We start from the raw sequence: 124,873 nt of genomic DNA, 5'->3' as shown, positions 1-124,873 counted from the left end.
AGCTTGATTGGTAAATCATCTTGTGTAAAGTTAATTTTGACTATAGACATATTATATGCATTTATTCATAGGGATTGGTTGAAATCGTTTATACTTATTATCATGCATAAATAAAAAGTTTCATAGATTTATAAGTGTCTATGATCAATTCACAGATTTTACTAAGTATATTATAATTTTTACAGCGGACAAGATCCCTCTTCAGAAAAAATCATAATGTGATAATGAGTAGTAATTAATTTATGTTTAATGATACAATAATTATTATAATATATAAATTTATATAAAATATAACTATATAATAATATCCAGCGCCACGGTCGTGGCGCGAGCTAAGTAAAAAAAATAAAAGCGGCGGCACGACAGTGTATATTATCTCGAAGCAGGAGTTTCACATTAAAACCGTGTAAATTTCGGTGTTTTTTGTCAGATGAGATAATTAATTATCTACTGAATCATTTATACCTAGTAAATTGCAAAACATGAGGAAAATCATGCAGATGATCCTTTTGTAAAAATCATAAAAATCGTACTGTTAGAAATTAAGTTATCAAAGGAAACGTGAAACATTTTTAATGAAAAATTATATTGAAATCTGGAATCACGGCGGCCGCTTCTCGCGTTGTCGTGCCGACCGGGAAATAAACACTAATATATGATATGTTAAATAAACATTAATATAATTAATATTAATTAATATATTTATTATTATTTAGGTATAAATGATAAAAATTGGTGATATCAAAACAAAAACCCTCCGTCTAACTCCGTGTAAAAATTAGCTAAGTAAAAAAAAGAAGAAAAAAATCAAAAAAAAAAATCATTGTATAACCAAAACTTTTTTCGCTTCATATAGAATTTATAAAACCAGTAATTTCAAAGCACTATAAAGATGTGATATCATAAATAAATGCTAAGTAAACTGAATTTAAGTATATTTAGTCTGTTTCGATAATTTATTTACTTGGCGAGGAAATTTTTTACTTCATACGATACAATGATACAATATAAGAACCGTGGCGCTAAATGAATAATTAGACAATAAGACATTATAAATTAAAAATATTACAGTTAACATTTCTATACTAATCAAAATAATACTCTACAACCAATAATAACACTTTACACTGTATACTCTATATTAATACTAAAATTTCCTCGCCAAGTAAATAAATTATCGAAACAGACTAAATATACTTAAATTCAGTTTACTTAGCATTTATTTATGATATCACATCTTTATAGTGCTTTGAAATTACTGGTTTTATAAATTCTATATGAAGCGAAAAAAGTTTTGGTTATACAATGATTTTTTTTTTTGATTTTTTTCTTCTTTTTTTTACTTAGCTAATTTTTACACGGAGTTAGACGGAGGGTTTTTGTTTTGATAATATATTCTATTCCAAACACCAATTGCAACCGGGAAAACGGTGTTTCTTGCAATAACAATAGGCAACAATTTTGACTACAAGTAATTTTCGGCATCCCCTTTTTTTCGCCTTCGCCAAAACACGACTTATTTCTGAAAACGTTTTACTACTACGATATACGGGCATTGAGATTTTTTTTGAGGGCGAATTATTGAAGGTAATATTTACCCTCTTTCAAGACCACAGTTTGGGTACGTACATTTTTTTTTTTTTTTGAAATTGCACCTGATTGAATGGGTTCCGTGACGAGCACACGACATATATTATTTATTATCATGTCTATCACATATTTTTTTGCTAGGCTAGGTCTTTTTTGGACGACGTGTGCTGTCATATACGATCACGGACTTCGATCGGCCATCTTCGAGCAAATTTGTACACGTATATCGCGGACATTTTACAATAAAATACTATACGAGGACTTTTTCTAATTTTTTTTTGCGGAAAGGTAAGAATAAAAAAATCACTTTACTTGTTTTTATATAATATGCATCTATATGTATAATTTTTTAATTCATTAATTTGTTACAACGTGCATATAATTACTTTTTATTTAACTAAAATACGAAAATTGCACGATTAGTAAATGAAAACTCAATTTCGATAAGAAAAAAAAATGTCAATGCCTATTAATTATTGAACGACTGCGCCCTATAACAATAATATAAAAGTAAAAGACCTACTTAAAGAAAAAACCACGCTTTATTAGTCTAATTTTACCACCACCCGCCGGTGGTTAAGTGCTTGCGAATCATACCGCTGGTACCTATATAATGTACATACATGCGCACACACATAAGCGTAGTTTTTCATCGTATTAGGCCCATTGTGTGGCCGATGAATAGAGCTCAGATTGGAGGACGGAAAATATTATGATAATATTATAACGCGTGTGCGACTTGCGTGCACGACGAGCGACCGTACTCGGCGCGTCGGCCGCGTGCGCTCGAGGCGCGGCGGCCACGCGAGTTTAGCTCAGTCCATGGAGCACGGACAATGCTTCGCTAAAGAGACGCGGAGACGAGTGCCCTTTGCCAGCGAACCAAATATATAATATGTATATGGAGTATAAATGTATATATATATGATGTAAGTACGGCCACGACGATACGAATTCGCCACATCCGCAAGCACCCCCTACCGCTACCCATGTAGTAAATATCTAACGCCCTCGCGGGGGGGAATAGGGACCGCGTATTGTTTTTTCGGTCATCGGACACGATAATGATTCCTGTGTAAATGGGACGTTGAAAAGGGGTTAAACGTAGTGTACCTCCGTACGACGCGCAGTATATTATGTACGTAAATATATGTGTAATATATATATAATATACCGCCGTGTCAATTTTATGTATAACAATAATATATAATATAAGTATATGACCGAACAAACGTTTGAACCGCGTCGTTATTATGAAGGGCTTTTAACACGTATTTTATTGTTGTATTATTTATTTATATATATAGTATATAATATATATATTATATCTTCATAATACGTAAGTTATTTATACAAAAAATATTGAAAATAAATTTTCTCAATTTTTGTAATTGATACTTGAAGTTTTAATTTTGACGAAAATGAATATTTATTTTTTATGATTTCTGTTATAAGTTTGTAATTCGAAGGATATTAATTATCGTATGGTAAAAGGGACTTGTAGAAACTTGTAGATTATACCGTTAAACATATGTTAATAGAACTTACAAAATTTTAAAATAGAAACAAACACAGAATTTACTCGTAGGAAAGTATTACAACCGGATTTTCAATCAAACATAAATGTTATTTATTTCTCAAAGAATACTAAATTACACAACTTAATTTAAGTTAAATATTATATAGTCATTATATTATTATAGTGTACCTAACAGTGCATGCAAATTGTAAATACCATGAATTAGTTATAATCATGGTAAATACGATTTTAAACCAATGCCATAAATTAGTAATATTGTTATTTGGATCGTGATAAAAAAAATATAATTATAAAAAATACCATTCGAAATATTTGAAATAATTGACCTTGCGTTTTTTCGATTTTTTCTCTATGTTATCAATTATTGCTATATTATCATCGATATACTGTATAATGGTTTAATGAACGTCTATATGTCTAAATAATTAGCTATATATATATATAAATTATAAGACATTAAGGTTTTGTCCTGACTGATGAAGAATAAACATACTTATTTATAAACTAAAAAGATATAGACATTTTGACAGCATTTTCGTTTCATAGTCTTAAAAAAAAAGATTTGGGAAAATTTGCATTTCATAGAGCGGCTCCTAATTATTTTGTTTGTATAAGGTTTCCATTGACTACAATACTACATATAGTAAAATTGTTTTATAATCGGATAATTCTTAGACTTTTTTTTTTTATATTTGGTCAAAACTACTATTTAACATCACGCTTAATGTGTATTTGTACATCTATATTGTCGCTTTTTGTTTTATTTAATTATACTTTATAGATTTTTGAGATATTTTATGAACATCTTGCTATCGCCTTAACAGTTAACGGTCTTCATCTCAACAATAAGCTCGTGATCATGGACGGGCAAGTGTATTTCTTCTATCACTGTAGTCTACAAATTAATATTTTTGATTTATTACTAAAAATACAAGTTTTATTATTTGAAGATAAATTATAAGATTAGTTTATAAGGTGAAATATGTAGATATTTATTATCCTAAGATAGCTTGAGCTAGGAATGTCATATTATAAATTATAAATAAAAAAAAAATAATAAATTGTAGGCTCCAAACAAGGATCTTTGAGATAAAAATAGTTACAAATTAGTTTTTACTTTTCTTTAATAGCATTAAGTAAATTTTGAATAAGATCTTTAACGTTCTATTTATCACAAGGCCACAGATATGATACAATAATATAATATAAACTTGATGAACTTGTATTCAGATTTCGCACTAAATCCACAGAAAACAAACATTAATAAATTATGTCGATGAATAACGCTTTTTAAAATGAGTTTTCTTGAAAATGGCTTAGACCGATGGTACAGACCAATATTTTATGATCTTCAATAAAATATTATTTATATTATTATTATTATCATTATACTATGGTATTATTGTACAATATACTACATTATATTGTATATAATTAAATCACGCGGCTGCTGTTGCTGCTGCTGTGTCATAAAAAAACATACCTTCTGCGAGCACATTTTTGGTGTAATAATAATAATAATATATATAATATATCGTGGTAGTATATTATTATTATTATTATAACGAGGTGTTGAAACTGTTTTTCGTGATAAATGTCAGACGGCGGCAAAACGACGGACGATTATACGACGACCTGCCGGCTTAGACTCGTCTCGTCGGCAAATATCTCGCGGCTATCCCATCGTCCACCAACCACCCACCCCGAAAACTACAGCTATTTTATGTAATATATTAACGTACGACAGCAGCAGCTGTTGACTGTCACCGCATTATATATAAAACCCGTCATTATTAAGTGTTTTAAGGGACCCACGTTTAATTGTTTGCTGAAGGATCCGTACAATATTGTGTTGAGTTTGTGTATCTGTTTTCATTGACAGTTATTATCCATATTAGACCTAGTAATATATACAAAGTCAAAAATAATAATACTGAATTGGACTACATTTCGAGGGTAGCCGCTTTTTACTTATGTAATGTAATAGTAACTTATTTGATAGTCTTATCTATGTAATATTAAATAACATTGTCGTGGTCGTACTTAAAAATTTATTTATATATTATAAAAGTAAGTGTACCTATTGCACAGTGATTCGACCTACATATTTGTTTTCAAGTAGATTTTTGTGATTTTGGAAAAGAAACATTTTTTTACATTACTTAACTAGATTTTTATGTACAGATATTTATAATATTTTTATAATTTTTAAAACATTGTGTTTTTTTTTTTTATTGTAATGAACAGTATTTTGAATTTTATAATCGGCAGTAATAGTTATAGATAAAATTATTTAAAAATTTATAAAATCTTAAAACACGCAAAATAACTTTATGTAATAATAAATTTAAGCTGTATACCTACTAATACTTCTATTTTTCTTTAAACTGCAATAAATATACTCGGAAAATTTGTGTAACTGTGTAGCCAGTAGATATATTTTACATTACGCTTGTGCCTTGTATACACAATTATTATTATATTTTAAACAGTAGTACTAGATTTTTAAAATATTATGTGTATAATAATAAGAAGAAGAAACGTTCCAATGCGTATAAGTATGGCATAAGATAAATTACTATTTTTTAAATTTTTATCGCAATTGTTAGAATAATGATATTGTGAAACGAAATGTATATAACAAATAGTGTGATGTATTGTGTACAGGGGCGAATCTAGAATTCTTTTATGGGGGATGCAAGTGTGCTATAATTACTATTAGAATTTAGGTATCGTGACGTCATTCACCAAACAGGTTAAAATGGATTATTTCTACTTTATTTGTCAATTGCCATGGTAACAAAATTTGATATTTAATATTTAAAAACATAAATATAAAACCTATAGTAATAAAATTACGGGTAATTGAGTTAGGAAAATTAAGTCAAAAGAAATATCGTTTATAAATAATAATATATAAAATTGATAGCAGATAACACATAAGAAATCTAGTAGTTATTGAATTGAAATCGATCAACATCTATAAAGAGAAATTTTAAGAAATTTAGTCCAAACAGATACATCTATAAATGCGTTGAAATACCAAAGGCATAAAAAGATGCAAGTATAATTGAAAGGTTAGTACACAATCAGAAACAAATAACGAGATACCGATCGGAGATCAAATGAAATTACTCGCTATGAATTCATTAAAAGCATGTGTAATAATTAAATTTGTAAATTTATAATAAATTTGATTTTTATAAATATTGTGGACTAAATTTTAAATTTGTTAAATTTGGCACTTTTGTGAAAAAAAAATTTCGGAAAACAAAGAGCCTCCTTGTGGTGTTTTTGCATAACGCTAAATTATGTTCAAATATTATCATCATTACCAATTTAATTTTAAATTGATCTTAACTACTCTAGGCGAAATGGGAATCATATAAAAACAAAAACTGGGCGAAACGGGTATCCGGGGGAAATAGTGAAAGTCATTTTTGGGCGAAACGGTTCCCACCCTGATTCCCAAGTACTCAAATATATACGTACCTAGAAATGAGCTAACTGTAACATTGTGCTCAGGGAAAATAAATTAATTAAGCACGAAAAATATAAAAACACAATTATAGTTGGTACCTATAATTAATACTAAAAATTAATTTAATTATTGATAAATAATTAAGTATGCATGTATTTTTTTTTAATGCAACTATCAATTAACGAAAATTGACAATACCATTAGTTTATGTTTGTTTGTAAATAGTGATTTCATCCTGTACTCTAGTTGTAGTAGGTACGTACAAAATGTATTAATAATATTAATTATTTTATCTTATAAAGTATTTTCATTTTTCATTCTTTATTTTATGACTTATAAAATGTTAGAAACAGCTATAAATAAACATAAAATTCATTCTTCAACAATAGAAACTAACTATTGAAATATTAAATATTATTAATAATTAAAATAATATGGATGCGAAATCATCATGTGCTACACTCTACAATGAATTTTTGAAAGACTGCAGTGCAGTGACAAACACATAGATAGCGTTGTTTATTACACAAATTGCTAAGAAACCTAAAGTGCTCATTATTAAAAAGATAATCGTTTAGTATTAAGTAGCGTTCAATAATACAAATAAAAGTATAGAAAGTATTTTATTAATTTCTAGTACGAGTATAGTAATTGATATTGAATTTTATTTATAAAATGGAATTGTGAATGTACAAGTAATTGACGTGAAAATTTTGGTAAAATATCAAAATGAAAATGTTCAATAATTGTGTTAATAAAAACAAATGTAGGTGAAATGTTTTGTACTTCTTAAAAAATCTTATCAAAATTGAATTATTACAATTTTTTTCTAAATCGATTTAGTTAGTTGACACGAAGTGAAAATCGAAATATTTTAAATCTAAATTTATCTTATGTGGTATGTGTATATTTTATGGCATGCACCTACATGCTACAACAGGCTACAGAGATGATAAAATCGATACATATTTTAATGTCTATATAATATACATAATAAACAGCGTACAATGTAGGCACCTAAATAACTAAGTAGATAAACTGTGTGTCTATATAACTATATGGTAAATTAGTAATTACTGACTATCAATATTATAATAATGAGAATTAAAGTAATTGTAGGTCACATCACAGTTTCAAAATTATTTTTTATTGACAGACGAGTGAATGACTATCTGTGTATCCAATCAAAATAATTGATCAAAGCACATAGTTGAAGTCTGAAATAGCAACGTAGATATCATTGATACAAGACTATAATAGTGATGGTTGTAGCAATTGTAATGTGGTTGATACCAGGTTCGTAGTTGTAACAAAGTAAGTATTTTTTTTACCTGGTATATGTTTGTTACAATTGTAAGTGATTTATACCGGGCATACGATTGTAACAAAGTTAGTGATTTATGTCAGATACAGGGTTGTGACAAGGTAAGTGTTTTGACCCAAGTATGTGGTTAATACTAGGTTGGTGGTTGTAACATGGTAAGTGTTTTTACCAGGTGTATGGTTGTAACGAGGTAAGTGATATATATCAGGTATATAGTTGTAATCAGGGCGACCCTCAGGAGGCCACAAAGAGTCGCTGCCCTGAAGACGATCAAGGCCTATTGGACTGTTTCCGGCGAAACCACCTTCCTCCTAGCCAAAGTACCACCCTTCCCACTGTAACGGCCCCCACGAAGAACCTCCATCAAGAAGATCGTGAGAAAGGTCACCATCAGGGAGTGGAATAGCAAGTGGCTGCACTCCAGGAAAGCACGGTGGACCTACCGGCTCATCCCGGACCTCGCCAGGTGGATCCATCGAACGGTTCCCAAGGTGCCCTATACATATACCAGATAACACAGATTCTTTCCGGTCACGGTTTCTTCCAGCTTTAACTCCACCGCATGGGTAAGGCTGCAAGCCCAAGCTGTATGCACTGGCTTGCGGGTCAGATATTCGAACTAATATGTTATATGATTTAAGTACCGATGAAAAATAAAATAACAAGTAATAATACAATGTGACGTTTAGAGTATTTAGTCGCTCGTATGACCGTTTTAAGATTTATCTATAGCTATACGAGTCTACTAAGTCCCGTTTAATAATAGAAGAATTATCATTATTATTATTAGGTATTCATTAGTTATTTCTTATTATTTAATATTTATTAATATCTAATTTTTTAATTTGTATTTTGTACGATTGTCGATTATCATGAATTGAATTGCGACCATTTATATTTATATATAATATTTAATATTCATATTAACCCAGACTCCATCCAGAGAGTAATATAGTTATAAAATGATAAAGGCGATAAAACAGCACTCCTACAACACGTTTTAAATTATATACATAATTTATATTATGCATCAATTATCAAAAGTATAGGCTGTATTACTATATTCAAGTGATTTTTACTTATTTTATACCTTTTCAATATAATTTTTTTTAATTAACTTATTAATTGAAATTAAGTTTAAAAAATTTATTAAACTTAACTTTAAATTTAATTAAAAAAAAAATATTTAACTTAGTTAAAAACTGAGTTTAAAGAAAATCATCAACTTGTCCAGCCTTGCTTGTAACTAGGTAAGTGATTTATACCAGGTTTATGGTTGTAACAATATTTTTTATCTTCAAATAGTAGAATTGATCTAGATTAATCGGTAAAAGTCCAAAATAATTGGATACTTACTTATCGGTTAGGTTAGGTTAGGTATGATTTTGATTAGACCTGTAAATCGTGGGTTTTATTAGTATTCATATTTCATATCTTTACCGTGTCACATATATTACACAATATAATACATATTTTGTATATTATAATAAACTAATACGAACTGACTTAACAATAAAAAACTAGTAAGTATTAAATAAGATTTTTTTACTAAATTGTGCATGTACCTACATACTCTACGCAGTACAATATCTTATTACGAATGTATAATAATATACGCGTATACGTGTTTTGCGTACGTACGTAAAACGTATACCGTATACTAATTAAGTTATAATGATGATTATGTCGTTGTATGTGTAACGTAAGATTATGTACATAATATAGTATTATAATATATACATTGTATAGGTATGTATGAGAGTTGGTATTGGTAGACCATCGACAGACATTGGCACGGGTAGAGTGGTGAGATGTGTAGAGGAAAACCGGCGGTACGGAATATTATAATAATATCATATGTATACACTATACATGTATTCATATAAGTAACAGTTTAATGTAATAATATAAAAAGAGAATAATATTACTTATTACCAGAGAGGCGAATAAAATAAATACCGACACCTCGGCGGTCGCGATGGTGGCGTAGACGCATATTAAAATGCTATACATAATAATATTATTATTATTGCAGCCGGAGGCCGGTGCATAATTTGAATCGGACTCGCGGCGGCAAACAACAAGATAGGTAATATTATTATAATATCGAAACCGAGACCGACGAGAACGAGTAAAACATAATGTAATACGCGTATCAGAGCGGACGCAAAACACGAAATCGTGTAAACGGGTGCTCGCGCACAAACGGGCTCCTCTTTGACGGGGACGCACGCAGCGCGAGCCCAGTTCCGCGGTACCGTTTATATTATGATTTCACCGTGCTGATCGTTTCCGTCCAAACGATATCTGTTCGCACGCTCATCGATCGCCACATCGTTGACGGCGGCACAACTTCTTTCCGCATTATTATACTATATAATATAGGTACATCGTATAAAAATTGTACAGGGTGTCTATAGCAGATTGTCCGCCTCTCGACGCATACGTCGCAGTATTTAAGACTCGGATGTTATTGTTATTTTTCAATATCGATCAAAAATAAACTACTATATGCGTATAATTTATTATGCTTGAACTAGTTTTTTTTTTTTATATACTTTCACACTTAATTATGTAATTTGGTTTTTATAGAATTTGTTTTGGAGTATTCTTCGAGCTTCTCTATTTGTACTTGCAATAGTCTATCGATATAGAACGTGTTCTATGGTAAGTGTTATATAGGTAAATCTTTTTTTTTGCTAATAGAAAACCATCATGTATTATTTTGGTGCGTTCGAGTGTCATATTATTTTTAATATTATACTACAGTTTTTAAATACTTGACGGAAGATTGCGATATTTATTTTCTAAACAAATACTCAAACCCACTATCTTAGGGGATGAACTAGCCTGAGTGTATATTACATTAAACTGTAGCATATACCGGGCGGTTAATATTGTACTGACCCCATAGGGACCACTGAACGTCATTTGAAAATATTTCTTTATTATTAGTTAGTACTTTATTTTTGTATAATACTAGCTGTTATACAAGTGTCCCGGTCCATCTCTGCCTTTCTTTTTAAATTTTCTGAGACAAGCGAAAACAAAATAGGTAGTATTTTCGTATCTTAAGTTTGGATCAAAGTGATTATTTATAAATAATGACCTCCGAAGCAGTATTATTTTATATTTAGAAAGAAAGTGGTCCAAACTCCAAAGAAACAAACACGATGAGACACCCTGTAACTATACACGAGTACAGACATTGCGTGAGTTCCGTGTCTGCAATATTATTATCTATTCTATATAATATTATTAATTATTATACTATACAGACGAGAGGAGAGGTGTTCATATACCGAAATCAGACGTTTACAAATACGCGTGTGCATTATATATTTATATGTTAATGTACATAATATGCGTTATCATTGGGAACTATTACAGCAAAATTATAGGTGCTGGACTGTGAAAATGGAAGAAATTAAAAAGACAAACCGATATCGATATTAGAAAAATAGAAACGTTAAATAAGTAGTTGATTTGCGTGGTGATCCTAGAAATAGCACTATAGCCTATAGGTACATATTAATATTTGTGGATCAGTATAATAATAGTACGAATACAGTATTTCATATAACTATATACTTTTATGCGTATATATATAAATATATAATCTATTAATACAATATATTTAAGTATAGCTAATAATAATAATTACAACTTGTTCGAAATATAAAAAAAAAAAATGGTAATCGTATAGATCAGTTTTAAGCTCAGGCGTTCTACTTAAACTAAACGTTTTTATTATAGGTAGTTAATATATAATTATTTTTTTTTATTATTATTATTTCAGTAACAAATTATATATTTTGGTTAATTGGTTCAAATTATGTTGTAACGGCTAGCGCGTTCCAATAGTTGTATTTTAAAGTAATTATATCCGATGTACCTAATTGATCAAAAATAATTTATTAGTAATCGAGACGTTTATCCATTACGGCACTGCAGGACGTAGGTGGCCGAGAGAAGAAGCGGATTTTCAACTATAGTTAAATAAAAAAATTTTTTAATCACAATATTAATTAATAATTTATATTTTAGTTTATTTGAACCAAACCGCTGTGTTTGCGTGGTGGTAGCTGTATGAAGTCAATGCGTAACAACCGAGTTCATGAATTAGGTACGAACTAAATACCTTTATGAAGAATAAATAAATTAATATATAAATATCTAACAAAATACGGATTAAACATACCTCGTTGTGAGTATAAGATTTTTGTATACAACTAATTATTTTTTGAAATGTTCCTTTGTAACTAAGAAAAGTAGTTTTTTAAGAAAAAATTTCCGATATTAAAAAATAAGCATTTAATGAGTATATCTTCCATCAAGTCCATAACATACAGTGACCCACTTAACATCTAACATACAGCAGGATGGTACTTGCCTACCTAATACCTTATTAATATAGATATGTAATATATAATGTTTGTATAAATATATATATATATATGTATATTATATAATATACTATAAGGCTGATATTTTTTAATAGTATTAAACATTTTTTTTTCATAATTATTCTAAATATTTATAAATATATGTTAATTAATATCAATATTCTTAATAATTTTATAGGGTGATGTTAATCTAATATCTATTTTATAATTTATAATTTTTATAATTACAATACACGTGTGTAGTTGGATACATTCATATATTTACGTGAAGCGAAGTTTATAAACTACTACTTAATTGTATATGGGTGGCAACTGCCAACTAGTGTAAATATTCTTGGAAGGCCACTCATTTATGATAAATTGATCACTTTATTATTGTATTTCAAATAAAATAATGAAAAAAATGTCTATAAATACTTAAAATTTAAAATAAAAACGCCTTAGGCGAGATTTACGTATAATATATATTTTTGCCTTGGATTACGTATCTATAAAATATATCCGGGATATAAATTTTACATAAACAAACTTAAAATTGTATGATTTTTTGAGTAAATAAGTCATGATTTTATGAAGGTATTAAAAGGATTGAATCTAATTATTACAAATTAAGAAAATAAGGAAGCAATTAGCCTATACTGAATTTTTCTATTTTTATTTAAAAATGAACTACCAATCAGAATATACTAAGTCTTATTTCAACCCTGAAAAGTGATGAGTGAGTATAAATAACCTTCTTAATTAATAAAATTCTTTGGTTATGTAAAACACCTCTAATTGCTAAAACGGGTAAACACATTTTATTTTTTTTATTTTAATCGAAGAATGAAAACGTTTTGAACGATTCTAAAAACAGTAAAAACTCAAGAATTCTAAAGAGATACTTGATTGTTTTATTTACAATAAATATTTATTATTTTTTTTTTTTTAATAATCAAATAATAGTAGGATCAATAATCAGATAACATATTATAATATAATGATATAATCTAAAAACAAATATCGTCACAATACAAACCATTCATAAAACGTTTTATTCATTGTACGATATAATATGATATACTATATAGTATTATATTTACAACTGTAATCCATCTTAGTCACGAGATATTATGTACGGATTCGTTGATTGATGGCTTTATTTCCACCAGGAAAATTAGTCGTGGCCTTTCTAAGTAATTTAAAATCTTACGTCAAAAGTCTCTTGATGTTCTCGAAATCCGTTGTACGCAGCGTGAAATTCATCTACCTACTAATGTATACAATATGAAACGCTCTCGCCGGAACGTATAATGATTGCATTCGTTAATTTGATTACGGGACACCGACTCGGTGGTAACTGTCGTTTATTATCAGCTAATGAAACAATACGACTCTTTAAATTTAATGATGTTACCTTAAACACTCGTAATTGTAATTCGTATTAAATAATAATATAATGCAAGTAGGTACTATGCGTATGTAGGTACTACAGATTTCTGTACAAACATGTTGAAGTCGAACAGTAGTAGAGATAATTAACTGGATATGATATGGCGAAACTGATAATTAAGTTCTTAAAAATACGTATTATGATTAATACGATTTAAAGAAATTGCATTGTAATACAAAGAACTGTGATTATTGATGATACTCACTCACAGTGAAACAAAAACTAAAATTGTAAATTTTCTTAAAAAAAAATGTTTTTTATAAAGCGTCATAGGGAGATTGGATCAAATCAAATTTAAGTATACTGCTTGATCAAACGACCAATATAGCGAGAAACGTTGTACTTTTAATAGATAAAGTAGGTACATAATAAAATTGTTGTGTAATATTTTTACACAAATATTTCGTCCAAAATGTAAATAACTTTTTGGATGAAATAGAATTATACACATACGCTGTACAGAAGAATACTTCACAACGGACACCGACGTAGATCTGTAGATCTGGCGTGGCGTTTCCTTTACTATCTGATATACCGCGTTCACGGTAATTTCGGTTTAGCTATGATTGCGTTCATTCATTCAAGAGAAACGTATGGGAGGTGACGAAGACGAAACGATTAAAGCGTTTATTTTTTCCATTCTCATTAGTTTAAGAGTCTCGAACACCAACCACATTCATATTATGGTAACATAGATTCAATTTTTCGAATCGGTAATTCCAGTAAAATATTCATTCATTTTGACTTTTAAACTGCAAATTTTGCAAATAAAATATAATATATTATGACGTTAAAAAAATATATATATATATATATATTATTATACGATATTCAAACAACTAATCAAATATTTTATAAAACTAAACATTTATGTCCAAGTACCTACATAGGTATAATAAAAATATGTGACAACTTAATATGTCAAATATATTTAAGCAAAAACATATAATATGATTACAAAGTTGTTTCTCGTTATTGTTATTATAATGATATTAAATAAAAGCAATTAATCAAGATTATTGCGCAGAAATCTCTCCAAATTTGCATCGAATAAATTATTTGACCTCATACATATAATGTAACATAATTTGTCATAGAGACTATGACGTATAAACTTTCTGACTTTCATAATAAACACAACAATGAAGAATATATCGTATGGAAAAAATTTCACAAAACTCGAATAAAAACTAATATCGAGTCTTCCTGCAGTACCTAAGGGTTTTATTTCAAATACGGGTTCTTTATGTTTTAGTCCCTGCAGGTCAAACACCGAGTCGGCGCTAGAAAAAAAGTTATTACCTCTAACCACACGCCGGTACGCTGCTGCGATGCGTCTTGCATAATATTCGTATACATAATAATATTATATACAAAACGGTTTGTTTACGCGTCCAAATCGACACAAATACATATTGTATAAATTGAGTCCGTTTATCATTTTTATTATCTAACGAGAGTAGTATCTGTTCCCTTGTGTACATTATATGATTTACCAGCGCCTACGTGTGTATAATAATAATATGATCAAAGCCGGCATCGACATTACATATTGTATAAGTCGAGGCCGCGGGGGCACCTCCGAAGAAAAGACTGGAGGGAAAAAAATCGGGTTTTTATAGTGTTTTCGGCCGGAATAAGACCGCCTCGGTTAAATTAATTTAAAACTTTTTTTTCGCCGGTGTCTGGAAAGAGAAAAAAAATCGACCAAGACCACCCCGGCATTGTATACGTTATAATAATAATAAAAACTTAGTAAAAGGATCTGGTTTTTAGTGACATTATACAATACCCACCGGGCAATAAGCGCATCACTGACGGATTGTTTGTCGGACAAGCGGCCGTTTCCTGTCCTTGTGGCTATCATCAACCGCCGCGCCGAGCGCGCGCGCGCCCGTTGAAGAGTGCGGTGTACCCATTATACAAAGATATAATATACTTATATTATACATTCATTGTATACGTATAGAAATGGACATTTACGACTACTAAATCTACGTTAAACGCAATCGATCGCCGAGGGAGAAAAAAACAAAAACGGCTATCATATAATATAGTGGTAACGAAACGTGTGGCTGCGGGAATATGTACAGAATTTAATATTATTGTATGTGCATAATATTATGTATGTGTTTGTTCGTAATAGTCATATCATAAAATTCACGATTTATATTAAATTTAAGACACGTGCGTATAAATTATATATTATATTATATAGACCATAGAGTAATTCACCAAACATGCGTACCCCTTATTTTCACTTTAAGAAAGAAATTATTTGAGTTTTGAATTTTTTGTGCTATAGTTTTAAATATTTAAATTTTGAAAATGTTTAAGACTCTAAATCTAACTTTTAACCTTTAGTTTCTATAGTGTTTAAAAATATAGCATATATACCAGGGATGGTAAATCCATGGCATGCGAAAAGATTTTGAGGGCCCGCGATAATTTTTACTATAATATATTATATCATAGGTAATAGGTAAACATATTTAAAATATATTTTTTACAATATTGAATATAGCATTCAATATTGTTACTAAAATATTTTTCATGGCACGCTCTAAAAAAAATATTTTTGTTTAGCCACCCCTGATTTACACTATAAGAATAATAGTCCTCAAAACTAATTTGAATTGTGTTATAAAACTATAATAGATATAATATATTTTAATCTAATACTTATTAAAATGAAACAATATTGTTACAAAATATAAAATTTTGATTTACAAACTAACATAGCCCCAAGCTTCAAAGCTTATAGCCATGTGGGACATTATCCTTAGTAGCTACATAAAGTCAAATACCTCAAACATAATTCACTTGAATTTTTAATTATTGTACATGAATAGTTTAATATGGTATCAGCTATTGACTATTAATATTATGTCTATAATATTATGATTAACTAGTATGATTTCTCACCCCTCTCCATGATCCATATAAACTAATATTAAAGTATTAACTTATTAATAATTATATTGATTATATATTTTTATCAAAAGATACTCTAAAAATGAAGATATAAGTATCTTTTTTTTAAATATTCAACATATACTAATATACACAAAAAAAATAATTACAAAATTACACACATTGTAAAATTAATATATTAATCGCTCTACTCAAAACATAAGATTGGGGTAAGTGTTCTTTGTGAATCGCCTACTTATATACAATGTCTATAACTGCCAATCTTTATAGACCATATTATATTACGCGTGAGACGATGACTGAAGAGGGAGGTTTAACACAGGCGTCGATTCCCGCCTCCTTTGCTCCTTAGAAATGAGTTTTTTTTACTAACGTATGTTTTTATATTTTTATAGTTTATGCACTCTGTTGTAATTATTATAAAAATTAGATTTTTTTTTTTTTTATAATGATTAAATAAAGTTTCGACCTTTTTTACAACCCTTACCATTTCTTTTGGAAAATCATTATCACGCAACTGCAGTTCGGAAGGTATAATAATATTAATAAATTATGTTGTTGTTGTGAGTATTAATAGCATTTTATCAGAACTGTAGACCAAATTGTGTATACAGTAAACAATTCTCAATAAAGAGTTTTGCAAGTAGGCACGTACACAAAAAAAAATTTCGGGGGGGGGGGTTCATAAAAAAATGTACAATAATCAATATTATCATCAATAAATGATGATACAAATAAACTACACAACTGTTAATTTTCGGGGGAGGGGGGGTGTTGAACCCCCAAAACCCCCCTTGTATACGTGCCTGTTTGCAAGAACGTTAGCAAAATAGATGAATTTTTTTTTGTAAATTGTAGTATACGTTGTGCAATTAAAAAAATATATTTTTGCATGAGCGAGTAAACTAGTAAGTGAAGAAAAATTAATTTCAACTTTGAAAATATGAGTTTATTATAATAGTTTCTTATATTTTATAAATTATATGACAAACATACTAAATGAGTGATGACGAGATTTCTTTATGGGGATATAAATGAAAAAATTATTATATTTTATTTCATCCCAATAAAAACAATTAATCAAAAAATTTATTTTACTGATTTGGAAAAAATCATATTATACACATGCATAGAACCTATAGTAATTTTGTTTACTTTTGTGAGAGCACTCATAATAATTAATAAATATAAGTTGTTGAACGATTGCCTATACTAAACTCCTTAACATATCTGTCGCCAATACACATAAATAATAATGTAAAAAACTAATGAACATTAAGCATGCTTGATTTTCGGAAAAATTCATTAAAATGAGTTTATAGAAATGATTTTAAGATATAAGTGTACTATAAGTATACTATTATTTCAACTATGGATTGAAATACATTTTGCAATTTATAATATTTTACAATATAACGTTGAGAATAAAACAAAAGGAAATTGAACAGAAAAATAAAAATTTTCTACTAAAAGTCGTCTTCAACCTAATTGATAGTAATAATTACTACATACGCATCATTATTTAATATTATTCTATTACTTTATTATTTTTTTTTTTTCTTATTACTTTAAAGGGTTTTTTGTGCCTGTTCATTCCTTTACCGAGTGATTGACTACGATTGCTACACCTTTTAAAAATTGTCAAAGCGAGTGGGTGCTAATTGGACAATACTAAATTAATATGAATTCCTAATTAGTAATTATTATTATTATTTACTAGTCAACAGAAGATTATGCCGAAGATAGCTTACGGTTCATAAATATAATATTTTGTAATCCGCAATACTTTCAGACATCAATATACGTAGGTACCTACTGTTTACTAATTGTATTGAAAGACGTGAGTAGGCGATATAATATGCACTCAGTGAGCCCATACGAAAAAATCGTGTTAATACATCGGTTGTGCTCTGCACGTACCTACAGTTGTAACTGTCTAACCGCTATTACCAGTATTACCACATAATATTATATAAACGATCGTACGAAATAACATTATCATTAAACAATAAACGATCTCTTCGACGTATCTATTTGCACGTCCACCGATCTGCGATGTACACGACGGCGGTTGGCCCGAACTCGGTGCGAATAATATTCGTGCGCGCGCGGTTCACGGAAACTGCGTACACGCGATTAATATATAATATGTAATATTATACAGCCGCGGGTAGCTAAAAAGGTTCGCGATGTGCGCACAACAAACTCTGTGTGTATATTAAAAATGTTTATTATATTTATTGTATTTATAAACGCGGAATACCGCATAACTGTTATTTGCGGCTGTAATATTATATTATATATAGTACCTACCTGTACAAAGAAACGCGGTTAACCGCAATCAAATCCGCCGGAGGGCGACGTGCGCGCGCGTTTACGCGATTTTAATATTATTACTGTATAGAAATGCGTGAATAGAAAATATAACACTTTGATACCAAAAACAATAACTACCACGCCGTTTTCCGACCACCGGTCAGGTTATATCTCTCTCAGTGGTAGCGTAATAACTAATTACGGATTGGGAGATAAGTGCCGTTTGCAGTGAGTGTCACGATGAGTTGTTTATAAAAATATGCTATTGAAAGCATTCACCAAGTATAGAATGATATCATAATATATTAAGAAATAGATATACGCTTGGTATAATTTTCAAAATATTTTTTGTAATATTAATACAATAACGCACTATAAAAAGGTAAGTGATCTGCAAAAATTTAATTGAGAAAAAATATTACCCTAATATTATAAGTATCCAAGAAATTTAAATATTTAGACGATACATTTTTTAAAAAAAATAGAACTTGCGCGTTCATGTTGTAACGAATTTTTCCCTTGTTTGGATAAGTAGCGAAATCAATAACTTTTTTTACTCTTTTATACTACCTGTACTAACAGAGTCAATATTTATGGAATCAATATGGCTTTTCACCCATAGGTAGTATAAAAAAATCTAGCGGAGTCAATAAAGCTTTAAAATTTAATGGATTACACAGTTAACAAATTTTAAAAAAACATGAAAACCAACTAATATAAATTTTTATCTGAAATTTATGGTTCGATTGCGTAAAACTATTAATATTATAATAATATTGTAACGATATGGTTTATTTTAAATATTTAAGATAATGTTATAACTCGTTAACTAGACACAAGTTGCCAATGCTCTATGTAAATTTTTTGAATTATCAAGTCTCTTACTATGTTTTATGTACGCAAACAAGTTCTATTATTTGGTCAATTAAATGCAGTTATTAAAAATTCGTGTATGTAATCAAGATGCGCATTTCAGCATTTGTCCGCAAATGAGTCATAAAAAAGTGTAAATGTACGCAAACGTGTATCGTCCGTAAACGCTACATCTTAGTAAAGGGTACTTACATGCCAGGTGATCTGCTTGATATGATACATTTACACTATTTCAAAAACAAATTACGTTTTTAAAAATGTTTATTTAACATAATTTTAAGTCGTTAAACACGTCATTTTTATAATTTATGTATTTATTATTTTATATAATTTTCAACTATTATAAAATACTTTTCAAAATTTAATTTTTGTACATTTAAATACTCCAAATAATATTCTACTTTGAAATATGAAGTTTAAAATTAATCCTATCATTCAAAAATGTAAAAAAAAAACTCAAAAAGTTATATCGATTAAGAATAGGTAGCAAAAATAAAATTGGTTTAAAAAATATTGTTGTATAACAACTTAAGATTATGTATACAAAAACAAATAATTTTAAAATATTAGTGTTTTCTGAAAGAATGTGTATTACGTTAAATGGATCATTCCTCATAATCATCATTATTGTATGAGCAGTAAGTACCCTTAAATATTATAATAACCTATAACTTATAACAAATAATATTTTTGTCGGCCAAATGGACCGTATAACAACTACACTCACTCACACACATTGTATTCTTACACAATTCTCTTTATCGGGTCGGGTCGCCGCCACCGTTGCGTAGAAGCAAAACAAAATTCCCACACTATTCGGCTGCAGCGGCGGCGACGGTCTATCCATTAACCATATATATATCCCTCTAATTACTTCTATACGTGGCTTATTATATTGTTACTTTATTAATGTGTTATATATATATATAGATATATAAATATGAGCTAAGTACAGCCACCCCAAAACCCGTTGCAGACAATATACTAGTCGCGATTACATTTGTATACGCATCAGTGCGATGGTGCTAAGAGGGTGCCTCCTAGCACGAGACATGTTTGTCCTAATTTTAATCGAACTTTACGCACAAAGATTCATTTAAGAGATGAAGCTATCTACTTTTTTTATAGACATATTATCGCTTCTTTATTTAGGTGTTATATATATTCTTGAAATCGAACATATTTATAAATAATTATTATATTTTTGAATTTCCCTATACTTTCCAAATTGAAATTTGGGAAACTGAAATTATAAAATATAGCTGTTTATTTTTCTTTGTTGATTTGTTTTATTATATATTTTAAATTATTAAATATATTATATACAAAATAAATTATCACTCTCAAAAATTGAAATTCTATTGAAGGGGATTGCACAAGAGTTGGTACCATGCTGTGAAAATTCCGAATAATATGTCTCTGAGTAATTGGCCATCTAATATATATTTCCGAGTTGTATATAATAATATAATACAAAGCATTAAAAAGTAACGTTTACTCTCTAGTTATCTTTCAATAAATAAGATATTATCTATTATAATATTATTATGGATTACATTTCCATTGTTAATGAAAACAATATAGTAATTTTGCACTGTTATCATTAACACAGACCCCTGTTAAGGGAAAGGTGGGGAATTTTCCCTCACGGATCGAACTTCCTCTTCTAGCCACTTAAATAGGATGGCTTTTAATAAAGCCATAAAGGTGCCTTGCACTACAATATTCTAAATAGATTAACCAGAACCACGGTAGTCCATAAATTATGTTCTCTTTCGTTTTAATACAAGACTAATAAAATCGATTCTTAATAGTATCACTCGAAATCAGCATCATTAAGTTTATAACTCGTGTTATGTGCAAAAACTCTCACAGCGCAATTGCCATGTAAAACGTATATTTTCGATCGATACGTCAAGTCTAGCAGGCTGTAAGTCGTTTCAATAAAAATAATAAAACCCGTTAATGGTGCTGCACCGTGTTATACATTAAACACTGTACATATTTATTGTGGTTATATATTTATTTATACATATAATATACATAATACATGCCGTCTAACCGTTGCATAATATTCACGTTGATACATAATACGTATCATAATAATATTATAAGAATTTATTAATAACGTTGTACCTACAAAAAAATAATATTTTCTAATCGACGTCTTGACCTAGTATTTTTCATCGGCCTTCTCTTTCGTCTCTACGCCGAACCCTCAGCTACACTTTGTAGGTTCTGAAGCCATTAGTCACTTTATTACGTTAAAGGATTTCCGATCAAATCGAATTACCTATTTCTTATAGTAATGCCGAATTAATATAATATTATAAAAAACCCGTTGACTGTACACAACATAATAGTTGATTAAATATCTATGCTACGTTATGTAGGTAAGCTAATAATAACTACCTATAATGCGATATATCATGTTTGTGGTGTATAATTGTGTAAGAGTTACGATAATACCAAATACCAATTAACACGAAACTAGTTGAGCTGTCGGTCAAGTTTACTCTATATACGATTATACATCATTATAATATCATCGTCTACAAATAACTAATAAGCCCAAACGTAATGCGTATTATGTACATCGACCATCTGGCAACTTGCCTAGGCTAAAGATTCTGTTCGGTATATTACAAGAACGTTTCATAATTAAATCCAAAATAATAATTTTAATATAATGTGTGTGTACGGCACTACGGCCGGCAATTCGCCAGAGTTCGTTTCAAAATTACAAACATAATATATTATAATTTCTCGCGCATAATAATATATATTACGATTTTATGTAGTCCAAACGAACTTTGCAACGGTTTTTTTTTGTCCTATTCATAATTATTATCACTCTCTGTAAACGATTTAATTTCACTTTATTTATGATCAACTTCACGCTTATACTATTATATTAATACAAAATATATGTTTAGATGATGATATGTAGATTGAAATTTAGTTAGCTATTTTGTTAGCGACTATATTGACATAAAAACGTCATCTGTGGTAATACGACTAAAGATTTTAATTAAATTTCCGTTTAAACATCAAAATATACCACGGGTATATATCTTTCGACAACACAACACCACACAACACGTTACATGTTTCTATATTTTCTCGACCTGTTAATGCAAAAAAAAACATATATATCATAATAAATTAAAAGACAAATTTTCATAGTGTTAATATTTCGATAATGAAAAAAAAAAATATATATATATTAAAATGCATAAATTGTTTATGATTTATAATTCTTATAACGATTATATAGCGATTTAACAGCTGTATTTTATGCATGTTTATTTTAATATTGCTAAATTTTAATTTTAGTTTCCTTTTTTTTTTTTTTTAAAAAAAACGTTGCATAAAAATATTTTTATTATATACCTATATAATTTATATTAAATATGTTTTTGGACAATAATAATATTTACTAGGTATACAGATGTATTATAAATTATAATAGCTGAAAAAATTATTTAAAACAAATTGTCTCTGTGTTATAATAATAGATAGAATGTTTTAATATATCGATAACGGCTAATGATAGTATACTACTCGAAGTACGAAAACCTATTTATTCTACATATAACGATAATTACGAAATAAATTATACGGAGTTTTCGAATTGTAGATAAAACTAGAAACGAATTATATAACTTGCACTGCAATCACGAAACAACCTATCGGTACACAGTAGTTTTACGCCCTTTTACACGACATAATATGCATGAAAATTATATTCAAGGAAGAGTTTTTTTAACGATACGATTTCCTAAAGCTTTTATCTCTAGTAGGCAGTAGGTAATGTATAAAAATCGACATTTTATATTTTTATAGTGGGTATTATACCACTATATACCTATATAAATTTACTGTTAAACACTATTGGAATATATGTACTTCAAAATAATTAACACGATTTATTCATAAATTGTATATACAAACCAACTTAGATTATAGTATTTTAGAATAAAAAAAAAGCGTATAAATATATGTCTTAAAATATTCAAAATTAAAATAATAGTGAATTCTTAAAGGCACTTCACATATTATTTGATATGACTTGTTATTGTGATATATTGTATCCGTCACGTTTAACATAATATAATATTATAGTCGTATACTTTCTGTAATACGTAGTAAAAAGTTTTGTACTTTAAAATGTAAAATTAAAATTTATTAAATTTGAAAATAAAACTAGTATTTTTTTAATACCATAATATGAAAAAAGTTAATAGTACATTTTTTATAATATAAAATCGAGTGGTGCATTTCTTTTTTTTATATACCTACATTTGATGATTATATAAAACAAATATGTCTTATACTATCGTGTCGTCACGTAGTTGCCAAGAGTATATTTCCGTCTTGGTTCGTAAAAAAATAAATGAATGTTAGTTGTTTTTAAACAGTAATTAAACGACAGATGTGTGTGTGTGTGTATTTAAATGCCTCGCATTATTATATAGTGTGTTGCAGTGTTTATTATAAAGTAATCGTGAAACGGAAATGACGGTGGAAAAATAAAAAATTTAATCTACGCGTAAAAAAACATAACATTATATAAACACAACAATTAAAATCGTCACCACATGGATTTATTATATAATATATTATTACTATATAGGTAAACTTACTATACTCACCCAACACATTTACACATTTTTACTTAGCTGTGTATTAGTATTGTATACGTATATAAAATACTCGTTTAGCCAAAATCCACTTAGACAAGTGTTAAAATCCTAACCTAATTTAACCACCAGTAAAGACAACTTCTTGTTATTCGCAATATTCCAGTTACTTTTTTTCAGTACTCACATTATTACTTAAAATAACATACTTATAGTTTGCTTATATGCTTATAGTTTCCTATTTACTACTGACGTGAATCATTATTGTTTAGAATAGAAACGAAAAAATTATGATTCATTCAATTTGTACATCGATAGCGGTAAATTGGCCATAACCATCGCGAATCATGATAATTGGCTTTATTATAAAATTTTTTCGTCCTATAAGTCGTATAGCTACCTATAACCATTTTGCCTGATGCACACTGAGGCGCATGTGTTAAAGGTTATAGTTTATACAGCACAGACATCATAATTGTACGTCACTATAGTATATAATATAATATTATAAATAGTAAATACCTAATGCTCTGCAGACGGGTTTGGCGCTCCAGCCCGGGTTTTGAGGGCGCACCATCATCACCGCCGCAACCACTACCGGCACTACCATCACTAACGAGCGATCGTTACGGGTTTTGACGAGTGTGATTTTCATTTTGTTTTCGTTTTTAATTAAACTGAAACCCTTTGTAAATACCGTGTATACTTATATATAAAAACACACATACACATACACATACACACGAACGCATACACACCGCATACACGCATCATCATTCAAACCCGTCACGTGCAGCAACGTACTATGTATACGGTCGATGAAGTCTCCGTCTCTGATTATCGTTATTAAGTAAATAATAATCTACGTTTGAGAGCCGTAGCCGGTGCGGGATAGACCTGAAAAAGTAAACAGACTTTAAGAACCACCATATTTATAAAAAATATCGACGTAAAGTCTTGTTACAACACATACTATACATCTATTACTGATTAAGCAGGAAAGAATTCAAGATATTATTATTAATTGTTATACTGTTTTAAAGTACAAATAGAATGAAACGTAGGCTAGTGCTTGCCTTATATTAATAGTATCTGTTATTATTAGACTACAGGGTTAAAATATTAGAGTAGTAGGTACCTATGTATGAATACGGAATAATTGAATTGGAAAATTTGTCAATTGATAATGACGAATCTCTTAACCCTTTGGAGAGTGAATTGGGATTTATTAGTTTACACCCAGGGAGTGAATTAGGAATGATCAACTTGGATAAATTATTTAAAGTAAAGACGTATATTTACGTCTTAAATACGATACCGGTATTTTAGTAAAGGCGTAAATATACGTCCTATCATTTCTTTCATAGTTTTTTGATTTTTGATAATTAGCAGTTTCCTAATATATGGATTTTCAAACAGCATTATTTTCAAAAATTTGTTAAAATTTTGAGTTTAAAACAAAATTTTGTGTTTACAGTGATAATTTCTAATTTCCAATTTTTGTACAACAAAAAATCAATAATTTTTTTCTCTCTTTCTTTACTTGTATTGCATCTTTGTATATTCTTTCACGTTATCGTTTAGTATTTACTAACAGCCCTCTGTACATTGCCAAACTGGCGTATAGTAGGAATATGAATATAAATATAAATAAATAAATAATGCATTTATCTCATGCTTATATTATCACGTATACAAAAAACGTATATTATATATTGTAATGCTGTACGGGTGTTTCATACATAGAGGGTGATTCATTTATCGTAGCAATGTCATCGTAGAAAATACAATATATTCTTACGTTTTAAGAGCAATTATTGCAAATAATCATCGTGAAAAAAAAATGTCATATAGCATGTTTTGAAAGACGGTTTAAAAACTCATTGTGTATTTTTCGAGATGTCGCCTGAAGGCTGTCGGTAAGAAAAATCACCCTGTACAGAAAAACTAAATAGAATTTTTTTTTTTTTTTTGTAGTCTCTCGATTTCACACACACACGCGCCCGCGCGCGCGCCCTTGTGCTCGATCATGAGCGGTCTCCGGAACTAATTAACCGCGTGCGTGTGTTCTTATATGATACGCCGCGTACGACTGTATAATAATAATACACATAATAAAGTCGCAGTCTGCGCCGCCGCCTCCGTCGAGACATCGTCTCGTTTCGGTTAATCTTTCAAAACGTTTGACTGCGCGTTTGTATGTGTATACTGAGCTGCGGCTCCAGCCCGGGACCGCATGTCGATTTTGTTCTGATTAACCCTTGTTTGTTTTCGTACATTGTGTATAATATGCGTTACGACGAGGGGCGGATGCAATAACAACAATATTTTTCAGGGTTGTCCCGGCCATCCCGCGGGGTATAGTGATAAAGACGGAGATATTATGACATAATATCTGTTGCGGAGGGAACTTTGCGGTAGCCGCCGCCTGCACGTCGTCACCGACGCGCGTCACGGTCCGCGTACCTTCAAAGGGACGCCGCCGCCACAGCCTCTGTAGCCGCCGCCGCTGCCGCCGCCACTGACTGTCCCTCGTTATCACAGCCTCCGTAATTGGCTATATCTTTAGGTAGGTATACATAATATAATGTTATGAATAATATATTTGCCATATCCTACACAATAATAATAATAATATTACACGATGCTTTATGATATACAGTTTACGATGCCTGTACAGTAATCGCCAACAAGTTGATGACAACTCATATAGTGCAACTTAAAACTCTTGTTTACACCAGCAGTGGCAATACAAATTAATACATTTGAAAACCACGTTGGAAAATTTAATTTTAGTATCTTTCATGAATGTTATAAACTATGTTTGACAGTATTCAAATTTCAATGGAACTAAATTCATGATTATAATCCACTTTCAAACATAATGTGATATATTCTTCTAAATAAATAATTATCACGTATAGGTTACCAATACAAAAATGTATGATAATAGTAAAACTAAATGTGCATTCCTCACAGTTCTTCATTCAAAATTAAAATCATATATATAATTAATTATTTTAGTTCCATGTTAATTTTTTTATTATCGGTACACTTATATTCATAACAATCAATTAAATAAAAATAAAATTGTAGAGAAAATATGTGTGTATTCATTTTAAATCAATTAGTTTCGCCTATTGATTTATTGTGTATACAGCTGCATATGAAGAAAAATATAATTTAAAGATAATATATATGATTATATGAATTATGAATACAATAAGGTATTGTTGAAATAAACAATATAGAAATTACAGTTGGTAACTTTGCATTATTATAAAGAACACAAAAGATAGGGAAGTATATAATTGCTCAGTTTTCGTTTAATGTCTTGTTTTTTTTTTTACTTTGCTTGCGAGCAGTACTTCACAGATTTTATTATTAACTGTATATTTCGATGGTTGGAAATTCAAATATTACTGACACTAACGACGTGAATAATGTTTGTATTAACTTTTGGATTAGTTCAAGCAGGAACATCTTAAATAAGTTTAATTCAACTAAAATTATTTATGAAAGTATAAGTTGCAACAAAAAATAAATTCAAACGGTTCAAGGTAGGTATATTTATTTAAGTAATACGGAAAATATACACCAGGTTTTCTAACAATAATACATATCTAAAGGGTTCGGTAGCTAGTTTTAAAAGGGTTCCGGATGATTTGAAAAACCAATTTACGAGGTTTTTTTGTTTATCTAGTTATTCTGGGTCTACACAGACAAATAATAATAAAACAATTCAACATCGAAGAAAAATATTTTTGGCGGTCCATTAAGTCACCCCCAGGTTCCGCCAATTGCTGATCATTGCTTACAAGTTAAATAAATTTATCGAAACGGTTTTACTACTTATGGTATAGTGGTATACACTTTGACAGAACAACTAATATCAATAAATTTAACCGTTTAGTTACTTATACAAATTACTGACCTGTGAGACTGGTTTAAAAAATTGTTTATGCATAATGCTATTCCTGTAACCTAATAATTTTTTTGTTACTCTTTAAAATTTGCTATTCTATAAACTTTATTGTTTGAAATAATACAAGCTTACACAGAATTGACGGTATTCGGGTGAACAGTAATGATCACTTCTAAAAGCACATATTATGGAAGATATGAAAACCAAACTTTTAAGGTATTCTAGGTATTATTCAGTAAAATAATACATAAATAAAAAACCCATACCAAATATTGAATTATTTGGAGTAATACGAGATTTATTTTTTAAAATTCTAACTTTTGATAACAATTGTTTACTTTTTTCAATTTATTATAATAATTTACATAATTTATGGTCTATAATTGCGTTTGTTAGTTAATAGTATAGTGTTAAAAAGCTTTAAAATAAAAAAAAATATTGTATTAAAATGTTGGAGTGTCGGAGAAACATAAAAAATACGTGGTTGGTTTGGTTTTGTCAAAAAAAAGTCAAATTGCCCATAACTTAAAAAATAAAAAGTCAAACCCCCTTTTAAAAAGGTATTTCTTCATAAGTTTGTGTATACTTTCGTATGACGTCGGCTGGTCACTTCCCCCCGGAATACATTGTACCGTATGCACCTACACGTACAAAAATGTGAGATAACCGTCTCTAGAGTTCATCAGCCGAAACGATGACACGGTGCTGCGGCGGCTCGGATAATTTGATACCGGCTCAAACGCACCGATGTAATTTTCCCGGAGACCTGCTGCAGTTCACGTGAAAGTGTTTATTAGGAGCAAAAGGATTGGAAATAGATCAATTGAACGGGTGAAATTACACGTTCTGTCCGGCGGTGTTGGTGCGTTGTCTTGCAGTGTCCTAATAACCACATTTTTGTTTAAACGTAATATGTACATCGGGGGATATAACATAATATAATGTGTAAGTATACGCGCGGATAAATGTGCATCAGTATACCTATATGCACGTATATACAGTCAAAGAAACGGTGTCGGTCGGTTTTAATGATAACGACGATACAGTAATAACAACAATCATAATAATATACATAATACTTTACACATATATTATACACACATGTACGAGCACGACCGACAACACAATATGCCCCGAAGGGTGTATGCGATATACTTTTTTTCCATACACCTACGTGTACTTCTATATACGTATACACATAAATATGACGTATATAATAATAATAATAATAGCAGCGATGTAATATACGCCTATGTATGTAGGTATATTGCGCTGTACCTATATCATTGTGAGGTGTCGGAGAGGTACAATTTAGACTTGAACTTCTATAATATAGTTGATGATTGATGAAAATATTATATTAAGCGCGCTACCGGATTGAAAACTAGTTCTCGCGTGGCCGTATACTGCGCCGATCATCGGAGGCGATTTCTTTTCGTACTTTGTGATAGGTGAAAAAAATAAATAAATACACCGCGTACGACGTAGATGTATAATATACTAATATGTACCAGCCGTATTATTATTATTTGTATACGTGTGTAGTAATTACCGTTGGCGTTACATGCCATTCATCACTGATTAATAAGAGACATTTTTCAGAAATATTTATCATCCAATCCATTACAGAACATTATAATAATATATTATGTAGGTGCGTGATATGAAATTATATGCATTGCCGCCACGTTATGCTGCGCCTGTGAGTGTAATAATTATCTACTAATTATTTTTGAAAGCCAAACCTAATCACACCGTAATCACACTGCAGTTATACCTATCGTCATTTTTACACTGCGCGTTCACTAATTTGTATTTGTGTTTGTCATATGTGTACGTATTACGCAATACTACGTCATAATATAGATACAAAAAAATGTATACGTTTTAAAAATATATCACTTGATTTATTCTATATTCATTAGTCGACCCGTAGTAGTACACATCTACATTTTCATTATTTTGCAGGAGACCAGTAAAACAATTTAAATGGCATATTAATCATTGATTCAGGATAAGATTTATTTTAGTTTTAGAGGGAAATTAATGATTATATGGTTATCATACCTGTATATCAACAAAAAATTACAAGGAGATTTTACATATTAATTGGTTATTAAAACTCATTTCGGCCAAATCGAATTTCTCATTAAATCATCATTAACTTTGTACTACCAATAGGTACTTTGTAATATTATACGTTTATTTTTAATTTTGCTTGATTATAATATCATATATTATTCACTTACCTATCTTGTATATAGACATAATAATATGGTCATTAATCGATTTTAACTGTACAATATTCCAATTTAAAATAATTAAGACGCTCGTGTTTTTTATACGTATAAAAAATATACGCCGTATATTATGTACTATGCACTTAAGTATCAATAAACATGTATATTTATTATAACTAAGTATAGCCGTATAGGTATTGAAAAATAGAGTTTTGTACTTTCGTCAGATATATAAATATCTAATCACAACCCTCAATTATTGCGCGTTTTTGTATGGAAAGTCTTTACATTTTTATAACAATACAAGCATATTATAATATTATATATACTTTAAATGGTGAACGCGTTACTTACTTCATAGATCTGTAGAATGTAAAACAATTAGTATTTCATTATGAAATCATCACTTAAATGTTCAATCGGGTTTAATGAAGCATACTCAATAAGCTCTTTTACCGTGATTTGCATTGTTTTATCCTATTATAATGCAATGAATATTAGTGTTGGCAATTTGTCTATGTACCATCAAGTCATTGCACAGCGCACATACAAAATATGTATTTTTGTTTGCATTTAAAAATCATACAATATATAAAGATGTATTGTTATATACACATAGTATATACTAAGAAAAATTCTTAACTCCCAAAATATAATATGCTAACTTGTGTAATAATCAGAAAGTTAAAAATCAATAACATTCATTTTGAGTATAATGTATATTGCTTCTTTTATAAAACAAATTGTACATTTATCAAACTCTATATAGGTAAGTATTAAATATATACATGAATACATCTACCTTCATATTATAGTTTTTTATTCATAGAACTGAACATGAAGAAAGTGTTTGACCGATGACGCTATAATCTGTTTAGAAAACCCCGAAATTTTCTTTAAGTTATAACCTATCGACAAATATGTAATTATTTGTTAATCTGTAATTATTACACAGTGCTTATAATATATGACTATATCGAGTGGTTTTGCACACCTATTACCTGCAAAAGTTTTAAAATCACTGGTGTCGAATTATTTTAGTTTTACCACTTGTATATAAAATGCTGTTATAATACAGTAGGTCATAGACTATGTACCTAATGCATCAGTACATCAGTTAATAAAGAAATTTCATATTATTTATGTATACAACATACTGTTTTGCATTATCGTTACAAAAAACTTCGAACGAAAACTTTTATTGCGTTATTACTTATAACAACTGTTTGTGTGTTCAATATGGGCTTGTCATTAAAAAAATAAATATACATATATATTTAAGTTGATTATAGCACATTGAAATATCATAACTATATTTATTACACTTAATATACGTATAACCTGTGGGTTATCCCTATATTGAAAACTATTTTATTTTATTTCTTTGCAAGGTGCTTTACTGTGTTTCAAATATACGCGAGTAATAATTTATATCACATGCGTTTTTTTTATAGCTTGTCGTAGCTTAAAGACAGCAGCGTTCATTAAATTAAATACCTGTAAAATTAACATGTTCATTTCTTTGGCAAAATATTAACCTAACCTACTTATGTTTTCTCTAAAAAGTATTATATTATGTTCTGGTTTGACAAATTTCCTTTCATCAACGTTGCTATTTATTATATTTCAAGTCATAATTAGCTAAATTATTTGTTAAAATAAAAACTAAGTCAACAAAATTAGTATATAATATTATACTTGTAAAGTAACTATACTAGTGCATTGTACTTGTATGTACACTAATGAAAGATGTTAATTTTTAGATGTATTTCGGTGTATAAAAATCAACATCACTACTACATTTTTCTTAAATAATATTATCATGTATGATTTATCTATCATTTTCAATTTATTTATTATTATTATCATAATAATAAACATATATATAGAATTTAAACTTCGTATTAAAATGAATCATAATTTTCAGATATAGTAAATCGTAAAACCCATAACCGGATTACTCACTAGATATTTGTAAATCGTCACTTTCATTCGTTGTAACCACGCTATTCAAATTATTTTTCTATTTATCATAACTATACTAAAATATTAACTATGATTAATAATTTGTGCATAGATACTTGCTACTTGTAAAATAAAAAGTTAAATTTTAAAGGTATACTATAATATGTCTGTATTTATTTTTCATATATATATACATATTATATAATATACAATACTAATGTGTTCTACCAATTTAAAATGGTGGAGCGAAATTTACACAAACCCACTCAAAAATAAGATTAATAGTCAAAGGACAAATTTGTTTACAGAATAAGAATTACGGTTTTTTTAATTAAATTTATTTAGTATGATGTATATAATATTATACATTCTGTATATTTATAACTTCACGGTTCTCGGTACAATTTATTATTTTAGATTAAATGTATGCACCTACTATGCACATATGAATTGGAAATTCTACAACCTCAAACATGATATAATTATAAATTATTTTATTTTATTTTTTATATTCAATTTGAAAATGCAAAATTATAACGTACTATTATATTTTATGAGCCATATGTAAAAAAGAAATTAATGCTAAGAGGAAGTGATAGCTGACAGTGTGGATTACGCTTAGTTGTGATAAAATTTTTACATCTTCAAATTATAATTTTATAATATAGTCATATAAGTACTGTAAAGTATGAATTTAGCATAGTCTTTGTACCTATTATACGCATTTATACATATATATATATATATATATTAGATACACTTAAATATTAGATAATCTAGATAAAACTATAGTTTTTTTCAATTTTAGAAGAAAATTTCTAACTATTTTTGAAAATTGTTGGTATTTTTTTTTCATATTCTATAATTTTATTGCTGTGTATAGTTGATTTAAAAAAATATACTTATATGGCTTTATACTGCAGTACGATACGAGTAACAGTTTTGTGTAGGCTTATAGTGGATGTATTTTTTTCCTCGGTTTTTCTTTCCATGGAAACGAATGTATTGCTATTATTATACTTATAAAAACGTAATTTGTGTAGTTTAGATACTATATGGTTTTATAATAATAATAATATAATCGAATACCTGTACCAGCAACTATAACAGCCACTAATAAAACACCTATACCAACGACACGTCACCTCAACGTAGTCACGATCGATATTTATAATTTATATACGTTCAAACAATGAACGTACATGACATAAATATAAGTTATGACAATAAAAATGTGATATTATTACAGGTTTAGATACAAATTATACTTACTTTATACTTCTATACGATTATTATAATAGGTGTGAGGCTAACGTATGTCACTAAATAAATTAGTCATTAATAATAACACAATATTATAATGTAATAACAAACATCATATGACAACGGACATCCGAATTAATGTAGGTAAATCACGAACTTATATAAGATGTCATGTCAATGACTAGGCATTTACCTAAATATCTAGGTGGCTGGCGGATTGTATAATTTCATAAAAATTAAATTCTTTGACTATATGCCTAGGCATTTAATAAATTTTCCTGATGTGAGTAAATGCCTACGGCATATATAAAAGAAGAGACCTTAGGTTGCTGTGTTTGTGTGAGATTATGAAGGAAGAGTTATAATCGATTTCCACCAAAAATGTTTTGTTCTGTTCCGGATGGAATCAATATATTGTGAATTTGATACTATTAACGAAGATATCACGAGCAAGAAGTAAGTCCTTAGAGAGAGTAACAGATGCCCTCGGATAGATTTTTTTCTTTATTTGTTATAATAAGGAACATAATATTATTATGTAATTATGAACAAACTTTTATTACATTTTCAAACTTTTGCTATTACAATTATTAGAAAATATGTTAATATTATGTAACTTAACAAAATCATTTGCAATTTTCTTGGTTTTAATGAATTTCATTAAAAATTCAAAAATGGAATTTAAAACGATACCTAAACCAAGAAAAATACCAATGGTATATAGCTAAAAAAAAAATATGTTAACTATAGTAATTAGCCATACCCACATAGTTTATACAATATTATTCTTAATAATATTTAGTATGCTTAATGATCATCCTCAATTTTCTTATAGTAAATATATTTAAGCTTTGATATGAATACAAAAAAATATTTGAAAAAAATTATGTGGTGCTATAAATGAATAACAAAAAAATATGGTTAGTAAATTTATCATTACAGGACATTCGATAAATGTTATTTAAAAATTCAAAATTCAAAACATCAAGCTTTAAATAAAAGCATTATTTAAAGATAAGAGCAATCTTAATGAATCACTCTATACAACTATAAACCTATCATATAGAATTCATATTTTTACACTTCCGTGGTTACATTATGTATATAATATATTACATAGGTACTTTACCATACTATTTCACAGAATTATTACTTTTGCAGTATACCTATCATGAACGTACAATTATATATCCATTATTAATAATTTTTAATAAAGGATATAAAACTTTAAATACCTACGGCTACAACTGCTATAAGCCATATTTTAACATATTATACTATGTTAGATAAAATATTTATGTATTTACGAATACTTATCGAGAGTATTGTATAATTAGTGCATAGTGTCGTTAGTGTGTAGAAGATAATATTTTAGTAATTAGCACTAGTTGAGTGTAGTATTTCTCGGTCGCGTTTAATCGAAGAAAAATTTGTAAAAATTATCATTTACGCGATAGAATGTTGAAAGACATCTCAAAAGAGTTTTCAACGTATTGTATTCGAAATAGTTATTTAGTCTGTGATTATTTTTGGTTGGGAATTCGCATGGGCGGCGGATGAAAAATAAATAAAATAGCATTTAGTGGATCAATTAGTTCTTTATATTTTATAGTAGACTTCTGTGTGAGAGTGTTCATGTGTATACTGTGGATCTTGCATAATACGGATAGACAAGACAGAAACGACCAGAGTAAAAAATATATTAATAAAAACGAAACCATCATATAATATTATGTACGTATATATTGTTACGATATAATTTACACGCGTATATAATATTATATTGGATAAAAACGCTTAATTTACGATGGGAACAGATGTTGTAGTTAACGATTAACTTCATTAGAGCTGCGTGTGTGCGTGTGTTTAACGTACACAAAACTAGTTTAATAATGATATATTATTTATCCATTAATACATATTATATAAGAGCAGCCGCCGAGAATCGTCACATATCATGTATATATACCGGATACATATACGTGTATATATAACCGGGCTGGTTTAGGTACCTATATCATTTTCTTACCGATTTCAAATCAATTTAAATATTAAATATTATACGGTGTGCACGCGTATTGATGTTACAATGATATTATACACAGGGTGATACAATTATTGTTCAGTGGAGTGCCACTGTAGATTGATGATTGGATGTTCTGATCAATTTTTTATGTCTATGAATAACTTGGCTATTATTAGTTCGTACCACGCGATTCTATAATTGTATGAAAAAAAAATGAGAGAGTTTAAAATATTTTTTATTAAGATATGATTTTTTTGAAGAGTGACAGCACCCTACGTAATGCTACTTGTGTATCACCTATTAATCTACTGCAGATACTCAAATGTAAAAATGTATTTATCTAATATTAATTTTTATTGGAGTACCTAAATTGTTTGAACATTTTTATTAAGATATAAATGATACAATATATTACTTAAAAGAGTAAAATTGTAAAAGTTTGATCAATAGATCTACATATTAATATATGTTTAATAGTATATCATACTTTATTATATTTTCATTATTAAAACTAAAAAGTTAGTTTTTTTAATTTATTAATTATTTATACAAGTTATAAATTGTGAACTCAATGTCTCATCAGCCTTTAATTTTTGGACAATTAATACAATTTAGGTTTATTTCACATAATTATTTTGTTGGTACTTTGGTAAGTAGTTCTGTTGTCTTTATTGATTTCTATAGTTATTTAGTAATTAACTGCGTATGTTATAATTGAAATTTTAGTATAATTTACATGAGTACATAGGTACAACACAATTCCTTCGATGCATATTTTACAAATTTTGAAATTTATCATTTCAACTAACATTATCTTATATTATAAAATGCTAAAAATTTAATTTCTTTGTAACAAAAACACGATATGATAAAATGTATTTATTTTCTTTTAAATTTTAAGTGTTTTAACACCACATTTATTTGATTAAAATAATAATACTAACATCTAATTTTAATTTTTAAATGTATTGAGTTTAACGTATACGTATAACATTTATGTATAGTTTCATAACTTTAAACTGAATGAATACAATTTATTTTTAGTCAAATGATATCAAAAACTTTAACTCTGGGTTGCTATTAAAATGTACATCTGTAAAATCACACATAGTAATAGTGTAGGCTATTGTCCATACTTAATTAATTGTATGATATAATATTTAATTCTTAAAGAGTTTAATAAAATAATACTTGTATATTGTACCATATACTATATACCATACATTAGATTTCTCTGACAACCCATTTTAAATAAGTTATTATCTCTCAAGTGTTAATTATTTTTCTGAAGTATCTGAACGTAGTTGTAATAACGTTTGTAAGCTGTAATCGATGGATATATTATAATAAAAGGTTACCTTATTACCCTAGGTTACAATTTTACCTGTTATAGGTTTTTATAACATCTGATTAAAAATGTACGGAATTTTTTTGACATTATCTTTTTTTACATAATTGAATTTCAACTAATTTGATTTTATACAATATTAAATTTCACTTTTTCAGCTGATTTTTTTTTAATCACGAAGTTGTTGATGGGAGGGCGAGTGGTATCTCGGGCCCCACCCTTAAATACGCCCCTGGCTATCGCATTATTTGTGTGTAAATTGTTATTGTATAAAATAAAAGTAATTAAGATAGAAAAACATAATCGATGCTATTCTAATAAGATTATGTGAGGACTCAAAATAATGACGTTGCTGGGACAATAAAAAAAAGGTGAAAATATTATCTCACATATTTTAATTGTCGATAAATAAATGCACTTATACTGAAGTAATTTTCAGGGTCTCTATACATTATACGGGGTTAATGTTAACAGGCCAATACGCTATTATGCCACATACTATACAGTACAGTGAACGTGATGTTTAACCGTTGCGGCTCTTTTGAGTTTTATACGAGCCACAGCAAAGACTATATATATAGCATCACGTGCAATAAAGTTATTATGTCCGTATAGGTCGTAAATTAAGGCCATAGTCGGATAACAAGTATAGGTATAGGTTATGGTGTTGTTTATTAATATTCTTACTTGGTCATAAACGGACTAGTCAGCTTCTACTCAAACAATTTATCTGTCTATAAATTTAAAAAATAGAAGTGAACTATATTAAAAAGAAACAGATTCAAAAGTTAAGATAAGTAATTCTACACGTAATATCAATATAATATTAATATTAACTCTATTGAATAAAACTGTGAATTAAATGAGATTGAAATTTCACCTTACAGACATTAATCTTAAACTCATAGATTATGATTATGATGATAATACACAATAATTGTGTTGTTTTCTAATTTGAATATTGTATGAAAAATTATGTATGTTTATCAACCGAGTAATTTATAACAATAAGTCAACTTGTTTTGGACAATGCACATGGATCTATGGTTATTTATACAACACAAAATCTGTTAAAACTATTTGTAATGTGCAAGTTGGTGTAAAAAATACAACGGAATAAAGCAGAGGGACAATTAATAATATCTATTGTAAATTCAGCGATATTGCAATCTGCAAACGAATAAATATGATTTGTACAACCTAAATTATTCATACTATTAATGACAATAATATGCCTAATGCAAGATGTAACTATTTTTAAACACATTTATCACAACATATTATTATGCGTGCCACTCGGAGGCTGTTTCTTAAATGGTTATATGTGAATTGAAACAATAGTGTTTGCATGTCTATTGAACAATTATTATAATATTAATTATCAATAACGACTTATATCATTTCTATAATTGAATATTATGCGTCATCGTCTGCAGAGTAACGTGATTGAAAGCTTTCTAAATATCATATACAAAGGAATGCGTGCCACCACAATAATAACATAAGATAGGTATTTTAATAATATAATGTAACTATAATGTAAGTAATATTTTTATACACAAGTACATAATGTTATTATATTAATATTGTACGCATTTCGGTAGACACGCGTGACTTACTATTGTGCAAGACGCAAATGAAGTTCGCGTATATAATAGGTAATATTATATTATATTATAATATATTATACGTATAATTGTTGATTGATACCTACCGTGGCGTCGCGCGTCGGCGAGTTTCATCGCGACTTTTGAGAAGCTGTATACGACTTAAACATCATATGACAATTAATAGATTCAATGAAGAAGTCACAGTGTATTGCCTTCGACTGTTATATCATTGTATACTACCTATATCATTATACTTAACTAGTATACGTTATAATAATATCATTTTTTCCTCCGACAATATTTCAATAAAAATTATATTTTTAAAAGATTCTTTTTTTAAAATTTAGTTGTAGGCGAATGTCCTCTAATATTAAAATGGACATCTCAAATTCTATTTCACTTAGTGTCATTTTGCTGTATATTTTTCAAGTTGGTTAGACTGCAGATACATTTTATTGCAGTCGTCTTTACATACTTTGTAATACATGGGCGATTATTTTATATTCTATAATATTGAAACGATGGTTTCATTGTTTGAAATATAGATATACCTGTAATAACTGATGAATTAGTCATATTATATTTGTTTTTGTGTAATATAATTGTATATCAAAATAATATACGATTTGTACAACAAATAAAATATGATTTATTATTTATTATTTTAATTTAGGTATCCGACGTAAATTTTTGGAAATTGATTGATAAATAAAAAAAATTGTTTTGTAATGCATGTGTATAATATATATATATATATATATATTATATAATATATATTTAATGTAATATTATTATTATATGTACAAATATTATAATTTATGATTTATATATTATAGTAGTAGTTAATGGATATAATAATATAATATTGTAAACAAATATGAATACGAACAAAGTGCAAAAAATCTAAAAAAATTTTTTTGTGTTTTTTGTTGTTTTTTTTTTTTTGGTATTGGGTTAACGAAAAATTAAGTACGAACAAAATATAATATATATAACAAACAAACAAAATATAACAAGCGCGTAGTAATGATAATATATAATATACATTACATAATAATATATCTTATACATGTATAATATATTGTATATAATAATATAATATAAGTATAAATACAGGTCATTTACAAAATTAGGTACACATATACAATATAATAATATATATGACTAATCTAAAAATATATTATACAAATTATATGTGCAGTTAGTGTCTAGACCAACGCGTTTGTACAAAAAAAATTAATTTAATTTTTTTTTAATAAGGATAATAATGTATAATAATGTATATATCAATTGATCTAGTTCCTTACATCTAATTTGGTTTTATCGAACATTAATATAATAATATGGTCATTCACAACTTAGGTAATAGGCATATAATAAATATAATATAACTATAGTAACTACACACATAATAATAATAATAATGAATAATATAATGATAATTGTAATAACAACAATCTCTTAAAAACGACGAACACTATAATATAACTACTCCTATAAATAATTTTAACGCGAAACGATACATATTATATTATATCAATTCCCCACGACATTATTATTATTATCATGTAACTGTACATATACTAATATAAATATTATTATCATTAAAATTTTTTCTATAAAACAAGTCTATTTAGATTATTAATTTACATTTCATGTAGTATTTATGCATAATGATAATAATATTATTATAGCCGTATATAAAATATATAGTGAGAAAGACTAGGACGCACGAGTCAATTAAACTTTTTGTCCGATAGTTTCGGATTAGTATTGCAGCACTATCATCATCTCCACCTCATCCCCTTCGTCGTCATTATATACCCTTTGTATACACAACGGTCGAAATATATGCTATTTTAAATTGTTTGATTTTCGTTCCCGACCGGATATGAATACTAAACAGTAAGATATACTACATTGGTACGTGGAACGTTATATTTCTCACACCGATATCGTATACGGTATACCAGCTCTACTACGATTTGTAAAAATAAAGAAAAAAATTAGAAATGAGATCTCGATATCATTGTCGACCACTCTATGATTGATGAGCCCTTGTGATAGGAGTTGTCATCGGAAGACTCGGTGGATTTAATTATACGTCTTCGGGATGTACCACGTCGTATTTATTAAGATTGTTTATTTTTCAGAAAAATAGGAAAATCTACGAGGAACGTAACTATTTTTTAAAATCAATAATACATAATAGTTATAAAATTAATACAAACTAAACACGTATTATGTGTACCAGGTACAGTTTTTTTCTGGTGACAACTCATAATGTGTAGTACACTCGCAATAATTGCAGAAGAGTCGCTTATTCGTCGTACTTGACCGGCTGCTGCTGTTGCTGTTGCTGCAACAGGTGATCGGTGGGTGAACTGCACGATGCTGACACTGCTGACGACGGTTGTGGTTTCTTTTTGAGTATTCCCATGTTTTGGGCCGTCTCCAAGAATATCTTGTGCTCGCTTAGCGCGGCTAGCGTCTCCCGGTCCTTCTTCTGCTCCTCGTAGTCACGCTTCATCTTGGCTCGACGGTTCTGGAACCACGTGATGACCTGCGCATTTGTCAGACCCAGGCTGGATGCGATTTCGTCCCTGTCGGCCGGCGATAGGTACTTCTGGTACAGGAACCGCTTCTCCAACTCGAATATTTGGTGGTTGGTGAACGCGGTACGTGACTTACGCTTCTTTTTGGGCTGCGACCGTGAGTTGAACAGATTCAAATGACTGGAACTGGTATCTGTGAAAAGAGAGAAAAATGTTGTTTTTAATAAAACGAATCACAGACATATACGTATAGTAATTACGACAAGTCTTGCAAAGCACACGATTATATCATAGTTTGAATTATTTATAAGCCGTCGGGGAGACTAAATTCTGTTCGGTCGTAGTATAAAGTATGAACAAAATAAAACCTAAGAGGACCACTATACTAAATGTATATAGACGTATATAGACATCGATATCCGTGAGCAGATATACGAACAGCGTAGGTTTTACTTTTGGTCTTATTTTGAAACGCTCTCGACTGGGGTTTTGTCCGCGATTCATGGTTGTAGCGCCGATGAACACGAGCTCCGGATTATCGATTATCCGCGACCGCGTCGAAACGCAATTCGAACGTTCGGTCGTAATTATATTATTAAACACTACAATAACATTATACGCAGTAGCATCGAGTACCTATATAGTCGCGGTGCGATATCGGATGTTTGCGATTCGCCGATACGACACGGAGACTTGACTCGGCGTTCGTATATATATATATATAATTAGGTTAAACACTGTATAAATATAAATATATTATATGTGTATTATCGTTTGCATATAAAACGGGTGTGCACAATCGATTGACCCGCGGCAGGCCGTACACGATTCGGTCCGAAACGCGCGATTCCAAACGTTTTCGATATAATCGCGCCGCTGACACGGCTGATATAGTACCTAATATAACGAGTGACGGACTGACGGCGACGAACGTATTAAAAAACGGTGGCATGAAAATAAGTATGAAATATGTATAATGTGTTATATACAAGACAGACGTATAATGACCGGCCGTCTTATAGAGTGCGGTCTAATAATAATACTCGCGATGTTGTCGATGGCGAAACGTAAATCAAAGATATTATATGGGACAGTGAAAAATATTTAAAAAAAAAACATAATATACATGTATATATATATAAGTACGAATATATATATTCGATATACGATCGTTCGCAAAAAAGACTTATCGCCGCTGCGGCCGTAAAAATCTAAGAGAAGGGTTCTTTTTGTCAAACGCGCTCACTAGAAAACCCGTTAAAAATGTCAACTCCGATAAAACAGCACCGCGACTAATCCGCCGTTCGGACGAATAAATCACATTTCGTCCTTGCGCATAATAACACGCACGCAGTTTTAATGTTTTACTGCTGGCGGTCGCTATTATTGTTATTATTGTATTACAACTTTACTATAATATACATACTAAATGACGTTACGTCGCAGTTTTTTGCAAATGTGTGACTCGTAAGGAATTGTTCAATATATAAACAACGCATAATAGATGATCACTAAACCTAGGTACCTATACGATCACCAAGATAAATTACGGTACTTTAGGTGGTAGAAATCAAGTTATGTTATATTACATTTTTATAAAGGGTGAATCACCAAGAACGAAAAATGTTTTTTTTTTTAAATAATGCAGTTATTCAAAATATGATTTTTGAAATTTTCAAATATATTTTAATAGTATAATTCAAATCCTTGAGAATATTTTGTAACATTTTGCTGAAACTTCCGTTAAGAACCTGAATCCTTTTCCATCGCTTGCACCCACAATAAATAGAAGTCTACAGGTTAGACCACTTAACCAAGATTTTGACTTTTTTTTTACTAACTTTTTTTTAAACGTACGCGTGCCATTAATAAAAATAGGTGATAAAAGATTTAATAAACAGTAAAAAGTAGGTACCTATAAGAAAATAATAAAAAAAAAAAACAGCAATGGAGCGCATAGCTGTGTTTTATTACCCGGGAAGAAGCGACCTACCGACCCACCGAATTCCACAGCTAATTTGTAATCTGTGAATTTATACGAACGGCGTATAGTAGGAATTCATAATTTAACTAACGAGCAAACGACAAGCGAAACGTCTCTCTCTCTCTCTGATTTAATAGCCAAAGATTTTCGAATATAATATTATGTGAAGGCCGATGGCGTGGTGCGTAGTTTATGTTCGAGAAAAAAATGCACTTTCACATGTGTACAACGTATACAACGTATAAGTATAATATTTGTAGGTAGTATAAATTATTGTAAAATGTGCATTTGATAACCAAGAAAAAAATACGTCCCCCCCACACACACCACTCACACGCCATTAATTGGACGTCTCTCACGTCTCTTAGCGGCGGCATTAGTAGTGGGTGGCAAAAGATTTGTATTTTATTTTTCCTTATTCCTTTGTGTCCGCGTTTTTACACGATTATTACTACTAAACAACACTATACACAACAACTACCCCGCGTAATGCCGACCAATGCCACGGTCCGGTAATCACTCTATAGAGGCGGCGGCGGTCACTTCACACTTATTTTGATCCGTGGTATTTTTCGGTCCTCCTCGGCGACGTAGGTATATATAATATTAAACGTAGTTATTGTGTGTACCCTGAGAATATTTCTGTTTTAGGAAGTTTTAACGATTTTTTTTTTTTTTTTGTAATTTGACATCGGTCAGAGAACGATTATATTATTGTCTTGTAATACATAACTTAATAAGTATTATATTATTAAATTATTATGTTTGTATAAATATATAATTCCGATGCGAAAAACTGCTCTCTATCTCGTACACAAACGTAGGCAATTAATATGCGCTTACCGTTTTGGAAAATGGCAAACAACAGAGGCCCTTTCAAGTAGCCCGGTGACTAATGACGGCTCCTCGTTCAACTGCGTAGGCAGCAGAAATGGTGCGGTTGAAAATTCCGGATTATTATCGTCGTTGTCACCGGGGCCGACGATTTTTCTCCGTTTAACAGAGAGGTTCTTTATTAATATTGTTATTATTATAAGTAGTAGAATAAGTTAGATTTTTTTTTAGAATATACTGAAAATCTGTTGAGATAAACGGTATGATCATTTATAATATTGTTCCAACAATAAAGTGGGAGTATGACATGTGCGATTTTTATTAGGTTTTTTGCGATTAAAATATTATAAAAGAGTGTTTTTGTCAGCGACGTAGTCTTGTATTTAACTAATTGGAAAAACAATTATAATATACTTGGATGTACCTACGTTTTATTGTAAAAACGCGATAAGATAAATTTCAGAAATTATATAAAAAAACATACTTAATTACGATGCATTGAACTTACTACTCTATAGACCCGCCATACGCACGTGGAATTAATATATTTAATCGATACATATTATATTGCTTATGACGTTCACTACGCACGAGCATTTTATACAGGATATATACTTATATATCTTTATATTTTTCTACAGTCGACTATCTTCTAAACAGATGCAGACAATATTAAATTAAATTATTTTCTATTAAAAATAATACATACGTCATATGATAATAACCACTTATATACCCGTTATAATTTTTAAAATCAACATATAACATAATATGGACGTATATTATACCTAATAATATAATAATAAATAATTATAAAAATTGGTCGAAAATGATAAACAGTCACCCTACATAATATTTTAAAATTACGACTATAGATATTATTTTTTACGGGTACATGACGTAAGGATTAACATATAACTGTATTTTGAAATAACGTATTAAGAAATAATAAGTAAAAAAAATTTGTATTTTTTTTATATATAGATATAATACGTACTCTGCAAACTTAACCGATAAGATGCGATATCCTCAGTAACGAGTTGGAGCATTATATTCTAAATTCCTTAATGTAATTATCAGCTGAACGCGGCTACAATTATTATTTTTATTAAATTATACTAAAATATACGCTGCTTATAGCATATAGCGGACATTTTGCGTATACCTAAATATTATATCGATATGCAAATATCACAATGCTCGTACGTTATCCCAACCGATTGTCGCTTCTACACTTTATGCCAAAAGTAAGTGAGTAACAACAATCATTAACAATCAACAATATAATATAATACAGTATTATAAGATCGACAAGTGTATAATATTATATTATTATTATTATTTATATACGCGCGGGGTCGGTCGTGGCGGCGGCCGAGCTTAGCCGATCCTGGCCGAGAAACGCGTTACGGCGCTACGGTAAGTTACGCGGCGTGCCTCGGCGGTGGGTAATAGCCGCGGGGCGCGCCGTCTCATGTCGGCGGCCACATCAAAGGTCCCGCGCATGGCAGGTGTGACTAAACAGCAGAGGCGGCTCCTCTGATCGTATCGCTTCTTATTACCACCGCCGCCGCCGACACCGGGGCCCGACATTCCGGTGCGCGGGTTCTCAAAATTGTGCGTGTGTGTGCGCGCGCGAGCCCGTCAGGTACACGACGACGAAAAAAGCAATATTATAGATACGAGGCGAGCACAACTACTATATGCAGTCGTATTATAGTACTATATTATAATACTAGTGTCTCGCGTCAAGTCCGCCGCGTGTATTAAAACGTACCTATATATATATAGGTAGGTTGTGTCTAGGCCGGTGCGGACGATATATATATATATTATCAGTATATAAACCTGCCTACACTTACTACACTGGATAAAACAGGAGAAAAAGAAAAAATCATTTCAGGTAGAGGAAAATCTCCATATCGTTTAAATATAATATACTGTAGATACTGATAATCATCGAATTCGGAGACTACAACACGTGATATCTTTGTAATATTACTTATATTACGAGTATATGATCTCACGACTATTGCTGCACATATTATTGTAATATGGTTATGTTTTAATTTTAAAACCGGACAGAGGCATATTATTAATTATTATTACTGTAATCACTAATAATAGTAATACGGTTATACGAATAATACGTTAATATTAAAGCATCGATTTCAAATCAAAAGAATACAATTTGTAAGTGTTTTAAACACACGGAAAACATTTAAAGAGTTATATTGTAAATACTCGTAAAATATAATGAACATGTTTTTACTTATTAATTAGTTATACCTAGTTTATTTTGTAATTATTTTTAATATTATTAATCAAAAAGTTGGAAGCTTAAAGTTGTAAAGTTCTAAATAGTCTTAGTATCTCTTCCACACACGAACAATCACTGTTACCATTTATCTCTCATTTGTACTATAATGAGTACAGAATACAGGTTACCTAAATAATTTTCTAAATAAAAATATTTAAAAAAAAGTTAAGACGGTTCAAATTTATTGTTAGTGAAAATATTATTTTGTGAACAAACCTAATTTGTTTTTTCTTAAATCTTATCACAGTATTAAGTGGAAGTGTCAGAAGTAATATGTATGTATATTTGGACAAATAAAATTTATATATTCAAATCTTCAACTTTCGCTACTTATTTGATTAAAAGCGAAATCTCGATGACCTATACGTACGTTTTATTTTATGTATAATCCGAACATTGCTGTTTAGTTTTGAGTGAAAATTTCTCAAAAGATTTTCTTCTTATATCTTTACCGCCCACCTGCAGTGGTTATATGATATCGTTCAGTTTTTATTATGTACACTGTAACGGCCCATGTCTGCTGGTGTACATACAAGCGTAATGCGCACATACATATATACACGTAATATATATTACATATATTACATATACGATGTTAAAATTATGCTATAGTTGTAAGCGGCTGTACTAGTGTTGGTCGTAGTGCGTGTACGTAAAATTGAACTTTTTTACGATCGTCCCGTCGGATTTGCCTATATTATATATTATTACTATTATGACGTTATTAACGAGGCCGGAAATTGTGCGGGACTCATGCACAGAGTAACCGTGACGACAAAAGCGATAAAAAACAAAAACAAAAAAAAAAAATCGGATCGGCCTCACGACTCGCATGCGAAAAGCCCGCGAGACCGCCGTCCGCCGCAGACGTGTCCCTGTGTACGTCAAAGACAAAAAAACATAATTATATTTTCGAGTTTACATTATTTGTCAATACGTGTTATCATAGTATATGTTATATTTTGTATAATATCAAGTGTGTATACGGATTGGAGGCATATTATCCACGGTACCTAATGCCTATAAAGACAAATATATATATAATATACACTACACTAGCAATGTCGACCCGATCTCGTTGATATTATACACGTATATCAATATTATCGCGTCAAATATCAATACAATACATATATTACCTTATTATTAATTTTTTTTTTTTTTTTTAGTTTCAAAAACGTGATCTATAATGGACCTTCAGCCGGCGCGTGGCGTGACAGACAGGCAGCAAATGCGTTCGACCAGCAGCAACAGCCGTAGAATAATATACGTTTATTAATATAATATATACGCAACACCGTAAAATTTTAGTTTACCGGTACGAAACAGCATATACTCTTGTCGTCATAGGTACACGCCGTATAGACTACAGATATACTGTAGGTACCTAAGACACGAGACAACAAAAGCGGCCAAAATCGGCTAACCATATCACGACGTGGCGAGGAGGTCCGTTATATAATATATTATAATAATTATTGTTACCATTGTTTATTAAAGGTACCCGGAGACTAAACGCCGATATGTATTGAGTCGATTATTATTGGGCGACGTGTACAACGCGTTATTATTATTTGATAATACATATATTTGGTTTTTTTTTATTAATTTTCGTACGTGAATGAAGGGAACTAGCAATTTCTTTATAATTTCGCAATAATGAAATCCGTGACAAACCATGTAGGTTTACTATAGCATAATACATATCATTTTTAATATTGTATAAGGATAATAACATATTATAAATATTATTAATTTCGGTACCTATGTGACGAATGGCGTTGTAAAATATAACTATAATAAAATGGTGTTATATAAATGTGTGTCGTCGTACGATTTAAAAATTTAAAAGTTTACGTACCTACGCAAGCGATATGTATTGTTTTGGTATGCACGCGCGCATGTGTGTGTGTGTATTGTGTACCCGTGTAGGTAAGCTGCGATGTCTGTGGGACGAGCGGCTGAACAACAAAGGATCCCCGCTGAACCAATTAATGACTCAGCCGTATTAATTAGCTTCAGTCTTATAGTTGTCCAAAGAGAACTGTGCGCGATGTGTATACGAAAAAAAAAAAAAATAATAAAAATAATACAGGCTCGTTGGCTCTAATGGTTTTGACTCTGATCGATCTCGTTTCGTCCTTTTGTTCGGAACGTCTCTAGTGTGCGTTCCGATGATCGTAAACGAGGCAACTACTAATCGAAAATTTTCATCATTACACATACACACACACACACACACACAAAGTATATACCCGCGGTATTATATACTACTTCCACTTCTACTCTCTCTCCTTCACAATATTCTACTACACTCGTACATATTATAAAATATTATAATTTACAGGTACAATTTACTTATATTATTATCGTGTAACCGTTCGTTCATTTGTTGTCGTGACCGCCTTTCCGAGGTGGTGCTGCAATTAAATTGATGCAGTTTTATAGTGCACGGTGGAGTGGAGAGGGATAGAGACGCGTGAGAATAATCAGCCGAAGATATTAGTGACGGCTGCAGCGGGGGAGTAGTATATCGCAACGAGAAACAATAATCGTTATGTATCACTGTTGCACACTATGAGGCGGCAGACCAGAGAACACCGATGAACATTAAATTATTATTATTGTTCGCGTTAGGAGAAGAGAGATAATAATATGTCATTTCTATTGTACGTGTGAGTGTAAGCGAATAGACGAAGACCCCCGGATCGAAGGTGTTATTCGCTGGGGGGGGGGGGGGTGGAAACACTCAAATTGGTGGAGGGGTGACGAGTATCGTATTTTTAATAAGATATTGAATTAAACGTGACAAGGCGATATTAGCCGGCAGCAGTCGAGAGAGTGGTACAAAGCGCACCGCTAACTAGCACCTCCGGTTTCATAATCATCGTCGGATTAGACTGTGACGAGGTTACCGATAATAAATGAAATGCGCTGATTTTTTTTTAAAACATCGTCTTCTTCTCTTGTTTTATTTCTTCCAATTCCGCCCACCCATCGTTAAAAATTCTAACATACATTAAGTGCAAAACGACAAAACCGTGAAGCCACTCGTCATCCATAATGTACGGATACGCCATCATGTCTATTATAATATAGAGTATAGACTATTAGAGATAAAAATTGTGGATGTATAGTATTATTATAATCTGTAAAGAAATTAGATATTCTAACCACTTATAGTTCATAGACTTTTTTTAGTTTTGGTTTACCTATTAGCATATAAATCGTATAAAAACTAAGAAACAAAGGAAAATACAACGCGATAAAACGTGTGGCAAAATCTTTTGTACTAAAAATCAAACTGTCCGAATTTTCGATTTCAAATTATGTGGCGACTGTATTCAAATTATACTTAACATGATTTGTGGGTATATTTTAGCATGATTTCAGTGTATAAATGTCATATAATTGTACAGCGTACATACGTATTACAAAAGACTATATAAGTATTATTTTAAAATTTGTTCTTGATCCCATATAGGAGTGTTCATCAAATCACTTGCATCAAAAACTCTATACGATTATTTCAACTTACATACCTACACACTCACTTCGACGACATCCATAACGTGCTGAATAAATGCAATACCTGTGTATATAGTAATATATAATATATTAATTACAATTCACGACCTTGCCATATACGCAAACGAGTACTTAAACTAATTAGTCGTTCGTTCCACCACCGCGGCCCTGGTCCTCCTACTGCCAAACCATCCATACAATATATATAGTAATATATACACACAAATACACACATCTATATATACACTTTAGGCTAGATGTATTATAATGCTACGAATAAGGAAAAACAATGGCAACACCTATATCGCGTGGCACGCAATCCGCTTTAATATACTACTTTGCCTACTGCAGTCAATCCGCTGTCGGAACGTAATCCGAATCTTGTTACCGAGACCACGGCACATTCAGATCATTATAACAACACGTATGCATTATTATTATAACGCGCACGATATACATATTATACGTATAGAGTCTGGGAGTCTTGGAGCAATAATAATAATTATGTACTGTATACAGGGCGTCTCTCAATCTCAGCATTTCTGGTTTATTTCTGAGACAGAATAACTTATTTTCGAACCGTTACTACCATGTATTATGTTTTTTATTTTAAAAATGTTTATGCTTAAAAGTCTGCGGATATTATGGCACTGAGTGGCTTTATATATGGGGCGTAGGTAAACACCATGCGAGATACCTTGTAAGTATATATATGCATATAATAATACAATACTACACACACACATATATATATATATACTTGGTAATTAGTAAATATTATTTACACTATTTACGTCCGCTGTTATTGGCGTTGAAGGAGCTATTTTTATTTTTTCTGAACGAATAATGATGATATGTGACAGTAAATCATCGGTTTGTGAAGTATGCGATTTGTCGTGTAAATTCGTGGATACTTATATTATATATTATTGTGTTATATAAATGAGTTGAGTATTTTTCAAGCCCAATACTGACGTGATGCCGCAGGAGACAAGATGATAATAAGCCGTCGCGGTTGTAGTCAGTGTGGTATCGAAAGAATCGTTCTGCTATTATTACTTATAAGTACCTATACTTTCAGTGTGCTCGTATAAATCTGCTGAATATAGATGATTTTATTCGCGCTCTTCGTGAATAATAATCGTGTTTTGCGATTGCTGTGTGAGCTATTTATTATAATAGGATAATATTATTATACACAGGGTGGGACGGGGGCGTGGTCGAACGACGGCATTCGTATGTGCGATGACGTAAAATATTATAATAATAATATATTATGTAAAATCCATCCGTCCGCCGTATGTTCACCACCTTCCCCCCCCCCCCCCGTACAAGTAACTCACTCAGCGCTGCCACGAACGATGAGAAAAATATAATAATCGAGTTTTATGAGGGAAGGAAAGCAATAGAAAAGGAAGATTATCTGTAGGCCGAGATTTAAGCACACGAAAAATGATGGGTAAGAGTTACGTGAATGTGGGTAGGGGCCAGAGAAAAGCGTTATCCAGAGACTTTTAGCAGCAGTCAACGATTAACATTCGGGAACGATCGTTAAGAGAATCTCGCCAAAATGACGTATAACGTATATAACGACCGGCTTGTCCTCCTCCGCGTTAATATAATAATATATACGACTCTGAACGTAACACTGCGGGTGGCCGTTTAATTTACAATATTCGTAAATACGCTGCACTGCGGCAAGCGCGGTATAGTGTATAAGGAATCTCCTCTCCGCCATACAAGCGCTATAAACGGTGAATTAGTTTAGGATTAAATTCGATACGGACAATTAATCGGACGAGAATCGTGTAATAACGTGATAATAAAATAAGAAAAAATAATAATGCAGACGCTCACTACTGCGGCAAGTGTAACGCGCGGCGGACATTTCAAAAAAAGCATCCGTCCCCGACGATTCGAATTAAACCTCATATTACTCTGGTATACGCTAGCAGAGAAACGGTATATCACGAGTTTGCGAATCTGTTAGGTCGTACTGCGTCTGTGTACCCTGTAATATAGTTTGATTTTGTTAGTATAACATATTGCTAATAGTGATGTAATCGTTCGAAATGTGATGAAAAAAAGGATTTTTAAAATCAGGAGATGCTAAAAACGTCACAATTCGGTCCGTAGGCGTTTGAGTGTGCAGTGTTTGTGTGTATATGTGTGTGCGTGTGTGGGTGGTTTGGGAGTTATATATTACACGCTAGTATAGAACGGAGTTAAAGAAAAGCGGTTTCTTTTCACCGATGTCATTACATTATCACACAATGTACAATATAATAATAATAATAATATATAATATAATATGTGTCGTTTACGGGGCCCATTTAAAGGATTACGACATGTAAAACTAACTGGAGTCCCCGGGTATTTAGGCACCGTCACCCAGGTCTCGCGTCCGTCTCTGCTTTCATGCCGCCGACGGTCAATGATAAATCACCATTAAGCCCGGGCGGGCGGGGAGACACATATTTTTTTCTTCTTCTTCTTCTTCTTCCTAGCTAATACCTTAGGTCGGTCGGGCGGGTATTTCGTTTCTTCCAGGGACAAAACGTGTGTATGAGAAAAATATAAGACACTGTATATAATATGATTATATATTTATTACGTGTAAAAATGATGTCATATTTCCTCGGTGCCGCCGCCGGTTGTAAATAATAAAATAACCATCGTACTATTATATACCTACATTGGTACATGGTATATAACTCTCATTCTACACATATATATATATATGCAGTATATACACACACTTACACACGTATATGTTGTTATATATAGTTATAGGTATATATAGAAATGACGGCTTTAATTTTCCCGGTGCCGCGAAAGAGGTGTCGTAGATAGAACGGAGAGGGCGAGCGGGCGAGCTGCTGCGACGGCGGCAGAGGAGGCCACACACAAACACCCGAACCGTATAATCAAGCAGCTGCCGCGGCGGCTCCTACCTAGTCTTAATACGCTCGGGCCCGAAGCGATATCTATAATAATAATAGTAATAATAAAATATATTTAACTAAATATCCCCAGTGTAATTTTATTATTATTTTTTTTTTTTTTATCATTATTATTATTTCACTCGACTGTTAGAGACTCGAGCACGGCATTTAATTTCAGAGAACGGGTCAATTCTCTCTTTCCGCCGTGGACGAGTCACGGACAGAACGAGAAAACGGACGCGACCCCTTTTTCGCACCACTACAACAGAACGGACGTCGACTGCAGACGCGTTACTGTGGCGTGCGCCGACTGTTCGAAACTCTTTCGTCCAGCTCCATCACCCCTCCCCCCTCTCGATTTCACCACTGTAGTCTATACTTAATGACAATGAACTGACGTCAGTTTACACATCTCTCTTCGGTGTAGAAACGCGTAGCATTATTTATTATTTATATTATAATCATGTTTAAAAAATGGAATATAATTTTATATAAAATAGTGTCGGCATTCGAAGATTCTAAAGTTTAAATAACAATAATAACGGTGAACTGACAAAATTCATATTATTATTAATGTTACATAATCAATATACCATTAATTATTGCAGTAGTTTGTGTGTGTGTGATGGCTACGGTTTATGTGGAAAAATAAAAATATTTACATAACCTGTGAAGGTTATGTTAGGGGCAGAGGTGGCATCGTGTGTAAAACGCCGAACAAATGGTTTTAACATCACTTATACAGGGGGAAAAAAAATAAACAATGACCAATTTGGCTGCTGACATCGACACATTAATAAATAATAATAAACATCAGTATTATGGACAACGACCTCATGGACCTAGAATGTATTATTGTCCCGCTCGACGAATCGTCAATTTAATTGGACACGTATGCAATATGTTTATAACATAAAAATTACTGCGCAAAAAAAAATGTGTGCTAGGAATTCTCAAGCCTGTTCGAATATCTTGGCACAAAAAGTGACGTATATTACCGTAATATAATAATATATACGTACGACAGCGTCTCGATGAAATTTCGAGAATTTATCCTGAGTATAATATATATATATATTTATAAATTAATTGGATTTCCGCGGCTATGGTGATTATTATTATAAATCGTAATGGCGGCAGACGATAAATATTTTGTTTTCATTTTTAATATGTCCCTAACAATGAACCCGTCATCACATAATTTCCCTTCTTATCCAGTCACGAGTGCACTCTCTCTCTCACACACTCTCTCTCTCTATCTCTCTCTCAGACACACGCATACAACTGCATATGATACACACTGACACAAACCGTACACACGCACACTGATACACGGTCAGACGATGTTGGGAGACTTGAAATCACGCGCGTGCGAGTGTTTAAAAATACATACTGACAATCACGCACACAGTGGCGTACCACTCAAAACAGTGTACCACTAATTGTGTATTAACAAAACGTATTAACGATCGTCAAACGCAGATACGAATAGATATCGAGAGTCGAGACGAAGAAAGATTGATCGACGATGGCGACCAGGAACACAAACTAATAATTATCAGCCGCCGCCCGGCGTGAGACTTGACAAAACTCGAATAAATATAATATTATAAGGCATCAACCCGGAACGAACACTCGGCAACTGGATATTGTGTACATCGTTATGATTTGCGTAATATTTTGGTTACAGTTTTATAAGGTTAAGGTTTGCATAATGAGATTCGAACTGTACATGTTAGACACAAGTAATTAGGTATTATACTATAAATAGGTATTTTGTGTGCCGACAGACGATGGCGATGCGGTGATTATTGATCGCAATACCGAGTATAATTGCGATTAAAATGTATATTATTTTAATCGAAACGAAATATTATTAAAACGAGATGATAGGAAAAAAGTAAAATCACTCGGCGCACACGTTAAGGTGGCGCAGTAATATTATAGTAACACGTCGCGGGGCCGCCGTCGAACGTGTCGGACGCGCTATCACGAACGGGAAAAAAACAACAGGTTCTTTTTATACCGTCGGCGTCGGTGTCCGTAATTACAGGCCGGCCTGTTGATATTAACTCCACCGTTTGATATAATATTATACCATCTAGGCAGCGGCGGCGTACACAGAGGTACACGTATATGCACGACCCCGAGACACTCCTAGATGCTAATGAGACTTAAATATCATGTCAAAATACATCCCTGGCGGTCTATCACTCATCTACCGCCGTCTTTCAGCTCTCTCCATCGGTCCGCGTACACACCCCCAAAACACCCTAAAATGGTTACACACGTCGCACGATGATTTTCTGCCCCCGACCGCATGCAACCCGGTCATTTTCAACGCCCTTTGTCGCACCACCTTACGCGTGCAACAAAAACAATTTTTCTTTTATTTTACTCATCTAAACTATAACCACCTTGCATGCCCTCATACCGTATAATTTATTTATTCACGCGAGAAAATCTCAGGATTTCCTACACATTGTATATACATGTAGGTATACATCATCACAGGCTTCTCTGAAACCGCAAACGCCTATTTATATTATTATCTTCAAAATGACGCTATGTGTATAATATAGCTACGTCGACGATGGAAACCCATTCGATGGTTTTTAGTCATCTGCACCGTTATTGTAATTTGTAGGTACGTTTCGCGAGCATTTCTGCGGTGTACACGTCTCTTCCAACGTCGAATACGTATTATCATTTAGGTATCCCCCCCCAAATCATTTGTATACGGTGTTTTAACATGATATCATCATTATCATTACCCTTTATTCTTATTACCACTCCAGTCACCGGGTCGTTTGTGTCTTAAACGCGACGCTCGAGCGGTACTGTAGCGGGTATGAACGTTTACAAAAGCGGTGTTATTGGACATTCCAATCGTCTGAATCGGACGGCTATTAAATTGAATATTGGTTAATCGATAATCGTATAATGCGTCTCTACACGATAAATTAACAACATAATAGTACTAGTAAAACGTTAATTAATTATAAAAATTAATAACGGGAGAGTAGAGAATACCACCGAATAGACAGAAGTAAAAACTTAGCTGCGTGACATTTATCGAAGGTACCTAAATCATTATCAGGACATGCCGGGAACGAAAATTGTTGTAAGACACTTGCAAGTCATCGCGGTAGCTGTTAATTGATTATTATTTTTTTTCTGGCAATATTTCTTGTAGGTATACTTGCCAGTTGCCACTGACACACAAAAGATAAACAATGCTTAAAGAAAATATTGATGAATTTCTGTGTGCAACTGTATACTATAACACAGGTACTAAAATAAAAAACCATGATGCAGTAAATAATGGAATAACAAAAGCAATAAAGCATATCTAACGTTAAGATGGTCGAATAAAAGATGAGTACGTGCATTGAAAACGTCGACATTTCAAGTTCGGACACAAAAATAAGCTTAGTATATAAAAAAAAAATTGCATCACAACAATCAATATGAATTTATAAATTAACCGAAATCATACATAATATTAATAATAAAAATTGTTGATGGGTACATTATTATAGTGCAATTGAAATAGTATATATTAATATAATATAGTATATACTATATATAAATTAACGGCTGTATTATTCATTAAAATTAAATATTAGAATGCACTTTTAAGTATCAAGTATTAGTATAATATAATACTAGTAGTTGTAGAAACGGTTAAGTTAAAGAAAGATATCGCAATAATACGATTTCAAATGTTTATTATAATTTGATCTAATAAACAGGTTCCCGCCGCGTGTGTGGAGAAACCAAGTCTTCTAACAATTAACGCCACGATGTTAATTCGATGGGCTATAAAATTAAAAAAAAAAAAAAATACTGCCCACAGGAAAGTAATCTTTCTTTATTTCACAGCGGGTCAAACATTAAAAACGCGAATGAATTCCGTTATGAAAACAAAATTAATGTTTTTCTTTTTAAAACAATATTTGTTATCTAAAAACACTGTTACTCTCGCTCAACATTTATCAGTATTATTATAGGTTCACAATATACTTTTGATAAAATACACACAAGAGAGCCTGGAGTAAAATCACGATGTAATGATATTATTAACAACGTTTTCCCGTATACAATCACGCTTAATTATTTGATCGAAATGATCTGGCGATGACGGCCTTCGTAGCGCTCATACGCACATGCACAAGACTCACACTATTTGAATTCGCCGATTCATTCGAATGTGGCAATCGTCTCGTTGGCTTCGAGGGATCAATCAAGGCGTTGGCCTCGAACGCCGCCGGTCACTCGATCCAACGAAAATAGAACCGCTGATTATAAAAATTAAGGACGTACAGAAAAGACGAAATCTCGATGTAAGTAATAATACCACATTGTTATATAATATGCATTGTTATTTTTTACGGATTTCTTATCACTGGTATGATCGGCAAATATTATACTAAATCCCAATATTAACGGTGGGGAGATAAGAATAGTTAGTACTCATCAAACTGTGGAGTACTTACACCTCAACGACGCGAGTAAAGTTTAATATAGGTATATTTAATTCATATACTAGCGCCTTTCTGCATTCTAAAAGACGGATTGTAACTTCACTGCAGCGTAAGTATAATTCCAAACGATTCAGTTAACTCGGCTGATATTGACCGTAGTCGAACGCGATTATAGAGTTTCACACGAATACATTCAATTATAACAGACTCGCGACTAACTATAATTTGTATACATAATATAAGGTATAGGTATACCTTTGCCTATGCCACACACCTCGTTATGAACATTAATAGAGCACACACACACACACGAACGTTCTTGTACTATAATAGGGACCCACCGGTCGTTTTTATTATTATTATTGTATTTATTATTATTATTATTATTATTATTATTACATACTTTTTTTTTTATCTTTTTACGGGGAGTAAGAAAAAATAAAAATAAGCCGGCGCGGTCGGCGACAAAGGATTTCTAACGAACCGTCGATAATTGAAATCTATTCACCGCGCGCGGAGTTTGTGAGAGAATGTTCTTGTATATAAACAAACTATCGGGACAAAAAAGAAAAATTAATTATTACGTCCGCGCGCGTCGGTATAATACGCTGCCGCCGCGTAGGAAGTGGTCGGAATATATACTATTTTTTTACTCGGATTTCGTTCCGATATCGGCCGGGGCTTTGTTCTTTGCGGGCGACACGTAGGTTCGAGGATCAATGATCCGTAGGTCGTGTACAGTCACTAGTATACATCTTCTTGTATATGTATAAGATACGACTATATATATATTTTTTTTATCAGTGTCGCCCAATTAGATTGGGTGACGAATTTTTTTTTTTTTTTTTGTAAAAATATACACACAATCAAGCAAAACCACACACTATAATAGAGCGCGCGTGCGCAATAATAACGAAAGCACACTGATGGACTACACCCTCGAAACATTGTAACAAGAAAATAAAAAAAATAAAGAATTATGCGAGTGTAGGAGTAGAAATATCGTCGACCATTTCCGAAAGGGAAAATTCGATAGTGAAATGTTATAAACGAACCTAATTTTATAAAGTTCGATGTTATTCAGTTTTAAGACTTATTAAACGAAACATTCGAGCATAGACGACGTTGGTATAATAAATATATTCTTACGTAAAATCAGGGCGTCCGGACTTTCACAACTACAGGACTTTGACGGTGAACACATGTACAGCGTTCGGCTGCAGTGGCGCGCAGAACATTTTCCAGATCAGAGAAGAAATCATAAAACCATGCCACCCACAGTGCTCTTACGGCGCGTGTGTAATTATTGTATATAAAGAAAAAAATCACAATATAAATATACGTTATTATTAAATTTGTTAAATACATCGACTACATACAATAAAATATATCAACCTCTATTGTACGAATGTTTACGTTGAATTCTCAGTACAAAAATCAAAAAATTACACATACACATAATATAAAATATAATATACAACCCCAAGTCCCCTGCTGCAACCTTCGGGCAATCGCTGCAGCGCCAAAGTCCGGTCAAGTCCGGTCGAGTTTTTCACCAACGACGTGTGCACTATAATAACGATAGTAATAATAATAATAATAATATAATAAACCGGCGGCGGCGCGGCGGTGTCGTATAAGATCGTCGGCGTCCGCAGACGAGTTCAAAGAGTTGAAGAGAGGAAAAAAAACAACCTTATTGCTCGAGGTGGTTTACGTGCGGCAGTGACAGCGTATTATATTATATTATATTATATACATATTATGTATACGACTATATATTACAATATATGTATATATATACCGTGTACTTATATGCACTCATTGACATGGACCCGCGCGCGCCGTTACATTGTGTCGGCCGCCGCCGCAAACACTGTGCGAGTTGGTGTGTAGCGACGATATTATAATAAAACTAATAATACACGCGGCGGCGGCGGTGGCGGTCGGTCGGTCGGTCGGGCGCGTGTTCTGCGGCTCGCGCTCTCCCAAAAAACGAGGACGCGACGGACACTGCCGCACGACGTGTGCACGCACCGCGGGTGGAAATCGTTTGTTGTCGACACGTACAAAATATGACGCGCGCGTATACACGACGATCGAGGTAAAGAATTACCAACACCGATATTAATAACACTATAATGTACAACTACTAGTATTACTACTACCGCTACTATATATACGACCGGTGGCATCGTTCTGCATCGATCCGCAGGACGTACAATATAATAATATGATCGATACTCCGGAACCGATCGTTATTTGTTATTAGCACGGACGTGTGGTCGAAAGAAAAACGTCGGGATTCAAATTCGGATTGCAACTATATATACTTAAACGATGAAACGGAGAAACTCAATAATATTTTATTAATTTATAATATTTTAACCTAACTGTAATGTAAAGCATCACATGGGTGTTGGTTCGGTATTAACCTTTTTTAGAAATGTGTAAGGGAAATTATTTCGATCAGTATGATTTGATCGGTGAAAACTTTATATCGAACTTTCAATCACTCACTTGAAGCGAGTAGAGATTACGGTAAATGTGCCCAAATTCGAAAGATACCGCCCGCTATAATAATAGCAACTATATAGTACAGACAAATATATTATACTGGAATTATTATAATAGGTATATATACACGACATATATATTATAACATATATATGTAGTTTAATAATATACTTAAAGGTCGGGAGTCACATAGCGGATGACGACGTAAAACGACGAAAAATTAACTCCGGTGTAAGGAAGGGGGTTTGGTTTTATTTCCCAGAGGGATAAAAATCGACGACATTTCCGATGTGGGGATATACACAGTACGGGCAGTAGACAGCAACAGACGATCGCGTCTTTCGTCGCACGTATAATTTACGGTCGCCAATAAATATACCACCGCCGCGCGGCCAAGGACGTGTTTTATCCCTCCACTCATTAGGGTCGAGCGTCCCCGCGCCGATAGCTCTTCATTTGAGCGCCCAGGCACAGAGTTGACAGACTTATTGGTTTTGCAACGACGCGCGAGTCCCGTCGACGACAAGCCTCCGACTGTCACTCTTCCCCCACGTCGCCGATCTACTCGTTTGCTTCCGGTCGCTTGCCGGTTAGATTATTGTTGTAGAAAGAAGAAAAAAACAGCGTCACTATATATACATACAAATACGTGAAACTCGGCGGTAATCCGGACATGACATGACATCCCACTCCGCCATAAATAACCATCAAACGCATTATTACGATACGAATTCTTTTCGCAATAAAACACTGTCAACCCGATCACCGATTAATAAAACACTGCAGTCTCACAGAATTAGCGTAATTCAACACTGGACAGGTCTCTCGATTTTTGTAATTTGAATGAGTATATATTGAAATACAATCACCTACATTTACACTATTCAACTTAAAATTCACGCTAACCGTATATTGAGTTATATTGAGTTAAAATCATAACTAAGCAGTGACAAGTTGTTTGAAGTCAAAATAGAAATATTTAATAGAAAAAAATTATATCATTAATACGTGCCAAGAGAGTAAAATCATTGTACCTATGCAGCAAAAACTAAATGCCCATTTTATTTATGAGGCAAAAATCGCAGCACAGGTCACTATTTGGAAAAAGGTAAGGTGTAAATGTTATAGGTAAATGTAATAGGTTGATAGGTATTAGTATCTGCGGTTATCGTATACACCAAAAATATATAAATATATAAATAGTCGCTGGCTTTTATTTTATTTTCATTTCATAGCTGCTACATTAAAAAACTGCAATTCTTCATTGTTGGTCACACAGAAATCGGTGGTTCTTTTGTTTGGACACGTTCATTGGCCACACAGGACACAAAGCGATGAAATGATACATAAAGTAATAGAAAAATGAACATAAAATACGAAGAATACACTGAAATGACGCTGACGTGTCTTTTGCTGAAACGGATGCGACCATAGCCAATTGCTTTATATTATAGTGATTTATATAACTCAAAAATAAAACGTCAAACACTAGCGCCTTGTCTACATTTATCTATAATACGTGATATTAAAAAAAAAATATATGATAATAATCCGTCTAACATCATAACCCTAACTCATGTACCCCAGCAACTATATCGTTTTTTTTATCGTGTCGTATTTTTTTTTTTATCACTACGAAATTAATTTAAAATAATGATCAAACCAATGTGAATAATCATTTTCAGTGTTTTTCATAGGTGTGTATAAGGACCGTTTTCAAATATTTGATATTCAGAAGTCAAATCATATGTAATTGCGAATAAATTGGCAATTAGTGATGAAACGTTTTTATCAGTTTTAAAAAGTTATGAGTACTCGAAAATGATTCTCATTCAATCCACACACAGTTTTTACAATTATTTATACGGAATATTGTGTGTACAATTCTATTCAAATCAAATAAGGTGGGTTTTTTAGAGACGTTTTCTCGCTTATCTTACTCGGAAGAAAAAAAATATAAAAACGTGACAGTTGTACAATCCGAGACAAATAGACAAACATGTCGGTGGCGTTAAACGACGGCGCGATTAAGTAATTATTATAAATTAAGCTAAAATAAAAACGTCCGCCTCGCGCGTATTAACGATTTGTCGAAAGAAGTCCTTAAAATAACGCACGTCGAGGACATATTAACGACCAACAGCAGCAGAACCAGCAGCAGCATGATATAGTGATACAGATCTTTATATATATACACACACACACACACACGTACACGTACACGTACACACTGCACTCTAAGCGGCGGCTACAATATTATTATTAAACCAGCGACCGCAGTTTGTCAACGAATATAACGAATATTAAAAAAACTCCTTTAAATATCTTCGTTTGTTTTACTGTTATATTACAAAGACTAAAATTATAATGTCGTATACTAATATTTTAAACTTTTCTTCATGCGTACCTATACAGATAAGTAATAGGGTGTCTATTGAAATAAACGCGCGTTCAAAAACTGATATTAACGTGTACGAAAATAGTGTAAAGTGTACTAAATTAATACCTTTCCAGCAACCAGCCGGTCAGTCTGCTAAATGTGCCGATAACTCATTTGGCTCGGACATCCAAAGCAAACGTCACAACGTGTTGTCCCGTGATGAACCGACTCAATAAATTACCAAACGTTTCGAAACGGCCCGTGAAAACGACGTTTGCTTGAGGGTGCCGCCAAAATATAAAAACGACATAAATATTTTTCAATTTAAAATCTTATAATGGGACAGAGTGCAGTGCGGTGGGCGGCTCGGCTGTCTGTTCCAAAAACTCATGTGGCATGTATTCTGTGCGTGTGAAATGTACATATATCAATTTAATTTGTGTATATATTATGTATAATGTTATAGTGATATCGATCCAGGTAGCGGGAAAACTATGCGATTACTTTGAATTAAACTAAAAATAATAATTAATAGTAATTCGATTTGATCCAATACAAAGTTAGGAAACATGTAGTTGCTGTAATTTTATATATATTATATATATATATATATGAACCATATAATTTTATACTTGATTTGTAAGTGTTAGTAGGGTTTATGATGTAGAAAAAACGTTTTAAATAAAAAGTAATTTGGCTCTAAGCACATTATTGCCACGTTGACCGTATAACGCAAGCGCTTTTGTCTTTAGCCCCGCTGAATTTGCGCACTCTAACCAAATATATACCGTCATCGGCTAAATATACAATAGATCTGTAAATAATACGAAACGATGATCTTGATCAATGTCCTCAATAATATTAACTACTCGAGGTTAGACTTGAGCAGTCATCAATTGTATTTGTTTTATCAAAATTACAATAATAAGTTACATATTTTTTTAATTTGCAATTACGTAATTTTGAAGTTACTTAATGGATCTTGATAACAACTTTAAATAAAAACACATGAATTCATATCGTTGATGTTATAATTTTAAATATTATGGTATTCAACATAATGCACATATCTATATAATTTTATTTTTTCAAACAATTTAAATGTAGAAAATAGAGTGAGTTATTATCTATTGGTTTTAAGTTTTAATAGAACCATTTGATCATAATACAACGTAGATACTAAATTGTATATAAAAAATTAGATACTTATTTTTATATATCTTCAAATTTCCCCTTTAATTTAAGTATAATTATACTACAAAGATAAGTATTAGGTAGTGTTATAAATTATAAGTAGTAATAAATGTATTACCTACATTTTGTAATTTAAAGCATTTATAATAATATTGGTTTATAAGCTGTATGTAGTATACTGTCTGTAATGTCTGTTATTCATACTTCACATTTGTATAATAATTACTGTAGTTTTCCATTTAATATTTAAGTATTATGTAAATATACATAATAGTATATCCATACAAGTGACTCAAGTGTGTCTTGTCAGGTAATATTTACCGTGATGTGTCACTGTGCGTGAAATCTTCAAGGAAAATGCTTGAATATGTTTTTCGATCTTGAGTTAATAATGTTTACAAACACGCGTAAACTAAACAGATTTTGTCAGCATATAATATATAAAGTTTGATATCAAACATTCAAATATGATTATATAATGTATCATAAAATAAATATACAATTGTTTTTGATTTTCTCTGGAAAAAAGTTGATTATTCGGTTATTTTTTGTACACCTAGCTCTTGTCAAATTATTCGTCTATATTAATTGACCTATACTTTTATTGTGTGGGCACTTTGGTAAACTATATAAAATAATACAATAATAATATACACATTGAATGACGTATATAAAACATTACAGTCTCTCCTATATCATTTATAAAATATTATATTTTATACCCTTTCTATTCGTCTCGCCGGCTATACAGCTCGACTAGTACCTACTCATGACAAGCGCGCGCGCGTTAATGCGCTTAATGGACGTATTATCCACACACGGCCGTGAATAGCCAATCTAAATTGATATTGCTTTTTCAAAAGGCACCGCGGTCCGTGATGATATTTGTTTTGCGCCTGTCAACGGTCCTTCGTTTGATTGATGTCCGGCTCCTCGCCCGGTATCAACCACCCATTGCACGGCATCGCGCGAGCCGAATGCCCGCCGTGAGTGCGCGTGTGTAATGACGTTATCTCTGGATGGATAGACAATAATAATAATAATAGTATAATACAGTACAAAACACCGTCTTGCGCTGCCATATAAAATATATTTTTATAGTCAATCATCATAATAATATAATACCTATACACGACGGCGATGACCAATATAATAATAATGATAATAATAAAAATTCGTGACCTATAACGATACTTTGACGACACCGCGATCGCTACGTCCGAGACATGTAACACGATTGTTGAGTGGGTGTCGGAAAATACGTGGCACGTCCGTTGCAGTACATCCGACACGAGACCATGGTTACTCTATCATCTCGTGGCGTATTAAATTATCATATTATATAGGTATAAGGTATATGTGGTATAACTATAAACGCGCTTGGGTTCTGCGACCTATCGGCACACAGCACGTATAATCGTGTACGTGGAAACGTCTCGATCAAATCGTTATTACGGAAGAGCTTAAATCCATTAAACGGCCGTATAAATATGTACAATACGCTGACGAAGAGATTTCGTATCGGTTCGTGGGAGGCGCCTGTTGCTAGACCGTCCTCGAATCGTCGAATATTATTATAATAATACAGTGGAACGAATCTGCAACCAATTTGTCGACGACGCTGCGTCGGCGGACTTTCGATTGTATTCTGACGTAACTATATGCAATGTTTTTTTTACACGTTCTCAGAGGGGCACGTGGACGTAGATAAAATATTTTTCCCGTCTGGAAAATTTAAAAAAAAAAAAAAACGTTTCCTGGACCTCAAGAAAATCGGATAGCGCTCGATATCAATGCCCGTGTTGAAAATATATAAGCATTTTTATTTATACAGTAATATCATAATAATATTTAATATGTGGAGAAACATTCAAACAATAGCTTGTATAACAATAAAACCAAAGCTATTCGACAGGAGAATGACGATTGTGTTACAATAAGACGCCTGCACCGCTGCACGTATTTATAATAATAATAATATAATATCCTTATCACATCCGTCAGAACACTGTAATAATAATATGTCGTTATATAGCTGCAGTTTGCCAGTGTACCTAATATATTTTACTAATATAGCAACAGTAGTAATATAGCAGTGACTATTATAATATTATTATTGTATAGTAGCTTAGTTATTGCCGTGGCCTAAATAGTCGAGTTTCGGTTTTCTTTTGTGTTTAACACGTCGTCGTCGTTGTCGTCGTCGTCACTGTAACTTGCGGTTGCCGATGCACCGAAAGTATAATAATATAATAATAGTATCGTACCTACACGCACATAAAAAGACCAACGCATTAGCACCGTCCCGCCAAGTGCTAATTGATACCAAACAGTATAAATAACAATCTGCCCGTGGGTTACTTTGGTGTTTACCGCAACCGGTCTTTCTGGTAGTGATTCGTGGTGGCAAAAAAAAAAAAAAAACGGGAAAAATCATACGAGAAACTTAACGCCCGGTAACACGTCGACGCGTTGGTGAAATATATTACATTGTTACGTGATTTAATATGTATTTTGAAATAAATTGTTTTCCATATTCGAGATCGTGAAATCCTTTCGAAATATAAGTTTCGTATAAAGCACCACTATAATACCACATCGCACAGTACACGACGCAAGTTAATTTATTGACATGTAGTAAACCACCGAGCCCCACTCTCTCCACTTTACATGATGGACACACATTTATTAGTATAGCTTGATGTATGATTATATTATAATGATGTATACATTATATAATATATTATTAGCAGATGATTAATTGTTAAACTACCGTTTGTGATCAATAGTGTTATGGTGCAATATTCTCAAGGATTAGGTCGTGATATCATTTCGAAATATTGTGTTTTTGATTTTCTTTTTACGTCACGCATCTCACACGCGAAAATAACTCGACCCTTTATTGGCATTATAAAAATGTTGACTTGAAATAATACAAAATCACAACCCTAAGTGACCATGTTCTTGTGTAATGTAACACAGTATATTATATAGGTACAAGCCGAATACAACGACTGGAAACCGACATTTTTACGAGTCCTGTTTTTATATACTCAACTGTACTTCGCGTTTACCAAACAGTAAACTCCCCCCATAAGCGGTGATCCCACCCTTTTCGAAGGGCCCACACTCGAGGGAACAACGGTGCGTGGTCTACAATAACGGAACTCGCGTAATAATAATAATATATATTATAATAACTCTAGTGGCGTGTGGTTATCGCCACAGAGATAACCAATCGCGGAATGACTGTGTAATTGGGTAGTTTGTTTACCACGGTATAATAATAATTGTAAGAATGCGCCATCGTAGATAAGGGTAGTTTTTTTTTTGTGTGTGCCTGGATGTATACTTTTGGTCGAAATGGTAATAATATTATGCCCGTGCGACCGGGTATAACGACCGATGCGTGTCCGATAACAATAACCTTTTTGGTTACCGCCTCCCACCCACCGGCTCTACACTAGAGTCTATTGTTTTTACTACCCTTCCACTGTCGCGGCACAGGGCCAAAACCCCTCGTTGTCGTCAACTATTTCTACAACTTACGAAGCAACGAACGTTTGAATACATGCAAAAATATGAAATACTTATTTATTTATTATATTATGCTTTTCGTTTGTAAGTGTGTGTTTTGTAGTGCTGTGGGTGCAACGGAGTAATACCTACAAACAATAATAATAAACCTAGAGAAATTCAGTGTATCTATACTTAACTTATTATACATGTATACGATTGTAACGACTATGTTATTATTATTGTATACGCCGCCTGCTATTGTATTCCGACTACGACTCGCGGTCGAAAAACGCATAAACCCACCAAACGCAAACACGAGGGCGGTAACGTTTGCTGCTGCAGCGAGTATCATAAATAAATATAATAATCGTACCTATATAATAGTAATAAATAATTACATAAAAATATCGTACAAAATATGGAAACCTATAATGTGTATATACACGAATACCGCTCAGTGGCCGTTTTCGGGTCACACGATTTCTAAATAATAATAATAATAATACTATCACGGCGAGCAACCGCCGCCGCGCTCACAGGAAGCCGGTAATGGTTGTGCGCGCGAGGCCGGAATACAAATTGTAGCTCATGAACTCAGCCATTTTGTAAACGCCACCAACACCACCACCACCGCGTCACCGTCGCAGCCGCGCTTGTGTCAACACCCCTATGGGGTTATATATTATTTTTGTAGTGTTAATAATTCCGCTCTGAATGAACGCGGTAATTGCTGCGATGGCGAACAAATTATTGTTGTATAAAAAAAAATACGTTTCGTCTTCTCCCTCCCCGAAACGACGTGAACCGCCGGTAGGAAAAACTATTATTAGGTACATATACAATACATTTATTACATATTATACCCCGCGAGACGACCCCGTCGAAACGATTTCCACGACCAGGGCGAGTGTATACTGTGCAAACATCCGTTTTGTAAAACGAATTCTGCGCTACGAACGAGTGTCGGCGAGTGAAAAATTACAATTATCCTTTACGTGCGAAGCTAGAGAATAGATAAGTATTAAAAACTTGCATCGTAGAGGCTCAGAAGAGTGGTATGGAGTGGTAAGATTCACCCACGCGTTGGTGTAGGAAAATTCGGTAAATTGGTTAGTAGGTATAGCACTTTTATAAAAGTCTATCGATGAATATGAAAATTGTCGCTCAATAAAAAACTGGTACAACAAATTATAAATTATTGTTAGTAAATTATAAATTAAATTTCAGTATCAATAATATACCTTGGAATGATGTGAATAGGATAAAAAGCTAAATGGCATAAATAGTTTAAACAATAATAAAAACTGAAAAGTTACAATAACAACAAAACTGTGAAAATCGGTTTTTTTTTAATTTAAATATCCAATTACATCAATATCTTAACTTCAGATACACGATAATATATATTATTATATAAAAATGTGCGTTTAAATGTTTGATATTTTTTAACACCACTGTCATAGAATCTAAAATAAATATCTTTTGTACTGAAATGCTTTTTGCCGAAATGCAAACTATTTTAATTTTATGTTCATTTTATTACAAACCCACTTCACGTTTACGAGTTTAATTGCATAAGACTGTCCAAAAACCAATATTGTTTAAAATATATGAAAATAATAAAAAAAAAGTCGTTTTAATTGGATAATTTTGAATTTTAATAGCTAACTGGCATTTTAATCACAATATATTCACAGCTCTACCAATAAAATAAACAAATGGCTTTAATATTCATAATTTCAGTGTTTTAGAATAAATACAAACTACACGTACGTATAATGCTATGACGTCAAAATACGTTCTACCTATAAATTATAATATCATAAAATATTCATTGGTATACTAAAAATACATTGGCTAAACTGTTCATAGTTTTATAATTAATAATAATATACTCGTATAATACGCGTGTTTTAATAAATATGCTACTGTGAACAATACCCATTTTTTATTTTTGCACTGAAATAATACCATATAGATGTGATATCTTGACTTTTGTACAATAATTAAATACAAAATATATAATGTTCACGCGATGAGAGCGTGTTCGTTACCACTTGAAAAAATCTGTCACCACCCATACCGCCGCACAGATGTAGTAATATGTATATTGTATATATATATATACATACTAAATGACTAAATATCATAATATATCACTGAAACACACACGACACGACCTAATAACGGGAACCTATAATAACTTCCGCACTTTACGTCACACATACGAAAACAGATTTGTATAGTCTTCTTCCGACACGCACACCCGCACTGCATGTCGCAGCACACATACAGACCCACACGTCAACACGCTCCGACGGTGGTAGTTCCCGGTCCCAAAAATTATGAACGTATACGGTCATGGTGAGTTGCGGGTAGTTTTCATGGGAGAATTTAATCGCGGTGTACATTATGCGAGACCAAGAGCTATAGAGAGAAAAAGAAAGACGTGTACACCGCAGGAGCGTTAAATAGTATAATATAATAATATATTACAACTATATCGACGCGGCATCGAGTGATATATCCTGAAGGACGGACGTTTACCCGAACGGTCCAGACGTGCATACGACACTGCACACCGCGGGTTCGTACAGATTACATGTGCGTATAATAATATTATAATACCAGGGTGGCGATCACCGAACCGACAAACCGACGATGTCAATGTCGATAGTATACACGTATTATATTATATTACAACGTACGTGTTTCTACACATTATTATAAATTATGATGATCTATATAATATACGAGTATATACATATTTTACAAACGATATGATGACGTACGACTACGGATATTGCCATCGGAAATCGTTATTATACGAGTCGTAAAGTATATTAATAAGAACGAAGGAATGGAGAGGAAACCGAATGCTCGTAGGTATTCAATATGTTCGGTTACGGGGGTTGGTCCGGCGAGGTTTACACTCACGCATGCACGACGTATAGAATACGTGCCGCGGTTTTATATATTATATTACCTAACTATAAATGATATTATGAACATACGTTATTGATGAGTCCACCACCCAGGCGACGCGACGATTATAATTACATTTCCCGGGTTTCGTATGATATATATGTATATTATATTAATGCGGTGGTGGTGGTGGTGGTGGTAAGTTTATAAATTGGTTCCGCGCCCCCGATAAATGTTGTAATGTGCGATCGGGGTGGGGTAAACGATCGCGAAATAATAATTAATTATTTAGACGCGGGACCGTTTTATCTAATATATATATAAATTGGTATATAAACTCGCACACAGCATTAATTGCTATAATATACAGCTATTAAAGCGAGTAACCGGGTGTGCTGCAGGTATAATACATAATATAGCCGCCGATTAAAAGGGCATATATTACACGGACACACGTATATATCATAAGTTATAACGTATTACCTCTGAAAGCCATTCATCGATAGCTATCGAACATCACACAGTATAATATAGCCGCGGCTCACTGTAAGAAACAGATGGTAAAGGCGTGTTTGTTGCGGCTCTTGAGGTTTTTTTTTTTTAATTTTATCTAATTTCGAATTATCAAAAACGCATCGTGGCACCCTATTATTAAAGTCAATTAGAAGAAGTTTATGTAATTGATTGATTGGCCGTGTTTATGGCCGAAACAGTTATACCCCGTGTAACGTGAATAGGTACCTAACGAACTAAATAATATATAGATAATATTCCTTTGATGACCATGATACATAATATGATAGGCACATTATATATTAATGTATACAGAGTCAACAGAGGAGAAAATTGCAGTTTTTGTTGTCGACGGCGAAGTCGCAATCGAACTTTTTACAATATTATCATTATTATTATATTCAACGATACATTATAGGTATAATATATATATTTGTATTATATTGTTAATATCGTTCATTATCCATTGCCGAAGGTTTATTGCTTTTAGACACGAATGCCACCAGTCATTTTGGTCACAACATAACGTTTATTTCAATACAAAAATAAAAATTGCCATAAAACTTTTGAGTCGATTTTAATTTTTTATACACTTGACTAACATACTTGTATTTTGCGATCAAACGCTTGACAGAAATAAAACCAAGTGACTACTGAATTAATATCATTGCGCAACGTATAAGACATGGTCAACGCATATAAATTAAAATAATTCGAAATAGCCCTGAACTCCGATAAAAACGTATTATGATAACATTAATAATAACGAACCGCTGTTGTCCGGTGGTCGTGCCAAACTGGTAGCCGATAAGACCTCCTAGGAGCCATTCATGGTAGAAATATACATAATTTTTACTATATGATGTTAATATTATACCTATTAAAGGTAATCGGTAGCTAGAATAACGTTTCAACGACAAAAACGCGGAGGTATAGAATGTTTAATAATAACAATTTGACACATAACACACAATATTATATAAACTTATTTTATTTTAATAAAAATATACAGCCAAAAAAATTCTTAGGTCAAATACCGCGAAAGCAACACACACGATCATTATACGTATTTTATAATTATGTGCATTATTTTTAAACTTCATTATGGCGCAACACTAAACAACGTGTTGAAATTTATAATTAAACATACATTTAATTAGACTGGTGCACATATATTTATAAATGTACTTGATTTCCAGCATAATAATATTATAATGTAGTACTGTAGTATAATGTAATAAGTAATATAATAACTAATAAGTATACCGACGTCTTTTTGAATTTAATATTTGAATACATTTACTAATTACTCAAAATAACATGATTCGATAACAATTGTTTTGCGTGCATAACGATATGTAACATTCAACATTGTACTTAACGTGGGCGTATATAAATAGGTGTAATTAGATAGATACACACACAAACACAAACGATGGCGTGGAAGACTGGTTGGCACGGATTTCTGAATGTTAATTGGAAATAACACAAAATTAATTGAATACAATTAGGAAAATTAAAAACCCAGACGCAATACATCAATATATGGCTTACATTATTTTGCTCTTTTGGCATAAAATAGTAATGATATAATATAATTTGAAAGAATCGATTATGATACAAATCGCCGCATCTCAAAAATGATTTATAACAAAACTTATCTATTAAGTATTGTAATAGTTAATATTACTCGCCGTTTGTAGATATTTCGTCTAAACCGCGATTTTTACAAAATAATTTGATTATTTACTGATACTACTTGATAATAATAACCTCTTCAAGTCCATTTCAGACTAGATAAGATATAAAAATTTTAATTTTAGCCCAAAATCTCGAGAAATTTGATTCGCCAGCATAATATGACGATTTATGAATTAGAACTTGAATATGGTAGAACGACCTTTAATATTATCATAATATATCTTTGAATGTATATCACAAATTTATAAACATATATCTACGTTATCTATCTGTGATTGCGTAAATAATTTTATTGATCTGGGTATGGTGCGTCGACGTGCCGAGGTATTCGTTGTTGAATACGTTGGCCATCGCGAAATCTATTCTTCCGTCATCTTTTGGTACGCGTCACACTTCTCCAAATACTCGTTGGTTATAAATTATATCATACAATTTTACACGACACATACGGGAAAATCTTAGTCTACAGTCGTTTCCGTTTGCCATTCCTCACGCTTAGCATATTAGAAGCGTCTTACCTGTGAATCACAGGTACATTGCGAACGGTATACTTATATTATGTATACATCCGGAAACAAAAATCCGAATTGTACATAATATAATATAAAAATAGAAATAATGTAATGCACTCGACGTCGGCGGGATATCATTAAACGCGGAACGGGCGTAACGAACCGCCTTAGGGGAAGGGACTAAATATTTTCAATTAGTGTGTCCATCGGTGCGTATTAATTTACATGGCTGCACCCCTCCATCACCTCCGTCTACCCAAAACTACGATGACTCTGAGGCGTACACGAATTATTATTATTATACATATACGATTAAAACGTATCGACCGAAGCCTCCGAGGAAATTCCACACGGGACGCGCACGAAATCAATGCGCAGCTGTGTTTGTTTTGGATCACGACGCACGTGCAAGTATAATAATATTATATGATGTAAACAGTTTAATGTGTGTTGTTATAAATGGTATAATAGTGCAACAAACTCTCCTCTAGCCGAGTCTCCGTGGTAACAATAATTAATAGCCCATCGTCGTCGTAGTGACAAATCACACGAGCCGAAGACGTCAGCGTTGTTTGTTACCACGGCATCTTTGTATATTACACACGCATGTCAAGTGTCAAGTAACCAAAAAGCAGTAAAACGCATAATACAGATTATGTGAACACGTCGATAAGTAAATAAAATTATAAAACTTCTAACTTAAAAAAAAAAAAAAAATAATTTATAAATATATAATTTCTTTTTTTTTTTTGAACACAGGATACGACAATAATCCGTCCCCGGTTATGAGGTCTCGCATACATACACTCACACACATACATATTATATATATACATACACAATAAAGTTAAAAATTTTCACCCATTTTGAGGGTGGTTTTCTGATTTATCGGAGTTATACCGAGGGGAAACGAACGAAGGCCGCAATATAATGGACGAGATTCGTCGTTGGACGAAACGACCGTGTTTATCACTGTAGGTCGTCGCCCCACCTCTACCGACACTATCTACGGATTTTATAAGGCGTGAATTTGTTTTTAAAGCTCTACCGAGCTTTGTTAGCAAACCCAGTGCGGGCCGACGGACATATATTATAGTGTACGACATGTATATGCGTACACAACGTGGCAGTTTAAGAGGTGTGAGATGGAGAGAAAGAAAAAGTGATAGAGTGAGAGAGAGTGAAAGAGATCGCGCGTCGCACCCTCGCGCAAACTAGATTGCGGGTTAATCGTCCGGAAAATAGCTTGCGCAAAGTGATCGGCGGCTATGTGGAGGGGAAGTGCAGAGTCAGGCGTATAGTCAGCAACGCCGACGACGACGAGGTATGCGGCGACGAGGAAAATCTATTATAAATACAACACGTCCCCGTCGACAAGACGGACTGCCGCCGAGCTGCAGTATATATACCACTACCGTGTTTCTGTCACCACCGACGAAGTGTTTTCCGGCCCGTTTCCCTTTAAACGCTTTTACCAGATAATTTTAACCGTATACCCGCCACCCGTTCTTTACTGTACTACTAGCTGTATAACACAGTAACACACCCTTTAACAAACAATATATACCCGGTGAATAGCCTCTCCCAAACGCTATTCGCGGGACTTAGATCAGTGCACATCGCGCACGCGAGACCAATTGCCAAATCAGAAATTTTAATAATCCTGGTGACGCCGCAAACTCATCGGATTTGTCGTCGTTTCTTTGTCTCTCTGCTATAGTATAACTTACATATTATACTGCAGCAATATACCTATATACAAATTGAGAGAGATGAAAAGAGAGAGAGAGAGCGTGATAATGATGGAGATAATAGGGGTAAATCCTGATCGGATTTTTTCCTTTTCAGTGACTCTATAAGAGGGTGGTAAGGGGAAGTTTTATTAGTGTTTCGACGTAATCGGCTCATTTTTAAAAGACCCATTTTTTTCACCGTTAAACTTTCGATTTTTGTTTACGGTTGATGAAATACTAACGTTTTAAAATTATGTAGAACGCTGGTATCTTTTTTCCGACGATTCCATAACGAGTTAAACGGCTAAACAGACATTCCAATTTGACACGATATTATCCGGTTAATTTTATATCCCTGTTCCTGTATGTTTATTTCAGAGTCGGGGGTGTCATAAAAACACGGATCAACGTCGGCCGCGTGCGTTTTCTCAAAGGACAGCCGGCGGCAGTGCAAGGGTTTTAAATTGTATTTGAAAACAACTATAATATAATATAAATAAATTTGAATAAATATAAAAGGATGAATTGCCGACACGGTCCTTTTCACGTGTACACTGTGGTTTTGAGTTTGCCATCATCATAATCGTCGTTATTATCTATATATTATGTTATTAGGGTTGCTTTTAACGATTACACACGTTATTTTCCTTTTGAAATGTTGCGCACGGCGGCGCTCGCGATATTTTATAAGAGACCGGCTCGGCTCGGCGGTACATAATAATGTATAATGTAATATAATAATAATATAATATGTAATAGTAATAATAATAATACGGTGTAAAAAAAAAAAAATTCCCCCGACACGGTTACTGCCGCTAAAGCCGACACTGCAGCATCGGCAGCCGACCATTACCGGTCCATTTACGAGATATTACACGATAGTAGTTGTAAGAAGTGGCGGCAACGAAACACTACACGCTGTGCTCCTATTAAACGAATCAAATGACAACAACAATAACAGCAACTACAACTACACGCGTTTACGTCTCAATTAAACCCATCCCGCAGTCGTCAACAAAAATATAATATAATATAATAACACGCTGCCTCCGCCCCACGGGTTTGATACACACACCAGGAACATGTATAATATTATTCTGTAACACGCGTAATACACAGTATAATGATAATATTAACAACGCGATCCGGTGTTTTGTTGCTAATCGTCTGATTTTTTTTTTATTTTCGGTAATTGAGATTTGAGCTTTATACACGTACGTGTGTACCGCGGAGGACCGGACCTGAGAGATCATTATAGATCGGCGCGCGCGGTAACTACCGCCGTCTAATATAATACCTAAAAACGATAATAATGATCGAGGTGTATTATAGTAGTGTTCTTCCCGTGTATTTCGGACAGCGGACGACGGCAACGATCACGATGACGATGGTCTTCGGCGGTGTTCATTACAACGACGAGAACATAATACTCGCCGAGGAAGTCCCGCCGATGACTACTACTATTACGACTATAATATGTATAATAATAATAATAATATAACGAAATGATTAATACGGCGGCGGTAGTTCATTAGGATTAAGGTAGCGGATCAATTTGTGTGCGCAAACGGTATCCGTGTGTACACAACGACGACGACAACGACCGCGTGTGTAAACGACTCTCCGTATATTAATATTATTATCTCCTCAGGTTATTATGATTATTATTAATATTATAACTCGAACGGTGGTGGTTTATATTATTATATGGACAGAGCGCATTACACGTGGTTTAATTTTTTATCCCATTACACACTATAATAATATTATACGCGGCTACAGCGGGGAGGGCTTTTCTTTTGTTACTTCGCTTATTCTCTTCAGAACAAAAGGATGCGCGCGTGTCCTTATTATAATATTATTGTACACATTTCGTTTTTCGCGTTCTATTAAAAAAAAAATATATATATATATATTATTATTATTATTATCTACAATAATTATGTTATTATTATAACAATACGAGTCTCCCCCGATTAATCTTAAATAATACACAGGTAATACGTAAATAAGACTTTTTAGTTTTTTTTTCTAATGAGTTTATCTTTGTTGGTATGTTGACATATTCAACCCAAGTGTATGTTATATACGTTTGAAATCAATACGAAATTTAATTGAATCACGTTTTTACGATTAAATAAAATTAGATAAAAAATAAACTTTTATTGCTTTTATAAACATCTTAGGGGAGTACACTTTCTTCTACATTTAAATAATTCAAATGCATGTTTTATATTTTACTTTTTTCATTCGTCAATTTCTATCTCCTATATAGGTATATAATACTACGTGTTGAAAATGAATCGAGCTAGTTCTTAAAATCAATTTATTATACACACATCGTATTTATGATGAATCACGGTCATATACTGCAAGCGAGATTGTTTCCCCCTAGAACGGTATCTTAAAACCTCCATCATTAATGTCATCAACGATCACTTCTATTTTCAGTTTTATTTCGTTATTATTATATGTGAAAAAAAAATAATAAAATATACGAATACAACCATGTTTTTAATGAATATCCGGTCCACACATATGTAAGGTTTTCCCATCTCATATTCGGTACAATATATTATAATTTATAATGTAGGTATATATATATACCTACGTACGCGTCCATGAAAATTAAAACGAAATATCGCCATTATTTTCGGTGACTGGTGAACCTGCTACTTTAGTTTTCTTACGGTCAAGTACCTACTTATAATATGCTACCACATACGCTTTAAAAATAAAACAAAAAATAATAACAATTATATTACGCTGAATTAAATAGAGTTTTTTTTTTTAATGTATGTACTTAAACTACGTAAATCAACTCGTTGTAATTTTACGATTCGGTCAACCGCCATCTACAAAGTAGTGGGTATAATGCGTTTACCTGATGCGTAAAAAAAATTCACAATTAATTTTCAATTAATTTCTCATCAAAAAAAGTCTATCTAATTTATAAAACGATTCGCTTTAAGATAGCTCAAGCCTAACCACGCAGCACGTTACACTATATTATATTGTCCGACAATATTATTTATTTAAGTGATATTATAGATACCTACAAAAAGAAGTGGGGATTTCTAGATGGATTCATGTAATAATAAAATGATGGCAGACATATTACATGGATACACCCAATGAATTCGTATATTATTATTTATTACGCGCAGGTGAAAACCTTGTTTATTAAATTGCCTAAAAAAATATTCAATGTTAATATTATACATATACATTGTGGTTCATCTCAGCCGTACCGCCAATGAAATTCGAAAGGGTAAATTGAGGAGGTTTGGATTGGACCGGTGGAAAACATAAAAGTATATCGAACGAGAAACATATGCAGAAACCTAACCAGGAACTTGTAGATAACCACATAAAGTGGGCTGTAATCATTGGACAGGGGTGTGAGTGTATGTGTGGGAGGGGGTCTCGATTGTTTTTCTTCGCGACGAAGGAGTACGAGCAGCGATTACTAATAATAATAATAATAATACGCGAGTGTACATACATATAGTCATAATCGGATCTGGGTAGACAATAGGTAATCATAATCATTAGCCGACCATGAATATTTCGTTGGTCGACTTCGAAACCAGTGTTTATCCCGCGCCCTAAGTAGTTAATAACACAGGCCGATGTGTCCAAAAACAAAATAAAGGACGGGAGGATGCCACAAAGGAAAACGCGGACGTCGGCGTCTGTGTAGAGGGAGTCGAAGGATGGTGGACTCCTCAATTAAATTTGCATACAATGTGTATGTGTGTTTCCCTTATGGTGTTGTTATCCCGTAGATAATGCGATAATATTATTATTTTGTTATACAAAATTAGTGTTTGTGTGCGAGCTCGAGCGCGCATGTATACGGTGCAAAGTTAATTACACGCCGGCAAACGTACATAGCAGGTATCACGTTTACATAATATAGTTTGTGCGTGCAAGAGGTACGGGCGGCATACCATCCGATTGTGTTGTCGAAAGCAATATAATATTATTTATATATATTACATTATTACGACATTACGTAGGTCTACATATGACAGACGACGATAATTACTACTATATTATTATACCACGATCTCCTCGACCGTTATAATTATTGTTACTGTTCAGCAGACGACCAACGATGGCGTACGGCAAAAGGTATGGCAAATATTTGTCAAATAAAAAACGTCGAGATGACGCGTGTCGGCATTACAGTGTATATAATAACATGATGTCGCGCTCTTGAGAGCTCACTAATGGGAGTTCGAATTAGATCATTATTTTCCATATACACCTATATTATAATATGACGTACCCATCACTTATTTTCTATTAAACACAACTCGTGTAGCCACAGCATTTATTATAATCGCATTAATTAATTACTAAGTGTATAGGTATGACGTTATATATATATATACATACTTTCGACGATTTCTCTCGTCTCATTATTATTTTCATAATTATTCCACGTCGATCGATTTCAACGGCACGTGCATTGTGCGAGATATTAATGTGATGGTTGCCCGTGCGGGTAGATAATATGTATATTTACGATATATAAATAAAAAATCAACGTTATTGATTGTTATCCTTCTCGTTATAATATATACCTATTAAGATTTTACCACTATAAAATTATTGATATTTTTATTGTACGAATGAAATATGAAAAATATTATATATTTTATACTTATAATACTTTACAAGATCTTAAATTTTAGATTATTTATGTTTATAGTTTAACTTTAAATCGATTATAAATTAAATTATCATATTATTACGTACGTTTACATAAAAATAAATATTAATATTTTGAAATTATGCACACGCTGATGCATTTACATAGTAAAGTTAATGTATTTTATAATATATATTGCTATACAACCCTATGCATAAAAACAGCACCTATAACTGTTATCTGCCAACGGGAGTGTAATTAACAATATTAGGTATTTTAATTTCTGTTTATGATTGTTAAAAATGTTAAAACACTGTAATAAATAAAAGAATAAAAGTTGGCCATTTTTAGATAATTGAGGGTTACTGCCTACAATAAAGTAAACCACGAATTAAAAAGTTAATAAATTTAGCTAATTCAACGCCCAAGTGTGCGTTACGTGATTGGACACTATTTATCAAAATACATATTATATACTATACAGTATACCTACTAAAATATAATGTATGTTATACGAAAAAACTTAAAAAAACTGTATATATTGCATGATAACCGTATACACTGAAAACGAGAGTGAGGTATTTAACTAACGCTAAATAAAACCTATACTTACTTAATTTTTTTTTTACTAAACAACAGCGTGCGGCATATTATATCTGTGATATAGTTTTAAAACGCAATCCTCGTAACGCGTAGTTAAAAGGACGTAATTTAAAAATTCCAAGACGAGAATACGCGAGGATTATAATATCCGCGTATAAAGATGAACGAGAGCAAATCATTTCGGGAATAAAATCGCTTACCTATAAAATACGCACGGCTATAATATATCTTCAGAAATAATTTTCGATATCTGATCGAGCGCGCACGCGCGTTACATGCATAAATCGTTTAATAATCAGAACAAGACTTGGAGTAATAAAAAAATTACAAATTAAAAAAAAAAAAAAACCGTATAATAATACAACACGAATCCCGTGAATGTGGGCGTCAGGATATGATGAGGATATATAAAGTTATTAAAAGTCCCGAGGATCACGGACCGGATAAGACACACACACACACGAGCGCGCGCGACACATGTACATTATAAGTAGTGAAATGTATATATATATATAGACAGTATATACAGTAATAATAATAATATACATGTACCTATTAGTGTGTATATATCGACGCGAAGAAGTCGTCGAGGCGGTATATAACATATATTATATATATGCATACACCTATAGAGAATTGGTGAGCTTGCGGAGGCGCTCGCGGTGGTGGTGGTAGGGCTCTGTCAGGTTGTCGGTACCTTTGAGACCACACACCTCTGCCTTCCAATTAGAAGGTGCCGGTCCGACCACTCCTTTAGGCCGCCGCCGACAACAAACGCGCCGGCAAATCGTACGGATTTTATTTCGTTCCTATCCCCTTATACACGTTATTAAATATATATATAATAAAAGTACACCGATATAATATACCTATATAAGTATTAAGTATATATATATATGTGTATAATATATTATATGTGTGCACTCTGTCGTCTTATATTATGCTCATTACTCAATGACCACCGCGGCCGTCGCAACTGCATCAGCCTCGGGGCCGATTTGCAGGTACGAAACGAGAGGAGTATATTATATTGTAATATTAAGAAGAGGAAACAGGCTAGTTTTTCATTGACCCCCTCTCCGGTCCCGACGAGTGCAATGCTGCAATATTGAAACAATTTTAAATTTGTATCCACATATAAAATAATATTTCCGTTCCCCCCTCTATACCTTGTCAGTTAGTCTTTACCCTCATACGTTAGGTGCAGGGAAAAACTCCAGTTCTGAACAACAAATCTCCGGAGATTATATAGGATTTGGATCTCTGAGTTTTATTATTTATATTTTAATAGTATATGAGTGTATCCCCAAAACCGTCAGTTTTGTACAAACACATTTTTACATCATTCAAAACTTCGTAATTTGTTGGCCGTTACCATATAACGTAATTTATAATAATTTTAAGATCGTGTTGTACTCAATATAAATTATAACCCAAATAAAGTTAGACTCGAGTCAATCGCTAAGAACTAATCGAACTTAAATAATATACTTATTGTAAGCAAACGAAGAAATACTATAGGTAGGTACATGGAAAAGCTTATAAGTACAAATCAGGATGATCTAGTTTGTAAGACGGGGGTCCGACAACATTTTAAATAAAAGAAGATAATTCTGGCGAGGTTTAAATTTAATAATCCTGTTTTTCATACTATTATATGTGTAGGTCTGCCTATGCTAACGCGGTCATTTGAATACGGCGACAGTTATAATAGCAGTAGGTTTATATACGACGTGTATAATAGGTCTAGTCATGGAGACCGGTCTTCATAATAATTATGATTACAATTTATATATCGGCGTGTAAGTATGAAGAAAAACACAAATTATAAGAATTATACTGAATAATATTATTATTATACGGTGGATAGATTGTGTAGATGTTTAGTAATTTGAAATGTTATAATAATATTACTATAATTGAGTGTACGAGCATTTCCTTCGACCACCTTGCACTATTTTTTTTTGTTTTTAATTCCTATAATTTAATACGCTATTCATTTTGAACACAGGTAATAATTACTCTCTTGGGTATCTGTATATTATTACGCATCGTCAGTGCAGTTGTATTATTTACCCTCATCCCCTTCACCGTTCACTATATAATTTTTCGACATGCTTTAAACAAATATAATATCAATGAATTACCACGTACAATATTCGTATACGTAAACAATGATAAATATTAAATTGTACCTACTACATTATGGTGAAAATTTTAATTAAATTTACACGTCAGTTATTATTAAAAATTATAATATGCTTGCAGATTTGTGTGGGAATGTGAACATAACAATAATTATATTATTCTTTTAAAACGATGAAAGTTTTTTTTTAGCTCTTGTTTTTAGCCTTGTTAAATCATCTAGATTTCTTGACGTATGGCCAATTAAATTATTTTGGTATCAAACGACGCGACGATTAGAAGAGTAGATAAATAGCGAATTAATCTTATCCCACAAGTATATGTCACGCCAGAATATCGTTATAAGGGGGGGGGATATAACCTCCGATAAAAAAAGACCCGAGAATATCTACAAATCGACTTTTCGACTTTCTCGGTGGTGCGAATACTGCAGTAGTATGATAGCCGAATCGGAGAATAATCAGATTTACGTAAAAAAAAAACCACCGCTGAGATCGAATCGGCTGGGAACACGTACTCGGTCATATATTACAGGTAGATTACTGGCAGTGGTAAAACTATTTACTTCGAATATACGTTAAATAATAATGCCACAAAACGGGTACACGCGATCACGGCACCTACAGGAGTCAGTGGGTGCGGCTGCGGCTACCCGGGGAGGACGGAAAGACTTCCGCCGCAAGAAAGCAATCTCTTCACTGTGTGTGCTATACACGGTCCCTGCACCGAATGGTGATGATGATGATAATAATAATAAACGAAGAACTATAGGTACAGTATATAGTACGTGCGCACAAGAGACGCGGGAAAACCGGATAACTGGCGTGTGGGAAAAACGCGGCTGACCGACCGCACTATAACTGACTTGGCCACCGCAATAGCGTATAACATCAACTCGGTAACAATAATAATAGCAATAATAACGATAATTTAATGTAATAATATTATTATAATGACAGGCAGCATCCGTTTGGTTCGTGCCCGCGTCTTTTTCTACTATTATTATTACCGGTCGATAATCAAATTCACACGGTGCAGGTAGGTAAGGTATACGTACCGGCCATCACTGACGACGACCGACGACGTTATTTCACGTGCTATTAACCACCGCACAACTCAAGATGATGATTCTGCGGCTGCTACCGGTCATCTCAGTCTCAATATATACTTCGTAATAATAACAATAATAATATCATCGTTCATCTGTATAGCGGGCGCCCTCTCATCCATTAGAACTCAGCTCACACTGACCACAACTCGTGCATATACATTATACCATCGGTTTTCCTACAGCACACGTTTACGAGAAGAAAACATAATTTTGTTCGTGTCGGTAAATGCGACCGTTTTATAATATTATATATACGTATTTTTATTTCGATTCATATCTAAAATTATATACCTAAGGTAAAGTCATCGTTACCGTAGACTGTCGATGTATCACCAGAAAGACATTATTGAAATCATTTTACGAATAAAAGCATATTTTATACCATCGCCACCGGTGTTTTATTATTATTATTATTATTATTATTTTTTTTTTTTTGATACCAACGCCGTCGCGTGAAACCAATGCGCACGCCGAGGTCAATCGATTCGCAATGACTTCACTGCACCGCACCGACAATCGCGTCGTTTATACCCGTCATATCGCAAAACGGAACAAGCCTTTGAACGCATAGTGCGTGATTTAACATACTTAAAATTGAAAATCTACTACAGATATTGTATATTATACCATCGTTCGAGTGGTAATATTTATACCATACGACCACGCCCACCTTACTGCAATAATGATAATGTTCACTTCGAACACTGTGCTCAGTGAACACCGTTTTTTCGCTACTATACAACATTTGTCATGATAAAAACTAAGTAAAAATTTGACGATACCACATTACTTTGTCGTGTTTGTTGTACCGTAAAGCAAGGAGTTTAGGTCTTATAATAATAGAAGTCAAAAACGTTTCCGGTTACTGAGTTTAGGTTTTAAACTGATAACGCATTTTAATTATTTTGACATATTTATTCTATACACGCATTATATTACTACAATACTACTGCAGTAGTCAGAATGTGACGTAATATTTGTTCAAAAAAAAAAAAACACTTGAACACAACATACCTACTGTTGATTTATATCACTCACATCATAATTGAACAAATCAAAATCAAAAATTAATTCAAATTTTAACAAATACTATACGAATGATTATTGACCCATAACATTTGCAATATATTTAATCATTTCGTAAAATGTTTCAAAATATTATACAAGTATCAAAAAACGAATTAGTGTAGACTGCATACAAAATCATGTAACGAAACCAAAGTATACAATCAATCGTTTTTTTGTTCCTAAAAATTAAACAAATATATTTTTTTTTACCTTCCTTTATTATCATTATTATTATTTAATAAATTCATTGCAACAAACCTAATAAAACTCTTTTTTAAAATACTAAAAAATCGAAAACGCTTATTCCAAATGTAAAAAAAAATAATGTAATAAATGTAATAGGTGCTGTATAATATATGGAGGACGAATACCAATATATAGGTTTGTAAGTCTTTTTTCTGTTCTCTAAATTAACGTAGTGGATTCGGATTTCGATTATTTGAAAAACAGCCACAAGATACGCATTTAAGATTTCAATTGGTTTTCTTTTTATTTACCTCGTCGCATCAGTGTGAATTACACGGAATGGAACAATGTTCAACATAATAAACTCCCGCGTCGCCAAACGACATAAATTTCACTGTTGGACCGGTGACGAGGGGTTAAAGTTTGGAGGGATATATAACCATCAGGGCCGTCTAGAAACAGATTTGTTTTTATTACTCTCGGTTTGTTGGTAGAGGGAGATGACGACAACGGGATCCGCACACAAGAGGATTTATTAAGCTAAAAATGCAATGACGTCCCCTTCGCCACGCGCGTTACGGTATACGAGAAAACGGTTTATTAAACGTTTGTTTTAACAGAGTCAACCATAGTAATAATAATAATAATAATAATAATTACCACAACCATAGAGCACTGAACATAATGTGCACTAAACGAAGAAAATAAAACTTTGAAATATACGACTTGTATGCGCTAAAAATATACAAACAGATATCAGATCTAACACAAAATTGTACAGTAGATTTTTTTTTATTATTATTTTAATGTTGTTAATATATTTACTCGACAACAAATTTAATTTAATAAAATAACATAATGTGACTTTAATCAAAATTTACGATTATTAGTATAGTATTATTATACACATTAAAATGCCGAAAATATTGTAAATCATTGATAAATAAAAATTGTGTGTATCTAAAAAATAAATAATCCAAATTATAACTACCTAGTATTTATGTATTATTAAAAATAGCTGTTCAATTTATTAGACAAAAAGTATTGTTTCTAGATCGTTTTTTCAGTTAAGGTAATTTTATAAAATTTATACTCGTATTATATTAAATAATGTATACCTATAGGTACTGCGTACACCGTAATATAGTATATGCAATGTTAAAACAATACATTTTAAACTGTTAACCACTCCTGATATATTTTAAATTTAGCAAACGTATAAAGTTTGTAAAATTTAAAATTCAATATTCATGGAATTTATAGAAAATTTACATACACCTTGCTGAAAACATGTTTATCGGCAGATCATAAGCTATTGAATCCAGTCGATCATCGAGTATGTAGGTACTTATATACTGCACTATAGATAGACATTCAAAAATAAATATAAACTTTATTTTAATTTATATTTGATTGACAAATAATGGTATAATGTTGAACTTTTAGTACAAAAATCAATATCCATGTACCTATAACTATATTATGAAAAATACTCGGCGAAATTGTGTTCTGCTTTACAACGAGATTGACACGTTATTCGCGTGTTGGTTATAATTTGCTGTCGGCTGCTTAGTGAGGGAAAATCGATATTATACCCTACTGTATAAACAAGGTAGGTATATAATATAATATATTATATTATGCTCACAAACATCCCGTGCGAATTTAGGACCGTTGAAAGTACCCATGTATACTATGCTCATTATTCAAGGCTCGGATTTTCTATTATTTGTAAATTATAATTAATAATTTAAGCGTTTTAAGATTTCTTAGACATGATGCTACACATTGACATTAATAATAGCTATGTTATGTTAAAAATGTATGTACATTATTATTTGTTTTTATACGAGTAGGTACATGTGTATAATATTATAAAAATATTTCACTAAAACTCACAGAATAATTTGAAATCATTAACAATGATTAACAATCACTTTTTAAATCAATGTGATAAAAAATGGTGAAATCAAAGATTTCTGTGTCAGGTAGGTAAATTATTGGCCTGTGAAAAATAAAGTACCTATATCATTTTTGTATTAGATTATGTTGTTTTTTCACGTAAGACTATATCATAAAATTAAACATTTTGAACAAACATTTTAAAACCCAGGGATTATAAATCAGGTTCAATTTTGTTACACTAATTTTAACTTTTTCAGGGTACTAAAAAATTATGAAATAGTTAGCACATTATACCTACTAAATTTGTTTTACTTCACCAGTCATCGTATGAATATCATGGAACGCAAATGATGATGAGCACAAGTAGAAAAAAAGAAATTTGGCACAGAAATATTTTCTATAAACGTTTGTGGGTACAACATAGTTTCGCTATACTACTTTTCATTATAATATTATTACTGTTGTCATTGTAATAGTCTCGTGTGACTAAGAAATATCACATTACACAATGATAACACAGTAGTTACATTAGTATAGTATCATTTTAGTCAAGGCAGGTATCTACTGTTTATTATATAATTATAATTTATAAAATGCAGTCATCGCAATGCGTTTAAAGACAACGTTAGTGGGTCGTAGAGGTGGTAAAAAGACTGAACAACGTAAATACTATAGGTACTGCAGTCTATCCGCTGTAGCGGAGGGTGGTCCGCATTTAGGCATAATTTAATAGAAAATGGGGCTGAAGAATAAAATTTGAATCACAAGACCACATAAATTAGGCACGACAAGTAGACCGGGAACATGGAAACCTAAAACGCTGCGCGGCGGGCCGCCGTCAGAGGGTAACAACAACATCTGCTCTATGTCCACCTCGCCGTATATAATATAATTAAATTTCCCGTATAATATTGTTGCTGGTTGTTATTATTATTCTTCCATTCTGCGTTATTAATACGTCATATACAAATAATGTTTTAATTATACACGGAGCCCAGAGTTTAAGTATTATTTATTGTTGTTATTACGTACGGTGGTGCGAAGCGCAACACATATACGAAGCATATAATATAATATAATATATATAGGTATATGTTTTGTATTAACCTCCTAATGACGTCGAAGACTAGTCGGTTATTCTATTGTTCCACACGAGCTTAAAGAAAACCGACGTTCATGGTTACCTTATATACTACGGGGTGGTCCGCGAAGGGCGGCCGCGGGACGTCAGAAGGGCGGTTTTATTTCTCACCTAAACAATATTTATGTGTCAGCGTACAGTGTGTGCGTGTACACATATTTGTGTGTGCGTGAGCGAGCCCTCGATTTTCGAGTGTTGTTGCAGAAGATCGATTGATCTTTTCAAGATTTTTATTTTCCTTGCACCCCTTTTATATAATATTGTAGTGACTATATTATACCTACTTTTATTATGTACAATATTATAATACACATATTATTTAGCGCCGGTCAAGTGTTCGAGTGTATGATTCGCAACAAATCATTCATTTGAAATCTACCGTGAACAATAACACGAAATTGTGCCCCTTTTTTGGGGTTGTCGAACATTTGTAAGATGCATAAAATTAAACCCTGGAAAACACCCGGTTGCTTAGCCCTTTGTTAGGATTTACCCACAGATAATTTAGACAATCAACTAGCATATTATATTTCAGATAAATGATGAATCGATTCGTGAGCTTGTTCGACGGTGTTTGGCCACGGATTAATAATTATTATCATAATTAATTTTACGATGTATAAGATATCTATTACAATTATAATACTTATTATAATTATTTTGTTCACTTCTTATACATTTTAATGATGTTACCGTTATGTTTTAATACCTACACACAATTATATTCACTGTAGAAATTGATATACACGCGGATTATTTCGAAACGCTAAACCGAACAAAATTATTATTAGTTAAATATAGCTATATTATGTATTAGTTTTAAAGATCTCATTAATTTTCGTTCTAATTGTGTTAATTGTCGATGCTTAAATTAGGTACATTTCAATTGTGTGTGTGTATGTGTGTGTGTGTGTTAATGACAAAAATGGAAAATATACGCATCAACCTCTTTATTATATTATGTATGTAAGACATGTATAATGAATTTATTTATTTATTATTTACTACTATAAATTAGAAAACAAATAAAATGATGCAATCATTCATAGTTTATAATGTTAAAAAATGTATAAAAAATTCAAATATTACATATATTTTTCCCCTTTATTGTTGAATTAAGCATTTTAATAATTACCGAGTTTTAAATTTTAATATGAAATTGTATGGAATAATAGCTAGTATTAATAATGGCTTATAGTTTAGGTTTATTAACCAGATTTGTTTAGATAACCTGCAGATGATGTAGTCAACTGGGTAAGAAATCAGAAACTTTAAATCATAAAAACTAAACATATATCAATAGATATCGAAATTCCTTATTGTTTTCTAATTTATGTAATTTATTTCACTAATGATAGGTATTAAATAAGTAATATATAGGATAAAATGATTATTTTATACAAATATATTTAATAGTTGACCGTCAGTACCTATATAGTTGATAGTGATATAAATTTACTTACAATTATTTTTTTTTATACCGAAAATCAAAGTAATGAGTAGCAAAAAAGTTTAACTTTTGTACGTCGTTGATAGATTTATATTTTAATTTCACAAAAATATCATGTTAAAAATTTAGATTAATTTTGTTGTATGTTATGTAAAAATATTTTGTCCAGTTTATATTTTAAAATTTTCCCATAAACAAAACAATAATAAATAGTTATTTAAATAATGATAAATCATGATCATGAAAATTTTAATTTATATGATTTAATAGCCAAAAAATAAGTAAAACCTAATTTTAAAAGAACAGACAAAACGATATAAATGATATCTTTTGACTCTATTAACCATTACTCCATCCAAGAACTTTAAGTAGGTGTATAGTGTATATTATGTATAAAGTATTAATTTTCAATCACTGTCATAGTATCACACAATTACTCCTAGTTGCAGGTATTAAAAATTAACTATACTATTAGTATTTATACATTATTAAATATACCTACTGGTGTAAAATTATTAATAAAATAAATATTTAGTTATTATCTAATGTCAAATGTTCTTTTGAGTGTGTTAAGTGTTTACTTGTAGTTAATACTATCAACAGTCGGTTGACAAAATAATTATCCCTATAATAATAATATAGTGGATGGATTATTTTTTGTAAATTAAACAACATAATTTATCTAAAATAATAGCTAAGTGTGTTCCGTCATTTTTTTCATTTTTCTATTCTATTATTTCAGTTTTCAGGTATAGATGTCCCGCCGAGTTCTGACTAAATGTAACACGCAGTCGACAATAATATAATTTAGGTACCTAAGTAGGTATCCTAGCTAAAGGCCATATAGGCTAAATCGAAATGTGCGACAAACCAGCGCATGCCAATTATAATGTTTTGAATGGGAAAAAAAATCCTTGAAACGTTACAATAAAAATCTATTAACGCAACAGTTTCGGAGTGCCGTCTCGTGTGCATAATAATTCATAATAATTCATATTATATTATAATATATAGCTACTGCGGTTATGACAGAATTAACGAGTTGGATATTAAATGATTTAAAACCTAGTCGGCGCTTGACAAAATTGATTTCCTATTTCGCGATTAATAATAATACGTTTAATAGTGAGTTGACGATAAAATAAGATTGATTATTTTGAAATCATACGGCTAAACTTGTAATGTAATGCGCAGCGAGTAAATATTAATTGATTTCGAAGCAGTGTAGCTTATTGTGTACCTCAAAGACGTAACTATGATAATATGTATGTATAACTGAAATTTATGTAAATTATAATTTCTCGTTCCTGGCGGTTTAACAACCAATCTGATTTTCCATGATATCATAAACTCATAACCATTTGTGGGTTAGTAAATAATAGGAATATTGGATTTTTCAACACACGTGGCCTCCGCCCAATAAAATATATCGTAAAACCCAAATGAAATGATCTGTAAAAGACGTTGCACTTACCGGCTCCGGACGGGTCACCGTGCAGTTGATCGAACGTCTTGCTGGTCATCTGGAACAGAGCGTCCAGCGGTGACGAGTTGTCATTGTTCTTTCCGGCCGCTTGCTGTTTCCTGTTGGCGGCCGCGGACGACAGCGACGGGTTCGACTGAGTGCAACTCGCTATTTCCGGACTGGTGCAACACTCGCTTCCGTCCGTGCTGGACCGGCCGCTGGTGCACGTGGAAGTCTCGTAGTCGGCCGACTTTGGCCGGTGCTGGTGGTGATGCTGGTGTTGCTGGTGATGGTGATGGTGTTGCTGCTGCTGGTGCTGCAGGTGCTGTATGAACAGCGAGTGCGGGAACAGGGCGCCCACGACGGGCTGTCGGTGAGCGGGCGGCGGAGGAGGCGGCGGCGGCACGAACGAGCTGCAAGGAGGCTGGTACTCCTCGGCCCACGGTCTGACGATTTTGGCCGCTTCCTCGGCCGCCGTCGGTTTGCCGCCCGCCGAAGACGGTTCGTGGCTGAGTATGTCGGCGATGCTGAACGACTTGACGCCGGCCGCGGGCTGCGCGTCCTCGGCCGACGAACCGGCGATGGTCCGGCCGCCCTGCTGCGTGGCCGTCGTCATGGTCATCATGTCGACGCGGCCGGACGCCGCCGGACAGCCGTCCGCGAGCAGCTGTGCGGGCTGCGGCGGCGGCGGCGACGACAACAGCGACTGGTGCTGCTGGTGCAGCCTGTGCGCCCGGCGCTTGGGCGCGTAGCTCTTGCGGTCGCTAATGCCGTAGCTCACCTTGTCGATCTGCACCGTGCCCAACTTCTTCAGCGGTTCGAAGTAATCGGAACCGCCGCCGGACGACGACGTGTCGGATCCGTGACCGCCACCGTCGTCGTGCAACCGGGCGTAACACTCGGCCGACGCGGGCGGCGACGGCCTGCCGACGCTTATGTCGTCCGTGTCGTCGGCCACCGGGCTCCGGGGCGATCGGCACCTGGCGGCCGCGGCGTAACCGCTCAGGTCGGTCGGGTAACCGCCGTAGTAACAACTCTTGTTGTTGTTGTTGTTGGTGGTGGTGGCGCGCAACAGTGCTATGGATTTCATGCTATCCGCGACCGGAGTCATCAACAACACATATCCCGAACGCGATCGGCACCGTAAACGACCGTCCTGTATTGCAGACACCGGATCGATTGCCCGCGATTATCGTGATACGTATAGTATGATAACACGCAGTGACGTCGCGCGACGATAATATTACGTTAACCGAATCGAAAACGAGAAACCGAACTGACGTGAAACTCTATATAATATTATATTGATAATGACAATATTCAAAAAACGGATCCGTGTACGGCGGTGACGGCGGCGGAGCCGGAGACGAGAACGCGTGTGTGTAAAACGCGGGCGGTGCGCACTGACGGCGAGTCCACTGAGTATTAATCCGTCGGCGTCGTCGCGCCGCGGCGGCACGGCCGTCGTCGTCGGTCGCGGCGCGGGACGTCGGCGGGAGGGGGGAGAGAACGACGACGACGGCTCGGGATGTGGGACGTCGCTGCGGCACCGGCGCGGCCGACCAATCGACGAGCTCAGCGCCGCCCACACGCGCGTCCGCTCCGACCGACACTCCGCCGCCTCAACCCTTTAATTACGCCTCCTTTGTCGGCGGACGGACGGACACACACAGACATCGACACCGACGGCGGCGGCCCTCTCCTCTCTTTTTTAAAACATACTAAATTATGTTTTCTTCATCGCCACCGGTACAGCAATAATACGAACGTCGCCAGTGTGGCCGCCGCGTTAACCATCAAGCCGGGTCGATTCATCTCGGACGTAATTTATTAGCGCGACGCGGCTGTGCCCTCCCCTCGAACGCTCACCACCGTTCGTCGGTCCGCGGCTCGTCGGTCCAACGTGTGTGTGTGTGGCTATAACTCGCGGCTCAGCGCTCGCCCGTCGCGAGTTCGTTTTTCGTTTATATAATAATATAATATAATATTCTCTCCCCGCGCACACGCGGCGGCGTTATAATAATAATACCTAATCATTATTATTATTATTACGCGCGCACGCGCATTCACTACGCGCGAGTTTCTGAATAATATTATACAGAATGTGTGTGTGTGTGTGCTCCAACATTTATGTATTCCTATCGTGACGCTAACTGGGTGGCCTAACGAGTATTAGTCGTCGTCCATGTATATAATGTATACACGCGCATCGGCCCACCGACAAGGCTTAATTTTTATTATTATATTTATTCCGACGACGAACGATTTCGTATTACCTAATAAAAATTTAGTGTATCGTCGTTGACACGTCTGCGCACGTGAAGGCTAAAACTCGGTTTCATCGAGACATACCTACGCGCACAGAAATGTTTTAAAAAAAAAAAAATAAATAAATGATATTGTAAATAATTTACAGAAACAAATATTTATATACTTTAAAGTTATATAAAATCTTATTTTTACAAAAATCACGCGGTGAAAATCAAATATCGTTCACAATATCATCAACGTTTTGCCGCATATTGGGGCTAGGTTTTTACAAGCGTATGTATAACAAAAATATAATAAGCCTATTGGTATGCATAGTGGATGTTTTTTTGAATGATGATTGCAGGTGTCATAATATTATACATTTTTAATTACATTTAGAAGGTATATTACAACGATTATTACAGTAGGTATAACGTCATGTTACACGATGATGAGGTTTTATTATTATTTTTTTTTTTTTATAAATACTACGATAGGTATACAGATAGACGATAAGCACATGTTTGAGATATTATCGAACGATACTTCATATTTTATTTTTTATAATCCTGCAGGAACACCAAAACCTAAAAATCATAAATTTAGTACATATATGGTGTTTTTTTTTTTCGTGCCCATCATGGACCCACTCGAGTACTTAATCGCCAATCTACTATGCCGGTTACAATATATAACAGCTCGCTCTCGTAGTCTCGTCCCATCACGCTGCGACACTAATTATATTTTAATATATCGATAATAATAACACGGTTTTAAACATCTCTGCACTAAAATAGCCACGAGTCACAGCAGCAATCAGGGCTCATTAGAATCGTAAAATTGTACTTATATTATACATTAATAATGCATAATATTATAATCCGACGTCGCCGCTAAACTACGGTGGCCCCTACAGCGGTCTTTATTTTACGTGTACCTGCAGCAACAACATATGTATACGTAATATAATATTTATAATAGGATATATTATATATATAAAAAAAAAATGTTCGTTTACGATTATCTTGTACTATAATGGGTATTTTATTATTATTAATATATTAATATTATATTTTTATGTGTATGTATAACAACCGCATCACTATATTATTTGTTTGAAGGAAAAATATAAAAAATAAAGCAACCTCTCAATAGACACGAATCTTTATTTTTCGTTTACAAACGCCTATTCAATTTAAGTAATATAATTTTATATAACGATGATATTCGTTTAGAAGTAAGTACCTACGGTGACATTCTGTTAAGACACAGAGAAAATAATATTAAGTAATACCTACCTATAATATTACAGTAGTAGGTAGTATACTACCTACTGCTGCTGCACGTGGCACAATATTATCCCGTTTTCGCATGGCTCATCTACAGGTTTGCTATTGCTGCTGTCTGTGGATTGAAAATCACATTATTTTATTTGAGGTGAGCGTAGTCTCGGGCAACGTACTTCATTGTCTAATATTATAATATTTAATAATGGTTAATAATTATAATTAAAGTTTAAAAATAAAACTGAATTCCAAATTCCAAAATGTCAGTCTTGACCTAATAATATTTAATCAAAAAGTTATGATCAGCAACAATATTGTACTATTAAAATATAATTTTGAAGAAAAAATGCATGTGTATTTCATATACTAAGTGGTTTGAAGTCACGTTCCGGAAATTTTTTAAACGATTAGATAGGTATGTGAGGTAATATATTAAAAAAAGCAATAGACTTGTCTAGTTACCCAAGGGGATGGGGGGTAGAATCAATAATTACTGGCCGGCCTACTCCAGAGTTCTGACGACAAAAGCAATAGATATTTTTCAAAATTTCAATAATTATAGATTCATCCATATATCCAAATACCACAATTTTATAAAGGTCTTTTTAAACTTGAATTAAATAGAAAACCATTTTCATTAGTTATCAGTAAACATGTTTTTACTAAGCAAATTCATAAATATAGGTAGGTACAGTGATATATAATCGCATTTCACTAAGACTAGACTCGTTCGTACATTTAATGATTTATAAATTACGCCTACCTAAAATTATTATATTAGGTGTACCTACTATAATAAGTAGGTAATAATTTACAGTTTTAATAATAATTGTGCCATTATGAACTGATTTCAAAGATACAGATCGTATAGTAATAGTTGCACCTAAGGTATTGTTATAGGTATTGTATTATTATAATAAATACATAGTACAACTTACTATATGTAATTATTGTGCATAATATTGGTAACAATAACAAACTATATTACAATCTAATCGTTTCCGTGATATGTACGAAGATAAATTTTAGAAAATAGTGAACGGATCGTGACGTTAAAAAACCATTATTCAATGTTGATTTGTTTTTAGTGGTTGTATTTAAAATAAAATGATATACCAACTACACGAATCATCTCTGAGCAGCTATTGCGGAGAACAATTATGTTTGTTTCAAACCATATTTGTTTTACAACTGGTATTATATTTATTTTAATTTATTACATAATATAGATTCAAGATAAAAACAATTTTATGCAAATTAAAAATTATTTTACATTAGGTATTACTTATGTTTGCTGCTTTACGATTTAATATGTACGTAGTATTATGTTTACCATTCACATAAGACAGAAAAATAGTCAAAACTGTACAAAAATTATTTCAACAAAATGTGGTCCACTGGTCATATTACCTAAAATTATTTGCTATGCACAATAACACTGCAACGATGCACGACGGAAAGTTGACGGTCCGACAAACACACGCGATTTTCAATTTCCATAATAACACAATATATTATATATTTATCCAAAACAATCGTATGTTAAATACTATACGCCTAGATCGTGTTTATCTATGTAAACATCGAATACTACACTTAACAGGTATATTTAATAGGTGCCTGTATAAAATGTATACCTATAGAATAACTTTTATACGTAAAATTAACCCAAATAATCACCAGCTAGAGGAATGTAACTGCAATAGATGGTCTTGGAGCATATTACACTGCCTATAACATCATATTTTTTTTTCTCGAATTGTTTTACATTATTATAGTCGTATATTATAATAACCGATTATTCTAATATTTATAGCCGGTTTACTCAGAATTGTTGTTTGATGGGAATGCAATAAGGCAAACACTCTTTCTTAAATCTATGATATTTTGAGAGTTATTTTATATCATAATTGTATCATGGAATATGAAATAAATCAAAGATTTTATGAATTATAAAAATGTACGAATCTTATTGCTCAAATATTTTGAAAAATCTTTAATTCTGACTATTTTTGAGCAAGTGTTAGAGTAAAAATCAATTCAATCCCTAAAACAAATGTCAAAATATACCCCTTAAATAAATCTATTTATATATATTATAATGTATGTGTTAGCCATAAATAAAACACTAATTATTATTATGGACAAGTATTTCGAGTTAACAGTTTGTCCAACGTTATTAAAAATAATACATAAAAACAAGTACAATTTGTTTACCATCATTAACCTCAAACAATGGAATATAAAATATGTAGCTGGTAGGTATTTATGCAAAACGTAAATATAGTTTCGATTAATATTTTTTATATACTATTCTAATCTTATGGTCATAAAATCATAAACATTTCAAATCGAAACTAGATAATGGCAAGAAGTAACTACTACAGATAACAAAATATTTAATATACCTACCTAATAATAAGTATATCTAATAAGGTAGTTTTAAATACTTTTTTTAAAAGAACAAGTAAACATAAAATTAATATTTATTAAATTATAGGTAGGTATTGTGCTCTATGTCCAAACAAAACACGTGAATGTGTGTATTAGTCGAGGAACAATTTTCCATTTTTACTTGTCATAAATTAACATTGATCCGACTTGACTCATCCATACACACTTACAATAAGTTTTCTCTTTATCATGTTCAGACTGTAAAGATGTTATTTATATATAGATAAATTTTCTTTTTGTTCCATTTTTAATTGTACAATAAACTATGCAATATAGATACACATCGCAATTATTAAATATAATATTATCATTAGGCTAATTCAGGCAATAGGTATTATAAGTAATTTCATAGGAAATTATTGATTTAAATATTTAAAATTAAATGGTAGTATTAATATAAAATCTATAGTTGTAGCCTGTAAGTAATATAGGTAATATCTTATTTTGTTTTATTTAATTCTTTAAGGTGCAATAGCTGAAGCTGTTTATTATTTTATTTATACTTTATGTACTAATAAAGTAATAACTAATAAAATATGAAATGATAATATGATAATATAATTAATTATTATATAAAATCATTTGAACCATTTAATGTCGGTACATAAATGGTAGGTAGGTACAATAAGTATTAAGTATATGTATAGATTAGCATGTTTTCCGGTTATTACTGTTATATTATTGTTAATAGACTTAAATAGTTAATAGTTTAACTATTACATTTTTAAATATTGGAATTTTTATGTAAAATATCATTTTTCATTAAACTGTATAGTGACTATAGTATGCCTAGATGCGTATAAAAGTGTATAGGTATGTTCAAAATGTGTGTATACACTATACACTAATGTGAAATAAGAATATTCGACAATCCACGTCAAGTTCAACAGATGCTATTCTATCAAAGATCATGTATCAACTATAATATTGAAAAGAAATATAATAATTTATTTCGACAAAGAGCGGTTATATATAAGTATATTTAAATATTTTAAGTTATTAAATTTATGTTGTAAAATTTTAATCAGTATATTATGATATTATGTACTATTACAGCGTAGTCATTTTATATACTGAAATTATTATCATAAAGTTACAATAGGGTACGTGTTTTAGCTTGTATATATACGTAGCAATAAATGCATGACGGTTATACGGACTGGGAAATATTTACCGTTATCAGAATATAATAATAAAAACATTACTAATCCAGACCAATTCATCACGTTCATATTATTTCGATTACCTATATTATGTACTATACGTATAATCTATGTACCTATACTTACGCACTATTTTATGCAGCAAACGGTTGGGGTGAATATGGGTAACCGCAAACAACAGGAGAATATTCATGCATCGCTATGGATATATAATGTAGTTTTTCACCCCTATGCGCTCAACATTTATTGCGAGAAGACAGATTTTGTTCCAGAACGAAATAGGAAATTATAAGACCCACGGGAAACACATTTTGCATCGTTGACGATCCCCTTGGAGCGGCTGCCGCATTAATTGTAGTTATTACCAACAGGAGGGTGTAGTCTATAATACACCTCTATACGTACATAATACATATAGTTAATATAAGTTATATATATACATTTTTTTGCCATTGCGCAATGCGCACACACATATATATATATATACATAATATGTATTATTTGTTTGTAGGCATGTATTCAAGTATTATATAATGAGTAGGTACGTTGAGTACCTCATCCTTTCTGGCATAAATGCACATTGCTGTAATCGTCATATATTAACATAATAGAAATTCAAAGTTAAAATACCGATCACAAATGGTATGTTAATGCATATTACTATTATAATCTATACGATATAATAAATAAGTATTAAGCATTTTAGCAATAAAAATAATAGGCCATATAATCCAAGGCCCTTGAAACCTTCCCTTTCTAATTGGAAAATTGGCTTCTGAAAACCAATGCCAATATCATCCTATTAATCATTTAAATTCCAAAAATAATAAATAATTCTTAATAATTTAATAAGTATAATAATTTAAGTACTATTATTAATATTATTAATCTTTAATGTGATAAGTGATAACTTGTTCATTATACCTAACACATAATATGTTTATTACAAAATAAAATATGATTAATAATATTTTTTTTTCTTTAGGCGACCCTAAATGTTCATATTTTAAAATATGTAAATTGGTCCGCTAAATACAAAATTTTGGACCACCCTGCAAATCTATGACATTGAACTCGTTGTGTAATTAATTTTGTTCTTATATCAGGAAGAAAATACATAAGTATATCATTATTATAATAAAATTTATTTTCAACTTAAAATATCTAAAAATAAGAATAATCATTCAACTAAATTGAAAAAAAATATAGTTGTAATTTTTATTTATTTTACCGATATAAAACACTTTATAATCGGTAAATTTTACGCAATTACCTCAATACACATTTTATGATACATTGATAATTATATAGTAGGTATACATATTGTAGGTATGGTATATAATATACTATACATTGCATTGTTCATTCTAATGAATAGTGTTAAATTATATAAGATTTAATTATCGATCGATATTTGTTTTCAAACAAAAATAGTCAATCAAAAATAAAACGATAGAAAATTCTGTACAATTATATATAGATACCTGTAAGGTTATAACTAACTATTTATAGATAGATAAGTATTTCATAATTTTTGTTAATTATACAAATTATACCTATGTGTAATTGGAGGCGTAACCATCAAACTAATTATTTTCACATTTTTATAACATTAATATAATTATTCAGCTTTATATATTATCCAGCCTACAATTAAATTATAATAAGGTAGGTATATTAAAAAAAAATATTAAATACCTAAACATATACATAAATGTGCCGACAGTCTTATGTAAAATTATTAATCATAATGCGTAACTATATAGGTACATTAAAATTAAAATGAATAATTGTGATGGTGTAGTATATTATATTACATGATACTATATTATTTTTCAATATTAAGTATATATTTTATAGATATATAAATTATAAAACATTTACCAATGTAGTGTGAAAAATATTTATTTTTTTCAATTGTTTACAACCATTATCGCATATAATATAATATTATATGTTTATAGTGGTATTGCAATGTAATAATGACTATATATATAATATATATGTATATATCATTAGACTATAGTGCGTATTAAAACATTAAAAATGTTATAATACCTATAACGGCTATAAAATATTTGTTAAAAGTGCTATAAATTTTCACATTACAATCGCAATTTTTATTAAAATTGCATGTTATTATTTTTATTATTAATAAGTTACCCGTGCATTAACCATGGTAATTAACATGGTTTTGTAATATGTACGTATTATGTAATAAAAATAATATTTTTTATTTTTAAACTAATTTAGTTCACTGAAATTTTTCTTGAACAAAATATTTCTATAATACACTATAATAAATTATTGAATTAACATAATTGTCATTGATAATTATTAGTTATAATATATTTAGTAAGACTTATAATATGTATCTTAGTATCTACCTACATATAAGTATACACCGTGGAAATTATAATAATGTAGAAACTAGTGTTCTATGTTTAAAATTAGGTATACGCGTATTATATAAATATAACACAAATGACAGAGTAAGATATATTAGGTACGTATTTCCTAGATTTTTTTTAAATTTTTAAGTAATTTTTTGATTTTGTCTTTCTTAAGTATCATGCATCTGCAACTGTCTACACCGTGTTGTAGCTTCTATTTATATTATATAGTATACTAAAATTCAAAAGAAAAAAATGAATAAACAGTAGAGGACACGATGTTGGTGACACTCGGATACAATTAGTTAAAACTTAAAATATGAACAATATTTTTAGAAAAATAAGAAAAAAGAAGACAGTATAATAATAATTTATATATGCATAGGAAACACATGCGTACTAACGTGACGAATGTTTAATGGAGCGATTTTCCTTAGGTAAACCCGGGGCATATTAAATTATTCAATAACTGTTTGCGGTAGGTATCATATATTATTATTATCCTCTACTAATTTCTGTTGTTGAAACATCCGTATGGTAAGTTTTTACCTTTTTTTAGTGTTCACCTTTGAATTAATGCATTATCATAAGCTGTATATTCATCGTTTTATGTATCGTATTATACAAGTATATTGCTGACATTTTTACGGTAATAATTGTAGCTATTATATGTAGACAATTTATCAGGGAGTTTATTTTTTTTATGTACCTATACATAAATAATTAACGTAATAAGTATAATAAATAATAATAAAGACAGTACATAGAAAGATAATATTAATTTTACAAATAATTAATTTATTTGGTTTTGAGTTATTTCATACATATAGGATTAAATAAAATGTTTCCCCAGCTATGAATGTACGTTCGTCTTCATCGATTCCCGATACTATATAGGTACATTTGCACCATTACGGTAAAAATATATGAAATAAATATGATTTCACAAAGTGAGACGTTACTCTCGTCGTTAGTGGCGACTGACAGCAGTTCGGTCGAATAACGACTATATAGTATTAATACCTACAGTCGATGCTCTACAGAGCATGCACTACCAGATTACCTACGTCTATAAAACCACACTGTACCATAATATTATAATATAATATCATTATATATAGCCTTCGGTATGTTATATTAATAATAAATTAATAACCATTTAATCGTGCATAAAACCTACGCCGTTTTCGTAATGGTCCATTAAATCGGCTAATCGATTATTTCGCGCGAGTACTGTACGCGCAATAATATAGTACCGTCGAGCGACATACGCCACACACACACACACACTTTACATATTATTATCATTATATATTTTATATAAATTATACAATAATATTATACACCTGCACTCTCCGGTATTGGCGGGCCGGAACGTAATTTGAAGTTTCGGCATAGTTTTAATGCGCCTATTTTTATATACTCTACATGCATCGCACTGTAGTACGCTGCGGAAGACCGGTTCCGTGGGTTTCTAGTTTTTTTTATACTTTTTAATACGCGTATCTATATACGTTTATATACACATGTATAATAATGTTATATTATCGTTATTATTGTGTATTATTTTATTATATACCCACCACGTATTGCAATGTGCCGACGACCAACGACGACGACCATACGACGATCTGGTGGCAATTATAATAATAATTACACACGATGATGTACGTACACGTATATAGTATCGCGCATAATTACGACGGACGGACGGACGTGATGGTTAATAATGCGCACGCGTACAATATTATTATTAATCGGAAAATGATCAAACGCTGCCGTCCGGTCAAACAGAGTCGATTTGTTTCGTCTCGTATCCGCGGCCCAACGTCCTTGCCGCACCGCCGTCGACGCTTAGTAATATTATATTGACGGATATGACTGTATATATCGTAGGTATGGTATAATGTAGGTACCTACGTTTGAAATGTGCTACGAAAATATTATCGATAAAATATAATATGGTAGGTAGGTAGTGCCTACGAAAAAATGTCGACAATATACTCAATAACAATAATTATTGCTGCAGTTGCTGTACACCTAATAATGTTAGGTATTACGGTTGCTCGTACGGTGTATTAATCAATACGCCTAATAGAGACGTATTAGTTCTGGAATTACGTTTTAAATTATCAGCTTTTGTCTACACGCTTAAACAACGTATAACTGCCATATAATATTATATTACGTACCTGGTTAGGCGGGTTATAAATTATTTCCAAAAAATGTATATTGAAATCTTATTGTCGTCTACGCTATTAGCGTTTTATTTTAAATAGTTAAATAAGTTAAATAATTGTCATTAGTACTACATAATATATGATTATATGAAAAAAACATTCATTCAGAACTAATTTGACTTAAACTACCTATTATTGATGATATAATTAAAAGCTAACATTTTGTCTTTATCCACCCACTGAAAAAATAAGCTTTTATTTTACAATTTTATTTGAAATGTAAAATTGGAATATATCTTGTGTAGAATATATTTACTATAAAACGTGTGTATAAAGTGTATTAAGGTGTACAAAATAATACATAATTATTATTAATATTTGATAGCCATCATAAAAACGTATGTGCCATTACCTATGTATTATTTGATTATACAAATCACGAATAAAATTTAATTACGTATAGATAAAAAAATATAATTATCTGATATTAAACTAAAATTAAACAATTTTTTTTTTAATCAGAAACATAAAAATATATTAATTGTATAATATGTTAATATATAAAATACAAATAAAATAAAATAAATTGTATTAATTAATAAATTATTAATTATTAATTATAATTATTATTTTATTAATTTAATTTTTTTTTAATTTTTAATTTTATTATTTTAATTAATTAATTTTTTTTTAAATTTAATTTATTTATTTATTTTTATTATTTAATACATTAAATATATTTAACATTTAATTTCATTATAGGTAATACATTTTAATTATAATATAACCAACATTTTTTTGTATTATGACACATTTATTATTAACATAATTAATGTATGTACACTGTAATCATACAAAATTAATATTTTATATGGTATTTTACAACCATAATACAATGCAATTTCTCCTAATAGACAACCTCCAATAATAATTGATTTTATTTTTTTTTTTTGGAGAGGAGGAGATATTTCACTACTTTTCAAAAGAAGATCTCAGAGTAGTGGACATTTATTTTAATCTATCTAAAGATATTTTATTTAATACTTAATATTTATATGTGTCTTTATCTTAGTATTTTTCTAAAATCTACTGTTTGTAACTACTTGTAAAAACATAATTAATACAGTTTTTTTTTCTAAATTCTTATTTGTAGATAATTTTCATATTTATAAAGAATGACATCATAAATTAATCAAATGGACTGCATGAAGAACAAAGTGTAACAAATGAAGATTAAAAACTGTTAAAAAAACTGAAAATAATATGAATGAAATATTATAGTGGAAAACTGGTTAGACAAATTAAATACACATACGTGGCGTATACTGTTACTGTCTACAAGCCATAATAAAAAACAGGGTATAAAAAAAAGTTGTGTTATATTTAGTACATTTAGTGATAAATATAGGATTTTTGTTACTTTGCACACATTTTTAAACAAATAAAATATTTACGTTGAATAACAATTGATGATCTCATTGATATATAAAAAAAAAAACACTATTTAAAAAATAAATATACATAAAATATTAATTAGAAATTAAACATAGGTATGCCTGTTTTCTTAAAGTTATTAAAAGTATTCTAAGATTTGAATTTTTCAATTCGTCATTATTCTACTATATGTATATATAAATTACACGTATAGTATATTATATTTAAATGTTTCTATGTCTTCAACTACTTCCGATCCAGTATACTCAACGTGAATCAGCACATATAGCAATTTACTAAAAGTAGATTCATAAGTCGCAACAAAATGAAACGTTAATGATAATTTTAGTACAAAACATCTGCACTGTAGTCATACATGCAATAAAAATTATGATATGTAGGTACGATTTTTCAAATTGAGTGTAAGTTATTTATTATATTATAGCTAGGTATGTTTAAAGTTTTAAAAGTATTATTTATAACTATTTACCTAATTGTACATTTTATCTTTTGAATAAAATAATATAGCAATATAAATATTAAAATAAATGTGAGTTGAACCAATGTTTTTATATTTATTATGCATATAATAATTACTATGGATTTCAGGGAATTGTAAATGAAAATGCATAAAAATAAACATTATATTATAAATACGCGAGTAAAAAATAACATTGGTAGTTGGTACAAATGGTACAATGAACAAATACCAAAATTACACTTTTTATTAATATAAAATATATACCTACCCGAATAGAATAAAATATTTTTAGTGAATATTGTTTAAATACAATTTACACTGCACTTCAAGTCTTCTATTCGAATAATAATATTACTAATCTAATAATCTACATAAATAATGGAAAACTATTGCACCGTTTTTTATTGTATTCAAAACGAAATTCCATTGTTTGCAGGCGAATTAAGATTTATGCAGAAAACGATTATCTACAATTTATTATTGTTATGTTCTTCATTCAATATCCATTTATTATACCTATCCAAGTCATTCGCTATAGTATTGTCGGGATAACGGATTATAATATTAATATCTGAATATATAATATCATAATTATATAATATTTTATTATACGTAATTCGTAGCGGAAACTCGGGTGATGATGGAAATGTACATATTAAAACCGGCTTGTTTGATTATTTCGGATTATAGACTGATTTAACGAAAACTAAAGACAAGGTTTTCGTAGTCCTACAAATAATGTATTTTACATTTTTCTTTTTATTGAGGACACAGTACGCACATATGTTAATAATATATAATATCGGTTACGTCACGTCGACACGTACTACACGTTTAGTATTATAATAATATTCTTATTTATGAGCACATACATTATTATTATTATATTTTACAATAGGTACATCTAATACGTACCACAACAAAAAAACCGCATACGATGCGAATTTCATCATTATCTTATAATATTCGTTTTTTTTTAAACTATAATAATATTGAACAGTGCCATTATTAGGTTTAGTATAACGCATTTATATTTATATATCAAAATACGATCGTATTCCGAAGAAATACACGCGTAGTAGGTGCACCTTCACCATAATATTATATTATATTATATTAGGTACTATTATTATAATCGTCGCAGAGGTGGATAACGGCGTGGTGATGGTATAGTCGTTTGGTAAAAAATTAGAAAAAAACTAACCACATAACCGCGTTCGACGTCGTGCGGATCACGCGCGCGCGCGTGTGTGTGCCGCGTTCACGTCTCCACGCGTGATCGTGTGTGTGTGCGGTGTGCGGCGGGCGCTATGGACCCAACGGTGGTCGTGATGGAACACGCTCCTCCTATGGCCGAGTGCCATTGGGTTTCTCTCGGTAACAACCGGACGACCACGCCTGTCTAAATGAGCAAAAAAAAAAAAAAAATTATATACACACACGACAAACAGTATAAAGAACAAATACTTAATTTAAAAAAATATCCGCACAAACACACACTCGGAATACGCGATGACAAGGTATATATTTACCATACCATTATACTGCTGTAGTTCTGTACGATAACGGGTAGTTATTATAACAAACAATAATGTTACAACGCACACACACACACACATATTACATAGTATAAACTCAACCCCTACCCGCGAACAGTAGGTACCGCACATGCATGTGGTATATATGGTTTTATGCGCTCGTAAATAAAAGGGTTATTATGTTATTATATTTAAATACGCGACGACGACGACGACAGGGTGCAGTGCATTATAATATTGTTTTATTACGTGTGTGCACGCTTGACGTATAATTTATTGCGCATGGACGCAATCTGCTATACATGCGCACATAAACTACAACGATATAGTGTAATTTGTATACATTATATTGTTTTTCCGTACCTACCAATAGTGTACTGACACCTAGGTATATTATTCACTGCATAGCCTATGTATCTTGCCGTGTTTACCTACACATGATATTCTGTAGATATATGTATCAGTTAAATTAGCCTTTTTTTTTCAAAACATATAAATCACTCTTCTTTTACCCTTTTGATTCGTATCTAAAGTACAGTGTATATAGGAACCTATATATATTACGAATTGAGAATATATACCTATGCGAAGACGAGAAGTGAAAATGTTTAGTGTTCTGTCGGAAAACCTCAACACTCGAACAACATCACACAGCATCAGATAATCTTCAATTATAACTCAATATAGCCGCAATTTACCTACTCCCGCTGTATAAGCTTGTACCTACATTTACTAAATGTATCTATAACTTGTACCAGAACATGTATGAAACTTTAAAATAAAATATATGTATTGTAAATTTTATTGTAATAATATTACTATAATTATTATAAATTATAAAATTATAATAGACAATAATGATTATTAATTGCTATATGGTGTGGCACTTATCTAATACTTATGTCGTATACACTAAAATTTAATCGGCTGATAATACTTTCGCGTTTGATATAATCTATTTCGTATACCACTAGGATTAGTAAATAATAACTAAAGTAATAATTAATCCATCGATGTAGTTATTATAAATATATGTTATGGTTTTTTTCTAATTATAATTTTGATATTTAGCACTTAAATATTTTGTAAAAAAAGAAATACAACGACACGATTGGTCAAATTTTCAGATGTCTACTTAAATTTTAAAACCCAATTAAAATCTATTACTTAAAACTTGATGTCAAAAACTTTCTAAGTAGTTTTCAAATCACTAAAATTACTAAGGTGTTATTAATGTTATTATACAAAACAGAAATTATTAATTATTTAGATTAAATTACTAAATATCTAGTATATATTATAATATTTATTGTATAATTGGTACACTGATACACAGTACCTATATAAAGTTAAGCCATTAGAATTTTGATCATATAATTAGACTAATTAATAATAAGTGCACAAGTGGATATATTACATTAAAGGTATTGTGTATGTATTATTACTTAAATTTAAAATGTATACAATACTTATATTCACTAAGCCTTACCAAATTTTAAGGAATAATTTACCTATGCAAATAAATATCAAATCGTTTTACTCGTACAATTGTAGTGGTCCATAGAAATAAATAAATTGAATGTTTTTAACGTAAAATTTAAAACCATTACTATTTATTTACGCCTGAATCACAAAAATTATTTTCAAACTAATTTATTTGGCTGAATAAAATTAGATTGCGGAAGATAAAACTGGTTTTATATGAACAATATAATCTAAAATATTAGCTATGGAATAAATATCTCGGAATAAAGTTATGTTTATAAAAAATACGATTTTATTATTCGATATTATTAGAAGTATCTTTATACTTTATTGTAAACTACAATATAGATGCTCGTGGCAAACGTCGTTGGTGGTACATGTGGCCTCCCCTGCTTAAATACATGTTATTATAGATGATATAAACTATTGCTTTCCCGTATATTATTATATACTATCGATATTTAGAAACGAATGGAATGTAAAATAAATAATGTCTGCACATAATATATCATTATTATACCTACATCTGAATGTTATGTCTCTTCAATTACTCACAAACGTATTAAAATTTGCTACTGGTATTTTTCTGACCATAATTATAGTTGAATAGTTTATACTCTATGTTTATAACTGTGTATATAACTTGTGTATTCTGCAAACATACTTTTATGTATTAAATTTAATTTTTAAAATATGATTTTGTCTCTATAGTTACATTGACCTGAATAAATAATAATAAAACTCCGTTCCATATGTCGCAAATTAGGAATTAAAAAAAAATATATATTATTTCAATCAAATAATAATATATAAAAAACAAAAAAGTCAAAATATTAGGTACAAAAAAAACTAATTATATGGGTTACACTATGTTTAAATATAACGTATTATATAGTACCGTATAATATGTACTATCAATGGATTAAATTATTGTACAGTTACTATACAATACGCATAATTCTAACCACACCTTTCCGCCATTTAAAGCTACACCCCAAAAGTGTTACCCCGGATATTGAAATTGTGTATCTATACAGAATATAACGACGGGTAGAGCACGTTTAGGGAGGACCGCCATCGTTGATGTAGTTATTATTTTTGGATAATAACGACTGTGTGATGGTGTAGTGCAATGGAATTGATAGGTATATATATATATATTATATATACACATAAATAACTCATATATAGAATATACAATAGTTATAACATGATATGTGAAGTGTACCAAACTGTGTAAATAGCATAATGGGATTTTTTGAAAAAGGAAATTGTATGCACCTATATAATATACCTACCTATAATATTAACGTATCATTCGTTTTATAAAACGCATAAATATATATATACTATATAGGTTGGGAAATATTTTTACTTTATAAATAAATAAAGGTGTACCTATAATTGCTAAATATAAGTCATAATGTATTAATATACATGTATACTTAAATATACACCTACACGCATTGCCATAAGTAACGCATTACATATTATATAAAACAACTCGCCCATTCAAAGTTGTGGACCAGAGAAAATTGACAATAACAAATAATTGAGTACCAAATTGGAACCATACTATTAAAGTAATTTTAATGACTATTATAGTTGTATATTACATAGGTAGTTACCATAGTATCAAATAATTAGCAGGATGGAAATGCTATATGTACTGCAGATCCATAAAATATTATACTGCAATAGATTATAGAACAATACAATTATTATACTAGTGTAATAATGGTGTTCAGGTTAAATAGTCCTAGTTTATTGATATCAGCGTGAAAAATAAAATTATCTAGTATGTTAAAATGTATGAGTAAAATAAAGGTAAATATATAATAAATTTGTCTTGTTTACAGAAGATCATTTATAGGTGGAACAATTATTTATTTGACATGGTACTATTAATATATTTAAATAGGTGTAAATTCATTTTATGTTACCACCAGAGTTAAATAGAGTATAGATTAGTTCGTAATTGTATGCATACAAAATACTAAATTGTAATAGATAATTACATACTTAACATTCCACTTTAGCTTAAATTATTAGTTTAGTTTATTTATTTAGATTACCTGTTTAATAATGGCAAATAAATGCATTATATTTTGTGAGAATATTCAGTTTTTTGTTAATGAATAAATTAACGTGTTAAATAAATTAAAACAAACTATAATGTAATTTTAATAATACACTATATATTTATACCTATATTAGGTACATTTACATACTGATTTAAATAGACGTATTATTTTGAGTTGTAAGTGTAATTAATTTAAATTCATCTCTAAATAATGCCAAAAAACTTAAATATATTTAATTTGTCTCTAAGAGGTATTACTCCAAAATAATTAATTCTTATTAGTAAATCGGAACCATATAATATATTAGATAACTCATACTTTTTCTTCGCAAAAATTAAATAATTAAAAATACATCTGTAGTTTGAAATTCGACATAGTTCATCAAAAACACGACATTTTCAAATTATTTTGTTGTTGATAATTCATAAATATATATTTAAAAAAAAAACTTAAAGAGGTCAATAACTAAGGTTTAAACATTTGATATTAAATTTCCGATAAGTTTTCTGGAATTAAAGAGAAATTTAGTATAAATTATATTATTTTGTTGTGAGTGTTTTAAGTTTAATTTTTTTCAAATTATTTAAAAATACTATCTAACCGAAGGCACTTGAAACTTTTCTATATCATTTCAAATAATGAAACACGTAAAACTCAAATCAAATAATTAATAACAAAGTTATAAATAACGTATATAATTTAATAATTTTTATACGTATAACATCATATAATATAGTAAATACTGAACTTTTTTGTTTGACTAATGAGTCAAAAACAGAGAATACGATTTTGGTCTAATAATTTATCTTCTGTCCATGTGGTTTTCTGTTTAAAACGATATTTTCATGAAATTTAATTTTCAGCTTTTAAGTTTTTACCTATATACATTTAATCAATGACCTATATTCACGCCGTTCTATTTTACATAGGTATTAACTTATAAATTATAATAATTCAATAACGATAATTTTTTTGAAAAATATGTAATGTATGTTTAAACAATATACGCTGTATTAACAAATATTAATATTTTAGTATAAATATAGGTACATTATTAAATATTCTCAAACTATTGACTAGCTAACTTTTAGGTTTTTCATTTTTTTTTATTTCAACTTTAGACTTTAAGTTTATATTTTTATTAAATTGATGATGATAAATTGATTAATTCATAGTTTGTTAAGGTTTTAGATTTCAATCAAGATGATTTGTTGTTAAGAAGAGCCTTGAAAATATAGTCAAACAGCACATTCAAAAACCATATATCCACTACCCAGTTCTAATTACGTATGCTGCGGCACGAAATGAAAGTAATTTTTAATAGTTTTTCCTCTTATCCGTGTTTTATATAATAACAATAAAATGTCATTGTGAAAAGTCACGGTAATTAGTCAAGTACGAAATGTCACGTTCGGTTCCACATTAGGTTTCTCGTATAAATAAGTAATAGCTTTGAGATATATAAAGTATGTATATATCTATATAATGTTCAAACCAATATAGCACGACGTTGTAATTTAAATTGCACAAATCGGGCACGGTCAGTGTGAATTTGTACGTCTGAAAATAATTCAAAACGCTATTTTCTTTCTAATTGAATTGTTCCACCTTGTTTTTTCAAAACATTCCTATGAGGAATCACGCATTTCAAAAACAACATATAATGTTGTGTAGATAAAAAAAAATAATAATAATAATTTATCCACGTGCACGCTTGTAGATTGTTGCAAAAATCTTAACTCCCGTTTACTGCAGCAGAAGTGGTTTTAAAAAAAAATTAATCGATCGTTTCTTTTTCATTGTGAACATAAAAGAGGGTGGTCATTTTATATAGCTCTACATAAAGGATGAATGAGTGTAGTTATTAATATAATTCGTAACCTGCAGCAAAAGCCTGCAAAACCTATGTACACGCACCCCCGTGCGAAGTCCATTAAACATCGATTCAATCGGATCCGCGTAAAATCGGTTACAATTTTCCTTTTCAACGGTTCCTTTCTCCCCCTTATGATTTTCATGGTGACCTATATGTGCGTGCGCATATACGAGGTAATAACATAGAAATAATAATAAAAAAAAGCCCATATAATGGTTGCTCTCGTGCCACGGACAATAACGAAATAGCCTATGTATATTGTATATATGTTCGTACGTATGGCGAATCGTTTGTATTAAAAATAACTTTAACACTAATGTGATTTCGAATTTTTTGGCACGCCAAAGCGTCCCAAAAGAGATTTATATACAATTCAAAAGAATAGTGTGCAGATGGTGTTTATTAAGTCGTCATGCAATTGAGTCTGAAGATATTAAGGTATATTATAGCGCCTCTAAGACCAATTGATACGACGATAATGTGTTTTTAACATAAAAGGAATCTTATACAAAACCAAAAGAAATAAAAATACAAATAAATTATCGTATAGCAATAAAAAATCCATTTTCCGTTGAATTTAAAAAGAAAAACATTAAAATGTATTTTATGAGTTAAACCATGTATTCAAGTACTCAGCAGACTGGATTCTATTATTTATTCTCATGTGTACTATAATTTTTTATTTAATTATAATTCATGAATAAGAAAAATAATAAATATTATATTCCAAGTAAGTGTTTAATGGTAGGTATATGAATAATATAAAATATTATCATCCCTTTAAGTTAGGCTTAAATATTTGAAATCAGTAGTCTTAAATAGTACACAACACACGTATAATTAAAATAAATAAATGAAAACTACATTAAGAGTTATAAGTTAACACCTATTGATAAGTACACTGTTAGAAAAATTGCAGTAATTTAGTTTATCGAGAAATAGACGAAGTCTGTGCATGAAAAATTTTTCAAGTGTTATGTGAGTGGTTAAAATAAAATAAGACGTCTTTGAAACAAAAAAAACTAAATTTATTTGAATATTATAAAAATACTTTCAAAATGATTTTAAATAAAACAAAAAAAAAAAAAATGCTATAGTTACTTCTACTTTTTGCATTTGTACCTATTCATGATAAAGTTCAAGGTATTCCATTTCTAATTAAATACTTAAAAATATATGGCCTTAAATAGTAGCTAATAATAATCAATTGTTATCCAATTTCCGCTTTAATAACACAGAAACGATCGACTACCCATACCGAGTTTAAGCCTAGGCGTATAAGGTCATTTAACACCAATTGAAATATTTTTAGATAATGGTTGTTCGTACATTAATATTGTTATTATAATACGAGATTCTTATAGGTACATATTTTAGTTTTTAAAGGCACACGTATCATATAAAAATATGATAAAATCAATATATACTCCTATAATAATGGCACTATAATATTGTATTTTCACTCATATAATTCGAAGATAGTGTCTATTATTATACAGTTTTATACAGTATAGGTATTCCAAAATCAAATCGGTGTTATAATCATTAAAATATTAAATCAATAGTTATATTTATTAGGTGTATAGTTTATGCGTGATGTATATTATACTAGTGTAGTATCTTGAATCTACTATGTAATGAAATGTAACAAGCATATAGAAGAACATAAGTAGCTGTATTCAACGTTATCTTATATCTGAAAATTGGATTAGGGTATGATGCATTGCAGCGGGTCATCAAGAAACAAAAGTGCCATGTGGCCCGACATAATTGTATATTATTTGTGAAAATAATAGCTTGTATTCTTCAATCTTCCGCACTTTAAGACTACACACTCTGATAATGACTATTTAGTTTTGAGAACCCACTTTATAAATAATGAATATAATTAGTACTTATTTTTGTAATTTTGCTACTTTTGCGCCTAAAAATGTATTTGAACCTATAAATCATTTTTAATGTTATTTTAATATTTCTTTAAGGATTTACATGAATTTCATAGACGATTTCAATAAACGACAAAATATAACTTTGTCGTGTAACTCGTGTAAGTCTACTTTACTGTATTGTAATATTAAATTATGTATAGATATTTACTAATGTAATACATTAATAATAATAGCAATAATAAAACACACTATAGCACTCGAATGGTCATATTATGTGGCTTTAAATCTAAGTAAGGTGTGAATGCTGCGTATCATGATAGTGTAATATAGCCGTGTATAGGTACCTATAACAAATAATGATATCATAGATTATATGGTTACACATTATTATAACCGTATAAAATATGAAACGTGAAAAAAATATATCACATATTGTTGCGAAAAAGGCTCAGCAAAACTACAGCGTGTTATAATAATAATAATAATAATATTAAAGTATCTTGGCCCTCGACTATATTATAGTATCCTATGTTACAGATGAAGGGGCAATAATGCATTGTGTTCGGTGTATATTAACTTTGCATTAAATGGCGGCTGCGGTACAGCCTGAAACGGCAGCCAGCGACTATATTATTATTATATACAGCAGCAGAGCAGATGTGTACCAATTCGGCAAGGTCTCTTTTAATCCGACTCGAAATTGAATTGTCACCTAATTTGGGGTGACGGTTTTATTGAGTAGGTACAAGTCGTTTATATAATATACACAGTAAATCCGTACCAGTGCAGCGTGTGCACATGCTGAGTGACGGCGACCGACCGCGTGATGACTGGCGCATTCGTCGTTGTCGGCGATGATGATGTTGTGTTCGATATAATATATAGGTATATTAAATTATAATGCGAGTGTGTGAATGTAACATAATATATATATATATGTCTAAATAATATATTCCGACCTTACATTGATATCGCTTTTATTGGGCCAATTTGTTACGATATAGATTTTTTTCAAAAGACCCTTCGAACATAGCACCCATTGTGTACGACAATCATCACCCGCCGACGACGATCATGTTTTCGACTTTATAAAAATATACGCTACCAATCCTTTTGAAAACACATTGCGAATAACGCCTTAGCCCTGGGTGGCCGCGACGCCACCAGTGGGTCTCACGTTGATCGTACGTATAAACATCTAACAACATAATATAATCGAACCTTTTAAACGATCGTAAATCATATTGTGTACGGCATTAATCGAGATTTAGGTTGATAATTTATGGATCTAAATAAAAATGTGTTATAAATATTATCTACTCGTACAAACTATTGATGATTTACTAAACGTGCTAATTATTATTGATTTTTGAGAGCAGGTATTTTGAATTATATTAACTTATAATTATGTTTTAGTATTTAAAAAGTAGATAATTATTAGGTATTAACTAAGCAAAAAACTCTTTGAAAATGATTTATTATTACTAATTATTGTTAAACCGGACGCCACACCTACATGTCTTGTCTCCATATCAAAGACGTATAACAGCAAATTTGAGATCAGTTTAGCCAATTTTGTGTTGTTATAATTAATATTAAAGTGAATTGATCTGTTTTAAAATTTTATAGTTAGAATATTATCTAGAGTATCTAGTTGATTTTAGTGATGTTTTTATTTTTAGCGAGTTACGTATGACTTTATGAGCATTCTAAAATAGTTATATTTTGAATTTTTTTTTTTGCTACACTTTTAAATAAAAATATTAATTACAATCTACTAGATGTCAAGATTTTATACTTAATATTCTTGCTGTTTTTAATTATATAATAGGTGAAATTTTCTAATATTAAAGCTAATAAAGCAAAATTAATTGTGCTGAACTCAAATTTATAAGCCGGAAGAAACGCAAGTGGGTGTAGCATCCTATTTTCCATTTTTCTTAAAGTTATCTAGTAGAAACTACAAACAGTATATAGCTACCCACAATAGATAAATAATAGTAAATTAAAAGCTTAAAATTGACCAAAATAGTCAACAATAAAATTTCAAGTTGTGTAAAGTTATGCTAAAGTTCATATTTATTATTAGTTATAGTTATTATCATAATATCACAACAATAGTAATAAATATTAAAAATAGTAAATTATTTATAATAGATATTTTAATGTATAAATATTTAGTAATTAAATATTCATGTGTACATAATTTATATATCTAATATTCTAAGTGTGTGTATGTAAACATATACAATAAAATAATATAATATATGGATACTTATAATTACTAGACTAAATAAAAATAAGTTGATTCCACAGTTACATATTTTATGTAACAATGTAACTATCAACTGAAGTCAGTTTGATTGGATTGATTAGTTTTTTTATCTAGTTGAAATATGTCATGTCTAGGCTCAAGGTTAAATTGTGTTTTATAAAAAATTCAGTTTTTTTATTCAAGGATAGTCTTTGAATTGTAGATATTCTTAACCACTGTTTTACAATAAAACGTGACATGTTTTTTTATATTACACAAAATAAAATTAATAATAATCATAATATCCAACAAAATTACTAACCACAACCTTTTTAAATAGAGTATGTCCTTAACATAACGCTGTGTGACAAACAGAAAATTTAGAAATTTGGAACAAATATTGGAACTTATTAATATTAATCTTAATTTTATACCTTTGTAATGACTATATTAGTATAGTTTAAAATTAAATTATTTTTATTTTATATAGATGTAATTTTAAATTAAATTATAAATTAAATACATTTATGAATTATTGTGTGAATATTCTACGTCTATCTATATGGACGTCGGGTAATTTAACTCGAACCTTTTCTAGTGAGGACCAGTAAAATTAATAATAATAAAATCGAGTGATTTAAAACACTGGTTTCTAAAAATTTTCTTTAAATTGTATTTCTGAAATTCAACAATATTTATCTCAAACTGTATATTTTTACATTCATGGCAATAGTCATGAATTCTCGTAATACGAGACGATAATATGTAAATTTGACTAAACTAACAATGTGAAATTAAATAATTGTTAGTTTGATGAGTGATATAATGGTTAATACCGTCACTGAACGCGACGATATGTTGTGTGCATACGCTTGTTTAGTGTTATAATAATAATAATAATAAATTATTTATGTAAAAAAAGAAAAAAAACACTATTAAGAAGAAAAACATGTAGCGCCGTGCAGGTTATGCAACCGGGTGGGCCGATTTGTCTCGCGCGCCGCGGTGGTCCTCACATTGTGCCTAATCATCCACCATTATTGTTGGTTATTATTCGTATTATTATTGATGTACACTGCCACATATAATGCATATAAATATATATAATACCTGTGTATATATTATATGCACGTGTGTGTGTGTGTGTGTACCTACTCATCATCAGCACTGTGACGTTACTGCCCCATGGTCATCTCGGGCTCTATGTAATCATAGCCGTCCGCCAGTCTCCTATATATATTCTTCACGCTTCCACGCGTCATGTCTACAAACTAAATTGGTTTATCGACGCTGTTTACTTACAGAAAAAAAAAAGTATAAAGGTAACATAACGTGCAGGTACCTATGTATTATGTAATGCATTAGAAGTACCTGATATCTGTATATTATATAGTTCATTTATAACGTGTACACGTAATAAGCATATTGGTAGGTAAACACAAAATATGACAATGACAGTATAGGTACTGTAGCGACTAACATACCCAATACAATGTTTCTACGGGCAATCAATAATTGATTGTACAGTCACTGTGCAGGTTGTCGTATTTGTCTGCAGTCGTTCAGATTTGCGTTTTCTACGACTTACAAGGACGAATGACGATCAAGACAAAATAGTGTGCCACAACTGATAATTTTCAGAGCAACGACAACCGCACATAACCTAAGGAGATTCGTTTTGCAATGTACATACACTGTTTTGTTAAAAAAAATAAATGTGTGTGTCAGAGCAGTTTGTATCTTGACGCTCAGTACGATGTGTTAACATCACATCTAATATAGACTCGCCGTTTTCTTTGCCACTGTGTAGTACTCTCTAGGAATTTCTTTTTTTTAGGGCTTATCTCATTTTTTGTGCGTTAAATAAATTATAAATAAATAATAATTATAATAATTTTAATAAATTTATTATTGGTAGGCAACCATGGCAACCATTAAACTTCCGTTACAATTTTTCGTGACATCGAATTTATACCAATTTACTCTAGACCAATTTTTTTACACACACATGTGTAAAGATGTTAACACATCAATTATATGAATTTAAAATTATTAACAAAAATAATAGTCTGTGGCATTTTAAAAGAGTATCAGTATTATCAGTACTATAGACAATAATTATAAACATGACATATTTATCCAAAAGTATATTAAAGTACTTTGTCTTTCAAGCTAGGGTTAGGTACAATTTGCAACCATGTCTGATAATTGGAGATAAATAATGTTTACGGTTAATCTAGAAATACTAGCTATACCAGACTACTTAGAACATATACTATGCAGTAATGTAGCATGCATATAATTTCTCTACACCATCATCCTCAACACCTTCAAAATTTCACGGTACACGACACTAATACACTTGTCTAAAAGCCAAAAATCAGTTGTTTAATTTCAACGTTATCACCGATCACTATGACAGTATCATATTATTATTTTGTGGTATAATTTTCATAGATTTCTGGGCATGCGCATTTCTATCGTGTACCGTGCAATTTTAAAAGTGGTGGGGATGATGTTGGGCACAATTCAATATACGCATAGCAATATGCCTACATCCATAGTATATGATCTAAGCAAGATTGGCATGTTGAAGAAGGGAAGTTATCTAATCAAGGACGCTATATCATCGCCATTTTGTCTGATATTGACATTGTCCTGTTCTACCTGTTTATATTTTTTATTTGAAAATAATTATTAAAACGTATTAAAACTTAGCTGATGCTACAAATAAGTGTCCTTCCTATAGGTTATTTTTTACTATTTTAGGATAAAAACTTGGTAAAAAATAATTGGAAGGACAACATTCTTTAATTGTCAGTCGTTTAATTTTTTTTCTTTTTGTTTTTTTTTAGTAATAAAGATATCATTGTATTAAAATTATCAACTATTAAGGTTAAAATTAACACTAATAAGTAATTACAGTTTATAGTTGTTAAAACTTAAAAAAAATAAAATTGTTATAATAATTGATAATAATATTAATATTTAAATTTATGTATAAATTCAATAATTTTAACATATATTTTAATTATATGGGAACTAATAAGCTTAATCTTTACATTTCTAATTTATATAATATTATCTATTGTACATTCTCATATTTTGAATTGTTAGTAAGACTTTTATAGTTTTATGTCTTTTATTTTATTTAATATAACTGTTTTATTTGCCCCCTAGGCCCCAAATCACGTTGTCATTTATTTTAAATTTTTAACAATATATTATCATTGTCATCATCATTATCTTTAAAATAACGTCCCGAGTGTTTAAATAATTGACCCATTAATTTATAAAAATAAAATATAATATTTATACATTTATTATCATTGCTTTGATTATAGTAATAATTGTACTACCTCACCGCTGCTACAATTGATTGTTCTTGTACTAATATATCATATTAATGCGCAATATTGAAGTGCAATGCATTATTATTCTTATTGGTGCAGTTGGTACAATTTTAAATCTTAGTAATTGTGGTAATTTGTCGATTATGTGAATTATACCCGAGTATTATTATTGTTCTTTTAGATTAAAAAAAAAAAAAAAAAAAACCCAAACGACATAGAATTTAATCTTAATGTATAATACTATATAATAGAGACTCGCTATACATAATTTCAGCTAATTTGCTGATTTATTGCAAACCTATTTTTTCCTTGCTAGTACGTTTCACTGTAATAAATGTGAATTTTAAAAACATTCACCTAGCCATAAAACTATATTATAGATTCAAATGTAATTTAGTAAAAATAAATCATATTAATAAAAAATATATGCAGGTAAGTGGTGTGATGCAGACCAATATAATATTTGACCTCCTATAGGTACACGCATATTTTGACATGATATTTTCTTTTCTTTTTCACAATAAAATCACGTAGGTACATAATAACGGGTTCCGTTCGGTGTAAGCTAGTACCGTATACTACTTTCCGGAATAGCATGTTAAAGCTCAATCGCGCCCTCCCTACAGACCTCAACGTGCGTGGTGGCGTATAAAATATATATGTGTATATTATATTTACGAATAATATAACTTACAAGTAATAGGTACTACATACCTATTGTTTGAGGGGTAATATTTATTCTATATGGAATAGATATAATATGGGCATGTCGGTACCAATCGCAATCGAACCTTTTTATTGCCATAAGTTTTCAACGATGTACCTATCATATTTTATAGTAATGTTATTACTGCACGATAAAATCGTTGTTTAAAATGCCCTTATTATTAAACTCTACGTAGGTATAATATAATATGTATATATTTATTCTATATTATTGCGTACGATATCATAACGTGTGACAATATACATGTATATAATGTTATGATTTTATAATTGTATATTATATGAATTGGCTATTATACTATTTTCAGAGAATCGTGTTTGATGGTTGTCCTGCTAGAATTTTTGTACATATTAACACGCATAATGTCTGTATAGGTTTTGAAACGCGAGGAAACCCGTCCTTTGACTTTTAATAATATGTTTAAACACGTACCTACAAAAGCATAATAATATTATTTCAGAATATCAGTATTGGTTACGTATACGAATATAAAGTCATTTCATGAAATTTGGTTTAAATTATATTACGAAATCATAATTTATTTATAACACACACAGACAAGACGTCATTTCGACATTTTAGACGAAATTCAAAGTAATTTACCAACAGTTAAATATAATACTATAATCATATAGCAATTAGTTTCGCTTGCAAAATTTCTCAGATTTAAAAATTATTATCATTTGTACACCTATACAAAATTTAGTAATTAATTTTGTTTTTTTATGAATTAAAACAAGACGTGTACCTACATACGTAATGCAAAATAATGAATCATTTTTTTTTTTAAATTAAAATTTAAAATTATTTAGCTGAAGAAATTTAGAAGATAAATTAATATACCTAATTATACTATTAAACTACTCAATAAATTAATTTTACATTTAAATATAATGTAATACTGTACTTATTAAAATATTTTTTTTTAGGAAGTATGATAAAACAATAAATATCATTATTTATAGTTTAATTATGAAATGTCATTCAAATTTGAACTTAAATATCGATTAAAAAATTATATATTTTTTACAATTTTAAGTTGCAGTATGAACTATTTACTAGAAATGTATTATTAGGGTTCAGATTTTAAAGCATAATAAGCAACAAAAAGCACACGATTGTTTTAAAAAGCAAAAAAGGGGTATACCTATTTATTTTCAAAGAAGCAAAAATAAGTATAATCAAAAAGTAACACGAACGTTATACTCGTATAGAAATGAATAAAAAAATTGAAAAATTAATTTAAATTAAAAAAAGAATTAACTACCGTGTATTTATCTAAATTTGCAGTAGTGAGATTGACTTTATTGCCCGACAAAATGTTTAACATTTAACAAAAAAAACGAACCTCATCTCTACATTCACTAGATTCATCGATGCATACTTCATACAAGAGGTTTCAAATTCTAAATTTTAAATTTTGAAATGATCGATATCTATGTTATAGGGCTACTGGCTGTATAGGTACTGCAGACTATAATAATATGAGATCGACAATCTATAGGTTTAATACATTTAATAAATAAGCCGATAACGAAAATAATAATAATCCAATATAACCATTTAGTCCGTATTCTGGGTTTTCACGTTTCTTATTTATTGGATTTTTTATTATTACTATAGTAGCATAACAAACACATACAAATTCTACAGCTGAAATAACTAAAAAAAGCATTTACTTAAAAAAAAAAAATCGAAAAAAGCAAAAGTAAATTGGTTAATTTGGAATCAGAATGACGTGAAACGAATTTATGTATAACAATTTGATTTCTATCTTATACATAAAAAAAGAAGCATATACTTTAAAATCCGAGCCGGAAAGCCCTAGTATTATCTATGTTATATATTATATAAACCTTAACTATAAAAATCGAAATTTATAAAAAAAACTAAAAAAATGAAATGTCTATAAACTTAAAAACAGTATAAATATTTTGAATCTTATCTTGTATAGAAATTGATCATATAAACATTTTTTGAATGTTTCAAGTATTTATGATTATTTATTTCTTAACTAGGTACAACAAAATATCAAAGACAGTTTGAAAATAAATATAGTTATTTTACATGTAAATTAGATACATCATAAGAATTTGATCTTTAAACGCTCATAAAAAATTAATTTGACTTTCTGGTAGACATTTTTTTTAAATCTAGGTTGAATTTTCTACTGTAATATTGTGTATTTCGTTTTATAAAAATGTTAGGTGTCTACGGTCATTTTTTCGGGCGCCCGGGAATTGGGCCACAATTCACCTTTTTTTCCAAAGGTATACGGTAATTGGGCCACTAAAATTTTATATTTATAATAGGCAGACCCGGTGATTGGGCCACTATTACATTTTAAATTGTAATAAAATAATATTTAATATAATACATCTTTTTATATAAATTGATACAATTCCTAATACTACAGCGCATACGAAACTTTACTCGAAGCGACTGCGTATGCCTTATCAAAAGGTAATAAATTATCCAATATCTTATGATATAGAATTATCAATTATCATCAAATGAAATGGATAAAAATAGTCATACGCGTAGTGTGCAAAAATTATGAAACCTAACTTGAACTACAAATGCCATTGAGTATTTTCATTCACATTTCAAAAATAATTTCTATATGTCACATCCAAATATACATATTTTTTAAAATGTTTTATTGCAACTTCAATCAGAAGTTTATATTAAGATTAGAAGTATAGGAACAATAAAAACAAGAAAACAAACTTTAGTTCGACAAAATTTTATTCTCAATGAAATTAAAAAATATGAAGAAGGGGAAAAAACCCATTTTGAATATTTACAATATGTATCATGTTATTTAAAAAAAAAAAATTATATTTTTAAATATTATATTAGAAAAAAATTATTTCATATTATTTATTTTTTGACTAACTTTATAGTCCTTATATTATATTTGTAAAATAAGTATTAGCATTCTTTATAAAAATTATTTCATATTCGACTGATTTTATGGACCTTGTTGTATACTAAATTAATTAAATCTGTATGGAAGTATTTTAAAAAAAATATTAATTATTTGACGAATTGTATTTTTATATGCCAAAAAAATAATAATTAGTTAATAAACATTATATTATATTCGTATTAATAGTATATTTGTGTGCTATACTTTTATGGCCCAATCTATAAGTACACTTAAAAAATATAGATTTAATTTGTGGCCCAATCTCTGGGTAAAAAAATGTTAACAAATATTCTATACAAAATAGGTAGTTAAAATGTGGCCTAATTCCCGGGCACCCATTTTTTTAAAGTTATACCTAAAAAACAAGGTTGCTTAATATCAAAAATGGATTTTACATAAAAATTCCTATTTATTCTTATTATTTATTATTTTTCTTGATTATAATGAAAAAATATTGGTAATTTTTATTTTAACCTCTTTCAAGTACAAAAAAAAAAAAAAAATCAATAAGCTATCTGAAACAACCCACAAAATGTATAACCAAAGTACTTTATTGATTACTTATGATATTAGTGTATTTTATACTTACATAAAAAATAAAATACAATATATAGTACAAGTATACATATCGTTGTAAAACTAATACATTCATCCACCCCGGTCAGAACATTTGTAAAATATAAAGAGCATCCATGATGGAATGCAAATGCAATAAGTACTTTTTTTATTAAATTCTGAAAATCTATATATTTATTGTAATTGTTCGTTTACATTGCAGTACAACTGTATATTATATTCTATTGATTGTATGTAGTATGAATTTCAAAAAATTGTGTTAATAAATTAGAATTTATCAAGCTATATTTTTTAAAATTATTATTTAATATTCTCTGAGTTATTACTCTGCAAAGTGAATTGGTAAGTGGTAACAATTAAGAGTGGTGAAATATTTGAATGCGTCATATTTTATTGGTTACAACTTACTACCTTATTAAATAATATTATAGCATATCCCATATGAACAAAATTAATAGCTACCTAGTTCGAATATGATATAAGTACATAATATGTAATGTATTGTAACACATTATTATTAAATTTAATATTATTAATAATAATATTGAAGTTTGCAGTAAATACAATACAATTAATATGGGTACATATGTTAAATTATAATTCATTCGAGAATTGCAGTTCAATTCATACATATAGAGGTAAAATTACGAAAACAAAAGGTATCGCGTCAAACCCACACACGTCGCCAAATAAGATTATTTCTCTTGAACCTCATAAAATTGGTTATTGTAATTTTTTATTTTTTAATTATCTCCCATACGAATCTAAGCGTGTTAGGCGGTCGGTAGCTGTCAATAATAATTATAATTCTAGTCAAATGAAAATAATCAAAACACGATATGACAGCAAAAAAAAAAAAGAAAGAAAAAATCGAGAAAAAACAATGTAAGGTAATTAATTCATCATAAGAATAGTCCAGGCAGCAGCAGTGCCACCATCACTGCCACGTAGGTATATCATAATATTATTATAGTAGAGCGAATGTCTGATCGATCGCGCCGCAACCTGCTGGCGAATTAAGTCATCATCATCGTACTTACACACACACATAAACGTGTCTTACAGACTGACAGATGTAGGTATATACGGTTTGGTCGCTGCCGGGTTAAAAAACTGATTTGATCATTCGATGCGTGTGGTATTATACTTCTTAATTTGGTCATTACGGACGTCATTATGTTACGTAATGGCAAATGAAATGATAATGTCGAATTTTATTGTGTTCGCCAAAATGCCAGCCCAGAACATCACAATATGGGGCCCCCGACGTGACATGATGTGTGTGTCTTCAGGACCCTACGGGCATACGCAAACAGGCGATGGTAGAGATGGTAAAAAAAAATAATAATAAGAACGAACGAATGTTATTCGAAATAAAACAATACTCATCAATAATTTTTTTAATTGTGTTGTATATAATATACGTTAATTAATAAAACGTTGATAGCCGCAATCGGAGTACGTGTGTGGCATATACTGCAATAGTAATAATGCTTACACTAATTAATACACATATTCACCGAATTCCCATTGGGTGTGAGGTTATCTATAAGATGTATATAAAACATTTTCACGTTTTAATATATATATATAATGAAAAAAACTCCCTCCTCCCAACATGTGTACCCCACAGCGTCCGCCTACTTTGTATAATATATTATATTATAAACTTCTGACTTCTGTATCCTCCTTCTGCAGGATCTAACTTTAAACGTGGTTACAATACCTAATTTTAATACTTAATGGAAATCAGTAGGTAACTCGTTTTAATTTTTAGAACTCTATAAATTTCAGAAGATTATTAAATGAGCAGCATTTAGCTCTTCACTTCTACTTCACATGTCTTAAAAACCCAATTAAAGACATGTATATACATTATACTTTTATATATATACTCGTATATACATTATACATATAATATTACTGGTATATTTTTATTATCTACATATGTATATAAGATACTCAAAGATTAACCTATATACATCATTTAGACATTTAGACCTTAGAAAAGCGTTTTTTGTTATAATTACCTACTTAAATGTTACTAATATTTGATAATTTTTTCCACAAATTAACAAATTTTAACGTAAAAATAATTAATGTAGGTAGGTACTCAGTATAATGGAACACTGAATCACTCCGTATCTATCCAAGATGATTGACTAAGCATACTCACTATTACTCTTTTATTTAATAATTAATTAATTCAAACTCTGATATT

At 31.1% G+C, this 124,873-nt stretch overlaps 1 protein-coding gene across 1 annotated transcript; it reads right to left on the bottom strand.

Moving 5' to 3' along the window:
• Positions 1–40,128: 40,128 nt before the first annotated feature.
• On the bottom strand, positions 40,129–91,734 carry LOC126551824 (homeobox protein Hmx-like). Its single transcript, XM_050206088.1, has 2 exons — positions 90,307–91,734; positions 40,129–41,664 (listed from the first exon to the last, which is right to left on the bottom strand). Exons 1-2 carry the CDS (start codon positions 91,406–91,408, stop codon positions 41,237–41,239), a joined length of 1,530 nt encoding a protein of 509 aa, XP_050062045.1. The 5' UTR covers positions 91,409–91,734; the 3' UTR covers positions 40,129–41,236.
• Between the last annotated feature and the right edge of the window lie 33,139 nt (positions 91,735–124,873).

Source organism: Aphis gossypii, chromosome 1 (genome assembly GCF_020184175.1).
Source record: "Aphis gossypii isolate Hap1 chromosome 1, ASM2018417v2, whole genome shotgun sequence".
In the NCBI taxonomy this organism is placed as follows: domain Eukaryota; kingdom Metazoa; phylum Arthropoda; class Insecta; order Hemiptera; family Aphididae; genus Aphis; species Aphis gossypii.
The sequence above is the reverse complement of the archived record's forward strand: the minus strand, read 5'-3'. Positions and strand labels throughout refer to the sequence as shown.

Excerpts from the sequence above, each read along its gene's own strand:
- LOC126551824 (XM_050206088.1), bottom strand. The coding sequence starts at position 91,408 with ATGACTCCGGTCGCGGATAGCATGAAATCCATAGCACTGTTGCGCGCC. Across the intron at positions 41,665-90,306 it reads CGGTGACCCGTCCGGAGCCG|ATACCAGTTCCAGTCATTTG; the intron begins GTAAGTGCAACG and ends CTCTTTTCACAG.